The 131,563-nt window shown below is 42.6% G+C and overlaps 8 protein-coding genes across 10 annotated transcripts; 4 read left to right on the top strand and 4 right to left on the bottom strand.

Moving 5' to 3' along the window:
- Positions 1-2,811: 2,811 nt before the first annotated feature.
- On the bottom strand, positions 2,812-4,859 carry LOC108933587 (achaete-scute homolog 5-like). Its single transcript, XM_029259299.1, is given in 3 exon segments — positions 2,812-2,825; positions 4,105-4,385; positions 4,387-4,859. Coding segments are annotated over 3 exon segments (768 nt in total).
- Positions 4,860-18,409: 13,550 nt separating this feature from the next.
- On the top strand, positions 18,410-22,133 carry LOC108933570 (retinoid-binding protein 7-like). The gene is made up of 4 exons (XM_018750741.2): positions 18,410-18,695; positions 20,771-20,949; positions 21,426-21,527; positions 21,664-22,133. The coding sequence occupies exons 1-4, from the start codon at positions 18,623-18,625 to the stop codon at positions 21,715-21,717; spliced, it is 408 nt and encodes a 135-aa protein (XP_018606257.1). The 5' UTR covers positions 18,410-18,622; the 3' UTR covers positions 21,718-22,133.
- A 748-nt stretch (positions 22,134-22,881) lies between these two features.
- On the top strand, positions 22,882-44,379 carry LOC108933760 (ubiquitin conjugation factor E4 B-like). The gene is made up of 27 exons (XM_018751045.2): positions 22,882-23,187; positions 25,924-26,107; positions 26,418-26,553; positions 27,022-27,109; positions 27,334-27,478; positions 27,876-28,101; positions 31,386-31,527; positions 32,167-32,267; positions 32,448-32,562; positions 34,740-34,823; positions 34,950-35,006; positions 35,093-35,209; positions 36,218-36,316; positions 36,549-36,662; positions 37,021-37,219; positions 37,492-37,630; positions 38,221-38,320; positions 38,825-38,952; positions 39,723-39,821; positions 40,117-40,352; positions 40,580-40,706; positions 40,821-40,965; positions 41,322-41,456; positions 41,663-41,854; positions 41,990-42,164; positions 42,464-42,610; positions 43,221-44,379. Exons 1-27 carry the CDS (start codon positions 23,164-23,166, stop codon positions 43,283-43,285), a joined length of 3,519 nt encoding a protein of 1,172 aa, XP_018606561.2. The 5' UTR covers positions 22,882-23,163; the 3' UTR covers positions 43,286-44,379.
- A 7,664-nt stretch (positions 44,380-52,043) lies between these two features.
- LOC108933763 (guanine nucleotide-binding protein G(I)/G(S)/G(T) subunit beta-1-like) lies at positions 52,044-75,055 on the top strand. Of its 2 annotated transcripts, none has more exons than XM_018751052.2 (11): positions 52,044-52,418; positions 68,710-68,818; positions 68,921-68,959; positions 69,430-69,536; positions 69,638-69,701; positions 71,471-71,633; positions 71,952-72,018; positions 72,127-72,328; positions 72,445-72,661; positions 72,837-72,952; positions 73,168-75,055. In XM_018751052.2, exons 2-10 carry the CDS (start codon positions 68,762-68,764, stop codon positions 72,941-72,943), a joined length of 1,023 nt encoding a protein of 340 aa, XP_018606568.1. In that variant the 5' UTR covers positions 52,044-52,418; positions 68,710-68,761; the 3' UTR covers positions 72,944-72,952; positions 73,168-75,055. The 2 variants fall into 2 exon arrangements, with proteins under 2 accessions (XP_018606568.1, XP_018606569.1); XM_018751053.2 differs by lacking the exon at positions 52,044-52,418 and adding an exon at positions 55,334-55,355.
- Positions 75,056-77,893: 2,838 nt separating this feature from the next.
- On the bottom strand, positions 77,894-81,439 carry LOC108933585 (calglandulin-like). Its single transcript, XM_018750763.1, has 4 exons — positions 81,217-81,439; positions 78,741-78,885; positions 78,115-78,215; positions 77,894-77,937 (listed from the first exon to the last, which is right to left on the bottom strand). Exons 1-4 carry the CDS (start codon positions 81,437-81,439, stop codon positions 77,894-77,896), a joined length of 513 nt encoding a protein of 170 aa, XP_018606279.1.
- A 6,470-nt stretch (positions 81,440-87,909) lies between these two features.
- zbtb40 (zinc finger and BTB domain containing 40) lies at positions 87,910-104,659 on the top strand. Its single transcript, XM_018750697.2, has 19 exons — positions 87,910-88,017; positions 89,165-89,738; positions 90,302-90,337; positions 90,637-90,770; positions 91,784-91,997; positions 92,847-92,992; positions 93,858-94,080; positions 94,409-94,542; positions 96,993-97,191; positions 97,424-97,557; positions 98,215-98,380; positions 98,977-99,333; positions 99,893-100,099; positions 100,242-100,406; positions 101,264-101,478; positions 102,531-102,690; positions 103,268-103,351; positions 103,461-103,687; positions 103,982-104,659. Exons 2-19 carry the CDS (start codon positions 89,171-89,173, stop codon positions 104,159-104,161), a joined length of 3,549 nt encoding a protein of 1,182 aa, XP_018606213.2. The 5' UTR covers positions 87,910-88,017; positions 89,165-89,170; the 3' UTR covers positions 104,162-104,659.
- A 2,058-nt stretch (positions 104,660-106,717) lies between these two features.
- Positions 106,718-111,581, bottom strand: cyb561d1 (cytochrome b561 family, member D1). The gene is made up of 3 exons (XM_018750988.2): positions 109,605-111,581; positions 108,441-108,478; positions 106,718-108,139 (listed from the first exon to the last, which is right to left on the bottom strand). The coding sequence occupies exons 1-3, from the start codon at positions 109,771-109,773 to the stop codon at positions 107,633-107,635; spliced, it is 714 nt and encodes a 237-aa protein (XP_018606504.2). The 5' UTR covers positions 109,774-111,581; the 3' UTR covers positions 106,718-107,632.
- A 3,205-nt stretch (positions 111,582-114,786) lies between these two features.
- Positions 114,787-130,872, bottom strand: atxn7l2a (ataxin 7-like 2a). 2 transcript variants are annotated; one of them, XM_029258896.1, is made up of 10 exons: positions 130,707-130,872; positions 129,221-129,289; positions 127,978-128,296; positions 125,142-125,374; positions 124,720-124,802; positions 117,618-117,829; positions 117,296-117,488; positions 116,928-117,049; positions 115,671-116,409; positions 114,787-115,325 (listed from the first exon to the last, which is right to left on the bottom strand). In XM_029258896.1, the coding sequence occupies exons 1-10, from the start codon at positions 130,834-130,836 to the stop codon at positions 115,308-115,310; spliced, it is 2,118 nt and encodes a 705-aa protein (XP_029114729.1). In that variant the 5' UTR covers positions 130,837-130,872; the 3' UTR covers positions 114,787-115,307. The 2 variants fall into 2 exon arrangements, with proteins under 2 accessions (XP_029114729.1, XP_029114730.1); XM_029258897.1 differs by lacking the exon at positions 130,707-130,872 and adding an exon at positions 129,887-130,079.
- Between the last annotated feature and the right edge of the window lie 691 nt (positions 130,873-131,563).

Here is a 131,563-nt window from a genome sequence, read left to right as displayed (position 1 = left end):
TTGGCTTGTGCTCTGGGTAAATTTAGACAGAGCTTTGTAAAAGGGTTGGATTGGCAGCAAAGAGATTGGGACAATAGCAGGAACGCTCTGGGAGGTGTCAACAGCACACAATCAGCAGTTAGATTATATAGGCCTTACGAAATTTGAAAGAAATGTTAGTACACCCTTAAATGTGACTGGAGAGTTCTGTGGACTGTATACAAGGACCATTTCTTTATCATTACTAAAATCCCTGCTTTCATAATGTCAGTGGTATCTTCTTCATACTTGTCTCTCCTAGAAATCAATTATTATGTAGCCTGTGATTTATACTTGGATTACTTGGTAGTTAAATATAAAACAGATCAGTGGATGTTCAATTCTGGTTAAAAAAAAAAAAGTATTTTCCCCTTTTTCATGAGACCCAGAAAGTATTTAGTTGCAGTCATTGCAGCTAAAGGTGCCACAACATGTTATTTTTTGTAAAGGTAGAATTATTTTTTCACACCTATGGCTGTACATTTCATTATTTTCCATACCCAGGAAATGACAGAAAATCCATACTGGTGTCAACATTGTATTATTTCACAATTTAGCACCTAATCAGTAGGAAAGACTGTAAAAGCAACAATGCACATTAGAAAATATGAAGGGCAACCTTCGGGTTACATGTTTTTTTATTTCTCTGCTATAGGTTGCTTGTTACAACTAAAACAGTCAAGCTGTAGAAAATGTTAGCCATCCTTTTAAAGTCCTTTCATCACTTCAGACAAAATTTAAATCTGCAATATATAATAAAGATGCTATTGTTATTATTGCTCATAAAAATAGTTATGCTCAAATATGCTACACTTCAGTTACTGCAGCCTGAAAAAAACCCCAAATAGGCATCTCTGTGAATATTCCCTGCTGTCAAATGGGGATCTGTTATTATTAAATGTGCACTTATCAGATTGCTGTCATATATAGGTTTTGTGTTTGTTTGCCTCCTTCATGTGTGATTGAAGTCTTTCCAGTCTTTTCCTGCTAACACATTAATGTATATTGTATAGTTCTGTAGCCCTCTGCAATTTCCCTCTAGAATTAATACAATTTTCCTCCATTCAGTCAGTCAGCAGATGTGTTTCCCCCAAACCGTACATAACTCAGAATATACTATCAAAACATGAGTCGTTTGTTTGATGTCATCATTTTGTTGCCTATGGTAATGCTACTGAAATAGTAAATGTATAGATAATCATTTCAGACTGTGGTAAACAAGTTTATGTAGCAGGCAGGAGATTGGGAGAGATATGGGGTCAATCACGATCGGTTTTGGGACCATTCAGCTGTGAGGTATTCAGCAGTTTCAGGGGAGCTTGTTCCAATACATCAGCACATTTTCAGAGTTGGATAGACTTGATGATAGACGGTAGAAGATCAGATAGGAGGGAACTGCAGTAGCTTACCTGGGGTATCACAACAGCCTGGCAATCCATTGGAATCTTGAATCTAAACTGTTATCCATCAAGGAGAGCTTTCTGGGAGAGGACTACAGATACCTTGTATAAACTCAATCAAAAGGACTAGAGAGAGAGGGAAGGAGGGAAATAGTCTGTAATTCTGGACTATTGGTCTCTGAGGGTTGTTGGGTACCAACTCTTAAAATATATGTATTTTTGCTGAGGAAACAACACAGTGTTAGGATGCAAACAGCTCCTTATAAACTAGCAGTCAGACCTTTAGATTTCCACATTAGATATCGTGGATGTGTTCGTCTTAAGGTAAAGGAACAAGAGACGAGAACAGGGATGATATCAGAAATTGCTGAAGCAGTCAATGGAAAGATGTAAAGGACATCAGCAAAACAGTGAAGAGGGAAGAAGGGAATTGGGATCCCTACTGTGGTGGCATCTGTCAACCGAGACATCTTTAGTTTTTTCATTCAGTTTAAAAGTGAAAAGGCAGCACATCCAAGCAGAAGCAAAAAAAAAAAAAAAAAAAAAAACAGCTTACAAATACAGTACTTAATCCTGAGTGCTCTGGAGAGCTTCACATCTTGTTGAAAAAAGTTACATTTGGGTTTGGATTATGACAATTTAAAAAAATATTAACGACAATCCAGGAGATGGAAGTAGTAGATTGAAATTGTGTACTTGGGCAAAAACTTAATGTCCTTTCCATCTGGGGTTAGAGTCCACTGCAGGGCTCCCACCTGCTGCCAAGTGAGGTCGTTGAGCACCCACCCCCGAAAAGAGAGAATGAGCTGGGGTGGTGGTGGGCTTGTGGAAAACAGCACATGCGTGATCTGTGAAGTTTGGTGGATGTTTATATACATCGTAGGTGTCTGACAGCTGAAAATGACATGGGGTTTGATCTAAGACTTCTCTATTGAGACTTTGCGTTTTACAAAACGCCAATAAGACTGAACATTCAGAAGATGACTTGCATTTAAAAGAGAAAACTGAGCCTAGTAACTCACCTTTACGAAGCTCACTTGTGTCCTTAACTTTATGTTTAATTTTGCCGAATAGCTGTTATTAAATCAGACTTTTCTTCTTTTTTTCTTCATTTAGTATAGGATGCTTGACCTCAGAACAGAGTCCATAAATGTTACACGGGAAAATCTTGCCGCCAAAAATAAGAATTAACAAAATTACACTGATCTTCTAATCCATGTGTCTCCTAAACAAAAATAAAGCCAGTACAGTAAAGTTTCTCTTTTTAAGCAGTCACTTTATTTCCCTGGAATCCATTGGAGAACTCCAAATTGGGTCTTTTAAAACAACATACATTCATTTTTTCCAAACCATTCAGTTAAGAGTAATTAAAATAAAATATTATTCTAAAGACTTAACAGGCTATGTCTATGTCACAGAAAACCAAAAATGACCTACAGAAAAATATACAATAAGAATCTGACCAAGGTGAAGTACTACTAGGTTGTAAATGGATGTGATCTTCCTACTATAATGGATCAGTCATTGTCTTCATTTTCAACCCTTGTGATAAATCTCTCTCATTTAGTAAGTGCCCTCGAACTCCTGAAATATTTTTTTTTTTCCTCAGTGAGCCTTCGCAATAGGTGATCGGAGTTGTACTCGAACCTTTGTGTTTACCACTGAGAGATATTCCTTTACTCAAAGCTGATTTCCTCTGCAGCTTTCCACATCTTGCACTTTTGTTGCACTGAAGCTAATTATAGATTCTTCAGTAATTTCCATTATTGTTCCTTCAAAGATGATGCATAAAGTTTATACCAGTATCCACTGAGTTTCTTTCTGGTCAGTGAGCTACTCGTGTACGGGTGGTGATTTCAAGCGCCCGGCTTCAACACTACATCTCCTGCCTTCTACAGCTGCAAAAAAATTCGCTTTGCTCAGTGTTCTTTTCACTAGATTTTTTTTTTGGTTTATCAAAAGAGCTACTCAATGCACAGTCTTTTTTTCATCATGTGTTCTAGGCTCAGTCACAGTATCTGCTGTATGTTGGCATTCTGTTTTGCTTTTTTTATAGACATGCTTTTGAGAACAGTTTTGGATGTTTGTACGGTATATTTCAAGGATGAATGTTTTTATTCGATGCCACTTCGATGTGTTCATCAGCTTTTGTTGGTCTGCACATCATCAGCCTCTGCTGCTAAAGTAGCTCAGTAACCCAAATACCAAAGGCATCCTACACCACTTCCAAATTTTCTAATGCATATTTTTCATAGAGGCTATTAGGAAAGAGGATATAATTTTACAGATGAAAATAATACTACTTCAACAGTCACTAAAGACTTGTTTTCACTTGTGTTCAGTCATAGATATTACACCCAACACATCTAAATAAAGGCATACATACATTATATACTTCTTTTACTCAATTTCAAAGACCAAAATTATGACAGTGGCCTATTTTTAACTGTTCTTATCGTGATATACCGCACTGTCTGAGTCTATTGCACCATTGCTACCTCTGTGCTTTGGAGCCATTTATGAAGTTGTTCAAAATCCCATGTTTGGTCACATCTTACTTTCCCAAGGTTGTTTCAATTCTTTCTCGGGACCCATAATGATGGTAAAAACGAGTTGTGACTCCAAACAGTAGTAATCAAACATTCAGGGCCTTCAGGCCATGCAGTGTCTAGCCTACAGTATCTACCTCTGTCCATCCTCTGCCTATGCTCAGTAGAATCATCTGCATCAGAGTCCACTGACTGACTAAAGAGCTTCTGTCTTTTTCCAATACAGGCTTTCATCTCGACCACTTCAGCATGGTCCTCACTCCTCAGTTCTGGAGGATCCACTCTCACTTTAGCTCCCCGTTCCCTCAGACTCCTCACCATAGAGCCCTGGTGAGGAGGAACCCGACTCCCCATCACTGTGGCCTGCTTCGAGTTGGCCCAGGCTTCTACAAGAGGTACTTTTGCAGGTGGGCTCCCTGGGCTGCTGTGTCACAAGCTCTTGCAACTGCTTGATGTAGCGGATGGCGGCACGTAAGGTCTCCACCTTGCTGAGCCTCTTGTCCCCGGTACCACCCGGCAGGTGCTCCCGCAGCTTGGCATACCCTTGGTTCACACATTTGACCCTCTGGCGCTCCCTTTCGTTGCGCTTCTGGATGAAGGCTGGCTCAAAAGGACACTCGTACACCCCAAAATGCCCGTGGAAGGTAGGAAGGTAGGGGATGAAGGGTGGGCCACATGGGTAAGAGTTTTTGTAGAATGCAGAATCTACTTTTGCAGGATAGAGCAGTAGGGGCACAGTATGGGCAAGGGGGTCACCACCAGGGTGCATATGAGGAGGGTGGCGACAGTACTCAGGGTGCCCACTTGGTGGCACCGTCCCGTACTGCAGCCCGCTTCGACTCAAGAAGCTTGGCCGTTGTTCCACAAATGTGTGTGAAAAGCCACCGTTCATAGTGATGTGTCACAGGAGTTCAGCTTACTGTATGAAAGCACAAAGCAGATTAACTTTATATGTCTTCTCTTTTCTAACTTTTTAAAATTTTTGTAAATTTCCTAAAATAGCATTGGTTGCTTGTAGTGTTTGATCGCAAGTAACAGCAACCAGTCCTAATGTACGCATATGGTCTGTTCATCGGAAGTCCAAGAGCGAAACAATAAGGTGGCGTGACAAAAAGTATTTTTGTGTGGTTTTAAATGCCCCGATAATTACAATAAGCACAATGGCATCGTCAAAAACAAGCAGAAAATAACAGAAAAGGACATTGTAGGGAATTTTCAGAATGGTCCATTGTTTCTTATTTTCCAAAGCAAAGGGGGTGTTGGGAATAAAAAATGAGCTCCTCCATTGTTAGGCCCATATCTTTTCAGTGTTCTTCTGGAAAAGCATTTCACAAGCAATGTCTTCCTCTAGCATCATGAAGAAACAGAGAAGGAAGAGACTCATCTCAGTCTGGGTTTTAGGTTCCACTGTGTTTCCAAGGCTCTTCTCTGCTACTTGTAGAACTACAGCCATAATAAAGACAAAACAGTAGATTTAAAACCTTTTACAGGTCATCCTAATTTAAAATATGTTCATGAAGTATGAATTTCAGAATGAAATGTGAAGGACACTTAATTATGAGCTCCATTTAGCACCAGCAAATTAAGTCTTGCTAACACAAATGAACTTCTAAGATGATGTGAGGTATATTAATGCTTTGCAAAGGACTGTTTAAAGTTTAAACTGAAACAAAACTTGTTCACATTATGATGGCCCTGAGGAGCAAGTACAAGCAAACTGGAAAGAATGTGCTGAATTTTTATGTGATAAACCAAAAACTATAATGTGGAGACTTGGAATTTGGCGTAATAATTGATTTACATTTACTGTTTATTAGAAACGTAAGGGTACATTCACTGTAGGAAACAATAAAAACAAATAACAACAGACCAAGTCCTCAGCTTAGAAACACAAGAGGGACTGGAAGGCTGATCGCAGCTCAATTTATTCATAAATCAAATCACTACATCACAATCAAGAAGGTTGGCTATAACGAGTTTTGTTTGGTAAAAACCTCAGAGAAGCCATAGAGAACTAAAAATGTGCTGTAAAGCTAATATTTATTTATTCCATTTTCAACTGTACAATGTCACTGTATCCAGAAACTATCCTGGAAACAGAACATGAGGTGAGAAACACCTTAGATGGGATGCCTGATTCCATCACAGGACTTTGTAAATTTCATCACCATCTGGTCATTTTCAGTTTGCTTTGGTATCTATATTGTCGATAAAAGCAGAACAGTAGGGACGCATTCAATTTATTCACTGTAGGTTAGCTTTTGTAAAAGTCTCTGATGTAGCCATAATTAAAAAAATACACAGTTAAAGTGACATTATTTCATTCAAGCCACATTAAAGTTAAAATTGATTTAATCGAAAGATAAGTGAGGAAAATACAAATGAAAAGAAAAATGAATAATGCATCTTCAAAAATTCATAACTCAAACATTCATAACACAATAACACTACTGCACACTATAGGAAGTGGGATGTGTGTGTCTGACAGCAAACATTAATACACTTCATTGTTAAAATTGTTTTGGTCTTTCTAGAACTACTAATAAGAAATACAGAACCAGGTTTCATGTGATAAAATCGAAAACTGTAATAAAACTTGGAACTCTACATGATAATTGCTTTGCATTAGTGCCCAGAAATATAAGGTTATATTCACAAGGTTGTATTCATGCTCTTTTTAGTTTACATGATCATTCTTTTCTATTGCATGTCGTTAACTCTTCAGAGCCATCATTTTGCACCCTTTGGTGTCTCCGAACAGACATAAGCAGGTCCTCGGTCCCCCCCCCCCCGTAAAATCACAGCGGAAATTCCCCATCTGTGTGGATGGGTATCAGGTGTCCCAGGACCACTGCCAAATCCATTTCAACCACTAAAGTGAGAGCAACTTTATTCCCATGTGCCTATCATTCCAATACATTTGTATTTTGATGGAATGTCTTTGCAGAACTAGTTTTATTACCGTTTCATTGATGTGAGAAGTTTAGAAACCTCATGTGTCACAACTGAGAGCACAGGAGGAGCAGCACTTCTCTGACTGTTTTAGACCTCAAACAATGTAAAAGTGGCATGGGTAAATGTGAAATGCCTGAAAGTAATAAAAGAAAATACTTTTAAAATTAAATGTAATAAGTACTAGTAACCTTTATTTAGCTAATGCCTTGACAAAACTAACGTACAATGATTTACACTTTTATTAAGCAGGATATACTGACTGGAGCAATTTCAATGGATCTGCAAATTAAACTCCTCTTTTTCAATTACTTCAATATCCATCCGAATGAAAGTCTTATTTAAAAAACTATATGCCATTTACTGATGTTATTAATGAACCATGCATAATATTCTATATAGTCTAATAACTTTGCACAGGAGACATGTGACGTCTCCTGAAAGGGTTGTGACACTACCGCAAAATCCTAAATTTTCTTAGAAAAAAGAAAACTGGGTTGTGTTAGGGTATGATTCTAGAGAGAAAAGAGAAAAAAAGACCACATTTACATTAAATTGCTTGTGGTTGCGTGAAGAAGCCAAATGGAAACAAGAAGAACCCAGTAAAATATTTCTCAGTTCAGTTTTTCAAGAAGGTTGAAACATTTAGAAAAGACGCCTGTTATGGGATGACATTATAATAAGGACATAATTGTATGAATGTACCCCTGTGCCATCACTTACCTCCAAAGATGAAGACCAGGCCTACTAGATGTGTTTTGTGTGTTCCAGATCCCAACTGCATGTAACTACTCTATGTCTTCAGGGAGCGTCTGCAACTCAAGGGTCCTGATCATGGTTTGGTATGCTGCTGAGGAGAGGTTGACTAATCCTTTACCTGCTCTGCCTCACCATAGACCACCCCAAAAGTGGGTGGGGTTGCTGCTGAAGTTGAATGAAGGGGAGGGAGTGCAGGTAAGAGGAACTGAAGTTGGCAGAACAGTAAAGATATGTACTGTAACCTTGGGGCTTCAAGATTCCCAGCCCAAGCGAAATGAGGGAATTTCTAGAAAGCCTCGGTTGAATGGATTTTTAGGCTTTCTTAAAGTAAACACAAAGATGACGATCCCAGTGATCATTAGTTCAGCTCTTCCTCAGCCCACTCTAAAATTCAGCACGGTGATAAGCCAGGGATTTGCAGATGCTGGAATGCCAAAAATACTCTGAATCCTTGATTCCCTACAGCTCTTTTTACATGAATTGTAAAATGAATTACCCTAAATCTGTCACTGCATCTTGAAATTGTAGAGCAATCGGTCACAGTTTGACTCACGTACAGTTCTTAGTGGACTGTGTTGTCTAAGAATGAATTTTAAATTTTCTCAAACAGCAGTTACAGGAAAATTGTGCTAGTAGCCAAGAAAAGCCAGTCTACAGTATATGTGTACTAAGTCAGTTTACTAAACCCTCTATTTAAACAAGTAACTGCTCATTTTAAACTAACTTATTATATCTGCTAGCTATAATAAATTTGCTTTCTAGTGTATTGTTGCACAATATTCTAAACGCACACACCGTCTGAAACCGCTTCTCCCAAGCGGGGTCATAGCAAGCCGGAGCCTAACCTGGCAACACAGGGCCCAAGACTGGAGGGGGAGGGGAGACACCCAGGACGGGATGCCAGTCCATCGCAAGACACCCCAAGTGGGACTCGAACCCCAGACCCACCAGAGAGCAGGACCCAGCCAAGCTCGTTGCACCACCACACTCCCCTATATTCTAAACACCATTTTAAAATATTATTAATGTAAATGTCATAAAGTGCTATGAAAAATCTGTTTTAATGGCTTCAAGGCCAAGTTAATTTCTGACTTTCAGAAACAAAGTTGTTTTTTAAACAGTGTCAAAATGCTTCAGATAACACATATGTACTAAAGCATGTCACATGCTACAGCAATGCAAAAATGTAGCTACCCAAAGATACAAATACACACACACATTTTCAGAACCGCTCATCCCATACAGGGTCACGGGAGAACCGGAGCCTACCCGGTAACAGAGGGCGTAAGGCCGGAGAGGCAGGGGACACACCCAGGACGGGACGCCAGTCCGTCGCAAGGCACCCCAAGCGGGACTCGAACCCCAGACCCACCGAAGAGCGGGACTGCAGTCCAACCCACTGCGCCACCGCACCCCAAGATACAAATAACGTGTCTAAATAAGTTTGCTGAAAATAATAGTCCCACACAACATTACTGGTCTGGAAATATTATGGAAAAATAGTATTTTGAAAATGGTATTCTGCATATGTGGTATTTGATTAGGAGTGGTTAGTAGTGTAGTGGTTACAGCAGTTACCTTAGGACCTAAATGTTGCATGTTCAAATCCCATCTCTGCCTGTAGTACCCTTGAGCAAGCTACATGCCATCAATTGTTCACTTAAAATTACCCAGCTGTGTAAAGTGGTTAATAACTCTAAACTGCTTTTTAGAAAAGTAGCTAGTAAATGATTTAAAATTTTGGTTTTTGTTCACAGTGTATGGTGTTTTTACTATTGTACTATTCTATCAAAAAATCTTTTTTTTTTAAATAAAACTGTCTTCTTGCCTCACTTTCATATAGGCTATATTTATGGAAAAATAACCATAATCTGAGATAGAGACATTTTAAAGCTCTTTGAAAGTAATGTTACGTCTCACAGTGACCTCCCTCGCAGTTTCCTTTACACACGGCGACTTTCTTTGTTGGGACAGTATGATCATGTCTTAGTGGTGCCAGATGAATAGAATAGAATAGAATAGAATAGAATAGAATAGAATAGAATATACTTTATTGTCCCATTTCTGGGAAATTTGTCCTGGACAACCATGACATGGCCAGTGCACAACATTGGACTCACATAAAACAATACATACCATAGCATACAATAAATAAGAAATAAAGCAACAATCAAAAAATTTTAAAAACCTACTGTATACCAATCTAAAATTTCAGATGTAGTAAAGATGGTCCCTACAGCTCTCCAAGGGACATTCAAAGACAAATATTCTCTTGTAGCTTTCCATCAGTCAGTACCTGTCAGGACAACACAACAAAACTTTTAGAGTTCACTTGAAAAATTTTCTCCATTTGTTTAAATTCACTTTTTACAAGAAGGCAGCTCTATTCCTCATCCTAGGGCATTTGAATAAGTTGAACTACATTCACTGGACATCAGTGGGATCTATTTTTTTTTTTTAATTTTTACCCAAGCTAAAGCAGAATGACAACAATGAAGACTTTTTTTGAAAGACACTGACGAAGACATTCATGTTGAAAGTGCAGAAGTTTTGAATATCTGTGAAAATAAACTTATCTGGATGTATTCTTAATGCATTTTTAGGTAGAGAGTGAAAAATGTACAACGGTGGTATTATAAACAATTTTAGACTTACATTTAAGATTCAGAATAATTTCATTCTTAAATTTAAGGTTAGAAAATGCTCACTAAAACATGTAAACTTCATCGCTCATCTTTAGCTAAGTTGTTTTGTTGCTTTTAATTTTTCCACACTACGACTACATAAAAAACTGACAAAACAAATATCCTTTGATGCAGAAAGGCTGCACACATCTAACATAACAAGCAGAACGGGAATTTTATTTCTGCACCGACTTTCATTTGGATGAAGGGAAGACGCATAGAAGTCTTCTTGAAATCACGCCGGCTGTTGAAGAAGGAGGAAAAGTTTACGATCAAACCATGGACCTTTTTAAAGGAGATAAAAGTCTGTTGAGGGCCTTTTTAATCCACTCCCTGGATTTAAACATGTTGGTTTGACTTTAACAGGGATCTTAGTGTGCTTGTTTGAAACTGACTGAGGAAGTTTTTTCTTTTCATGTGGAAGAAGAGGGAAAACACCTTTGAAACACCACCCACAAAGTCTGAAACCTGGAGCTATGTTTCAACATCGTTTTTGGAATTTCGGGAGTAGAAATTTCAATGTACACTTCATTGATCATATATACTGTACAACAATATAATTTTCTCGGAGTAAAATCACATGCTCAGAAGTATAATTCAGCCTTTAACTAATATTTATTGCAATAGTTTATTTCAGACTTATGGATCTGCTGTTAAAATAGCCCCCCTCAATTAATATTTGTATTACTTTTGGGTTAATCCCCCATTTCCAACGTTAATTAAACAGTCTGGCTCTTTGCACCCCTTCCCCAGATCTATGACTGGCAATTACCTAGAGTACAGTAAACTGAAATTTGACTTCCAGGACAATGTGGTGCAAGATGTGGCACGTCTGAATGCTTTGAACTTGGCATCGCTCGCAACCCTCACAACACACGAGAGGCGGGAGTGCGCAGACGGCTCTGAGCCGCGCTCAGCTAGGGCCACGGTCGTCTCGAGCGCACATCAAACGGAAACGAGGCTTTGAAAGGCCACGGCATCAATCACCACCCCATGTCAGCGCGTGTGCTCTAAGACTGCTCCTTCCTCCGAGGAACATTAGTGCTTCTTTCCCCTGTGCACCTTTACCTCATGAACTTTTGCGTGCTAAATGAAGATTAATCGGAGCATGTAAGACTACTGCGAGCCTTTCTGAACCATCTCTAATCACGATTAATTCATTCTACCACTGCTTTCGACAGCTCCATAAGATAAATGAACGTTCACAATATGCGAACACACATACTCAGCTGGTAATGTAGTGGTTAGAGCCGCTGCCTTTGAATGCAAGGTTCAAATCTCACCTACTGCTGGAATGACCTTGAGCAAGGTACTTACACTAAATTGCTCAAGTAAAATTACCCAACTGTAATGAATGGGCAAGTTATTGTAAGTAGCTTAACATTTTAAGTCGCTTTGGAGAAAACCGTCACCTAAATGAATAAATGTACATTTTTCACATACTTGACTCAGCAGTGCAGTCAGCATAACTGTTTTTCACCGGCGAATGTCAAATTGTATTTTACAATTTGCATTTTACACACTAATAAGCAGGATGTTACAGCTTTATGAAAACTGATCGGGAAAAATAATATAATGAAATGTATGAATCTTCAACATTACAGTGAAGGGCGTTTTCCTACATATTCCTGTATTTACTGAACGCTCCACTCCACTCTTAAATCCATCATTCAGTCTGTCTGTCATTGATCATCTGTGGACCTGTTTACCCTTTTTATTTGTATCCACTTACAGGTCACTGTCTTCAGTCTGACATGAAGGAATGTGTGGTATTTTGTTCTGAAAATATTCTTAGCACCAGTCAGAACACAGCATAGAGAGCACTGTGATAAAAGAAAAGCTACATGAAGGTGTGAGAGAAGAAACAGGCCCACAATTGGACCTATACCTACTTTCCTTGAAACAGAGAAAGAAGTTGAAATAAGGCAAAAAAAAAAGTCAGAATTCTGCAGAATCCAGGGAGAAAATGGGTAAAAATGAAAGAAAGAATACAGGTGGTCCGCGATTTACGATGGGTTACGTTCCACGAAATCCACCGGAAGTCGAAAATATCGTAAATCGAAAATGCATTTAATTCACATAACACACACCTCTGCATGACAGACTGGGAGATGCGGCTCGCTGCAGCTGTTCAGCATCGCGAAAGAGTATCGCTCCACATATAGCTTGCCTGGGAAAAAAATCAAAATTCTAAATTTGAAGTACGGTTTCTGCTGAATGTCTATCGCCAGCTCACCATCGTAAAGTTGAAAAAAATCGTAAGTCGAACCATCGTAAATCAGGGACCACCTATATATTTCAGTCAGGTTGATGTTGATTTGCCAACTTTACATTTAATATTCCTTTTATAGGGTACAGACACCTTTGAATGAAAACATGTACAGTGGTACAGCAAATAAGGAAAAATCTCAGTGAAGTCACAGTGAGCATGAGATACAGCCCGAAGTATAAAAATAGATCACAAAATCCAAACATATAAGCGAGAACACCTCATTTGTTTTGAATGAACTTGAAGACGACAGTGTGTAATGGAGTTTCACTCATCGGCCGCGAACATGAAAACACAATGCTGTCAAAAAAAGCAAATAGAAAACAAGAATTGCTGTCAGACATCTGCGGTTCACACAGTCTATGCATTTTCCAGCCTCTTAAGTGCTCTTAGTAATGAAAAAGAAAACACATGCACTACTACAGTACTCAAACAAGTAGGATGAAATGAAGGGGGGAGTTAAGTCTGTATGGCCTGGGGGCTCGAGCTGATGATCTTCTGTGTCACACAAATAATCAGACAGGAGCAGCAGAGGCTCACACACATCCATTCCCAACATGAATTAAATCATTTACAAGTCAGTCCTTTATGCAAGTTCATTAAACTCAGTTCGTTGTGATGGATGTATTATATTATAAAGCATCACACTGCTGTAATATAACTGCTTTCTACAGTAATAATTAAAGCACCTATAATACAGATATTATTTTATAAAATACTGAAATTTTAATGCATTTTATAATACACACACACACACATTTACAGAACCGCTTGTCCCATATGGGGTCACGGGGAACCGGAGCCTACCCGGCAACACAGGGCGTAAGGCCGGAGGGGGAGGGGACACACCCAGGACGGGACGCCAGTCCGTCGCAAGGCACCCCAAGCGGGACTTGAACCCCAGACCCACTGGAGAGCAGGACTGTGGTCCAACCCACTGCGCCACCGCACCCCCCTGCATTTTATAATATTACAGTATTTTTTGTTAAAACGTTGTTTTAGGCAGTTGTGGTGTATGCTCTAAAATGGTACAGCCACATAATACAGTATGTACACACACACACACACACAGTCTGAAACCGCTTGTCTCAAGCAGGACAACGGTGAACTGGAGCCTAACCCAGCAAGGCAGGGCGCCAGGCTTGAGGGGGAGGGGACACACCCAGGACGGGACGCCAGTCCGTCGCAAGGCACCCCAAGCGGGACTCGAACCCCAGACCCCCTGGAGAGCAGGACTGTGGTCCAACCCACTGCGCCACCGCACCCCCCATATCCAATTACAATATTTTGTATATGGGAAAGTATAGAAACAGATATATTAAGCGCATTGAAACTGCATTATGGATTAAGCTGGTGTCACGAACTAGGCCACTACAGATAAAACGATGGACATAGAACATGTGGTGTGGTTGAACAAACAAAAACATTAGGGCCACATAATGCATGTTCATATGAGTTGTATACCCATTAATAAGAATGCAAAACGACAAAATTACCAGTCAAAAAGACAAGTCAAAAAAATGGCAACGATAAATGACAAGAAAAACAAATTACTACATTTGAAAGATTTTCTTGGTGCAGGAAAAAAGTTTCTTTCCATTCTCCATGTGCTTAATATGGGGCAATTAAATCGCTGTTAGAAGAACAAGTAAAACAGAGTTTTGGCACTCACTTTTTTGCTGAGGCATTTTGCGATGGGGGGTGTGGCGGCACGGCAGGTTTGGCCGGTGTCCACTATGCAGTGGGGCTGGGGCTCAAGTCCTGCTTGGGGTGTCTTGCAGTGGACTGGCATCCCGCCCAGGCTGTGTCCCCTCCCTCCTCAGCCTTGCGCCCTGTGCTTCTGCGATGGGCTCCGGCTCGCTGCAACTCTGCTCAGGACAAGCGGTTGTTGACGTTGGCTGGTTGGTTTTGCGATGGCAGTGCTTTTGGAAGCAGGTTGCACAGTCTACAACGTCCACAGCAAATTCGATACTGCTAGGAACTTTGTTATGATGGTCTGATGAAGTTCACACCAACATGCTAAAAAGAGACCTGCTAGGGTTGAGAGCTGCAGCGCAAATCATGGCACTGCCAGCAGATGTACATATTCACAGTAAGGGCACTCTGGCTCCATCCTGCACCATTGTGTTGTTCCTGGTGAGATCTCCGGATTCACCACAACACCAGCACTCCATTCCCTGCCTCTATGTCACCAATAGCCTGGAGAAAAACAAAGGGTCAGAGCACAGTGAAACCGATATTCCGGTGGTGGATGTAATATACCTTGCAGTGGCTTCCCTTGCGAGTAAGTCAAGACTATTTGTTCCAAAAGGTCAAGGAAGGTCCCTGGGTCCTAAAAACTTTTTCTGCTGGAGATGGAGTGGCGGGTGTGTGTTCTCCCTGGTGGCAGGCAGCAGCACTGAGTGAAGATCTTCAGCCTGGGCAGCTGGCATTGCTTCCATTGCTTCCTTTCGTTGCTGCTACAGAGCGATGACTTGACGAAGGTAAAGCAGACCTGTAACAGATCTTCCATTGCAGCTGCAGAGTCTGTTCTCCCAGGTTAGGGTACCAAATGTCAAGAACAGATTTCTTTTCCATTTCACAAAGCAGAACAAAATGCAGCAAGTCCTCCACACCTTTAGCATAACTATGTGAAGAGTACTATTCCTTCAGTGATTAGCTCAGTCAGGAAGAAATAATTACAAGCTGTATAATATTAATGCAGATGGCGGTGGCTCCAAACCACTCCGAAGGAACACTCTGTAGGAATACATTATGCAGGAAAAACATGACCTTTGCCTCTACAAAACAATCTAGCTGAGGTATTCATGCAACACTTTGCAGAGACCACCTACCTCAGCTATGTGCACAACATTCTTTGTGTCTAAACTGGTGTCGAGCCGTACTGGTGAATCCTCACTCCGTGCTTCCGATGCTGTCAGACAGCGGAAAGTGTCTGCTGACAGCTTGTCCGCATAAACTGTGGGCCCCTGGGCCAGTCTTGTTCCCTGTGACCAGGTGTGTTTCAGAAGGGGTGATGACATGCTCACTCATACTTACCAAAGGCAGATGGCCAAGGAAAACCTCATTCCAGGCCTCACCCTACAGGCACTCTTGATCCCTGGCCTGGCACAGTGGTAGCTGGGCAGTGCCATTCCGACAAGGTGCAGACAGGTTGCCGCGTCGCAAGAGGCCGCCGTGTCTAATTTGCCCAGATTTCTCTGCACGGTGGAAATTGGCAGCCCCTGCAGGTAGTTAGGGAATAAAGAGTGGGAATAAACACACAACCAATGAAATAAAGTGATCACCTCTCAAGGACAGTACTGAAAAAGGGAGATAGATAAATAAAGGGACATGATAGATGAAGTTGTGCTTTTGTTAATGAGGTTAATTTTCAGTAAAGGACTTTTTTTCAGCGTTTGGTACCTAATCTGTCAGTCATTCTTGCGTACAGGTAGTACTGATTCGAGATTCAAGATTCAAGATTTTATTTATCACATACACAGTTATACACACATATAACCTATATTGAAATGTTAATCTAGTCAACTCTGTAGACTGTGCAACAAGACAATATATTTAAAGGAGATATATATTGAAAAAAAGACAAGAGAATATAATTAAGGTTAAAAAAAACTGAACTTTCGACATATGCAAATAGCAACAACCAAGACTTACAACAGCCATCCTGTTCACCTAATTATATTATTATTTTCAAGTCTCAGCGTTTAGTCGTAACATCTAACGATGACGCTCCACCTGCTGAACAATAACGTCGGCTGGCCGTGTTGCCACAAGGCACGCATATTTATTATTGTTTGGGTCCCCGTCTGTTTGGGAGTCCAGCAGTGCTTGAGTTTTGCTTACAAAACTTTTCGCTTGTGATTCCCTTCAAGTTACGTTTTAGCTGAAATGACTAGCAAGTGGAAACTGGGTGTTGAAAAGAAAATGGAGAAGACGACAAATTTAGAAAAGAAAGTGGAAATAGCGCAGCGTGCAAATATTTATAACTCTAATACTGTTTTGTATTTGATGTATTGTAGTGTATTAATATTATTTTGAGATGAATAACACAAATGTATTAAATTATTAAAATAACACAACAAAGCCCTATTATGCACATAGCATTCATGCATGTTCATTTATTTTCATATATTTAAATATGTTCTCCGGAATTGGGAAGGTCTGAAGCCAGAGGTCTAGTTTTAGACTGCATCTGAGTTTGAACAGAATGACTGTGTGCAGACCAAAACTCACCTTAGGTAACAGAAATCACAGAGACAAGGGTTCCAGCAGTGATGCTGACTTGGCACACAGATTGAGGCTTGGCGTTTGACGCTGCTACATAAAGCTCATCTTGAGAGGCTTTTGGTTCCGGCAGGATGCTAGATGTTAGATGCTGCTGTCTGCAAGTCAACTGCAGCGTGACTTACAGATGTGCTCAGTGCCCCCAAATTCTGTTCCACTGGTGGTGCTATTGTGAAAAAAAAACTCAGAAACAATTATAATGATGTTTTTTGTCTATCCTGTGTCTTATGCGCATGCTTGAACGATGAACCTCGGTGTAGCAAGTGGTAGGGAACAAACTAGGTTTGCTTGAGACTTTCATGTCTGCAGCTATGTCTCCTTCTCAATGTAATGCATAAATTGTACTTTTGCTGAGATGTACGTTGCCTTGGACAAACGCGTCTGCTAAATGAATAAATGTAAATGTAAATATAAGGCCAACTCTTGATGAGATCACACCTCTTAAAACTAAAGCTGTAACATGAACAGCATTGCATGTGGTTTAACATTACAATGTGTTCTCTTAAACTACAATGCCTTAAACTAAAGCATAAATGCACACTTACCGAATTATATGCGTACCATGTGGACAGACAGGATTATTCATTACAGGAAAGCTCTTTTAGCCCCGGTCAACCTATTTCTTTAACACAAACAGTGAAGGCCTACATTTTCCATTCATGATGATTAGGGTGTTGTATAATATTGTAACAGTGCTGAGGTGGGCTTATTATGTACATTAATGTAAATAGTTAGGGTTGGTGTCTGTTTATGTACGTAGTTCCGTATTCCGTTCTGAGCGGTTGTTACGGTGCTTATGTCTAGTTCGCCACGGGGGAATTCTGGGGGGTTCGAAAGGTGACCTCCTAACCATTGTGTGGAGTAGGGGGGCTTAGAGTGACCTGGGGTACTTTCCAGTGTTCAGAAACCGCTTTGTACTGTCTGAAGCATCTTTGTCAAGGCCGTTACCCAAAAGACATGCGGTCAATAAAGAGCAGTTTCCAGAAACCCTGATTCCTAGGCCTGTTTCTAGTAGTTCTATGGGAGAAGCCACAATAGTATCTGTCCATTTTAATAGGTCTACTTCCCCAGTTTGAATATTTCTGTCTTTTTATTTGTAATCTCCCTTCGGTTGGACAATCCAATCTGCATAAAAAAAACATGACTTTTCTTTTTTTTTAAAAAAAAAAAAAAAAACAATGTTTCAGGTTTTAAATACTAAGGCACGCTATTTTTTAGGCGGACGTTTTGAAGCCATCTGTTTTGCGGTCGCCAGCGCGCTCTTTTCGAAGGAGTGTGACGTCAGCGCGCTTCTGCTCTTCTCATAAGACGTGTGTCTCTCGTTATGCCGGGGAAAGAACTCCCTGCGATTGTTCTCCTTCGCTGAAAAGGGGGCTCGTTTCCTCGTTTTCCTTCCGCGACCGTGTCCAGAACAGCGAGGGAGGTTGTGTGTTCGCGCTCAACACGAGTGCTTTCTGTGTGTGTGTGTGTGTGTGTGTGTGTGTGTGTGTGTGTGTGTGTGTGTGTGTGGGGTTGTTGTCCCGGCCACTCCGGGCCGTCCCGTCCCGCTCGCTTTTACCCCAGTGCCTCTTGATCGCTTGCTCACCCACCACAGCCCGCGCATTTCCCAACGCTTCCTATGCACGTGTCAGCCGTCTTAGTTCTGGAGGCGCACGGTGGGAGCCGTCAGTTAGAAGCACTTTTTCCTCCCTATTCACCATCATCATGCCTGTAGACTACAGCGGAACCTGGGACATTGTCAGCAACGACAACTTGGAAGGGTACATGGTAGCCCTGGGTGAGTGGACCACCAGCCCGCCTGCTTTAGTTTCTCGCCTAGTAACTGAGAGGTGTAAAATACAAGGGCGGGGTAAGCAGCGATCGCGGGAGCACAAGTATTAATCATAGTAATAGTACTGTACTCAGTGGAGTTTTAAATTCAAAATTGGGGACACGTTTAATTTCATTGATCGCTGGGGGCAAATACCGATTTTACACCTGTGTGTATAACATATTCTGTTTAAGAAGAAAAAAAACACGTAAGGCTGTACGTTTCAGTGTTAGATCTGCGAATGATTCCTAGACTGTAAGAACTTTAGGCTATAAGTTATAAGACTATAAAAGAGCACGACTCTCTTCTACTTTTGAATGACAGCATGACACGACGTGTCAAAAGCCTCCGCTTAGTTTATTATTTATAGATTCTTAGTGTCGTTCCGCGCTTTGACTGGGAAACACGGAATATACTTCGTTCTTTGTGAGTTCCGATACGTACAGTACTAGCGAAGGGTAGGTTTTGCGTACAGTACTGTGCTGCAGGTAATACTTACTCGTACGACAGGAAGTGGGCGGGAGGGCGAGAGTCGCGCAACCCACGTGACGTGTGTCTCGCGCACGAGGACGCGTCAGCTACAGTAACAGTGTTGCTCAACCCTGTTTGCCGAATGACTCGTGGAAAAACGTCTTTGCAACGAGAGCGCTCGGGGTTTTTTTTTTTTTTTACTTGTCTTACAGGTGAACATGAGAACACGAATAAATTTTATTAGAAAACGGTGCTCCTTGGCGTCAGGTACCTGGGAGAACAGATTTTGGAAAAAGTACTCAAGAAGTGCAGTCGTAACACGGACCTGCCACTTGAATTTGAGGAGGACACGCCCACTTTTATGTTACGTTATTGGGTCAGACGGAGTTTTATGATGCTTGTAGGCTGTTTTATGCATCAGTTACTGAAAGAATGGCAACGCTCCATAACAGATGTTTATCCCATAACAGATCTTTATCCTATTTTTTAATCGTCTGTATTCTTTCCAATGTACAAATTGGCTATAACATCCAGAGAATTGTGCTGATCTCTAAGAGGCCTGCACTTATTTCACAAGTCGTAACCCTGGGTGAAAGTGCAAGGGGTGCAGGGTAAAGATCTGGAAAAGGCAGAATGGTGCAACAAAAAAGCACTAATGGGACCTTGCGTTTCACACAGCAGTCCTTTATATCGAATTACCTCATGCAGATTAACTGTCATTTAAAATACTTGCTGAAACATTAGATGTGATTACACTATTGTTAACTGTACACTCTTACTGTAGTACCCTTAATCAAGGTACTTAACTTGAATCGATACAGTATAAATGACACGGCTGTATCGATGGGTAAGTCAGGTTAAATATTTTAACATTTACATTTATTCACTTAGCAGACACTTTTCTCCAAAGCAACTTACAATGGATACTATGTAGTGTTATCAGCCCACACACCTTATTCACCACGGTGATTTACACTGCTAGATACACCACTTACACTGGGCCACTCATCCATACATCAGCGGAACACGCTCTCTCTGTGTCACTCACACCCTATGGGGTAACCTGAACAGCATGTCTTTGGAGTGTGGGAGGAAACCCACGCAGACAGGGGGAGAACATGCAAACTCTACACAGACTGAGCAGGGATCAAACCCACATCCTCTCACACCACCCAGGTGCTGTGAGACAGCAGCACTACTCGTTGTGCCACCATGCTTATATCATAAGTCACTTTGGAGAAAAGTGCCATCTAAGTAAATAACTTGCTCAAGGGTATGAGCACCAAAGATGTGATCTGAACCCACGTCTTTCAAATATAAAGGTAGTGGCACTAACCACTACATTGCGTGTACATTACATAGTTCCTTAGATTGCCCATTTATCCAGAAAAAAAATGAAAAGTTACACGTCACAAAAGACATAATGGATTATGAGGTAATATGAAATGATGTTCAACTTTGTTTGGATATAAGGGCTAAAGAGGATTAAACCAATTAATAATATATGTAGCAGTTCCCTTATTTCAATATTATGGCATAGTCACCATTCAACAGTCTACGTACTCCCGTAGGCATTGACTTTGCAACACGGAAGATTGCAGGCATGCTGAAACCACAGAAGGTGATTGAGCAAGATGGGGATTCCTTCACCATCAAGACCTTAACAACCTTCAGGAGCTACAGCTTCTCCTTCAAAATAGGAGAAGAGTGCGAGGAGGTGACGAAAGGTCTGGACAACAGAAAGTGCCAGGTGATGACAAGATGTGGTGCAGAAAAAACTGACTTTAAACATTACAGTACAAATCTCTGCCCTGTGATCTTTGACTCTTTGACCAACCATGGTAAAACTTTGCAAACTTTTCAGTGACTGTATTGTAAACAGCCAGTGGTTTTTTGATTTCATTTAGGTGAAGCTGTGCCACCTTGTGGCACAAAAAGTCTCGCCATTGGAACCCATAGCCAGCATAGCTGTTGTGTTTGATATTTTCGTATTTGTTGGAATTCCCACATAAATTGTGTGAAAACATTCCTCTTAAAACATTTGTGAAGTAGAGGCTGATGAGATTCTGTTTTGGTCTGCTTTGTAACAATATGAGCAGCAGAGGGATAGTTTATGTGTGTGTCAAAGTAAGCAAGACTGCAGAGAACAACAGCTGATTGTTTATCGCATGCCCCAAATTTTAAAAATCCGTATATGATTTTCTTGCCACCCTGTGCTCTCCTCAGACTGTAGTGAACTGGGACAATGACAAGTTGGTGTGTGTGCAGAGAGGTGAGAAGAAAAACCGTGGCTGGACCCACTGGATTGAAGGGAACAAGTTACACTTGGTAAGAGGGCATCCACCTGGAGGGAAGGAGGGAGCGCATGTATCAAGCAAACATTTGGTAATGAGAAAATGCAGGGTTGGATGTTCTGCAGCTGCACCATCGATAATTTTTTATTGTCTTTTTCTTCCTTTCATAGGAGATGTACTGTGAAGGTCAAGTCTGCAAACAGGTCTACGGAAAAAGTGCTTGAACATATTGCTGATATAAATGAAGCACACCAACATTTCCAATATAATTAACAAAAATTGTAGTTATAACTACTGAAAAAACTGACAAACGTTTCAAGTTGTGTGTCCTGGTGTGTTGTGTGCATCTGAAGCCGGCTGGTTTTCAGTCTTGGCCGTGATGTGGTGGAATTAACTCCCATTGTCCCTCAGAAGTGCTGAATCCCTCCGAGCACTCAAGAAGGGTCTCAACTCATTTCTCTTGGACCCACTTCCCTCTTGAGCTCCTGAAGCCTTCATAAGATAGACCTTCACCACCTGCTACTTTTTATCCTTTATTTTCCTCTTTGTATGTCTCTTCTGTAGGTAGCTACAAGAAATATGTGTACTGTCACAACAGCTGTACCAAGTTGTGCTTCAATAAACATGTGTTTGTATCTAAGCCCTGTGTCTGTTGGCGATGCACTTTTGTTTACTCTGAGCTGTATGTCACTTTGGAGAAAAACTTCTGCTAAATGTCAATGTGGCCGAGCTGTTGTCTCCTGTCATGAGCTACATGATTTACACACTTGATAACCGACTGCACTGCATCTGCAAGCAACGTTCGACAAATCTGAACAGATTTGAATAAACACGGAAGTCTAAAAAAGCCACAACGTTCCCTGATTGCTTCTAATATCTGGAATTTCAATTTTTTCCCAAACTTTATTGAATAAATGTATTAAAGTTTAACAAAATAACTGTTAAAGGCTGAGGTACCAAAATATACGCAGATAAGAACACACATAGTTATAATTGTTATTATATTAAAATTGTTATTATTATGACGAAAACAACGTGTAGACAATGCACTGACTGACTGTGTCTGTCTACACGTTGTTTTATTCATAATAATGTACTATTACGAGACCAATGCAGGAATAACAATACAAGATGCATAAAATAAAACCGTGTAGCAGGTATTTAAAATATTTCACTTATGGCCATCCTACATAATAAAAAAACACATCTTTGTTTTTCAACGAGCTCCCCGTCAGCGAGGCTTCGGAAAGAGCCGGGAAGCTCACGCTCAACAGCCCTTCCACGGCGCGCGCCTCTGGCGCGAGCTCCGCCCACTGCCCCGTTGCTGCGTTGGCTCGCGTCCGTCCCCGCGGCTCCTCGCCGATTGGCTGCTCCGAATTGCCACCTCGCATTACCCAGGGCCGCGGTCACGTGATCGTGTTTCCAAAATGGCCGCGTTGTTGTTTTGATGAATAATACTTTGTGTTGGCCTCATCCTTCATGGTTTCACGTTAGGAACAGCACAGTTGGCACACGCGCAGCTCGAACGGCGAGAAAAGATTGACGGGATCCGGTCGAAGACTATGAGCTTGGGGCCGCGGTGAGTCCGGCGGAGAGAAGGGTAGCTAGCAGAGTAGAGAGTGCGGCACGACGACGAGAGAGAGTGAAATCGAAAACACGACGGGGAGGAGATGGAGGAGCTGAGTGCCGATGAGGTAATAAAACATTCCTAGCTCCGTCTTCTTTCGCTGTAGCTCATTGTCCTGGACATTCGGTGTCGTGTGTGTGTCTCTCAGGCTGTGTCACTGCGGGAGTGCCACACACACACACACGACACGTGTGACGCTGCCTCGCTCTAGTACGCGGCTCCCTTGAGTCCTTCTCGTCGCTGCTGCGTGCGTGGTGGTGGTGGTGGTGGTGGTGGTGTTGTTGTGTGGAACTGCTCGCTGGTGCTCTTTCGTTTTGAAGCCAACATGGACTCACTACTACTGAGTCTTTTGTTGTCTTTCGTGATACTGCATATGCATGACATGTGGTGTCTCTCTCACACACACACACACATACATGCATGCATGCATACACACGCTCAGGACCGTCACTCATGCGCTGTCCTACATGGCCCGGCGCGCTTGGGTCTGAAAAGAGCCCTGAAATCCTTGAAATTAAATAGCTTTTAAAAAACGAATAGTCCTTTTTGCTGTAATACATGCTGACCTTTTTAAATCTGCCATCTGAAAGTGTTTCCTTGAAGAAAAATGTCTTTCTAGTCTTGCCATTTACTGAGAGGAACAATGAAAACCCACTTAATGAAGGTGAAGGTTTGCAGACACAGGACATCATCATGATGTCAGTTACACGTGCGGTTGGGTGAACAATTGGTGTTCGGAATAGACTGGCCATTCCTGGGGGGAATTTTAATTTGAGGATGGAGCTGAAATAATAAAGTGCTTTAATGATCGTGATGTTTATTCCATTATTAAGAGCGTTTTAAAATTGAAGTAACTGCAAGCTAATATGAGGCGGCAAAATATTTTCTAGATGCTCTTGATGAGCTGCAGGTAGTGCCATGGTTATGGACATTGCCTTGTCATCTGAATGTTTGTGGTTCAAATCTTGCTGCTGCTGTAACCTTCAACAAGGTGCTCATCCTTAGTTCCTCCAGTAAAATACCCCGCTGTACGCATGAATCACTTATGCGAATTGTCTAACGTTGTAAGTCACCTTAATACTCTTTATATTGGTAACATTTCATCGTCCCTCTTAATTCTACTGCTGTTATTGCTTAGCAGTGAAGTGTTATCTTGATCATATATATTCTTTCTTAATGTTATCTTCCAAGATTTGTACCTTGGAAAACATTTCATTTTAAATGTGATCCTGTAGTGTGTTTAGTGTAGCAGATGTTTGCCGCCAAATGAAAGTGAATGTTACTTTGTTTATTGTTTTCACTTTTGTTTCATTTTGTACTATCTTAGCCAGCTTTGCAAACATCGACACTAACGCATGAACTAATTGTTAGCACAACAATAAAATACAGAAAACTTTTAACATCTAAAGTCACGTTTTTTAGATTTAAAATCAGTGCTCCTAAGTTAAAGGAAAAAGTTTACTACAACCAGCAAGATAGTAGCTATACGAGACTGTTTGTTTGTACCTTAACTGATAACCAAGAGTTCTTTACATCATAAAAGATAGAAGTAGTGTAGTATTTTTCTTCATTTCGCTGACACTTTTCTCCAAAGCGACTTAGTTATTACAAGCTTACAATTATTTACCCATTCATACAGCTAGGTGATTTTACTGGAGCAATTTTTGGGTAAGTACCTTGTTTAAGCCGGAGGTGGGGATCAAACCTGTGACCTTTGGGTTCAAAGGCAGCAGCTCTAACCACTACGCTACTAGCTTTTTAGGGCTGTTTCATTCCTATCTAAAGTTGCCGTACCCTTAGTCAAGATACTCACCCTGAATTTATACAGTAAAAATATCCTGTTGTATGAATGACAGTAAAATTGCTTGTAATTGAAAGACAAAGTTGTCAGCAAATTAAAACTTAGTATTAACTGTGTGACTTTAGGGTTCTGCTGGAAAAAGTTTATTGCCCCAATTGTAAAACCTAGCACTGTTTATGAGCTATAATTACCTGACATCTTTGTTTGGCACATGCACACCAGCCAATAAGAAAATAATGCCCATTTGGAATGATATGTCTACGTTGGTAGGTCCAAACTCACCCTTTCTGATTTTGTTTAATTAAAACATTTTAGTTGATGCTTTCTCTTCAAAATTACTTAAAATGGATAAATTAAAGGCAAAGTTGGCAAATCAGTCAGCTACCTGTGTTATAACCAGTTTTCACCAGTGACATGTATAAATGATATTTGTCCCATGTTCCTGACAGATGAGAATGACTCCTACCTGTTCTCAGTTTTGAACTTTGTTCCTCAAAACCATAAGTGTATGCATTTTTAACTGTCTTACTGAAGTAAGTCAGTTTTACAAAATAACAACCAATCATTCTTGCTTTTAGAATTCCTTACTGTTATAATTTTTTGCATGATCTTTTTTATATATATTTTCCCTAACTATAAAACAAACTGTACAGTTAGCATTTTTAAAGACATTTTTAATTTACTTAAACATCAGCCAGGAAAAATAAATGTAGGAAAGAGAAATAAAGTTCAGGAGGTTGACGGCTTTTGAATAGCATTTTGACATTGAAATCCCATTTGCAAGTAGCTCTAGCGTTTCGTAAAATTGGAATGCTGAGTTATTGTTTTCCAGAGCATCCTTAAGTTCTTGCAAGAGGTGGCTTGAGATCAAGTGCACCTCAAAACCTAAGGGAGGTCAGCAAAGATGAGATTTCCTGCACCTCTTCATTTTCACCGAAAGTCAATGTTGGTGGTTGCACTAGAGATGTCGCTCTTGCTGTTAGTGCCGCCTCTATGTTTCAGATCCGGAGGAGGCGCCTAGCCCGACTGGCAGGCGGACAGACATCACAACCCACCACACCCCTCAGCACCCCCTTGACATCACCACAGAGGGAGACTCCCCCTGGTCCCCTGCAGGCCTCGGCACCTGGCCTGGGGCTGAACGTCCACGCCATGACCTCGGCCACATCCCCCATTGGAGCCACAGGTACACAGATCCTGCTCTTCTGAACTTTGCAAGTGTTGGTTCTAAAATATTTTCGATAAAGCAGGGCAGTTTTTGCTTATTTCTTTATTTGAAAAGTTTTGCTTTTTTGTCATTCTAGACGCGTTTTGTATTCTAAGCACAAATAACCATTAAAAGTAAAGGGCAACAATACAGTGAAGGTGTTGTTTTTTGTAATTCAAGCTAACTTCTTACATGTCTTTCGAGGTATGGGCATTTTAGTTAAGTCGTCATGAGAGAGAATACTGTAAAACTGCCAATGGTACTGAATTCCTTGTTTCCTCCACACCAGGAGTGGCCTTCCGTAGCCAGAGCAGCGAGGGTGTCAGCTCCTTGTCCAGCTCGCCATCCAACAGCTTGGACACACAATCGCAGACTCTGTCCCGCTCCCAGAGCATGGACATTGACACAGTAGCCTGTGAGAAGAGGTTAGAATTCCAGCCCACAGAAATGTCTTGGCAGTTTAACTGCTTAAATTTGTGTCTTTAGATCCACTCAACTGCATCTTCTAACAATGAAGAACAGCAGCACTACATTTGCAGTTATTTCTTTAGCTGAAAATATGTTCCACAGCAACATAGTGACTCTCTACCTGCGTTTATTTACCCATTTATACAGTTGGGTGATTTTTGCTGGAGTAATTCAAGGTGCCTACCTTGCTCAAGAGTAAGCACTACAGGAGAACGTAGCACTGACACCTGGGTCCTTTCAGTGGAGCTGTAACCACCATGTCACCTCCTGTATTAATAGATTAATGGCTTTATAAAGAGTTATGATTAGGAGTGTTTCTCTCTTGAGAATTATGTTTGGATTTGCTGGGAGATGGTGGTACCTGGTCCTACAGAGACCCCCCCCCCCCCCACCCCAACTCTGTGTTTGTGGTTGGCGTTCTCCAGCATGTCGCTGGTGGATGTGGACTCAGGCATAGAGAACATGGAAGTGGAGGAGAGCGATCGCAGAGAGAAGAGGAGCCTCTCTGACAAGGTACAAATTTCTGTGTGAAGGAGCAGGTTATCAGCGTTGCGGCAGGGGGTTTAAGATTTCTGCTGAATAAGGTGGCTTCTCATGTGCAGGGTGCCTGAGAGCTTGTGAGATCTGTTAACGACTGAGTGTGTGTCTGGTGCCATAGCATAGGTGAGTACATGTGCACTCTGCTTTATACTGCCAGCTGCATGAGTGTGTGTGTGTGCGTGCTGTCTGTATCCTAGGACTCATCCCCCAGCCCTGATGTGACCGAGGAGCAGGCACTGCAGCTTGTCTGTAAGATTCTGCGCGTGTCCTGGAAGGAGCGCAGCCGTGATGTAATCTTCCTTCCCTCCCTTGCCACAGAGTTCCACCAAAGCCCAAGGCAGGGTATGCCAGTGATGAATGCTTCATTTACATGTTCATCCTCCATCTGTTCTTTGACTCATTCATTCACTCATCTGCACATGCATTCTTTCATGTATGCACTGATATGTTTTATCTGTGTAACAAGTGAAATCTGATGTGAAACTTTGGGCATCTGTAGCTGTCATCTATCATAGGAGTGCAGGAATCAAGGATAACAAAAGTGAATTCACTTGCTTTTACAGTGAAAACAAAGTAAAATGTAGGTACACAGCTTATCACACGGTCCAGCCAAAAGTGTTTAAGAAATGAGATGTCTTGCAGCACATTTACAGGAAAGGTTACAATGCATGGCAGGTGCTTCTGCGTGTAAAAAATTTTTGAATTGGTAAACTAATGTCCAGTTTTTTCTCCTTCACAGTGTTTTCTGATATAAAGGACCTAATTGGGCAGATTCTGATGGAAGTTCTCATGATGTCCTCCCAGTGTCGGGAAAACAACCCCTTTGCCAGTTTGACAGCCACGTCCTTGCCCATCGTCGCAGCCAGGTCCCCAGATCGGCATCTGTCCTTGGTCCCCCCCTCAGGCCAGGCGTGTAATCCCATGCTCGGCCCTGTCGGCTCCTTTGGGTCTAGTTCGCCTTGCAGGTCAGTATCGCTGGTCTCAAATCTCCACGCATGTACAGATATGAAAAAATAAACATACAGCAGTAGTCTGAGATGCAGTCTTTCACATATTTATAAACACGTAGACACACCTGCATACATATTTTTAGGCAATTTTTGGTTTCAGTTTGTATTTTTCAGTCATTTTAAGGTAGTTGCATAAGACAAACATCAGCCATTTGCAAACCCTGTTTTACCATGTTTTTTTCCAGTCTGTATGGGTGCAGTCCGCATCCACAGGCTCTGAACACTTCCTGGATATCCTCCCCATCTCTGTCAGCAGCCCCCGCCGTGTCCTCTGTCACACCCACGACTACGTCTCTCACCATGACCACAATTCCACTGTCACTGTCCCCTGTCTCCACTATCCTGCACTCCTCTTCTGTGCCTCTGCAAATCTCCCAGGGGTACCACCCCTCTTCTCCCACCTCCATGGGCTCTACATCAGTGCCTCACAGCCCCCAGCCTATCCACTTTTCCTCACCCCATGCCCCTGGCTTGCCAGCCGCCATGACCCAGAGCAGCCCCCAAATCTTCCAGGTCCCTCCTAGGTACTGAAACACCCATGAGGTTTGTCAAGTGGTGTCCACTAAACCTTAACAGACTTCAGGACAGTTTCCTTTGCTTTTGGTGTTTGTTCTTTTCTGTCCCGGTGTGAACTAACAAAACTAATATCTGTGTGTATAATTTTTCATTGTGTAAAGGACTCAGATGGATATTACGTGGTGATTGAACTTTCAGTGGATATGCAGCACACCCCTTATGAAGTAATTGTGTGATTCCATTGTGTAAATGCCACAGAGTGATGAAATGCAAGTTCTAGATATTGCAGACGAATGGCTTTTATTGAGTTTGTGCTTTTAGAAGTTTGTCTGCAGTCAAAGCACATATTTACACGTGTTACTTTATGATGATTGTATGATCTTTGCCTTACTAAATAAGGGTCAAGGGACTTATGTAAATTGTTGGTGCTCCCCCGTAGCTTTGAATCCATGTGCTGTGGTTCATTCACTCCGATGCATGTTTGAAACGGATCAGTACGGTGGTAGATTAACTGCGATACTTGTCAAGACTTGGTTTTGTGTTCCTGAATGTCTTCTCTCTGTCTTGTACTCATGTTTCTGTGGTGATAGGGAGTGTGTTGTCATGTTGTGTGTAACCCTAGTACCGCTCCTTACATTGGTTGTTTAATGGAGCATGATCTGTCATGTCAGGCAGTGCCTTGAGAGTGGTACCTAAGCAGTGTAGACTTTGCCCTTCAGCTGTGTGTGGTGAAGGTTTTGTATGAGGCATTCGCTTGGCAAAGAAGCATGTGTAAAGAATAGGTGGCTTTCGCCTAGAGGTCATTTTTGTGTTTTGTTTATATGTGTGTTCTCATTTTAATCTATGTTTTATCTGGAAAATCTTCAGCAAATGGTGTGATGTGCAGAGTCAGTTGGTGGGGGGTCTTGTTGTTTCAGAAAGTTCCAACATGATTTCATGTTTCTCCATCCATTCTATAGAAAGTCCTCAACTTACAAACATTTTAGGGACCTATAGGTGGATCTGTTCATAAGTCAAAATACACTGTCATTTTCAAACAATATATAAAATATGGTAGTACTGTAGTAATTAACAAACATTTTATGTTGAAAGCACATGTAGCATAATTTTCCTGTTTTTTCTTCTTTTTAATTTTGCTTCATGAGTGTGCCAGTTATTTATTGTCACTACCAATACTTTTAAGACACAATTTATTTGAGTTACTAAGCACAAAAGAAACCACAGTGATATTAGCACTGGGCAGGAATGTGAGGATTGTTGAGAATTTTAGGTTGTTGGTGAATGCTAGAGAATGCCATCTGTATTGACAGGGTTGAACAACACTGCCAGTCAGTACAAGTGGTGGGCGTACAGCCATGCGTCCACTTGGTTTGTTTGTATCTCTGAAAGGTTGTAAGTCAAGGACTTGCTGTATTTGTACTCATTTTCATTCCACCTTTCCCTTTCACCCTTTATCCTGTCCCTGCCTCCTTTCCATGACCCAGTTTCTACGACAACCCCCTTTCCCTTTTGTTCTTCACCCTTTCTGACCAGTCTGAGGACAGCAGCGAGGACGAGCCAGAGGAGGAGGACACTTTTGCTAGGGTCACCTTTGGGTCCAGGTACCAATGCTGGAGAGCATGCTCCTGACCTCTGACCCCACGCATTGTGGCCTGACCTCTAACCTCTGTGTTAGCCCTGTTTATGTTGCTTTTCCTGTAACCATCTTTTCAACCTGCTAATGTAACCAGTCCCATGGGGATGCTGCAAGAGCACATGGGAGGCAGTCATATTTAAGCATAAGGTTTGTGGTTGGTTTGTAGGGTGTTTGGTGTGTGGAGGACAGATGCATGACAGCAGATCCAGTAAATCAAATAATTTATTTTTTAATTCTGCGTAACTAATATAATTCATTATTACTGAATTTGATCTGTGTTTGGAAGAAAAATTGAGCCTGTACTCAGATATGGTATATGTTGAATGACTGTCCATCCATTGTGTTTGGAGAACATAGTATAATGTTTTTGGCCGTTCACCGTTTAATGACTATTGAATATGCTGTGCCTTGCTTCTCACGTGTGATCAATAGGATGGTGAATACAGCTTGAGTATCTGTATTACTAATGTCAAGGTTGGGTTTGGTGTTTTTGCATGGAGTGTGAATGTAACTAAGGGAAACACGGTTACAGCTGAGGGTATGCCTTCAGGTCCAGTTTGACCAGTGTTTAGGGCATGTAACTTGGGAATATACAAAATTTATTAAACCACTTATGTCATAGCTAGCTGTGGATCAGCACTGTTGACTACACACAGCAAGGTACAGCTGTGCTGGACAGTTCTCTGGCTGTGACTTGGGTAATACAAGCTGTGTTCCTATGTGAATGTTACTTGGCCCTGCAGCTCATTTTAGAATCGGTGCAGCCAGGGGTAGGCTGTTTGCCAAGCTGTGGTGGCATGCTCATGAAGTCCTTTAACTTAGACGTTATGTGAGAGGTAACTTTGAAATCGTGCATTGCTGGCTTTTATAGCAAATTACTATAAAATGTATAATTTCACATACACACACTTATTTTGTGCATTTTGTTCTCCAAAGGGATGCTAAGTTTTCTTTCCGCTTGGGCATAATCAGTCATGGCACAGAGTTCCCATTGCGGGTGACCATGCTGTGATGGGGGACACCCTAGGCCCCTGCCAGGGTTATCCTAGGGTTACTGCTGTAGATGACATTATATTCCCTTCTGCAGTCTGGGCAACTCAGGAGGTGGTGTGGCCTCTGACTCAACCAGTGACCGCTTCACCATCGAAGCCTGTAAGGAGACAGAGATGCTGAACTACCTCATTGAACGCTTTGACAGTGTGGGCATGGAGGAGAGGAAAGCTCCTAAGGTGAGTTATACCGCCGAACCTTGCTGCCACATAAAGCTGTGAAAGTAAAAACTGTCGTTAACAAACCTACAGTATTTGATCAGTAGTAATGTTGGTGTCTTTAATTTTTGCTCCCATAAAGTCTGATGTTATGTAAAAAAAGGCTTTCTAAGTCTATACAGTATTTACAGTGAAAAATGTTCTAACACATCTAGTAATTATTGCATTGAGCAGAATAGTTAAACCAGAGGTGCATAATTGATCCTGGGGGTTATAGTGAAGATTAATTTTTGCTTAAGCTCTGCTCTTCATTGCTGTACTGATGTTCAGTAGGTATGGAAACTCATTATTTCAGGTGTCAACCAAACACTAGTTGTAAAAACAGGTTCTCTAAAACCTGTACCCCTGTGTTACGGTTTTGTTTTATAATCTCCTACTAAGCAGTGATTGATGAAAGATCTGACGGTCGATGTAACATATTTGTGTTTTCTATTAAGTATTTATCAACATAAACCTCAGCAGGTTGTATTTAACAAAATTGTTTAGAGCTGTTACATTATTGTTTGGAGTATTGCATTAACTGTTACTCTTATGTTTTGTCATAAGAGTTTGTAAGTGTCAAATGGGCCCTCTGACTGCTGAGGGTTGTTGCTCCCACAGGTGTGCAGCCAGCCACTTGTCAGCCAGCTGCTTAGCAACATTCGTTCTCAGTGCATCTCCCACGCTGTGCTGGTACTGCAGGGTGCCCTCACTCAGCCGAGGTGAGTGACAGAGTTGAGCTGGTTTATTCATTTTACTGAGATATAATATACCCACAGCCTGCCATTTTTTGAAAGCTGAATTCCCATTCTTTTCAGTCAAGTCTTTTCAGTCTTCATAATCTAAACAATTTACCTGTTCTTCTTGTTTTCTCCTTTCATCTGTTGTCTTCCTTGGCTAAGGTCTCTGCTGCAGCATTCTCTTCTGGTTCCCTACATGCTGTGCCGAAATCTTCCATATGGTTTTATCCAAGAGCTGGTCCGTATGACTCATCAGGAGGATGAGGTGTTCAAGCAGGTGAGGATTGCTAATCTTTTAGTAGTGATGGACAAGTCCAAGCCTCACAACTTGGATGTACTGGTTTTTGTCTCTGCTGAGCCCTTTATTGTCCAGTCTTGAATGTATTGTGTCTACATCCATTGAACATTTTCAGTCAGGTTTAAACTAATGTGTGTTACTTCAGGGCTTCTGGTTTTTCGAGCATTGAACTGAGTTACTGTCAGTCAAGGAATAACTGTTTTAATGATGAAGCTTGTGTATGTAAATTTCCCATTAGGGTTGTGCTGTCCTACCCTAAAAGATATTTGTGAATGTTTGTAATGCAAATTTGTTGTTTTATTTTTTTTAAGTTATTTTAACATTCTTAGCCCTTGAATAATTTTAATAATAAAGGATTAAAGAACATAAAATATTTACTTTTAAGGGTAAGGTCATGCAAAGAAGGCATAGGAAATGAAACAAGAAAACTGACAAACTTGGACATGAATAAAATCACATTTGCTAAGGCAGCTACAGTTTTTTTTTTTTTTTAAAGATTTAAAACACTGATTCTAAACTTAACGCAGCTGAGACCAAAAGTCTAACTCGTTTTATTTTTAAATCCATTATGATCAGTAAAAGCTTAATGCGGATGTCCAGTGATTTATTCACATGCTAGATTCTCTATTAACCTCAGATAGAGGAACATGAAAATTTATGGAAGATCTTTGTTTATTCAATTTTTCATTAATTGCTCGTCCAATACAGGGTCGCTATGTTCTAAAGCCTATCCTGGAAGTATAGGATGTCAGGCAGGGTACACCGTGGACAGAACTAGGTCAGTCACAGGACTTTTATTATATTTGATATTTATTACATCTTGTTTTATCTCCATAACCTCCTATTCAGTGCCAGTTGTTAACCAAATCATCACAGCCATCACATAAGCACGTGCAACATTGGCCAGCTTGTGGCCACTTCATTTACTATATCTGTACAATCAGTAAAATTGTAATAATGAGACATACCTTGATTTATCTTCTTGGTAGATTCAGTAAGTCATAGATATAGCTGTAATAAAATAAACAGTACAACTTAACATTTTAATTGATTTTTACCCCCATTAACCCTTTCAGGGCCAAATTAATACTAGTAGTATGGTGACAGTGTTTAAATTAAAACTAATATAAAAGGACTGAAGAAAAAAAAAAAAAAAAAACACATCTCCCCACTAACTCCTGTTCAGTGCTAATAATTGACTGATTTATCCCTTAAACGTGCTATTCTCTGCATCTGTCTGATCATCGACAGTGAGGAACACTAGACTACGACTAAAAATTGCAAGTCAGTTGAATTACTCAGGTCCTACGTTCTTACTCTGTTTCAGTGCATTTTACTGCCAACTAACAGCTGCCTGAGTGAGTGCAGGTTGCGTTTGTGCCACAACCATTACCTTTTGGAAAATCGAAAAGCAAAGATTAAAAAATAATGTGAAAAATGTCAGTATCTTTGAAAATGAGTAACTCAAATGCTTGTAACACAAGGACCCAGTTTCTGAATTAACAGTAAGTGTCAGTTCAACTGTGGTGTTAGCAAATGAGATAGAAACTGGAACAGTCCATAGTCACTGCCTATGCCAAACTAGGAGAAACTGCACTGGGGAAGAGCAACAGTAAGTACAAGTCAGTGTTCTGAAATTTATGACCAGGGATGTATGTAAATGTAATGTGTGATTAACTAGATACTTGCTAAAATGTTCAGGATTTCAGTAACAGCATAGCATGAAGAGCAAAATTTAATATGAAGGCAACAGATAATTCTGCTCCATGTTTGTTACATGATAAATTACTTATGATTTTTTTTCTTTTTTTTTTTTCTTTTTTTACAAGCATGCCTGTATTCGTGTACTAAAGCTTCGATTTAACAGTTGAAAATTTCAGCTAATACATTCCGTGTAATGTGACTTAAACTGTGTAGTGAATTCAGTAAAAATCCCCTTCAAAGCTGAGAAATTAAGAGTCCAGCTGGAACATAAAGCTGCCACATCTTCCAGCCCGTAAGGCCTTGATTTTTCTGTTCCTGGGTTGCGTAAAAGCACTTATGCTGACAACTTTTTAGGAGTACTACACTGATTATTAGCCTTGCTGCTTTTAGAGGCATGCTGTTGGCAGTGTGAGCCTTTGCCTTCCTGTCCTTACTATGTTTCTTTTCCACAGATTTTCATTCCTATCCTCCAGGGACTGGCCCAGGCTGTGAAGGAGTGCTCCTTCAATAGTGACAGTTTTAAATATCCCTTGATGGTAAATTACTTAACATGTGATTGTATGTGGCCCATGTGAACAGTGTGACTGAAGTTGAAGGAAATGGAGCTGATCGGATTATTTCTGAGATTGTTAGTGTAGTCTTATGGTCCTATGTCCCTCCAGGCTTTAACGGAGCTGTGTGAAATCAAGTATGGGAAAACCCATCCAGTTTGCAATCTGGTAAGTTATGCAGAGGCAAATGAACTTCAGTGCCAATGTAACTCTGCCTACGTGTGCTGATATGTTCACATGCTGATGATCCCCAGATGATGTCCATGCCCCTGTGGTGCCCGGAGCCCCTTAGTACTGCCACTGGCAGAGAGGTGCAGAGACTGTCCTACCTGGGGTCCTTTTTCAGCCTGTCTGTCTTCGCTGAGGATGATGTGAGTTGTGGTTGTGTTCTAGGTGGCATTGCAGTTAAGGGCCTTGATTTGTAACGTGAAGATTGCCAGTTGGAATACCCTGTAGCAAGGTTCTTGGACTGACTTGCCCCAACATATTATTCTGCTCTATGAATTTGTCAAATATGGAAAGTCAGTTTTGAAAAAAGCATCAGCTAAGTGATGAATTAATAATATTTAACCAAAATACTTTTTTTCTATATGACTATGTGGTATGGCAATACAATGCTCTGTGTTTGTTCATTAGACAAACACGGCTGGCAATAACCATTATTGATTTTCTGTCCTAAAACTGTAATCCATTTGACTGGTGTTACTGGAGTGCAAGAGATGAATAACTGTATGTATATATAATTTTTAGACATGGAATTTCACATTAATGTATGTTGGGCTTTAAAGTACAGAGAATAGAGAGCAGAGAGAGAATAGAGAGAACAAAGAATACATTTTTTTAAGTAAACCTCTTATTTTTCTGTATTTTATCTTTAGTTTCTGTAAAATTTGATTATTTCACTGAAAAAAGTTATCTGCAGGAATGCTGTATCACTTAGCAGCAGTAGTATAGTTAGGACAGCTAGTTCCTTTCAGGTTAGGCAACCAACTGAATAAAGTGACCAATTTAAATTGTTGCGTTACTTATATTAAAGGACTTTTGGCTGGTTTTTCCTCACTGCTATGTTTAATGTGGATTTTCCACCATTTCTTGAGGTCATTTGCACTTAGTTCTTCCAAAAATTTATAGCTTCTTTGAAGTTTTTGCTGATATTGGCCACCTCAATACTACCTGCTTGGTTCTTCATTTTTGCATCAGACAATTTTTTTCCACAAACACCTATTTTGAAATGAAATGCCAACTAATGACCTTGTTAAGACTAACACTGTAGAGAGGATATCAAGTAACGACACGTCACTTTTTTTTTCTCCAAAAATGTCAATAAATTTTTTTCTTGCACACCCTTATTTTATATTGCATTCTTCTTGTTCACTCAGACCAAAGTGGGAGACAAGTACTTCTCAGGACCTACGATCACCTTGGAGAACACACGAGTGGTTAGCCAGTCTCTACAGCACTACCTGGAGTCAGCACGGGTAAGTCTCACTTCGGTGGCTCCCATTGTCTTCCTGCTAAAACCAGACATTCCTCGATACATTTACCTTGCTAAATGCACCCTCATTTCTTACAGCTGTACTGGTGACTTCCTAACAGTCAGTTGGTTCTTTGTAAAAATCTGAACTTACATTTCAAGGCTGGACGTCTCACACCCTAGTGCCTTCTGATATAATATGTCGTAAAAAACCTCTGTATGCCATTCTTTGTCAGGGGGATCTCTTTAAGATCCTTCACAGTGTTTTACTTAATGGAGAGACTCGAGAAGCAGCCCTCAACTACATGGCGGCAGTGGTCAATCGTAATGTCAGAAAAGCTCAGATGCAGGTAAGTCATATTCTCAGCACACATGATGTAAATCTATATTTAAATTTCACTTTTGCTTTCCTTGTTTATTTGCCACTAGCGAAGTTGATATCTTCTATTTAATAGCGCTTGCTGTTAGATGCATAACATTACAAAGACGTAACATTCAGTGAAATTAATGTACATATATAGGAACTGTATATGCCCTGCACCATGATAAAAGAAACTAGAAACTGCAGGAACTGCTTATTTTCTAATAGACATTACGTGTGACACAAGTCCCATAAAGTTAAATTTGGGAAATAATGTTTTTGTTTTATTATATCGATGTTGCAACCATTTTGTTTAAGATCCTCCTCCTTTATTTTTTCTTTCCCAGACAGATGACAAGCTTGTGTCCACAGATGGCTTCATGTTGAACTTCTTGTGGGTGCTACAGCAACTGAGCATGAAGATTAAGCTGGAAACAGTCGACCCAAATTACATCTTCCACCCGCGGTGTCGACTGAGCATACCTGTAGAGGAGACACGATTGAAGGCCTCCATGGAAGAGCTGAAGACCTGGCTTGCTGACTTTCGTAAGTGTTCCTCTAAGTTTATGTTCCTTCTGAGGAGAAGGTCCACTAAATATATTTTAAATATGGATGGCAGGGATACTGTATATTGGTCTGTCAGCATACTGTCTTCTGGTCCATGAAATAATGAGCAGGGCAAGGAGTCTGTGGTGCTTCCACTTCAAGAAATCTTGCTGTCCAGTCCCTTAAATAGTCTCTGGCCAAAACTGCTCTGCACCTTTGTGAATCCCTGCTGTACATATCTTTTAAAACTCTTTGTGTGGCATTTCAACCAGATGACGACCCATCAAAGTTCTCCGAGCCAAAATTCCCTACTGAGTGCTTCTTCCTGACACTGCACGCGCATCACTTGTCCATCCTGCCTTGCTGTCGGCGCTACATTCGCCGACTGCGAGCAATCCGAGAGTTGAACAGGTAGGCAGCAACTACCCTTTCTAGTGAGCAACTGAGTAACAGCAGTGGTCCTAGCTGGTGAGAAAACACAGTAACACTGATGACCTCCACCTATAGTGGAAGGAGAAACTGACCTACCAAAAGCATGCTTCATTGTGTCCAAATTTTGGGGTAGACAACAGAGAAGGGAGATGTGGAACTTGTCACTCTACTGAGACCTGGGGAAGTGTGATCCTTATGTAGAGGAAGGGAATGACCAAGAGGGATACCTGGCAAGTAGTCACAAGGAAGCAAAACGAAGCTAAAGAAGTCTGTGTGGCTATGTGTGAGAGAATGTCAAATCAAGATAGGTGGGATTATGGGATGTGACACAGAGTGTGTATGCTTATTTGTGCATATTATACTAACCTTTGAGTGACATTTTCCTTTTAGTAATTTTGGAAAAGTAGACCTTGCCTTTGTAATTTATTGTTGGTCATTGTTTTGTTTCTGTTTTTCCCCAAGGTTTTAGAGTTTTCTTTTGTTTACATTAGAAATGAAATTGAATCAAGTTCACACTGTGATAGGCAAATAAATATGTATGTCAGAGACCCATAGTATGCATGTTGCAGAACTGTGGAGGAACTGAAGAACAGTGAGAATCAGTGGAAGGATTCTCCACTTGCCCCCAGACACAGGGAAATGCTGAAGAGGTGCAAGGCCCAGCTCAAGGTACTCCTCAGCTCTTTGGCTGAGTTGGTTGGTCCTGTGCAAATATGCTCTTATAACTGTTACTCCATCAATTTTTGAGGAATCTGAATTATTTTTAAAGGACATGTGTAGTAGCGATGAAATCATTGGAAGTGTTTCATTTGCTCTTGCAATGAGTATGACACTACAGTGGTCTTTGTTAAAACAGTTACTGCAACAAATATTTCCTTAATCATTTCAGTGTTTTTTCCAGATGAGGGTTATGACTGTTTTAAAAATAATTTTAAAAAAGCTTTTTTTGGGCAAAGATTAGTTCCGTTTCCCAGTGTTGAAAACTTTTAGTTCAAAATAGTTTATGCAAATTACTCCAGATGAATTTTGGCAAACGAAAAGCTCATCTGGAGCATAAAAACACAAAGTCAGGCCCAGGACCATTTATGTAAACCAGTTTGTACAGGTTGTTAAAAAAACTGGTGCCTGGGAGTGCACGTATTATTGCTAAGTCACTGTTTTTTGGGCACCCAGAAATTGGTGCGATGCAAGGCCTGTGCAGATGTGGGTTTACTGGATGAGAACCTCCTCCGTCGATGCCTGCAGTTCTACAGTATGGTCATCCAGCTGGTCCTCCGCATTGTTGACCCTGCCTACCCAGAGTGAGTCGCGTGACCAAGCTGTCCAAAATGTGATTTCACTTATTCGGTTGGTTTCATTTCATTATCAATGTTTCAAGCTTTCTTGTCCATGTTAATGCTATTGTACTGTGCAGAGTGTCTCTATATTATAATTATATTGCAGTGCAGCTACTAAGTCATGTTACAGCGTTTACCCCAGTGCAGCTCATTTCAGAATCAGAATGAGTTTTATTGGCCAGTTTGCTGACGCATACAAGCAATTTGCTATGGTTCTAGGTGCCTCCAGTATTCAGAGACAAACAGCTGACACAGAGGATTGCAGAATAAATAACATATTTACAGAGTATACAAATACGGGAGTATAAATACAAAAGTAAATAAGAATTAAATTACACTAAGTGGTTGGATAATGTTGCACTAACAGGAGACTTATAGGGGAGTGTTAACTGTTCGTGAGAATGATGGCCTGAGGGAAAACCTGTTCTTGTATCTGGTCATTCTGGTGGACAGTGCTCTGTAACATCCGCCAGAGGGGAAAAGTGTAAAGAGTTTGTGCCCGGGGTGTGTTGGATCAGTGACGAGTTTGCCCACCCACTTTCTCATTCTGGACTTGTACAAGACCTAAAGGGTAGGCAGGGGTGCACCGATGATCCTCTCAGCCATCTTGACTGTCCTTTGTAGCCTATTTCTGTCCGATTTGGTAGCCGAGCCAAACCAGACAGTTATAGCAGCGCACAGGACAGACTGTCATGTTTACATGACAGTGCAGCTAACTGCTATTTCTTTTACAGCATCAACCTGCCACTGAACCCAGAAGTCCCCCGTGGCTTCGCAGCACTGCCAGAGTTCTACGTTGAGGATGTGGCTGAGTTCATACTCTTTATTGTGCAGTGAGTTGGACCATGAAATGGACATAGGAATTGCTACGCATCTATTGTTGTACCCAATTAATAAATGTCATTCATATTCCTAATTGTCTAGTGTTTTAACAGCATTCATACATAAATTGGTAATAACTTCATTCAGCAAGCACCACATAAGTGCAGTTACATGCTGTAGGAGGGAAAACAGTTGTGCTGTATCCATTTCTGTTAAACACATTTGTATATGGTTTGTATGAGTATAGTGTATTAGTTTGTGAATGTGTATCTGAGGTACTGACAGCTTTCCCTCCATCTGTGGCAGGTACTTCCCGCAAGTTCTCTACGAACCTTGCACCCAAGACGTGGTGACTTTTCTGGTGGTATTCATCTGCAGCGAAAATTATATCCGCAATCCCTACCTGATTGCCAAGTTGGTGGAGGTGCTGTTTGTCACCAACCCTGCTGTGCAGCCCCGCACCCATCGCTTCTCCGAGATGATGGAGAACCACCCCCTGGCTGTGAAGCAGCTTGTTCCTGCCCTCATGAAGTTCTACACTGGTGAGGAACATTTGGCTCAAGCAAAGCTGGTGCTTTGTTGACCGCAGTCAGAAAGAAAAACATAAATCATGTGCAGTAATAATGAAAGTATAAAAATTGTATTATTAGCTTTTCTACTTGTAGCTTGTTCTTTTTAGTTTATATATGACCAAATGTTTGTAATTACTTTGCTAGCAAGAATATTTGATATTTATGAATATTTTTCATATGAATGTTTCCCCTCCCAGATGTGGAGCACACAGGTGCCACCAGCGAGTTCTATGACAAATTCACCATTCGCTACCACATCAGCACAATCTTCAAGAGTCTGTGGCAGAATATAGGACACCATGGAACCTTCCTGAAAGAGTTCAAGTGAGGATGCTTCCCTGTGTCCTTCTGACCATCAAGGGGGTTTTATCTTTTTGCACTGTTCTCTGTTTTCGGCTACCATAAGTTTGATATCAACACCCTCTGGTCTCTGTTCAGCTCAGGGAAGCAGTTTGTGCGCTACATCAACATGCTGATCAATGACACCACTTTCCTACTGGATGAAAGCCTGGAGTCTCTCAAGCGCATCCATGAGGTGCAGGAAGAAATGAAGAGCAAGGATCAGTGGGATCAGATGTCCAGGGTTAGTGTATCCAGATATGGTCCTAGGGTCTGTAAAGGGAACAGGTTGGAATCCAGTCTCTGTGGGGATAGATGGGGGCTCATGTTCTGTATAGAGAGCTACTGAGATTCTAGGGCCTGTTGATAGAAATGGAGGAACCCTCAGTTCTATATAGGGCAGCAGTAGAAGCCCTTGCTCAGTATGGACAATTTTAAAATTGCAATGTTGTAGTTAGATGAAAATTTAACATTGTATTAGCTTAGAACAAAAACAGTTCAGATTAATAATAGTAATAAATTTATGCTATAGCTATACTTCCCCCATTCCGTACATCAAAGGATTTGGCCCAAACTGACTCTAACATCCCTTACCCTCAGGAGCAGCAGCAGAGCAGGCAGTCGCAGCTTGCACAGGACGAGCGGGTATCTCGCTCCTACTTGGCACTGGCCACTGAGACCGTGGACATGTTTCACCTGTTGACCAAGCAGGTCCAGAAGCCGTTCCTACGGCCTGTAAGTCCGTGCTCGGCTCCATTGCTCCAGCTCAGTCTGGGGCCACTGAGGACTCTTCATTCTCTGTTAAATACTTCGGTGTCAGATTGCCCCACAGCTTCCACAGTGACATTCTGGAGTGCAGTTACACTGTGATCAGGCTTACTACACATGCCGGTACAACAGATGGAGGGAACTAACATGCAGCTCTGTGGTTTCCTCCACAGGAGCTGGGTCCCCGATTGGCTGCTATGCTGAACTTTAATCTCCAGCAGCTGTGTGGTCCTAAGTGCAGGGATCTGAAAGTGGAGAACCCAGAGAAGTATGGCTTTGAGCCCAAGAAGCTGCTGGATCAGCTGACTGATATTTACTTACAGCTGGACTGTGCCCGATTTGCCAAGGCTATTGCTGATGACCAGGTAGGTATCTGACCTATGTGCAAGCCACACCTGGAGATACCATGAAAGAGCAAAGACCTAAATAATAAAGGGTTACATTATTTATTGAACTGTGTTGCGAGGAAAAGTTAACACTGGCATGTCATGTGTACTCAGCGGTCATACAGCCGGGAACTCTTTGAAGAGGTCATCTCGAAGATGAGGAAAGCTGGCATCAAATCAACGATCGCAATAGAGAAGTTCAAGTTGCTTTCAGAGAAGGTGGAAGAAATTGTAGCCCGAAATTCCCAGTCAGAAATTGACTACAGTGATGCACCTGATGAGTTTAAAGGTATGTAGCCATGCATGAATTTTATCTGGGAATACATGATCTTTGGACTAGGCTGAGGAGTAAAATAAGCCCTGTAGACACAGTGGACTAGCTCAGCCATATGCCTTTTTAAAGCATGAATTCAATAAGCCTTCATCAACTTCTGTTTGGTCTAAACTTATATGATGTACTGCATTGCTTGTTACCTCATGAGATATGGTTTCAGAAATGACACATGTAAATCATTAGTAACAATAAATCTTAACTGATGATGCTATATTACTGTCATTTTAATATCAATATTTATGCATTTGTGTTAGATCCGCTGATGGACACTCTCATGAGTGACCCTGTGAAGCTGCCCTCAGGGAACATCATGGACCGAGCCGTGATCCTGAGACACTTACTTAACTCCCCAACAGACCCCTTCAATAGGCAACCGCTGACTGAGAGCATGCTGGAGTCAGGTGGGCCTACACACACACACCTACACCTACCTCTGCAGGTTCCCATGTCGTTTCTCTTTTGAAAAACTGGCACAGACATCCAGTTGAGTGACCTGGTCTCATTTCTCTGTTGGTGAACCGTAAGAAACTACTTCAGGAGCCACAAAGGAAACATGAGCAAGTGCCATACTCTTATCTCTGCTCTTAGCTAACATAAGTGTGGTGTGCCCACATATCTGTACATTTCATTGTCTTCTAAACAAAGGAAATTATATAAAAACAATGCTGGTGTCATTTTTTTTTTTCTCTCAGATGCCACTCATATACTTCTAGAAATGACAAACTGATTAAATTTAATGTCAAAAAACATCAAAAACAAAACTGAAAAAAAACTGAAAAATACTTTGTCACTGCACTGTGGGTAGATGAGTTTTTTTTTGTAGAAAATTCACTTAGATTTTAAAGAACACAATCACCATCATCACTCCATCATTGCATTAGCAGCATTAAACATGACCCCATTTAGTACTGCCCACTAGCTTTCCTGCACAGGTTATTGCTCACTGTTAGAAGTGATGCATTGTGGGACCATGCTGTATCTGTGTCATTTGCACTTTGCCTCTCATTGCAGTGCCAGCACTGAAGGATCGTATCCAGGCGTGGATGAAAGAGAAGCAAGGAGGACGCAACTCCTAGTCATCCCTACGTTGGCCCCCAGGGTCCAGGGGCCCCAGCAACAACCATGGGGGACCAAAGACCCAGGGAATAGTTCTTTTCAGTTCACATTTCATTGGCTGGTTGTAAAGGGCAGAAGGCAGTCTGCTCCAAGCATATTGAAGAGAATAAAGAATAGACTTTTAAAGGAGTTTGGTCATGACTGTTATATACTATATGAACAAACAGCTGGGCATTTGACGTAGGCAGTTTCCAGAAAGTGACAGGAATAACGTATTTATCAAGTGAGCAGTTGACTGCAGTGGAGCTGGACACCTTCAGAGGTTGTGTCTGCAGGGAGCTCTTGTACAGTCGCTGTAGCCTTCATAATGTTTTCTTGTAATGCGTACATCAGTCATCTTCCATTTTTCCTTTTCACTCTCTGGAGTTCGGCAACAAGTCACGAGGGAAGCTGTTTTTTTTTTTGTTTTGTTTTTAGTTCTCATGAAGCCAAAGTGAACAGAAACGTCCTCCTGTTGTAAGTAGGTAAATTTTAAAAGTATTTTTGTTTAAATAGCGCTGTCTTTTTGAGATAGCACCAGAAACGGGCTGTAAGTCTAGGTGGGACCACATGTTCACTGAAGTGGCTCCTCTGTAAGGAAAACACGAAAGCACTTGCATCATAAAATCACTTTGCTGTCAGTGCTTTTTTACGTCAGACTTTAAAATTCTGCATTATTTTTCTTCCTGCATTATTTTTGTTTCTTTTGATGTCAGAATAAAGGTTATTTTGCTCAAACAAAAAAAAAGAGCTTTATCGGCACCTAAGAACTGGCACTGTTCACAACGCTGACACGGTAACTGTCAACTTTTGAGTAAAACTTGGGCTGCCACTGATGTCACCATAACTGGGATTATGGTTAAAAGTTAATGAATGTGATAGAAATATTAAGGACTGCCTCCCATCTTAAAGTGGTGAAACTGGAGTGTCTGCAAGACATTTGTCCCAATCTGCTTAAAAAAAAAAAAGCAGTGCTGTGTGCTATGATGACATCATTTGAGTTTGATGGACATAACGTGTACGTTATGTTGTAACACAGTGGGGAAATCTGTGGCCTTTATAAATGTCTGTCAAATGTGAGCTCAAATGTAGTCAGTCTGATTTTTAATTGTATTCCTTCCAGATGTACTTTCAGCTACTTATCAGGTTCTTTTTATTATATTTTCTCAGGTTGCTACTACCACCACAGGCTGAACCACCTGTTTTAATGCATGATTTCTTATGCATTTAGGCACTTAGTTACACAGTTCTCAGGTCGTGATGAGCTTAGAGATGTTACTCGGAAATTAATGATTGATATTGAAAAGGTGCTTGTTGGTATGTGGCTTTGCAGTAGCTTCTCATTAACCATGTTGCTGTGAGAACATAGCAATGATCCTGTCTGGGGAGAGAACTTTCATCTTAATGTAACAAACAGCATAACATTCAAAGGTGTTAGTAGTACAGTTAAAAAAAATTCACCCGTAACACCATCACAAATTGAACTCTCACGGTGGAATATACTGACTTGCTTCAGTGGTGATTTGAACCCTGATTTGCGGTGCAGACTCAGCTTATGCTGAACTAGGGCTGGGACTTGATTCAAAAAGCCAGTGGAGCAAAATCTCTTCTTGTTTGAGAAAGCATCCTTGCATGTGCTCTATGATGCGACGTATTATCCATGTGGCAGCATCTGCTGGAAAGAGCACGAAGGAGTAAAAGGATGCACCTGGTCAGCAACACTGTCTAGGTGTGTTGTGGTCTTCAGATGCATATAGAGAAAAGAGGAGAAAATGAGGACTAAGGGGCTTTGCCAGCATGGAGTGATGACCAATTTTTAGATTCCACAATGTAGCAGCAGACAGCATACTGGTGAAAGTGGATGCTTTCAGACTCGGAGGGCTCAGCTTTGAATACCACCTCCTGCTGTAGCACCCCTGAGCCAAGGTACTTATCCTGAATTTACAGTGCAAAAATTACCCAGCTCTATAAACGGGTAAAGCACAGTAACATTTGGAGAAAAGCATCAGCTAAATGTAAAAATGTGGTAATTTTGATAACAGCAGAAAACCAGGGGTTTTATAAAAATAGGTTGGAATGCTGTTCTGGCTTGTCTAAACCCTTGTTGAAGTGATTAGGTTCTCCCTGAGATCTGGTGTGATCCGTTTACACTTAAGCGATTGACGCGGCCTTTGAAGATGTGCGAAGGTCACAGCATCTGCAGTGATGAAGATGCGTTCAAAGGTAAGTAATGAGGATTGCAAATGAGTGGGCCTGCGCGGTAATGCTTTTTCAACACAGGTCTGGCAGCACATGCGAACTCCACACACACTGAGCTACACCCTACTGCGCAGCCCAGTGTTGTGATGCACCTGTACTACCTGCTGCACCACTGTACCATCTGACACAAAAGTTAATTTTAGGTAGGAATTTTTACATACATACATTGGGGTCGCAGTGGGTTTAACCGGGTCCTGCTCTCTGGTGGCCTGGGGTTCGAGTCCTGTTTGCAGTGCCTTGTGATGGACTGGCATCCCGTCCTGGGTGTCCCGTCCCCAGCCCTATGCCCTGTGTTGCCGGGTTAGGCTCCGGCTCCCTGCGACCCCGTATGGGACAAGCAGTTTCAGACTGTGTGCGTGTGCATATATATATTTTTTTTTTTATATATATATATATATATATATATATATAATATATATACACACACACACACAGTATAAATAGATATACATAGATATACACACATTTTAATTAACAACTGAACAGAACTGGGTCACTACAACCTAGAAACGAATTCAAATCTATGAATGAGGTTAAGCTTTTGTTCTGGAAGTATAAGGTAAATCCTGAAAGGGACACCACTGTCACAAGCTAATCTCTCTCTCTCTCATGCACAGCATGCAGAGAGGACCCTGTGCTTTTGCCATAACAAAACAAGCTACATAAATTACCTTCTTTTACTACTGACCATCTCAACCAATCACAACTCTTGATTATGGTAAATATAATATTACTACAGCAATATATTCTGTACTATATCACATATGGCTTAGTGTTAAACTATTAATTATGATTTACTCATTTATACAGTAATTTCTGAGAAATTCAAGGTACTTCATAAAATATACTATAGCAGGAGTTACAGGGGAGCAAACATTTATACATAACAGTATAATAGCCTCTAACAGCACAGAGTTCGTGTGGTTTGCAAAGTGGAAGATGTAGGCAGTGATTTTGTGAACTTTATTTCTTTAGGACTTAAACCTCCGTGAGCTAAACTATGCAGGTGTCTCCACGAAGGGTGTAGCTACTCTGCCTTCCGGCCTCTTCTACGATAGACGCCAGATCTCTGTGACCCTGTGCTGGACGAGCGCTCGCTGATAATGAGTGAAAATATAACATTAAAAGGAAAAATAACTAATAATTGTGTTAATATTATTAAATGTGTTTGTATCATAACGAAGCATAAAAATATTTGGTATTTTAATACATTTTAGGTGACATGTTTTTTGTCCTGGGACCAATTATTTTTCCATAAAGAAGAGTTTGAATTATTTGAAAAGGTCTGATTTCGCAGGACAGATTTCGTGGAACGAGTCGATCCCAGTTCGTAAGCTTTTGCTGTGTTTACACCTGTGTACGAATGTGGTTGTGTGGTCATGCCAAGTTTCGCAATAATTGGCCACAAGGTGACGCTTCACCGTGTGACAAAACGTCGCACTGACTGCTATCTGCTCGCTAGGAGGTATAATATCTGCCGTTTAAGATCTTTTTTTTTTAATTCCTTTATACACGGGGGGGGGAAACCAAAATATTAAGCACAACCGTTTTCTGGAAAGGTACACAATTTTGCGCCAAAATACTGTTTCAAAAATCACGGCAACTGAAAGAATGCTGTAAAACATTGGTAAAAACCTCACCTGCTTGCGGATAGTAAAGTTCTACCGAAAGGCCCTGTCTACACTGTAAAGCAGAAACCCCTGAACCTAAAGATGGGTGAAGGACGCCCAATCCAATTCTAACACAAGCAGAAATATGTTAAAAATTTACGTTCACTTCTTTGGCAGAAAAAAAAAAAGTGATTTAGTCTCAAGGAAAAACTAGAATCGCAATTGTTTTGCAAGAAGCTCAAAGCAAGGGTAGAACCTTCTGAAATATTCACATTTTTCAGAAGTCATTTAAAAAAGCTACCCATACAGCTCTGAAAGAACATCCATAATTCTCTCAAGAAAGGTCTTCCAATACATTTGTATGTGAACACATTTATTTACATTGCTGTTGCATGAACATATTTTAAATGATCTTAGTTTACTGGTTTATATTCATCACATGGACTTGCCCTGCTCACAAAGGGTCCACAATCTGAAGCACGTTGGTTCTTGGTTTTCACCCCCTGTGGCGGAAAAAAAAACTCCCTCGGAACTGCTGAACCTCTTTCAGCATTCAAGGGCCACAAAACCAATCTCTTTGGGAACCATTTCTCTCCCACTCGTCCCACAGCCGCATTAATTTTTATCAGTCTTTGTTGTGATTATCTATAAATGTGGAATTTGAATGCCACTTCAGTCTGTTTACCAGCGAAATGGGAGTATCAGATGAGCTATACTTTGACAGTTGTGTATGTATTTGAAGCTCTTTGTCTTTTCTTAAAATTGACTTATTTACTTTGAGCTGTACCGGAAAGCACCTACTAAACAAATAAATGCAAATGTAAATTCCTAGTCCCTCACCTTTGACCAGCTTGCCAAGGGTGATCCTAACAGACGCACGAGACTCCACACGTCATACATGTCAGTTTTCCTACGTGGGCCTGCAGAAGAACAAGACTTATTACCATGTACACAGCTGTATTCCCTAGTATGGGTTGCAAGAATATGGGGCGCTGAGGTTACTTCTTCATCTACTTCTATTTGAGATATTCATGGAATATTAAAGCTAAGTTTGAGCTCAGAGATCATCCCATTTGAGGGCTATCAGAGTTGCTCTTCTGCTGTTTGCAGATAATGTAGTCTTGTTGGATTCTCCACATCGTGACCTTTAGTAAGCTCCAGCACCGCTTGCAGTTCAGTGTGATGAAGATGGGATGAAGGTCAGCATCTCCAAATCTTAACTGATAGTTCTCTCCAGGTGAAAAGAAGCAGCTGGCCCACATGGAAGAGTTCAAGTAAATAAGGATCCTTCTCAGCGCACTGGGTCACGAAATAGACCAACAGTTCTGTGCAGCAGATGCAATATAGCAAATACAGCACAGTGACATGATGGTACAGTAGGAGCTGAGCTCTGGGACGAGGTTCTTGATTTCCAGTTTGTCCCCACTATCACTCCTGTGATCCCTCCTGTAACATCATTGCCCTTCTGCCATAATTCCAACGGCCAACCTACTGACAATACTGAATACGGCTTCACTTGGCAATAATCCACTCACTTATACAGTGAACCACAGGAGGGACATCTGACAACATGGCTTTGACAATACTGGGGGTCTCCCTCGCTCTCACAGACACACACAGTACGGAAAATAACATTCACATTTTCCAATACTAACACAAACTAAAATTAACAATAGCGTTAAAAGAGTATATAAAACTAAGACAACCAAGCAGCTGATAGGAATGCTGTAAATTATGCAAAGTAATTGTTATGACATTATCTGCCCTTAAAGAGGTTTTAGTGATTTTGGTGGGAAACAGGAGCTGTTGATCAAGGTCAGCTCTCATGGACCAGTTGTTTCCAGGAGCAAAGATTATTCTGCTTTCCCTCCACCTGATGCCCTGTGCTACGCCTTGTTGTTTCACAAAGTGGATCAGCCATTTTTCATTGGAGAGGGTGGCCTTTGTTTGCTTCCACTCTGCTTGTCTCCAGGACCTTCAGCGGCTTCCACAGGACTCGATCATGACACCACCTGTACCAACCTTGTGACACTAGTCTAGCAGCTGGATAAGATGTGCTGGAGGCTTGGGTTCGGGGCATTGCAGGTTAAGGCACTTCTTTTCATAACTATTTCACTGATACAGGTTGCTAGAATTTGGGAGGATGTCATAAGTTAACCTGCTGAAGAATCTGAGTCTGACCTGTGGTATCTTGAGGGGTTACAGATCTGTTGATCTCATTCGCCCAGGTTGTCCGGGAGTTTTGCTAATGCTGAGTGACTGCTTTGACTTTATACTGCTCCTCTTACATCCTGACAGCTTCTGAAACCACTATCTTTCCTGTCCTTTCAGGATACTGAGGACCACAGCTTGGGTGTCACACCACTTTGGCCTTTTCTTGCTTGCAGCCCAAAACTGATGGGTCTTAAGCACATCTGTAGAGTATTGCTTCCAAACAGGCCTATACTGAGGGAGCATTGAGGTAGGCCCAACCATGTAGAGATGTAGTCATTTGTCTTTGAATCCATCTTCATTGCTGCAGATAAGACGATGTCACTTTTTCAAAAGCCACATCAATCGTTTGTGAAGTGCAAACTGGTAAGACCAGAACGTGAACTTGCTTGGGAGATAGCCTTGATCTGGTTTTCAGACCTTCATGCAACTGTTTCATGACTGCAAATGTCATCTGTTTGTCAGAGAGTCCTGACATGTACTTTTCCCCTAGGCTTTGAAAGGGTTATTCTACCAGCTAGGGGATTCCTTTCAGAATGGAGGGAAACTGGCAGAGACCTGCAGCCATTTTCATCCTGGCCCATGCAAGTAACTCCTAAACTTTTCAAGAGTTGGGCTCTGCATGCTGCTGTCTGGAAGATGCTGATGACATCATCCATATAGCGGGTGGCACGGCGGCACAGCGAGTAGCGCTGCTGTCTCATAGTGCTGGGTGGTGTGACAGAATGTGGGTTTGATCCCTGCTCAGTCCGTGTGGAGTTTGCATGTTCTCCGGGTGCTCTGGTTTCCTCCCACGGTCCCCAGACATGCTGTTCAGGTTCCCCTGCAGTGTGTGAATGACACAGAGAGAGTGTGTTCCACTGATGTATGGATGAATGACCCAGTGTAAGTAGTGTATCTAGTAGTGTAAGTCACCACGGTGAATAAGGTGTGTGGGCTAGTGACACTACACAGAGTTCATTGGAAGTTGCTTTGGAGGAAAGTAGCTGTTAAGTGGGGGGCGCGGTGGCGCAGTGGGTTGGACTGGGTCCTGCTCTCTGGTGGGTCTGGGGTTCGAGTCCCGCTTGGGGTGCCTTGCGGTGGACTGGCGTCCCGTCCTGGGTGTGTCCCCTCCCCCTCCGGCCTTACGCCCTGTGTTGCCGGGTAGGCTCTGGTTCTCTGCGACCCCCTATTGGACAAGTGGTTCCAAAAATGTGTGTGTGTCTGCTAAGTGAATAAAAGTAAATATTGTAACAACCCCATTTTACTGTTTTAGGTGGTAAGATGTTAAATGTAAATAGTTGCATTATGCGGAATAATGTAAAATGTGGGTCTGCAACCCCCAACAATGATGGGGTGACCGTGTTTCCCAGTGTGTTGGAAGAGAGCCTGGGGGCGCTAAGCAGGCTGGGAAGGCTGGCTGTAGGCGCAGGTCCCGGAAGAAACGGGGTCCTCGGACCAAGAGCATCTGATGCCGGTGTTCTAATAAACGGTTTGTGATGAACGCTGCCTCCGCGTCCTCCTTCGCCCCATCCAAACCCATGTCATGGTGCTGCGCGCCACAATATATATTAAACAGCTACTGTACGTGGTAAAATGCGTATGTAGAAACTTATTAGTGTTTGTACAGGAAACGTACAAATACAATAGCGCGTATGAGGGAAGCAAGATCATGGTACCAATCTTAACTAGTTACTAGTTAGCACCCTCAGTCCATTAACCCAACTCAGGCATTTACAGATCAATCCATTACCACCATCTGTGCCACCCTGCCGTCCAAATGTCCGGGACGTTGACAGGGTAAATAAATGAAACGCACGCACGCACACACACTCACTCACTCACACACACTTCTCCTCGTGTGCTCAGTGCTCATTGCGCAAAGGGCGGACTAAGCGCAGACAGGCGGTTCCGGGCGGCACGAGCTGTTTGTAAATACAGTCCGTTTCCGTATTTCTTCTTCCCTCTGCGCCTCCGGGGCGGAGCCGTGGGGCTCGCGGCTGCTCTTCACCAGGGGGGTCTTTGCTCAGTGTTGGTCTTTACAGTACACGGTCTTTGCGGGCTGGTCTTTACACTAAGGGGCTTTCGCTGAGCGCTCTTCTCGGTCCTTTCCATCCATCTCAAGGGGCAATAAACCGCCCAGCTCCATCAGTGCACCGCCGCAACACACTACGTACGTGATGGTATCTCGAACCAATCCCTCCAAAGCGCTCTTCACACAGGTCAACGGAAGAGGAACGACATTCTATTCTCTATTACTAGCATCATTACAACACAACGTCACTGTAAACAGGTTCCAGCAATAGCGACTAAGTACTGTAAGGACCCCGAAGGCGTTTTAAGCCGCCAGTGGTTCTCCTTTTGTTAAATAAACCAAATGTCGTCCTGCGTGCGAAAATGGCTCTCTTTTTGGCTACTCAAAAGCCATCGAGGGAAGTGAAACTCTACATTCGGTGAAAACACATCCCTGGCTTGCGCCGCTTTATAACATGGCATCTGCATAAAACCTTGCCGTCTCGAACCCCACTAAATTCACCGCTACGTCTGCTTTGCGCTTGTCCCGATGCTACCGAAATGTCGTTCGCGGCGCGCAGCAAAGCCGCGCCTGGGTCCGAGGGGGTGTGCGCGCGCCACCCGCCTCGCTCCCCCGCCGAACGTAGTGACGCTGCCGTGGCGCTGCTGCGGCGTGGGGTTTCCCGGAGCCGAGCGCAGGGTTACCGCGCCCATCGCTCTTCCTTCATGGCCGCTGGAAGACGCTGAGGTGTGGGAGACGCGCGAGAGAGTGTGGCGAGGGTGCGAGAGAAAGACAGCAAGCTTAGGGAAGCGGCGACGGGCTGGAGACAGCGCAGAGCGAAGGAAAACGCCGGCAGAGGCGCTACATTGGAGAGATCGGCGGGCTGTCTCTCTGCAGCAGTGCGCGGTCCCGCTCCGGGGAGTGCCGCCCCTCTCGAATTGAAGAGCGCTGATCGCCGGTGGATGAGCAGCACAGCGGAGGGTCTGTCTTCGGTACCACCGGTCAATGCATTGACACAACGGACACCCTCAACTGAAACGGGTAAGAATGAAAAACGCGGGCGGTTCTCTGCGGTTTATTCCGGGGCGCGGGAAAGGGTTAAAAACGGGTCGACGAAGTCGATGGTTCGTTCTGTTAAATAACGGGGGTGGGGTGGACTCGTTCGCTGGCCTCCTAGACAGAATTAAAAAGGTAGTAGTTACAAATATGTCATGATAATCGTACGTTTTCACGACATACTTAGTACTGTCGCCGATGTTAAAATTCGCAGTTATTTTTCGTTAATGTAATTATGAACGTTTCGTTTGTGGAAGATATACGGTTTCTCTCCTTCCTGTTGTTATATAAAATATTGCGATTTAGCAGCCAGAAGCAGGGTGGTCCGCTGGATTAGCGATAACGAATCAGAATGTAAATGAAATGAACAGTTAGAAAACGGGGCTGAAGGAAGGGAAGGAGCCGCTTCGTGTCGGTTTGCGTCCGACTTCCCGTTTGCTTGCGCCGAGCCTTCGCGTAGCTCTGGCGGGGAAGTGCGCTTCGGGAAGCACGGAATTAAAGTACGTGAAGAGAAAGATGAAGCCCAAATGGAGAAGTGGCAAGTTGAAGTGGCTTTAACTTAAGGTGTGTGTGTGTGAAAACCGCTCGGCGGTGATGGAGGAGTGCCGCTCCGGGGGCGAGGAAGGCGAGGGCCGGCGGCTCCGCGGTGCGGTGGCCGCCAAGCCCCACCACCCTCTGGCGTCTCCTCCGCGGGGCTGCAGCAGCTCGCGCTTCCGCCGGCCTCGTGCACACACTCGTTCGCTGTGCTCGAGTCACACAAAGACGGAAATTCAATGTAGGGATGTTTCGCTCGAAACGGTCGGTGTGTGTAGAAGCGGCTCCTTCGGTCCGGGTGGAAAAAAAAAATGGGGACTCGTTTCCCCAGCGGAAAGATGTCGCGCACGCACGGCGCTGTCTTCCACCTCTCACCCCCTCTTTTTAGCCGCCTGTATCACCCGCCACATGTGTACCTCAGTGTCGCCTGCTCATATGATAGTTTTTCTTTAGTCGTTGCAATGTAAGTGTCTCGGCGACACCCGAAAGCGGGTTTTCATGACTGGGAGGTCAGTGGGTGTTTATGTATACATATTCATATAACGATATATATATATTCACGTAAGTATTTCATTTAACACAGCCCTTGATTTGTCGAGTGAGGGCAGAATTAGTGCGAGGAAGTGTTTTAAGCTGGTATTACTCGTGCTGCTGTGTTGTTGGTTTTAGAGAACCGCTGACAATTGGATTGTCCCAATCTCTTTATTTGGAGCCTTGGCTTCGTTCGTCTCGGTCGAGAGGCTTTTCTCCTCTACCCTACGTTAATGATTTAATGGAGTAGAAACAACTTTTACGCATGGGTGAAAGAGCAGTAATCTTTTTTTTTTTTTGCTCTGTCTTAATGTCGGAAGGAAGAGGCGCGAGACGCCCGGTTTGCCAAGCGCACCAAGACAGGACGTTGGTTGGACAGACGGCTGCTTTTTCTGCAGCCGAGCGTTCGACACCCACGGGGCTGTAAAAGCGGGACTTGGTGCTGAAATACCTGCGGTACTGGCACATTGAACTGTTTTCTGTGTTGCTCTGAATAGAAGCGCACGTCTTAAGGGGTCGTATCGGTGTCCCTCGCCTCGACAATGAGGGATTCACCCTCTGAATGAATGGCTTCCTGTGTTCCGGGCCCTAGCAGCTGCAGCCGACAAGATGGCGCGCGCGGGGAGGCTCGGGCACGGCGCGTTCCCGCAGCTCGAGACGTCTTCGCGGCGTCGTTTGACAGCGCGGCCAGACTGGCGCGCCGCCGCTCTCGGGTTTACTGCTCCGTGCACATCGCGGCCATTAAAGGCAAGATTGACCATCGTTTAAGTTCATTCTGTTGAAATGAGGGTCGGGGTTGGAATCTGTGCATTTGTGGCGTGGCATGTCATTTGACTGTAATAGAATTACAGAATATCCGTGGGAGTTGGACCTGATCTAATCTTCTCTTGTCTCTTTCAGCAAAGATTAATATGCCTGAAAATGCTTATTTGGAACCATCTCAGCCTGCATAAGTAAAGCTGATTGTTTTTTTTATTATTTTTAATTTAAATAAAGCAACTTTGGATGATTTCATTCCTCCCATGTGGAGGGTTTCATATTTATTGCTAATGAGGGCTTTTCTGTGTACTGCATGGGCCAGTTTAAATTCTGTGACTGATCAGGATGACACAAATTTAAAATTTGTACTCCGTATGCTTTCCATTCTCAAAAGCGTTTAGGTGACGGTGTCAAACAGGTGTGATTTGTGACACAGGGATGTCTTCACAGCAGCACCCTGGTCACATCTTTTTCCTAGGTCCTTATAAGTGTTCTATACACAGCATTTGACATCTTGCTTGAAATACATTTCCACATGAGCCAGTGCAGAAGAATCAGTTTGGTCTGTTCAGTATTCTGGGTCTTAATGTAGTCCCTTCCAGCCTTGCCTGCCCTTTAAAGGGTGCATCTCAGTGCTGTGTTGCACTGAGAAATGGTGGTCAGTGAAGGTTCAATATGGCATTTCAAAGCCTAATATTTCACTGTGATGGCAGAAGACGAGGAAGGTCACATCAGTTAAGTCCTGTCTTTTTTTTTTTTTTTTTTTTTCTATTCTTTCAGAAGAAATGCTTGGCCTGCAAATTGGACCATGTAGTTTTTTGTCAAGCTTGGTTTTTTTTTTTTTTTTTTTAAGGGATACAGGTCAGGCAAGGGGCATAAGAGCTGGGCTGCTCCAAAAGTGTTGTGGTACTTCATCTGTGGAGTTGCTGAAAGGTTAGTTAGACATGAATGTGACATACAGTGTAGCAACAATGCATTTTATGTATTTTTTTTCCTTAAACCAGGGACAGCTGGTAGTGTAGTGATCAGAGCTGCTGCATTTGGATCCAAAGGTTGCGGATTCGAATCCCACGTCCAGCTCTAGTACCCCTGAGCAAGGTATTTACTCTAAATTGCTGTTGTAAAATTACCCAGCTGTATAAATGGGTCAGTAGTTGTAAGTAACATAACATTGTAAATTGCTTTTGGAGAAAGGTGTCTGCTAAATGAATAAATGTAAGTTTTCCACATACTTGACTCAGCAGTGCTGTCAACATAACTGTTTTTCCTCAGCAGAGATCAAATTGCATTTTTATTTTTAAGTTCACATCTTACCTCAGTAACAGTGCTGTATGCAGATTTTGAACAATTGAAAGTTTTGGTTCGATAGCCTGTTGTTTTGTGTTAAGCCAAAAATGTCAGTGTTATGTCTGTAAGGTTGCATTAGTAGCTGGCTTTTGTTGTGGCCAGCAGTGAAGTAGTATGTGTTGTTCCTGTTTTATGTTCATACTTTATAATTTATCACATCTCTTGGTTGTTTATGTTTTCAACTAACTTGAGAAAACAACTCATTGTTCACTGCTTTGTCCTTAGGAGCTGAGTTTAAACTTTAATCGGATGCTTTATTGCATTTATCACTACATTTGCTAAATCTTGTGACTTAGCATGTTATTTTTACATTGGGCAGATTGTTATAAATATTTCATCTTTTCAGTAAAACCTGCTTGTCTGTGCCTAAATGCTTCTGAGTGAGTCAGTATTTTTTGATAGACAGCAGCCTTGTGCAACAGTTGTTAAGAAATCCTGTCATTTTCTATGTCTTGGGTGTTGTGATTTTTCTTTCCCACATTTTGAACCTCATGGGATGTCTGCTGTGCCCAGTGATACGACATTCAAGACCCCTTTTCACTCTTATCTTGAGATACGCCCATTTGAGTTTTGAGAATTTGGCTCTATGAAGAGTCCCTAAGAGATTTCCCTACTTCAAGTTATATGACACGTTTTACCCATTTCAAGGACCAAACTGTGTTTCTACACCTCCCAACAGCAGAGCAGTGACCAGCAGCACCATGTGGTCTTCACAGTTAGATTGGTTTGTGCTGCATTTGGTTCTCAACCTTCATCAACCATTGTTTGCTAGAGTCACCTGTTGTAATATCAGTAATTATGGGCTCCATCTGGACTATACAAAAATGTCAGCTTGTTCAGAGTCTGAACTGATTTGCATTTTTCATTGATTTCTTTGCAGTTCTGCTTTGTTGCTTGCTCTAAACCATGCAACTTAGTTACACAGACACTGAGCATCACATGTACCTATGTTGTGTTTGCGTCCATTAAGAGTACGGTGCCTAAGGGCTTTGAGAGAGCTGAACGAGCAAAGGTAGACAGCCATACAGTATTAGAGTAATTAATGAAGAGAAACTCTTATGATAACGAATATCAACTACTGAAGTAGTGGTATCTTTTTTTTTTTTAAATGGGTTTTAGTGATATTTTAATATATATAACGATGTGCATCCATCCTGTAATTTGACATTTGCAGATGTTGGAATATATACAATTGCAGTACTGTAGTGTGTGTGTTCTGTGTAATTTGACCATTAATAAAACTGAATACTATACTAATAGTGTCATTCAGGCTGCAGATAGCTTGGCAGTTCATAATAAAAACTTTTGACTTAAAGGTTGTTCTTTCAAACCCAATTACCTGTGCTGCTATAATATTCCGAATAGCTTCAGTTAGATTCCCAGCTAAAACGGTAAAATACTGGTAAGTTGCCTTATGTGTCTCCAGGGCTTTAAGGGGTCCTGCTGGAGGGTCTTTGACTTTCTGTTCAATGTACATGTTGACAGGCTCATTATAGTATAGCATTAACCTATGCTATGTATATTCAGCTTATTTGGTAATTTTCTGAGTCAGTGAGTATGAGTGTTTTAAAAATGTATAGAAAATTTTTGGCATTTTGGTATATATACACTGAGGCTCTAAGGCTGGCTACAAGTGTACATATACTGTATGTGTATATATGTATATTATTTATTTTTATATATATATATATATATATATATATATATATATATATATATATATATATATATATATATATAAAAATAAAATCACAGGCAGCACTGAGTTTTAAGCATCATATATACCAAGACAGGCAGGATCTGTGTTTAAAAGTAGGCCATTTGCAGTCTCTTCTTTGCTGGAAGCAAAATCTTTAATGAAGCCTTTTTGTAACACAGTTTTAAATGTGGGGGAATGAAGTGCTTCTAATATCCTGTTAGGTGAAGTTTGAATTGCTTCTTATGTTGGCTGAAATTGTAATCTTTTATACATCTGCAGACCATACTGTGTGATACATTAGCCATTGTTGAAAGAATTTGTCAGAAACCAGGCTTCTGGGTTCAGAATGGTCCAGGTAACTGTCAACATGTTACTTAAGTGTTGCACATATTACCAGCACACCGCCTTTTTCTTTATTGCGACGTTCATTCTCATACGGGACATTTCAGTACTCAAGCAGTTTTTTCTTTGCCCAAGACAGATTTTCTCTGGTGTTTATTTTATTTCTTTAAAGGAACTTTTGCTGCAGTCAAATGCACAATACAGGTTTTAATTTTAGATAAAAGCTTTTAAGAATGGAAAAACTAGGTACGTCAAAGAAAATGCAAGATAATTACAAATCTTGTATTGTTCCTATTAATGGAATAGTCTTGACAAAATTCTGCAGTTAAAAAGCTAAACGTCCGTATTGTAATATTGCATTTGCCTTTCCGCGCAAGCCGCTTCTTGAACATCGGACTGTGCTCTCTAGTCTCTTGCACTTTCCGTAACCATGGCAACGGCCTGTGCGGCTGTGCCAGTTGCAGGTTGCCTTGTGTCCCGTGGCTGAGCCGAGAGCGGCTGTAGCGACGCCTCTCGCTCTTTAGGCTTAGTGCTCGTCTGGAACACAGACAGACTGCTATAGTGCCGAATTACCCAGCTTTTGTCAGCTGTATGGCATATTTATTTTTATACAGATTTTGCCCTTTAAATCCGCCTTTGGCCAGCTGTTTCTCCCTGAGCAATGGGAATAGGATTAAATTCTTACTGTCTCTGGATTTCAGCTTTTGAATTTACTGCTGTGCTCAGTCGTCGTACTCGTTTTTATCTTTTTTATGATCCAGACTCAGCCGTATGGATTTTGCTATAATGCTATCGTGCTAACAAGTGTCATTATTAGCATAATTGAATCAGTGGAAATATACTTTTCAGGAATCCCTTTGGGAATTTGTTGAATTTTCAGTGACAATGCCATACTGTAAGGCTGTCTCATTTAACTGAGTTTTAAAAAAAAAAACAAGTACATCTCCATATATTACTCTGGAGATTTGGTAAACAATACGTAATACATTTACATGTATTCATTTAGCAGACTTTCTTTCGAAATGACATACAATGATTGTTGATGAATTTTGCTGCCATCTGTATCCAAGGCGACTTACTGTTAGCTACAATAAACTCCCTACAGTCGTTCACCCATCTGTACACCAGAGCAGTATAGAGCACTCATACATGAATACATGCACATGCTAAAGGCACTCAGTGTCACTGTTTCACTCAAAACACATCTTTGGACTGTGGGAGGAAACCAGAGCACCTAGAGGGAAACCACACATGGGGAAAATGTGCAACCTCCACACAGACTGAGCTGGGAACGAACCAGTGCTACCCACTGCACCATCATGCCACACAAAACGGTAAAGCATTTAAGTTTCTGCTTTATTTATATCTTGTAGAATGTCTGGGGTTTTGGACCAGATTACTACAGAATCATACATTTTTGTGTTTTATTTCCCCTTCCATTTAGTTCCAGTTTAGTTATAGCCAGGCACCTGATTTTTACATCTTCCTCTCAAAGGGCAGCACCCACACCAAACGGTATCCACTTCTCCCGCTTTTTCATTCCACAGGCTGTAAAACAAAAGATACAGATAAACGTGAACTGTATTTGTTGATGATTACTAATTCAGTTGGTTTGGAGGTTCTGTTTCACTTAATTTTACCATATTAGCAAAATGGAGGAAAGTGAATGTGTAGTTCTTTGAATGTTGTGGTCTGGTCCCCAAAGGCAGCTGCTCGTGGCATTCCGATGATTAATCTCAGTAAAAATGTCAGGCATTCGCCTACAGCAAGCTGGTGGCTGCTATTTGCCATGTCCGTATAACACTTCACGACTTAATTGCAACCTCAAAAGGGTCAAGCTGACTAATTTGATGCCTGTTGCAGGCATCCAGCTGTACAGTGGGTAATTTGTCCAGTGTGCATTGTTGTGGTTATTTCAAAGGGCTCAATTGGAAATGATGCATATTGCACCCTCTCTGCACCTGTGAATATGGGGTTGCTATGGAAACCACTGTTTTGTAGTAGAGCGCCCCAATGTGCAGCGGGAAAGTGGAGATCGCGATGGACGTTTCTGTTAGGCCTTTTCTGCATTGTCTTTGTTTTTAAATATTACAGGTGGGGTTTACGTATAGTATGCGTGTACACTGTACATATTAAGTTTTTCTCTCCTGTGTACTTTTATGCCACTGTATAGAAATTAAGTGTAGAATTAATAGGAACTCACCACTGTTGGAGTTGCTGTTTCTTTGCATACAGCCTCACATTAAGGAAATAGTGTGGTTTTTATTAAATTTATATTGAAGGTTATGCTTTTGTTTTGAGTTGGTACTTTTTTGTTGATGCACAAAAAAGTAAATGTATTTTTAGTTGCAGTACTAGCGTATAACAGTCACTTTTCAAATGCAGCAACATTCAGATTTTAAAATGAAATTTTGTTGCCTTGGAATAGCAAACAAAGTGCTTGAACTTTGGTAACAAGGACTTGATGTGATAGTGTAAGAATGAGCTTGGCAGAGTTCGAGATGTCTTAGTTGTGGGGTTGTGCACCTTGCTCGTCCTCCCATCAATCCTTGTACTATTCAGTGCTACACTGGGCAGTGATGGAAGGGTTCTGCTGAAATACTACTACAAAGTGGTCTGCCTCAGTTTTCATGTAAGTCATATTTATTATGTGAAAAGCTAAAGAGTCTCGGGCATGTGAGTGATGCGCAAGAATGCTGCCGGACTTGTAACGTGACTGAATATGTGGCTACCTGGAGTGCGAGCAGTCACCCAGCACCTGCTGCCTGGAAAAGTTGGAAGTTTTTTGGCAGTAAAATACTGGTTCAAATTTTTCAGCTTCTGAAATGTCCTGTGCGGCTCTCATTTATTTTTTTTGGACGCAAAAACGTATTGCCTTAAAGTTAGAGCAAAATATGAGGCAAATTTGCTTTGATAGCTACTGTTCAAAGTCTGCTGTGAACGAGTATGAAACATTTACACAGTTTTCTCCAGTTGCTGCATGATTTTGTTTTGTTAATGAAATTATTTAATGTTACTTCAACACATGACTGTCATCACAGACCCCTAAGGGATCCATAGATTCCAGGTTCAGAACTCCTGCGCTAAAGACCTTCATCATAAGTGAGTCCAGGTAGCTTGATGGTTCTTGTTTTTGCCTTGAATCTTTGGAGACCTTGACTTTGTTTTGCAAATTGAAGTTGCGGTAATGTGTGTCAAAACAGTATACGAATGTGTGACCAAAGTGTTTCAGGTCCCTTCCACTTTTATATTTTATCTTATTTTATTTAGCAGTCGCTTTTCTTCAAAGCGACTTCCAATGAACTCTGTATAGTGTAATCAGCCCACACACCCCATTCACCAAGGTGACTTATACACTGCTACATATGCTACTTACACTGGGTCACTCATCCATACATCAGTGGAACACACACACTCTCTCTCTCTCTGTCACTCATACACTATGGAGGAACCTGTCCAGCATGTCTTTGGACTGTGGGAGGAAACCGGAGCACCCAGAGGAAACCCACGCAGACATGGGGAGAACATTCAAACTCCACACAGACTGAGCAGGGATCGAACCAACATACTCTTGCACCACCCAGGCACTGTGAGACAGCAGCACTACTCGCTGTGCCACCGTGTCGCCCCACTGTTACAATGTTTACAATGTCCACAATGTTTACCACTCGTGTCTGGGATTTGTGCGTGTCAGTGATCAATAACAAGATGACAATCGCTACAGATATTTATGGGATAGATTGATATTAAATAGGAATTTGTGGAGATGGCATTTTTCAACCGATTGTATAGGTAATACAGTCGAAAGTGGCCGGAAACTGATAAATATTGCACGTGCTTATGGGATAAATTGTTGGATTGATTAGGAGGGTGTGAAGATGATGGATTTTCACAAATTTTGATGTTTGATGTTAAATAATGAACATTTTTACATAGAATCCTTTTTTTTTTTTTTTAAATTTAAATTTATACTTAAGTTATACGGCCATGCGCTTAATGTGAGGTGGGGGCTGTGTGACAGTTTAAATTCTTCTACGTGTATGACTGTGACCAAAGATCATAGCTGAGAGGCTGTGCCTTGTCTCCTATGTCTGCTGGAGTGCATGGAATCATATCAGCTATCCTACAATAAATAAAATAAAGCGCAGTGAACTTTTGAAGCGCCATTTGAAGCCTATCCAGGTTCTTCGGTATGTTTAGATTTACTAATGATATATTCCCTCTCGCACCAAAAAGCAGATTAACCAAGGAATTCCAACACCAAAAAACTAGAGACTATGTAGTTGCAATTTTAAACTGCCCTTCTTTCCCAAGAGGTGTAACCATGGAATTTTTTAGTCTGCAGTCAGTTAACATCAGGGTGGAAAGTAGTCCAGTTGTAGTTTCTCTTTCGCAGCCTGTCCTTTAACATAGCGTGTCCTGTATGTGGAGAGTACCTGCTTGCAGTCATGTGCAAAACCAGTACGCTTGCCGAATTTGCATAACTGAGTTGTTTGCCTCTCAAATGCTGGAGAGGTGAGGCTACAGGCTGTGGTTCGCCACATCCCAGTGGTATTCGTGTTGTACCGTTTGGTGCTCTCGCTTCGCATCTTGTTGGTAACCTAATCTCTCAGCCCGCTCCTTGGCTGGGTCATTGGCTAAGTGAAGCAGTCAAGTGGGATCGTAAAGGCTGGCACTTGGTGGCATGTTGTGCAATTTTTATGTGTCATGTGTTCTAAGACATCTGGTGCTGTCCTTGTAGAGACTGACAGCATGGCGTTTGTGGTTTGTTTTTGCATTTGTTAGATCTGCCGAGTGTCCTTGTGAGTCTTAAGATTAGTTTACAACCCCAATTCCAAAAAATCCGGGACAGTGTGGAAAATGCTAATAAAAAGAAAAAGGGGTGATCTGTAAATTTACTTCAAATTGCATTCAAACAAAAACAGTAACGTGTTGCTCCAAAATTGTATCTATATCTTTCTGCATTGATGGTGCCCTCCCTCACAGATGTGCACGTTACCCATGTCATGGGCACTGACACACCTCTGTACAATTAAAGGCGCTGACTTTTGGACCTGATGGCGATAACAGCTCGGATGGTCCTTTTTCCACTTTGGCCAGGAAAACACAATGGCTTTTTTTCCAAAAGCTTTTTGAAATGTTGACTCGTTGGACCACAAAACATGATTCCGATGTGCTACTGTCCATCTCGGATGAAACCGAGCTCAGAGAAGTCGGCGGAGCTTCTGGACAGTGTTGATGTATGGCTTCTGCTTTGCATAGTAAAACCTTAATTTGCATCTGTGGATGCAGCAGTGAATGGTGTTGACTGGCTGTTTACTGCAGTATTCCTGAACCCGTGTCATGATATCCATTACGGACGCGTGATGGTTTTTAAGGCGGTGATGTCTGAGGGATCGGAGATCACTCATTTGGAAGTGGTTTTTGGCCTTCCCTTTATGCACTAAGATTTGACAGATTCCTTGAATGTTTATTATATTGTGCACTCTAGTAGGTGAAATGGCCACAACCCTACCTATTTCTTTGGGGAAAGTTGTTTTCAAGCTGCTGGATTATTCACTGCCGCATCTGTTGGCAAATTGGCAAGCCTTGACCCATCCTCGCTCTTCGAGAACTAGGCCTTTTTTTGGAGGCTTCTTATATACTGTGACACAATTGCCTCACCTGTTTCACATCACCTTATTTCAACTTGTCACTTAGTTATTAGTCTTAAACTATCCCTGTCCCAACCTTTTTGCAATGTGTTGCAGACATCAATTTCAGAATTAACGTACATCTTCAAAAAGCAATGCGGTTAATTAGGTAAAACGCGGAATACCTTGTCTTTATACAGTTTTTGTTTGAATACAAGTCAAAGTAAATTTACTAATCACTCCTTTTATTAACTTCTTTGGAATTGGAGTTGTAACCAAGAGACGTAGCTAATTTTGTTGCATAAGAACAGGAGTTTGAGAATGGGTTTTTATTTAAATATTTCTTAAACTGCTCCTTGTGTCTGCAAGAACTGCTTTCTCTAAAACCGATTTAGTATTAGTGAGTTTCTGTTGAAATGGAAAAATCCACATTTGTTAGAAAAATCTGTGGAATTATGGAAAAAAAACCTGATTGCATCTGATAACGACGATGGGAGGAAGCAAGAAATGTGAAAAATGAAGCTGTAAGCAGGAAGAGTGGCCGGGGTTTGCGTGCGAAACGGAAGACGGGAATGTTGCTGCTTTCCCCACGCCTGGGTAGCATGCGCTCTCTGTGGAATAGGGTTAGAAGCTGTGTCTCTGAGTACAGCAAAGAATGCATTCTGGCCTTTATGGCGATCTGGTGTGAACATTTCATTCTGGTGGGGAGGGCCTGGAATAGCCCTGTACTAAGGAAATCACAAGGTGGTTGACTCTTTACCGGGATTGTATTCAGGATCGATAGGACTTAAATTATTCTAATAAATCAGAGAATTCAACATTTTCTATGTCATGTAAAGCAAGTGTTCTAGTGCTACTAGCATCTCTTGTATAGTCCTCTGTTCTACGGGCTGTATTCTGTAATGAATCCCACTTTTAAGTGCTTTCAGTGAATATAGTTTGAAAAGCTCTTAATTGTACGAGTGTGATCCCTGTCCTTATAATAAACCCTGGATTTATGGTTCTCCTTTTTTGGTAAGCTTCTTGGCTTATTTGACAACATGGTCTGAAATTTTTGACAACTAAAAGTACAGCCCCTGGGTAAATAAGTCACTGAAAAATGTTTCACAGACCAAATACACTGCACACCAATATGGATATAAGTTTGACAAAACGGAAATTGGGTAAACAGAGGGGCGACATGGATGAAGACTGGAGTGGTTGGACTGCAGGACACAAACATGTCCTAAGAAAGGATTGGGTGGTAAAATCAGTGCATTTTAATGTCCGTCTGTAATTTGTATCTAGTCACATCTGTTAAAACCAGCTAGAAACTTTAGATGTTCATGTAGCTGAGACTGATTTCTTGACAGATGGGCACACAGAGTTAATGTTGCCATACTTTGTCTTCTGAAAGCAGTATTCTGCCCTTCAGTTTGTACGTTCTTTCTAATAGTTCCCACAGAAGAGTCCAGTTGAATGTTTTGCTGATGATTGTTATTATCAGTCACCTCCGTGGCAAAGTTACTGCTCACGTATCAGCAGTTCAGCATTTTGTTGAATGTTACATTTAGTTGAAGGAAAGCGTAATTGTATCAGTAACCAGTATGTGGTCTTTTATGCCATAAGGAGACCTCATAGTTGAACACATTGAAATTGTGATTAGTTGCAAATATTGATGTGACTGTCCCGAGTGGCTCCAGACCCCCACTGTTATGCTTTAAGATAACTGCTTATCAATTGTGAGTGAGTGTTCATAAGTAAACTTCTGGCTTAGAGCATTTGTTTTTCCTATGGTCATTGTAGTATACTGACCTTCTGATTTTTTTAAATAAATTACTTCTTTTAAATAAACCAGTCCCTACTAGTTTTTGCTGTCTTCGGTAATTCTCCTGTTGGAATATGAATCTTGCAGGTCTTGGTAGAAATAAAATGCATAATTGAATAATTTAATGTAACCTTGTAACAGCAGAAGAATAGTCATTGCTGGTGGAGTTCACTGTTTATAAGTGTGTGTACTGAAATAATTAAAATAGCAGAGGTAGTCAGCCAGGTAATAGTTGTACAACAGTAACGGGGATATACAGCAGCAGCTGGTCTAGTGGTTACAGATGTCATCTTGTAGTTGAAGAACCTAAGACTAAAATACTTGGGTGTGGAGGTGAACAGGCAACTGCAGACCAAACCTGCCACAGGTGCTGGTTTGCAGTGATGGGTTTTGGGTACTCTTGTTAATTTTGTGCAACGCTAACGATTTTAACTTTACACGATGCTTAAACTTAAATGAGGTGTGCTTAAAAATACATCGAATGTGTGTGTTCAAGAAAATGATTGGGTACAGTACAGATTTGTTAATCACCTTCAGAATAGTTCACTTGACTAACCACACTTACTGAAACGGTCCCACCGTTTTCATAAGTGGCTCTCAGAACAGGTTCTATTCATCGTCATTTTAATTTTGGGGAATACCCAGATGTGCCGGAGTGCCAAGTCACCCACGTGCAGTGGGTATGGGCACACACTAATGTTTTTATTGGCCAAAACTGGCAGATGAGACATGCAACGGAAAGGCTGCAGAAGTAGACAAATGGATTTGTTCCACATCTCAACACAAGCAGAACGTGGACTTGCAAAAACCTTGACCTAGCGAACAGTTAACCCTGCGAACGGATCAAATTTAAACTTGTTAGGCAGCTGTGGAAAGACAGTAGGCATAAGGTGTGTGTGTGTTGGATTTATCCTTCATACATTGGTTCATGTGGGGTTTACACATTCACTGTATTTTTGGTCACCTGTCATGTTGCAAGCTTGAACTGTATGACGCTGTAATGTTCACCTCAAAAGTCGCGTTTTCATACTGCCTCTACCTTTATTCATTATAAAACACAGCTTTTCTTATATAGGTGTTCTTTTGAAGATGATTCATGCCGTTTTCATGTTGCTGTTCCCATTTCAGGTCATGGAAGAGTAGCCTGATGGACACCTAGTATTAATGGTTCCAAGCTATCCAGGTCCTTCGATGCTAAAGTAGGCTGAAGCAATTGCTCCACTGCCAGCATGCTTAAAGGTTTTGTTGTAGTTACTTTAAAGCCCTCTTTGGACGATGTGTAGATGTAACGAACGTACGTAGAACCTCTGGGTTTGCTGAGTGTGGCTGCTTCTTGGTGTCGGTACTGGTGAGGTGACTGACAACAGTCCCAAACTGAGGCCCTGCACATAGAGAAATGTGTAAGTGATAAACTTTCGTAAGCTCATGGTTATTTATCATTTTCATCATCTGATTTCGTTTGACAAAATGTTATTTTCCTCTCTTTTTGTGACCCTTTCGAATAATGAAGCACTTGGAGTAGTCCTTACGGCCGTTATTAGAATGACTGTCTGTCAGAGCTGATACATGCAGCAGTGTGATTAAGGTCATGTTGGTTTGCGGGGCGGGGGCACTTAAATACACAGCTCTGACATTTCTTTATCCAGAAGATTATGGGGTTTAGGCACATTGACTTGATACAGACCCAGTTAGCGGTGCTGGCCAATCAGCGGAGGGCATATAGCATAGAGGTTCTTGAGGTGTTCTGCAGGAGGAGCTCATTTGGGCACTCTCCTCCTGTACAGGTACAGGCACCACCAGCAGGGCAGCAGCAGGTAAGGTCCCGTGGCGCTCAGTCAACCCGTCCGTGGCTATACTGCACACAAGTCATACATAGCTTGGCAGGATTTCGGTACAGCGATGGAGCAGGTAGTGTGGTGCTGAAGGAACTGGCTTGTTAATAAAAATTAAAGAATGAATAAAGTTGCTTGTAATCTGATTTGCTTTGGATGAAAATGAGCAAAATGTCAAATTTATGACCTGCAAGTTGCTTCTTAATCAATTGCCGCCTTGGCAGCTGACACATAATGGTTTTTTGCACTCAGATTTTATTTTGGCTTTATTGTGACTTTCATGAGGGGAGCACAGTGGCGCAGCGGGCTTGGCCGGGTCCCGCTCACTGGTGGGTCTGGGGTTCGAGTCCTGCTTGGGGTGCCTTGCAATGGACTGGCATCCTGTCCTGGGTGTGTCCCCTCCCCTCTTCAGCCCTGCGCCCTGTCATTGCCAAGTTAGGCTCTGGTTCGCCGCGACCCCACTTGGGACGAGTGATTTCAGCCACTTTGTGTGTATAACTTTCATCTTGGTTTAAAAAAAAAAAAAGAGCATCTCTGATTCTGACATAAGAAGTTGTCTACAGAACAAGAGATGAACTCTTGTTGCTGGTTTGCTTTAGGCATATCAAATCTGAGCTCAACTCGAGGTGTGATGTTATCAGGGTTGCTTTTCAGAGGGTGATGGTGCTCGTTGGCGGCTTCACAGCCCTGAGGTCCATGTTCCAGCCCTGACCACATTCTGTGGTGCAAGTCCCCCCGCAGTCATGTTACTAAATGTACTGTGTTTACTACATTCTGGAACTGTGGTTTTGGGGCTCTTGTAAGTTCTGTGGTAACCCAGGTGCACTGGCTTGCTCCTTTCAAGGAGCACCAAGAATCCAGGTGGTTCTCCTGAGCAACACCTCAACTAATGTGTTCAGGGGCCTGTGGGATTGGGGTCAGCTAGATCGGTGGCTCTTAAAGCAGCATCAACAGGTGTCATCAGGTGTCATCTTAACAGGATTTGCCTGGAGGAGCTGAATCAACGGTGTCCTGGGATTACAGGGTGACATTGGGAGGAGAGTGGGGCCAGAGGCCCTTGGGGAAGAGGAGTTGCTATGCCGACTGTCGCTAGGGAAGGGTCACATGATGGCTGCAGTGACTTGCTGTGCCTCGAGCCTGTTCTGCTGGAGAAGAATGAGTTGTCTCTGTAAGGCTGTTTATCTTCGAGCATCATCCCACCACAGTTGTGTGAGCCAGATTGTGTCAATGTGGGTTTTAGTTACTTTGCATAACAGATGACCTTGACACGGTGGCAGCAGAACACCCCGTCATGAATCCAGATCCAGCCAGCAAGGGCATAATCTCCTTGTATGAAAAGGGTTTTTCACAGCAGCAAAGTTTAAGTGAAATGTCTTCCTTTGACAGTACTTGTTTACTGGTATTGATTAATCACTTAGAATTAATTGATAAGAGAACTGGGTAACATGTTGAAGGTGCGAGGGTGTGTGGGGCGTGCCCGGAGAAGAGCACGTCCGTGGTATCACAGGAATTGAAACTCCTAAAGACCTGTGTTGGGCACCTTCTAAAGGTCCCCCCTCCCCATCTGACCTTACCCTGATGTGCTGCCATGGGGTAAATGGGTTTCGGTCGGACAGGATGAGATGTAGTTGATGTCCTCCTTTTAGGCTCATGGGAGCTTCTGAAGTCAGTTCTCTCTGCTGCTTCTTCCCTACCGGACAGTCGCGTGTCACTGTTGGCACGGAGCCTGTAAATTGGCCTACGACATACGGGGGCGCCCTTCGCTAATGCTTTGCTCTCTTTTTGGTCCCAGATCAGCCAGTGTTGTGCCGGCCAGAGTGAAGCCTACCATTTAGCAAAGGAAGATGAGTGAACTCGATCAGCTGCGCCAGGAGGCCGAGCAGCTCAAGAACCAGATCAGAGTAAGTGGGAGTGTGACTTGCCCCACCCTCCAGTGCCATTCTCCTCAAATAACCTAATCCTGAAGGAGACTTACATCTGCCTCTCTCTGTCCTTGTTGGTAGGATGCCAGGAAGGCCTGTGCAGATGCTACTTTATCTCAGGTAAGTTTGGTTACTCTGAACCGCTGCGAACAGTGGTGGTCTTATTTCTTCTTTTACTCAGAATTTACTCCCAAAGCATGCTGATCTCACTAGTATTTTCACCTTCTTGTTGCTGAAGTGTTTTTCTAACTTAAACACACAGATCCTGCAGCCTACCTTCATGAATTTGCCCCTCATGACCTCTGGCTTCTAGAACACCTTGCAGAGACACAAATTAATGCAGTTCACATAATCACCCACTAATACAGAACAGCAGTGTAACAAAATGCATGTGAGGAATATATATGCATTTGATACAGAAAGATATTGCAGATTAACGTTCCATTACTAGTGGAATAAAAAGGTAGAGTTAGAGAAATTTGCTACATCTTAACTATTTTGCCAATAAACAACTTTTCCTATACTCAGTAGTACAGTACTGTGCTGCTTCAGCTCTGTTCTAAAATAACTGTGCTTTGCTTATGTTCCAGATCACGGCAAACATAGATCCTGTTGGCCGAATCCAGATGCGCACTCGACGAACACTGAGAGGCCATCTGGCTAAGATCTATGCCATGCACTGGGGTACCGACTCTAGGTGAGCGAGTGGCAGGGTCATGTTCAGATGGGTTTCCCATAACTCGCTCACTGTAGTTCCTGATGTCAAATGTTTGGTTTCAATGTAACACTTCTCCTCAGGCTCCTTGTCAGTGCCTCCCAGGATGGAAAGCTAATCATCTGGGACAGTTACACCACTAACAAGGTAAGAGCTGCTATTGGTACATCATGTTTTAAAAAAAAGGGAACCAACTAGGACAGTCCTCTGCAAGGACCCACTAGCACACATCTGGCATTTCTTTTTATTTTTAAACACCTTCTATCCTGTGCAAGATGATTGCGTCATTGGTGGCAGGTTGATAGCTGTAGATAATTTTTACTACGAATGTATTTTTTTGAACACCCGCAGAGATAGTGACTGGAACATACAGGGACATGTACATCTTCTGTTGTAGGGTATGCAGTAGATTGTACACATTTCCATCAAACTTGTAAAATGATTGTTCTTGTTTTTAAATGCAGCTTTTCTAAAATACGAAACAGCAATGGGTTGCACCTAATGCATGGCATAATTGGAATATGAAGTAAGAATTTGTGTGTAAAAGCTGATCTCACTTTGGAGGACGATTCCTGAAGGGGACCACAGACTTTCTCTCTGGCTCTTTGCTCTGAATGTGGTTTGAGCTGTGGTTATTGGTGAACTGAAAGCCCAGCACCTAGGAAGAAGAGTAGTTGCTGTTCTTCTCTCCATACATGTTGATATAACCATTGAGACACCCAACACAATGGTTTTCTGGAAAATCTGTGCACTTGATCAGAATATGTTTCCGCTTCCAACATCAGCCCCATCCTAAAAGTTTGTTTATATGGTAGCACAACATGTAGCACAACATGTAGCACTGGTGCCTCAAAGCTCCCGGGCTCTGTATTTGGACATGGGCTCAAATCCTGATCAGTCTGTGTATTTAAAAAGGGGAAAAAAAAAAAAAAAACATCCTGTGTGTGTTATGTTGCTCTGCTGTACTGAAGTGTGAATGATTGTAGGGAGTTTAGGGAAGGGTAAATTGGAAAGCAGAATGAACTATGGGCATAGTTGTACTGGAGTGATGGCTTGACTACGATGTAGTTTGTTTGAAAATGAACTGGGAAACAGGTTCTACAGCGCTTTGTGTGGTAGATGACTTATAATAATTTTGGCTCCCAGTGTCCCAGAGCAGTTTTCTTTCTCACTTTTCAGTTTGTTCCAATCCTTTTAGAAGCTTTCATTTTTTTTTTTTTTTTTTTTTTTTTTAAATAACTTGGGCAGTGATGATACCAAAGTAAATACAAATAAGGCACCGAAAACAAGGATGTGCACATGATGCCACAGTGCAGTGTTTTATGTAAACAAGAACTGAGAGAGCGCCTGTTTTCCCAGCACGCTCAGCTCATGCACACAGCTGTTTTGTGTGCTCGTCCCTTTGAGGCTGGTTAGATTTGAGCGGCTGGCTCAAACAGTTTGCGTGGTTTGAAGCTTTTCACCACAGATTTGATACACTTCCTCACAGAAGGTTTTGGTGAATGTGAGGACAGGCTCCTTATACCACAGTAAGGGGTCAATTCTTGATGACTGGGTGAGCGAGTGTCTACATACCAAGTGTCTGCATACCCAGTTACGGGTTTATTCTGGTTTTACCTTTTATAGGCACTGCCATTTAGAACGTATCACCAGGTCCTGTGGCCGTCATGTTCAGATAAACCTTGTGTCCTCATTTGTGGGAAGTGTTTGGCTAAAGACCACTTCGGTCCTCTCGGGACTGGATGCCTCAGCGTTGAAGCTTCCTTCAGCGTTTCTTTAAAAGGGTTGAAATGGGTTCACGGCCCAAAGGCGCACAACATTGTTCACCTGTACTGTACGTTCACGCTGACAGCCAGCTGTGTTGGATTTTCTGTAAAATAAAGCCCACTTATAGACGTAACGGCTTACTGACACAGGTGCACGCCATCCCCCTGCGCTCTTCCTGGGTTATGACCTGTGCCTACGCACCCTCTGGGAACTACGTTGCCTGCGGAGGTCTGGACAACATCTGCTCCATCTACAATCTGAAGACCCGCGAGGGCAACGTACGAGTGAGCCGCGAGCTGGCCGGGCACACAGGTACGCACTGCTAGCCTCACATTTTGCCCCGTGGTGCCCTTGTTGTTGGATTGCTAGGGGCAGCTTTGCGCACTGCCTAAAAACTCAATTAGCTAAGGTTAGAGTTCAGTGGTACCGCAAGTAGTGCGTCAGTTTCTGAGTCGTCGGAGCCCTACAGAAGTGATCTGCGCTTTGAGTTTTGCCGTTTTGCTGTATTTCTTATCAAAACGGGCACCGTTTCTGAAATGTCTCCGATTGTCGTCCTGTCATCAGTCCGCTAGTAATTTCTTGTTTGCTGCGTGCCCATATAGAACAGCCTGTGCTCATGCTGTGTTTCAGGTTACCTGTCTTGTTGTCGTTTCCTGGACGACAACCAGATTGTGACGAGCTCTGGCGACACCACCTGGTGAGTGTGAGAACTGTAGACGCGTGTGGCATAAATCAGTGCGCGAGTGACTGACTGAAGGGCTAACTCCCACCCCGTGTGTGTCTGCTGTGTCTAATCAATCCACAGTGCTCTCTGGGACATTGAAACCGGCCAGCAGACAACCACGTTCGCGGGCCATACCGGTGATGTCATGAGCCTGTCCCTGGCACCCGATACTAGGCTATTTGTCTCAGGTGCCTGCGACGCCTCTGCCAAACTGTGGGATATCAGAGAAGGCATGTGTCGACAGACCTTCACTGGCCACGAGTCTGACATCAATGCCATCTGCGTAAGTCCCGCTTTCTTCCCCCCGCGTATGTGAAATGATGAGCCTCGGCGCACACTGGTTCTGTGATCTGAGCTCCCCTTGTTGCTCACGTTGTGTCCCCCATATCGCATTTGCAGTTCTTCCCCAATGGCAATGCTTTTGCCACGGGCTCAGATGACGCTACCTGCAGGCTGTTTGACCTGCGGGCTGACCAGGAGCTGATGGTATACTCCCATGACAACATCATTTGCGGAATCACCTCTGTGGCGTTCTCCAAAAGTGGCCGCCTGCTTTTGGCTGGATACGATGATTTCAACTGCAACGTTTGGGACACCCTCAAGGCAGACCGTGCAGGTGGGCGAGCCCACAACAGCAGAGCGCTAGCCAGAACATCTGCAATCCACGTGATACCAATGAAACACGAAGTTCCACACACACACAAAGCGCACTGTTGTTGTGACCCAGGGCAATGAATACTTTTGCTGTCTCGACCCTGAGCTTCCTTGCCTGTGTATGCCTGCTTTTCCAGGTGTTCTGGCTGGCCACGACAACCGTGTGAGCTGCCTGGGCGTAACGGACGATGGCATGGCTGTCGCCACAGGCTCCTGGGACAGCTTCCTTAAGATATGGAACTGAAGTCTGGAGGTGTGTCCGCCCTTCCTTCTCTTGCAGTTTTGTGTGGTTATGATGTGTCTGTGTGTGCGTGAAGAGGGGCAGGAGTGTGGAACCAGAGCCCGTAGCATCCCCAGGTGGTATATTTGTTTGATCATGCTTCCCCTGTGCTGCTGAGAGGAGGAAGAAATTTCCAGCTGTGCTTGACTAACTTTGTTTCCTTTTACTGTTTTCTGTTGTACCTGTAGATGATATTTGGATTCAAGTTGACTGGAAGATCATTCCAACATTAAAATGTTAAAATTCATTGCATATCCAATCTTCTCAAACGCCACAAAAGGACTAACTCCTACACCCCAACCTGCGAAGGGAAAGGCCTTTCTCTTCCTCCAAAAGAAGAGCACAATCGTCTGTCGTCCAGCTAACAGCAGCGGAGACTTCCTGTGGTATAAAATGAAAAATCAAGCGAAATTGTGCATTTATTTTCTGGGACCATTTTATGTTTTTACCTTGAAATAGAAAACAAAAACACTATCATCCCACACAAGTGTCATGTATCTTGAAAAAAATGTTGGAGTGTAATTGTACAAAAATTGTTAGGTTTTTTTTTGTCTTTTTCTTTTCTCTTAATCCAAGGATTATATCAGTGAACTCTGGTTTATGTTATAAGGAGAATGAAAATCTTTGTTTTATCTCAGTCTTTTAAGTATTTTAGAATTGAGTTTGTAGATAAGTTTAAAATTATCCAGCTTTATCACATGAGAAAAACAATTTACTGCAATCTAAAAGCGAGAGCTTTATTAGAAAGTCCACAGTCAGCTTTCAGAGGATACCAGTTCTGTAGGTTTAGTGTCAGGTGGTTTTAAATTCTTTCCTTATTTCTGTCTTGCCACACAAAGAAACTGTGTATACTGAATAATGTTGAAGTGTCAGTTAACCAAGCACACGCTGATCAAGGTAATGAATGCTTGTTTTTTAAAAAGTTAACAGTTCCTCATATTGTTATTGGGTAGTGTAGAATAATTAAGATTAACCCCCACCAGTCTGCATTTTCTTGTATTTGTTGGACCTGGGCTCAGTGTGAGGGAGCACTTAGAGGGATGTGGGACTTGTACCTAGCGTCACCACTCTGGAACATCCTGTTCTAGTGGAGGGAGTTCTTCCATTCTTCGAAACACAGCTTGAACACTTAATGTTGAAATCAATGACTGAATATCCTGCTGTGTTAAAAATGAACTTGTATTGTATGGGTGAACCCAAAATAATTGCATTCTGTGGAGTTGCTTCGTAAGGCACATATTGAGAGGAGCATTTCTGTGGACTGTGACGGCTGCATTGCAGCCCTGCCATCGTATTCTCTGCTGCGTACGCACCCTCCAGGGGCGCAGGCCAGCCAGGGCACCCCACGGACTGCCAGTTAGACATCTGCTCCAATCTCGGTGGTGGAAGCGCTCGCCTGTTATGTCCACACCCGTCACGAGTTATGGTGACACGATACTAAGGCCGTTTCTTTTTCTTTTTTTTTTTGTTTTTTTTGTTAATACTCTCCCTTGCACCAGCCCATGTATTCTGACCTTGCACCAGTCCATACGCTCACACTCAGTCTCGTGTGCATACAGCCACACTCGCACGCACACCCGAACACCGTCTCACACGCATGCGCACAAATAAAGCGCGAAAAAATGTTCTGTAGCAAACTGTTTCCAGTACTGAAAAGTATACTGCTAGAACAATTTTGTAACACAGGTTTTTCTGGCGTTGTTTACTACAGAATGCATAAATACAAACCTGACTCCCATTTGAAGGGCGGAACTTTCTGTTCTTGTCTCGCCATAAACGCACTCTTTAGCAGTAGCTGCATCTCATCTATTCTGTTTCCTCTGCAACACTGTACAAAAAAGATGTGACGTAATTGTGCGTTAGGCCTGGCGTGTTTAAGAAAAAAAAAAAAATTGAATGAGACAAATTTTTTCTTTCCATGAGGTTACTTTAGAGCTGCACCACACTGTACCCTCTTCACCATTTTGTATTTAATTTTAAAGTCTTTCAGTGTACTGCAGAAAGCTGGATGCAAGATAGAAACTATATTAAAATGTACTGTTATTTAAGATGTAATAAAACGCAGTTTGAGATGTTTCTCTTTGTGTTGCTCCTTATTCCGTAAGATTAATCTTTTTGCCTATTCATGTCTCACTGCAAGACCCCTAACCCAGTTATACACACAGCACTGAAGCTGGAGGATTTCAGAAAGGAATGGCTTACAATGTATGAGCTGGTAACATTTGTGTACCGACTGGAAGAGGGCACTGAACGAGCTGTTGCTTTTCATTCTACTTTGCTTCTATGAACGACGATTTCATGTAGCGCTTTAGCAGTGATTAGTGGCTAATACAATTACCTGGTGCTTTTCTCCAAAGCAACTTATGATTATTTACCCATTTGTACTGGTGGGTATTTTACTGGAGCAACTTACGCTGCTCAAGGGTTCCACAGCTAGAGATGGAACTCAAGCCTACAACTTGTGGGTCCAGAGAAGAAGCTCCAACCACTACGCTACCAGCTGCCTGTCATAAATGTGCCTGTAATAAAACCTAAAATCAAAGGCTGTCCTTTCAGGATAGGAATTATTTAATGTGCTCACAAATGTCTTCTTACAGAAATGATTTAGCAGAATAACATAGTAGCAAATTGAGCTATTTACTTTTTAAATCCTTTTCTCCTTGGTTTTGCCAGTGTACTTAAAAGTTTTACAAACATATTTTTGCTTATGCTTGTCCCTTACGTTACAACAGTGAAGGAATACATTTTTGAAAATGAATTGGAAAATGTTTGTATATACAAGGGTTTGTCGCCCAAACATTGAACCAGTGTATGGTAGTACTTTTCTCATAGGAAATGCTGACAAACTGTAAAATGGAAGTAAGAGTTCCCCAAAAGGATTTTGCAGCTTCTCTGCGGGTGATGGTCTATCTCAACATTTTCTGCTAAGGAACACCTGAAAATCACATTATGTAAGGGTTGGGATAAGTTTAAATGAACCCATGATCTGTAAATTGCAGTTTGCAAAGTGAAATAATTGGTTGTTTATTTTTCCATATAAATGTGGGGTCTGTGAAAAATAATTCTAGTGCCACAGGTAACATGGAGAGTTTTATATGCTGTGTGTGGAAAATTCACTCCGATTGTGGTCGTTCTGAGTAATGCCACACATAAAGGGGCTCATCTCTCAAGAATAACTAAATAGTTGCTATTACACTTATACCCATTAACTAGTCCTAATTCATTCCTGAAAACTGACTGAATATCAAAAAGCAGACACTGACGTTACCTAATCCATTATTAAAATAGTATTATTCCATTAAAATATATAATGGATTTTTTTCTGAAAAATTTCATTCATTCCAAGCCCATACCACATTGATCACACAAACACCATAAATGATGTCTGAAAAAAGTAAATAGAATGAATAGCAATATTTCCTTAATCTATTGCATCAAATATGAGGCTCTTTTGAATGAAACACATGTCTGTAAATATTTTCAATCAAGTTTTTTGAAGTTGCTGTTTTTTTATTTACCAGTTTTATAGGGTAATTTCAAGCTAGCTGCAGAACTTTTATGCAGGGTCATGTATATGAAATAATGTTTTAAAAATAATGATTCCATAAGGTTAACTTTAGTGAACTGTGATATTGTGTGTAGGCTGGCATGAGGAATACACACACACACCATCTGAAACTGCTGGTCCCAAGCGGGGTCGCAGGAAGCCAGAGCCTAACCCGGTAGCACAGGGCGTAAGGTTGGAGGGGGAGGGGACACACCCCGGACGGGATGCCAGTCCATCGCAAGGCACCCCAAGCGGAGCTTGAACCCCAGACCGACGAGAGAGCAGGACCCGGTCAAACCCACTGTGCCCCCCCCCCCCCCGTGAGGAATACAAATTCTGAAATAAATACTGAATAGATTATTTAGAAAATTAAAGCACATTGTTGCAAAACAGAGAACTCAAGCACCAACATGTGAGTACACAGCCGAGACCATAGAGCACCAGAACACAACCGAGAGCGTGGGTACATGGTTCCCACAATGCAGTGCATCTCACAGTCTCTCTCACACTGCTGTTTGGTACAGTTTTCAAATGAAGTTGGAACAGAAAAATGACTAACAATTGCAAACCCAGACATCGGCAGACTGAATATCAGCGGGTGAGTGAAGTTATTGAAGACACAGTTTAAGAAATTTTAAAATCTAGGTAAAAAGTAAGGGTGTTAAGAACAGAACTGTCAATGGTATTGAAGGTCATTTGCACAATGTATTAATTTTATGTCCAGGAAATTTCAATAATTTTTAGCATTACTGAAAAGTAGGTACAAATAGAGATTTTACACAACTGATTATTTCATGGTTATACATTGAGTTACAGAATACTTTAAAACTGTTTTCATAATTGCTGCAATGATATATAGTAAGTAAAAATAAATATATAGAGTTGGTTGTGCCAGTGCATTTTTTTCTGCGTTACAGTCAGAATGATGAACTTTTTCATAATTACATATGAAGTATTTACTTTTCAACAATATGAGCCAAGAAATAACAGTATTAGAACCAGTACTTCTTAATAATTAGAGCACAGTATGTCTTTTAAAAACCATTTATTAGACATTTATTATGAATCCTTAAGAAAACACTAGTTTTCATCTATTAAGAAACCAAGACGTGAAGTCGGTTTAGGAGATGTAGAAGTTGATGTGAAAGAGATGTGAGAAATGAAATGTAATCCATAACTATCCTTCCTGTGGAATTTTTCACTAATCGACGTTTGCGAAAGGTTTGTTTGAAAGCGCCAGTCGGAGTAGGATGAAGCAGGAAAGCTTGTCCATCGAATGTTGAGTGGACGCTCTGAACTGTTAAAGCCCACAATGTCCGTGAAAGCGCCTCTTGCAGACATCGTCAAACTGTGGCTCTCTCTTCATTTCAGTTCATCTTGAAGGAGTCTCCTGTCATCATAGCCACAAATTCTGGGGATAGTTGTTTGCATTAGTTAAGACTATTTCCACACACGAGCAGATGTTTCATGAAACGTACTTTGTGGTGCTGCACATGAGTATGAAATTCCACTGCTACATGCAATACATAGCGAAAAAATAAATAGTTGAGTTTAGGAGACACGTTTGTGGTTTGCATCTTCGCCTTACCTTCATAATCTATAGTTCCATCTCCATCTTTATCTGCTTCCTTCATCATCTGTTCTGCTTCCTCTGCGTTCAGAGGCTCCCCGGCATTCATGAGGACGTACCTTCACCAGATGAACAGATTTTCTGAGCATAATGGCAAGGCTACTTAATGGCACTTATTTCATTGCAGGAAGGCAAAGGGAATATTTCTCTAGACAGCATATTAACCTACTTGTCTACCTTGACCACAAGTCGATAAAAATTTGAAATTTTACGAACGGGAGTAATCCTTACATTTGTTTCCTGCTGGATAATGCTGCCTTTTTTTTCAAAATGTTCATGAAAGTTAGTGGGTTCTACCGGTTGCAGAAATACCACCTACATTTTCTGCCTGAGTCACAAATACGTAGAGCATAAAGATTTCTGCTTGTCAATTCTAGCTCCTACTTCGATTCTCTTAGTCACATCGAAATAGTACTGATGCGAATGTGATAGAGTTTAATAGGAAGTACTGCAAGGACGTCATTTTCTAATAAACCTTTCCAGGCTGATCTATCATTCTACATGCACAGTGTGTCCAGCACAAAGTCACAGGATGCTGACAGTTAATCGTCAACCAGCGGTAAAGCAAAATACGAGTGACGTACTTGAGCGTGTCCCAATCGATGTAGCCCTTGGAGTCTTTGTCAAAGACTTTGAAAGCTGCTCGGAGCTCCGCGTCCTGGTTCTTTGCTCTCTCGTGGTACAGAGCCATGAGACCCAGGAAACTGTCACAGTTAAAGGTGCCTTTACCTGTGAAAATAAACACCCTATCTGTGCAATTCCGTCACAGATAACGTCATTTCATGCTTTTCTGAAGTAGACTGGTACCTTGAGTTGCAAACATCTGAGTGGCAAATTTTTGAAGGTTTGAACACCTGGTTTATCGTGACTATTCTGTCCTGTAAAATTTCTCAGCTGTAGAGCAAATATGAGCTATATTTCCACTAGCTGCCTTTACCTTGCACTAAAATCCACTGAGAATAGAAATACTTGCCCAGCGAAGAAAAGCAGAGGGCTGTTACGTTTTTTGATTGCAAACTGAAAGTGACCAGATGCTGACAAACATTATGTGATTATCTGTTGTATGTAAATCGTGGCCAGATTTGCTGTCCTCAGTGTTAGATGAGAAATTACAGCATTTAATTTAGTCAGTATTTGATGTCAAACACTTTTTCACATCTTGAAGTACAATTTGAGTCAAGCAGCTTTCTGGTCTGAAACATTTTCTTAAGTTGAGATCCAAGTTGAGTTTAATTTTTTTTTAAGTTTAAAAAAAAAAAATCAGTGTAACATCTATAACTTTAAATTTGCAGAGAAAAATGCTTTAAAAAGATTTCTTTACTGGATGAGTTCACCTTAAAACAAGTTTTCACAATGTCAGTCAAGTATCCAGTGCAGTGACAGGAGACATTAAACATGTGGAACTGGCTTCAAAACCAGACTTACCAGCAGGTCACGTTATACACTTAAAAGCAAGTGAGAGGAAAAAGACATAAAACAAGACATAAAAGTATTCAGGCAAGTATTCTTCATGTCTGTAAGTTTTTCATTTAGTTTGTCATATAATAATAATAATCTGTAAGTCTGTAAGTCATTCATTTAGTTTCTTGTATAATAATAATAATAATAATAATAATAATAATAATAATAATACTATCATGTCTCTATACTATGTATTATGGATCTGTAACACCCATCTATATTTATACAGTAGGTGTGGACTGCATTTACTGTGTTGTGTGGCACTGGGCCGACAAGTAATAAACCTGAAAGTGGGCAAACCAGGCTATTTTCTTTCCGCTGCGAACTTGTTTATAGTGGCAGTACAGTGGTTACAGTAGCTGCCTTTGGGCACATATGGTTAGGGGTTTGAATCCTGTGCCCTGCTTGGTCAACGTGCTTACCTTCATTTTGTCCATTAAAGTAACATACCCAACTGTATAGAGGGATACTTATATATCTGCAGGCAGCTTAACATTCTAAATCACCTTGAATAAAAGCATCATCTTAGCGAACAAATGTAAATCATCGTGACAAGGAAGTTAAAAAACTTCACACGTTAGTAATCACACCACATAAATAATACATATGTTCTCATAAGAAATATGAACAAGGATGTGCATGAAATGATCTTCAACAACTTTTCAAATTTAGAAAAGTGATGCTATATTGCTGTTCAATAGAGCAGCATTGTTGAATCTAGTAATGATAGAAATATAGAATCATTTTCACTAGCCAGTAATCCCAGGTGGCACAGGGCAGGAGAGAGTGTGCACATCCGACACGCCCCTCAAACCGACCGTTATTCGCTACTATTCATGAATCTGCGTGAACAAGGAGCCAATACAAAAAGTGGAAGAAAACCCACAAACTCCACAAGTGTCAAGACTAAATTCAATCCTAAAAAATTAGGATCTGTCAAGCAACAGTGGGTAAACAACAATGAATGAATGAATGAATGAATGAATGAATGAATGCTTTGTTAATCCCATATAAAATTGCATGTGTTTATAGCAGCACACAACACACAACATACAACAACTTGATGACAGGACAAAAGAGAAGGTCCTGACAAAGAGTGGGCAAGATCGGAAATAACATAGTGCTTCTTGAAAGTATGTGAACCCTGTAAAGATGGTCATTCTTCTATAAAATATTAAAATAGACTAAAATAAATAAATAAATACGATTTACACCTCTGATTCTACTTACCTCCTTGGTTTAACCAGTGCACCTGCACTGCTTGTGTTTTTCTACTGCACACAATTTCCTCTAAAGCAACAAATGGAATTGTTCATTACACACCTATTATGTCAGACGAGAGAGACTCCTTCTCATTAAATTATGACTTTGGGGTAACACAAAGACACAAGAGGTTCACATACTTTCGAAGAGCACTGTAAATAAATTCAACAAACAAGAAAAAAGCAAGTAAATGAATATATAAAGCAGAACATGTATTTTCATATATAAACTGTGTTTGTTTAGATGAAAAATGTGGGTGAAATAATAAGGATTATGATGATGATGATGATGATGATGATGATGATGAAGTGTGCAAGAGGTGCAGTGTGTTCGTACCATCCTTGTCCACATCTTTGGCCATCTGGCTGAGCTCTCTCTTGGTGGGGTTGATGCCCATGAGGCTCATGAGCCGCTCCAGCTCCTGTGTCTTCACATCGCCGTTGCCCTCCTCGTCGAACATCTCAAACACCCCTTTATACTCCGTGATCTGCTCTGGCGTCAAAGTGTTCGCCTGCCCAAAGTCATTTTCCACAAGCGCCCAAAGCTTCAACATCGTCATGTAGACATCAGTTCACATGCCACTGCATTTCACTGAGATCGTGTCGAAATCTTTAGTCCCAGTACGCAACCGTATCAACCGCAAATACAGGCCTGTATGGCCTCACTGCAGTCAGTGAGCATGTAAACCCATTCCCAGGTAAATCATACTTGGATCAAACACATATTACAATCAACAACTTTTTTACAAAGGAAAGGGAAAAAAGATTAAGGTAAAATGAATCAAGCAAATTATCACTGCACCACCGCACCCCCATCCTTTTCTTATTTGTTTTTAATCATGTATTGTTCCCCTTCCACTTGTTCTCTTTCAGTTGCCTTATTTGTATGAAATAAAATGTCTTAAGTTCATCCACGAATGGTTTCAAGACAAACTTTAATTACTAAGCACATTAATTCATTTAACAGATGCTTTTCTCCAAAGCAATGTACAGTGATTAATCACTAGTATTTAGCTGACACCTTTATCCAAGGAGAATGACAGTGTTAGAAACAGTGCACTGAACTCCCTAGTCATTCGTTCAGCTAAACAATGTAAGTGAAAAACAAACATCTTTGGCAGGAACTGGGGTGGATTCACACCCATGTCCAAATTCAGAGGTCATATGCCACAAGGCACCAGCACTATCCGCTGTGCCACTGTGCCAACTATATAAACATTCCCTTAAATTCACATATTCTCTGTCTAAATGTATGTTTATTGCACAATGATATTCATGCTACTTTCTGCTGCTGTTTGGTTCATTCCTAGTTCATTGATTCACTGATTCAGTGTTTACCTGCACAAAATGTATTATGTATATCAGAATCGGACTTTAAAAAGATGGCATCGGGTTATATGGTATACCTATTATTAACACTCTCTCTCTGTCCCTCAGAGCTGCTGAATCCCTTTCAACATTCAAGAAAAGTGTCAAAACACATCTCATTTGGACCAGTTTCTCTGATGACCTTCTAAGGGCTCCATGAATGTGCATCTCACCATGTCATCTTTGCATTTCCTGCTTATTCTATATGAGGCAACTCATGTAATGTGCGCGGGCAAAAATGGCAGTATTCGACAGTCATGTCTCTGTATGCAAAGCTCTTCATCTGGTGTCAGCACACTTTGTTTACTCCGAGTTATATGTCACTTTGGAAAAAAACTGCAAAATGAATAAATGCAGAAGTAAATGTGTGAGCAACAGGTGGGGACATGGCAGTTTTGTGTTGCGAAAGAGGAGCCAAGTGAGTAAAGACAAAGTTCACAAACCTCATCCATCACACAAATCAGTCATAGTTTTACTCTTACGTAAGATTTGAATAAAACATTCAAATGGAAATACCAATCCCGGAATTAAATACCCATATTGAAAGTGTTGGGACACAAACAAGATTTTTCCATTATCTATGCCAACAATTTAAATAAATAATAAAAAACATTTTACATGGTACAAAATATGTAACCCTATATTAGGGATTTTGTTTTAGATATTGCACAGCTCTTTTATTAGGAGCACATGGTTTAAGAAGGTGGGTAGGATGAAGTACTCACCATCGTGTGTACTGCGGTAAAGAGCGGCGGTGGGCTGCAACACTCCTCTGCTCCGTTACTAAGTCACTCTTTACACTCTTGTACGCTTCCAAGGAGCTATGCTACGCTTCCCTCTGGGATTTAGTGTTCTTACACACCTTTTATGGTAGGCTCTTCAGGAGATGTTTACGGCCCTATTTCTGGTGGAATCCGACTCTGGTCCACGTGGAAGGGTCTTCCAGGGGATATCGCTGTCAAGTGTCTTCTTAACGGAGTGCACCTCTAGGTAGGCGAGCTGATGATCTCCCTCTGTCCACTGCCGTGTTAAATATTCCCTGAAGAAGAATGCTCTAGCCTGGGGATTTTTGTGCACATCTCAAGATACATCACTCCCCATTTCTTTGGTGCTTGGGAGAAGACAAAGCAGTTTATGATCTCAAGAAAGACACCTTAATGGTCATGTTCCTTCGGTTTATTACCACTGAAAACTTCAGGAGCTGAAATGCTACTTTAGGTGCAGATATGGTGTAGCTCCTGTTAAAACAAAGGCAGCAAGAACCAGTACCTTGGCTAAACAGCACAACAGCCTTTAATTCATTGTCAGTACTAAGCTCGGTGACGAGCAATTAAAAGCTTCAGATTTATTCAATTAATATTAGAAGCAAAGATTTCCTCGATTTTTTTCAACAATAAAGTTCACAGTAGCAGTGCTCAGATTCATCCTCTAGAGGAGCTTTGGATCATTGCACTTTTGTTCATCTCAAATCTGGTTTCTTCACAACTGCTTGATATTCTTACCTGTAATTTGTTCAGACTTTTACATTTCTTTAGCAGACACTTTCCTCCAAAGCAACTTCCAGTGAACTCTCTGTAGTGTTACCAGCCCACACACCTTCTTCACCGCGGTGACTTACACTGCTAGATACCCTACTTACACTGGGTCACTCATCCATACATCAGTGGAACACACTCTCTCTGTCACTCACACACTATGGGGGAACCTGACCAGCATGCATTTGGACTGTGGGAGGAAACCAGAGCACCCAGAAGAAAGACACAGACACAGGGAGAACATGCAAACTCCACACAGACTGAGTGGGGATCAAACCCACATTCTCTCGCACCACCCAGGCGTTGTGAGGCAGCTGTGCCACTTTGACCTCTCTTTGTCATAAATTTATCATTCACATTATATATTATGTTCACCATTGTGTCTAATCTTAAGTAACCTTGTGTTATATTTCGTTATTATTTTTACCCTGTAACTATAAGGACTTTTACTGTACAAACCTAACATTGTAAGTCAACTTTGAGAAAGGTGTTCCATCTATCCACCAATGTATAGATGGAACAATAATCAGGGTCCTGGTGGTCCAGAGCCTCTCCTTGATTCACTAAGCACGCTTTTGTTTCTGAGTGCAAATATGCATACCCAGTACCCATGGCAATCTCACACACACACACACACATTTTCAGAACCGCTTGTCCCTTACGGGGTCACGGGGAACCGGAGCCTACCCGGCAACACAGGGCGTAAGGCCGGAGGGGGAAGGGACACACCCAGGACGGGACGCCAGTCCGTCGCAAGGTACCCCAAGCGGGACTCGAACCCCAGACCCACCGGACAGCAGGACTGCAGTCCAACCCACTGCGCCACCGCACCCCCTTACTCCCATGGCAATCATATGTATGTATGTATATATGTATGTTTGTTCTTCCTCCCTCCAACAGCCATGGGTATTGCTAGGCCAGGGCTGAACTTTGCCACGTTGAGATCTGTGAGCCCTCAAGCTACGTGCTGTTTTAGGCACTCTGAGGCCACATATTTAGAAGGTTACAGTACATAAAAATTTGAGCTGAAGAGAATTAAAGCCACACATGTCAAGTTCAATTTCTGGAAAATGTGCAACACAGTTTCAAGTTCACACACACTGTCTGAAACCGCTTGTCCCAAGCAGGGTTGCGGCAAACCAGAGCCTAACCTGGCAACACAGGGCGCAAGGCTGGAGGGGGAGGAGACACACCCAGGACAGGACCCCAGTCTGTCTCCAGGCACCCCCAGCAGGACTCGAACCCCAGACCCACAGGAGAGCAGCCACAGGCCAAATCCGCCACGCTCCCACTGATTTATGAAGAAATTGAAGCAAACACAAATCATTATTCCTGACTAGTTGATGTTTGGAATAATAAGTAAATTTGGGCATTAAATTTGGATACTCTAGGATTTGGACAACATTGCTGAAACCAAGCAATAGATCAGTTATTGATTATTATTCAAACTGTATATGTAGCTTACAAAGTCAACTAAGTTGAGGATAAATTAATTACCCAGATGAACATTTTGGACTTAGACCATTTACTTGCCGTAAGAGCTTTGCAGACTGCAGTAACAAACTCTGACTCGCTCTCAGGCAAGCCAAGTTCTCTCAGCTGCTCTTTCAAACAGGTGCAGGCTGGTCCCCGTGGACACCCACCGTGGACCACACCTAATAAGGGGATGGAACACAGGCGGCCGCGTGTGTACTGGCATATGGCTGTATGAGTAGGTCTAATGACCTTTTTTGCGCTTACACATTTAACTTATATGGTCTCAGATTCATGCAGTAACTCCAAACTTCTTTCTTTACCTTCTTTCAATAAATATATAAATAAATAAGTGGCACTGTCTCTGTACATATGGGCACCGGTTTTGTAAATGAGAACAAGGAAGATGGTATCTGCTTGTGCACTGGGTGGTGGTTTATGGCTGTGTTTGTGCATAACCATGAAGAAATGATAGTGGATTGTAGGACACAGAGATCAAATTCAGCCCAGTTAGTGAAATGTCCTATCGTACACAAAAAAAAATAAACACATTATTGAAATCTTTAGTTGCTGCTTATTACAAGCATATTACCAACAGTTAAGTCACATATGGCATCAGCTAAGCATACTCAAAAATGGAAATATATCAAATAAACTGAAAAATAAGAAAAAAATCAGTTCAGACAAGGCTACAGAGGGGGTACTTATTGTATTCAGTGTTTTTTATTTTCATATTCAGAGCATAAAACTAAAATTATAAAAATGTCCACTCTTCCTTTGGTTCCCACATTAAAACAGTAGATAGATTTGGCAAAAAAACTGTTTCGGTCAAGATGATATCACCAGGGGAAAACTTTTTTAGAGATCAGTGTAGCTGCAGTAGAATATTTGTCCAAGGTCTGAACCAGATGGTCAGTCTCAAATTTAATTAAATCTGAAGTAGCAACCCAGGGGGGGTGTGGTGGCTCAGGGGGTTTAGCTGGCGCCTACTGTGTGGTGGGTCTGCGGTTTGAGCCCTGCTTGGGGTGCCTTGTGACGGACTGTCCTTCGGCCTTTTGCCCCAAGTTGCCGGGTAAGGATCCGGCTCGCCGCAATCCCGCTCAGGACAAGCGTAGCAACATTTAAAAACTGAAAAAGGGAAGAAATCTATTCAAATTCTATTCTGAATTGCAAAAGTCAAGTGTTCATGATGTAGTGACAATTTTTAATTAAGATTCAACTAAACTAAGCCTACAAACTTAAGCTATCCTAACCTTAAATCTTAGGATTTAGTTGAACAGTCTACAGCATAAAGCTGATTTGATGAAGAAACTAAGAAAAGTGAATAAAGCCAACCTTCTGTTTTCACAGTTTCATGGAGTTTTACATAAAATACAATATGCCAATTTATAAATTTACAGATCAAGTCTGACAGCTCACCCGGAGTGTTGTTACCAAAATAGCAAATGCGATCATCAGCATGAAGTTTCCGTAAATGTGTGCTAGTTTCATTGGTGATTGTTTTAAAAGTGATGGGCTGAAATGAGCTAGCATCAACATCAGCAGATGTGAAGGCAAAGTGACTGTGCCCAGAAAACACTGATAACAGCATAAGACTTAACTTCACAAACTCATCCTTCACGGGATTTGTTTCTTTTGTGAAGCGCTATTATCCAGCAGCATTCTATCCGTATCAGTAATGCTGAAAATACAGTGTAGAAACCCCAGTATACTTTAGCACGGAAGGGGAGTACTGATGGTTACCCACAATGGGGTAGGACTACAACACATTCAGGAATTCTACATATGCATATGCACTGTTGCCTTTGGAGAGCCCAATGACTTTATAACCCCGTCTCATAAAGGTCCCAGGGATGTCTGGGACCCACTGATGGGGGTTCTGCTGCTGGGAAGGTTGTCCTGCCCCCATTGAGAGAACCGAATGTAATATGTGACTGTGGTTGCCAGCCTATGACTGACCCACTAGTAGTGTATCCAGGAAAGCAAGGTTTTACAAAGATTCTTGAAGCAGGGAACAAAATAAAACGAGCCCAACAATGCGGGCGCAGAGATGATGCGACTCGGCAGTCTCTTCCACAGCACCCGAGTCCTCACGTTCATTACTCCTTGGAAAATGGTGACCTACCTAGGAAATAGCTACCTCTTTCAGTGAAAAAACAGGTTATAAAAAACGTGTAGGGTCATCATTCAGACTGGCGATACTGCGTTTAAAAAGTGAATTTAGCATGACAAAAATCTATTCCTCAAGGTTATGTCAAGCAGTAAATCAGTACTACATTGCTCTCCAGTAACTTTGAAGAGAACTAAATTGTATACGAATTTTTAAAATTTTGTGTACCCTGTCAGTGTGTCAGTGTTTACCGTTTTGTTTGCTGCGATTTTTGTTCAATTTCAGTACTGTAATAGTAAAGAATTTCTTTTATTTAAATAAAAACACCGGCAGCTAATTGAGTTTTTCAGCTATAACGACCAAATGTGTAAATTAACACACACACACTTTTGCACAGTTTTTTTTTATTGCCGTGACATCGAACTGATAAAACCCCGCATTAAGCCAAATTTGCCAGTTTTGACATATAGCCTTCCTGTTCCACATGACGCGGTCTCTGATCACGTGACTACATCCGAGCGTGCGCAGCTGCTCCGTTCTTGCGAAGAAAGAGTCGGCCATGTTCAAAATGCAGAATCTTTATTGTCCGTCATCATTTTTGTCCACCGCTGGGGTTTAAATAAAGACCTGGATTATTTGAATAAGAATCAAGGTAAAGCGAGTTGGGATTACTGCAGTATAGTGGAAGAAGTGTGCGAGTGGCTGGATGTATTTTTGTTCAGGGTGGTATTTAGGGAATTATCTGGGCATGATTGGTTGCGGCCTTTGCTTTGGGACATGAAGTTTTCCTCAGTCAAACCAGTATTAGACGACTCCGACGGTTTAACAATAACATAACAATAATAATGTTATTATTTAACTGCAGCTGAGCTTTCTCGTGATGTTGGAATGGATTAATTTAAGCAGCATTTCCTCCCTTTCAAAGCAAAGGGTGATCAGATGCGGCTTTTGTAGCTACTCTTACACTCCGAAGTTGATGAATTATTATTCCGACTGACTTGTATATAACTACTGACTCCAGGTTTACCAGCCGGTTTAGGCTATAGCTAAGTGATGGCAGCCATGGCATGATGATGTATCCACACCTGTTTGTTTGTCCTAATGAATAAAAAAAAATACTTCTCAAAAGCGAATGTCCAGGACCACTTTCTTTGAATGTCATTGTGATTATATTGGCTTTATCGTTGTAGAGCGTCATGAAACGAAGGGAAATATATATACAATACATACATGATGATGTAAGTTGTTAGCTCGCGGTTAGCAGGAAGGTTACCATGCGGAAACATGTTCTTAGTTATTGAATTACCTTATTATTTATCCTAGGAAAGTTCACCAGTGGATATGTTAATCTTGGATTTCTTTCAAAGTACTGACTTCACTTGCTGCTACAGGCCTTGCTGTGAAACATTCGAGACTCATCCAGAGAATTATTCCTAACATAGTCTGAAGGGATGTGTTTTAAGTGGGTTGGTGACTCTGAATAGTCCAGTGTGTGTGTGTGTGTGTGTGTGTGTGTGTGTGTGTGTGTTACATTGCTCTGCTAAATAAATGCACGAGACTAGTACAGGGCATTTACTGCAGCGTGTCTCATTTTAAGTAGTCTTGGATAGGTGACACCTAAATACGAGCTCATCGTTCTGAGTGTTTTTGGGGGAAAGCATCTGAGAATGATGGAATGTGAGCGTAAGGTGACTTGGTGCCGCAACGGGGTCCCCCCTCTGCCCCCCTCTGCCCCCCGTTTCCCGACGACCCCGGGCCGCTCCTCGGTGCGTCAGCGTTGTCTCTTCTGTGCCGTGCAGGTGCCCATGGAGCTGCCCAACTACGGCCGACAGTTCATGCAGCAGCTGCACACGTTGCGCAAGGAGGGACGCTTCTGCGATTGCACCATCCTGGTGGGCGACACGCCTTACCGTGCCCACAAGCTGGTGCTGGCAGCTTCCAGCCTGCTCTTCAAGTCTTTGTTAGAAGGCTCTGATAGCATCTCTATTGACACCTCCGTGGTCAGCGCTCAGGAGTTCGCCAGCCTGCTGGAGATGGTCTACACAGGCAGGCTTCCGCCGGGCAAACACAACTTCACCCGGGTCATTGCAGTTGCGGACAGCCTGCAGATGTTCGATGTGGCCGTCAGCTGCAAGAACATCCTCACTAGTCTCATGAGACCACCGGTGGTTGCATCAACAAAATCCCCAGTCTCTGGGAACCCAAGACTGGAAAATGAGCCTGTTCTTGCTGGCGTCAGGGTGGCGGAGTCCAGGCAGGTGGTAGAAACAAGAGGACCCCAAAAAGAGGAGCAGACACCCAGCAGCAGCTTGGACGCCTGCCCTCAGGAGCCTCCTGATGCAAAGACTCGCACTGAATGTTTGGAGAAAGCAGGTGAGTCAGGCCTCATAATTTAATTTGTACTTTTTGCCATTGAAAATAGTGATGTCATTAAATTTTTCAATGGTGTACATAAAGGGGAAATTTTACTTTTTTTTTTTTTTTTTTTAGTCCTCATATTATTTTGCCTGTTGAAAAAAGACTTTGAATACACTAACACTACAGCATTCGGCGTCCACATAAATGTTTTTATTCTCTCTCTTTCTTATTATGACCTGGTTTTGTTCTGTTAATAAAGAAAAATCAGGCTGGGAATGTGTATAGAAAGACAGAACTGCTGATATAAATGTGCAGACTGCAGACTCTGAATTGCCCTTAGCGCATGTGATTACCCTGCAGTGGACGGGCATCCCATCTAGGGTGAATACAGTCTCATGCTCTAAGCTCTGGGCCCCTGCAATGACCCTCCATTGTTACAAATAGCATCAGTAATGAATGATAAATGTAGTGACTATTCAGAAAAACAGTAGCAAAAACTGAAATACATTATTTTGAGATAAAAACAAGTAATGTTTCTTTTTTTAGCTTATGGAAATGTAAATTTCTTCCCAAAACAGATAGAGCAACGGACCAAGTTATGGACACAGGCCTTGGTAAGTGCTATAAAAAGCCCAGGTGGGAGAATTATTTGGACTTGAAGGGTGCAGGTTCAAATCCCACCTTCTGCTGTAAGTACCTTTGAGCAAGGTACTTGGAATTGCTCCAGTAAAAATTACCCAACCGTTTAAGTAGGTAGAACTTTGTACGTTGCTTAGGAGAAAAGCATCAGACAAGAAAAGAAATGAACAATGAACTCCCCCTTTGATTGTTCTGTGTACTAGATAACTACTGGTTAGAGTGTGACAAAGGTGTTGGGTCTTTATGCTTGTTACTGTGTTGATTCTCCTCTCAGACTTTTCAACTGAGAGCAAGGACTTGGAGTTCTTGTCCCAAAGCAGAGAGAAGATTGTTGAGATCGTTGGGGATGTCCATCTTTGGGTGAAAGCTGTACAGATGTGGGAGGGCATTTCTGCTGTCGAAAGACAGGTGACGATGTTTAATTATATAAAAGTACTTGATCATTGTTCAACATCATTTAAGTTAATCCCATTCCCTTTGTGATGATTTAGCTCACAAATGTTTATGATGTAAAGAAATGAAGTTCACGAGATCACGGCCTATATGTTCACACTGTAACGGCACGCACACTTATTTACACTACTATAAAGGTATAAATGTCACACAAGCTAGTTGTATGATTTAAATAATTTAGCCAATATCTGCATGCTTATAGTTTTCTAAAACTTGGTATTATGCGGCAGCATGTGCCATAAGGGTCCACTACAGTACCCTTGAGCAAGGTATCTATCCTGAATTGATACAGTAAAAATTACCTTTCTGTATAAATGGGTGAATAATTGTAAATATTGAAGGGGTTAGAAATATAATATGGAAATATATGTCCTGTAATCTTATGTCTTACCATCTCATAGTATGTTCTACACCCTTTTTCGCTGCAGACTCCGTAAAGGGGAATGGACCTGTTATCGGGCATCTGTATTGAGCCAAAAAGTCCAAAAATGCCAAAACTGTTATAAAAACATAAAAGCGAGAGCCAGAGTAGCTGTCAGAATCTTGAGACCCGTCCTGTGATGCGTTGTTGTTAGGATAACAACGTGATGAATGGCTAGAAATGCTGCTACAAATTTCATTTAAGCATTCAGCATACGCTTTCCTCAGCGTCAACACAAAGTGCATTTCAGCACTGATAGAGGGCTTAGATACAGAAGATATTAAGGCTTCAGCGACTCTTAAGGGACAGAGGGAGTTCATTCCACCACTGAGGGACCAAGACTGAGAAGCAAAGTACTGGTGCCAGAAGAAGATGGATTGAATCTGTTCTGTACTGTGCATCACACAGCTGTATGGGGCTCTTGTCCCTTTTCTTTTCTGTCCCTATCTCTTGACTGTGATATACCAGAATGGCATTCGCTCCTCCACTGTCTGTGTCACCTAAGTATTGGTTCAACTCCCACTGCTCTGTCTTTTTCCCCTCCAAGGTTATTTTAGACTGCTGTAGAGAAGAGTCAGATGGGCCGAGTGTAATCCGCAAGCTCCTGAACATGGTGATGGACAGAAAGTGCCTTTCGGCCTACACAGTCTTTTCCATACTAGACCTGCTGAAAGAGCGCTACCCGGAGCTTATTCCGGTGCTGCAAAGGCACAGTGTGCAGGTTTCAGAGCACCAGGATGAGAGCCCTGTGGGGCAAGAAGGTACGTAGGAACAGACTTTACCACAACTCTGAAGTTCAGTTCTTTTTTCATTCATTCTCATTGTTTTTTTTTTTTTCCATTTATATTTATTTATTTAGTAGATGCTTTTGTCCAATGTGTCTTCGAGTGAACTCTATGCAGTGTTATCAGCCCACATACCTTAATTCACCGCAGTGACTTACACTGCTAGATACACTACTTACACTGGGTCACTCATCCGTACATCAGTGGAACACACTCTCTCTGTCACTCACACACTATGAGTGAACCTGGACAGCATGTATTTGGATGGTGGGAGGAAACCAGAGCACCCGCAGGAAGCCCACACAAAGGGAGAACATGCAAACTCCACACAGACTGAGCAGGGATCGAACCCACGTCCTGTCACACCACCCAGGCACTGTGAGACAGCAGCGCTACTTGCTGTGCCACCATGCCGCCCATTTTATTGTTATTTTTCAAGTTTTGCACGAGAGCCAATAATTTTCTGGAACAGTTTTGCTGTTGAGTGGTGGAATAGCATACATGAGAAATCTGACATTGTTCCCCTGTTGAAAAAAGTGACTCCAAAATCATACATTTGACATTTTCAATTAAGTGTAATATTTAAAGGAACTATAGAGTCCACTTCCAAAGACTGAGAACCCGGATTAAATAGTGTTCTGTGTCTGGCTAGCAATGTTATTAGCAGAGGGCACAAATATCTTACTCCACAGTTACTTGTGGACCCTTGGTCCCTAAAAGCTATTCAAGGGATTTTCTCTGAGAACATCACCTCATGATTTTGGGTTCCTCTTGGCAGTTTTCCTCACCGTCTAAGCTTTTTCTTTTTTTTTTTTGGGTTGACAGGCCTGACTGGTGAGGCCAGGTCTCCGTTTGCCCACCTGCTACTTGGGAATGCAGAGAAACTAGTCAGTGCCCTCTCTGAAGTGGACACTCTGGCCGATAGGCTGGCCACAGCTGCAAGAAGCTCCATGGAGGAGTACACCAGGGAGGTAGGAGCAGCCCTTATGCTCAGTCGGGACTGAGGGGGGTTGGACACCATCTGCACAATTGTAATTTTGCATAACAGCAGAATTTGTTCCTTGAGTACAGCTCGTAAGGTAAAAATTTGTAATGAAGACAAAATGCCAATAACAGTACATGTTATTTAAGTGGAGAAAAACTGCAGGTGGTTCCGGTGCCCAGGAAGTAAAAATTCTGCTAAAATATCTAATCCCTCAAAGTAGATTTTGCTCCAGTAATCAGGGTTTGTTGTAAAAAACATATGAATACAGGTAAATAACAGTGAAGTTTGCTTCCTTAGCCTTTGTTTCTACTTTGTGCATCCTCTGTAGTTATGAGTGATTGTGTTGCAGTTGAAAGATACTACTTAAAGTATGTATTCCTCTGTCTGGTAAGGTTCCAAGTGTTTATATAACACATTCTTCGTAAAATGTCTTAAGATTTGGAATACTTTCTTTGTACAAGTAAACATTTGGTGCATAAACTGACTATACGAGCTGCATATGGTTGAAATGACAATAAAGTCACTTTGACTTTGACTTAACTAAAAGTCTTCATGCTAGGTTGTGATGTCTGGGATATGTGCAACATCATAGAAACATCTACAAGAAGACTAAACGTGTTCAGCTCCAAAATATTTTAGAAAATGTGTCACATGCAAACATCAAGGAATCAATTACCCACAATCATTAAGTGTGTTTTGGCTATTCAAGTACAAATGAAGGCTTTGTTGCCAAAACATGTTTGTGGTTGCTGTGCTCCATTAACACATCAACGGGTGTGGCCTGACGAATAACAATGGAAGTCCAAGGATCATTTGTGATCGTAGGTTGACCTGTTGACCTCCGCCTACAGATGGTGTCCGAGTGCTGCAGAAGCGGGACCCCCAGGGAGGTGGCCAAGCGTCTTATAGCTCGGGTCAAGGAGGCAGAGGGGGGCAGCAACAAAGGTGTTGCAAAAGACACAGCCCTAAATGGCTTGTTGACACTTCTACGCATGATCCAGGACAGCTCTCCTGCCCTACAGAAACTTCTGGTGCACACAGACCCCCAGGAACCCCTTGAAGCAAAGCCAACAGGTATAAATACCCTCAGGAAACTTCTGTGAATCATCAGTGTACAACTTTTAGTGCATAAAATGTGATGAATTACAACTGTGAAAGTGACTCAAAACTGTGGCTGTAGTCAGAATGCTTTCTTCATGTGTTTTTGACACTTTCTGCAAAAAGTGTAGAAAGAGCTAGAGAGATTTTATTTGTTTTGTTATTGTTTTCATAAAGCCTGTCCACTGCTTCTGTTTTTTTTTTTTTTTTTTTTTTTAAAATATACTTTTTTGCACCATGAATGCAGTTACATACAAATTTGTCATCATCGTGAAAGGGTTGAAACTGACATATTTATTGCTAGGTCTTTGCCAGGAAGCAGACGAATCTGAGCTATTAAAAAGGTACCATAGCAGGATTTTGGAGGCAGTCTCTGACCCCCAGCCTCTCCTGCAGTGCCTGAAAACCATGGCAGGTTTCCCCTCTAAGGAGAAAGAGGTAGTAGACATTTTCATTCATACACAAAGCAGTGTTTTCCCCCCTGCTGTCAGTAACAAATGACAGCTAGAAAACCAGTCTGTGTGAACTTTGCTGTCCCTGCAATACCTTACACTCTGTGTGTAACTGTGCTTTTGACACCGCACCTATGTTGTTACTACATTTTGTGAGTTTTTGTTGTGTTGTGCTTTTTCTGTGTTACATTTACATTTATTCATTTAGCAGATGCTTTTCTCCAAAGCGACGTACATCTCAGAGAAATACAATTTGTGCATTACATTAGGAGAAAGAGAGACATAGCTGCAGACGTGATTCCTAAATAAACTTACTTTGTTTCTATCCACTTCATGCATCAATGTTCATCGCACGAGTAGGTACATAAAACTCCGAGAAGACTATTCCTGATCACCTTCCTACAATTTTTTAAAAAAATATGTTCAGGAGTAGCAGCTGTGTAAAGGTTTATCTGAGAATGATCATAGTTACAGTGCATGAACATTTACAACATACGTGAGCTTGAGAGATCATGGGTGAAGTAAGTCTGGAAGAAGTGAGTTGTCAGACCCTTCTTAAATGTGGACAGAGTTTCAGCAGTTCTGAGTGAGAGGGAGAGGTCGTTCCACCACAGTGGAGCCAGAGCCGAGGACCTCCATGCTTTACTTTTTGTACATGGCACCACCAAGCGGGCAGAGGTAGATGAGCGAAGGGGTCTGGTTGGGGTGTAGCGGATGATGAAGTCTTGTAAATAGCTAGGAGCAGTTCTGTTGATGCGTTTGTAGCCAATAACCAGGGTCTTAAATTTGATCCGGGCAGCTATAGGAAGCCAGTGCAGAGAAGCGAGTAGAGGAGATACATGGGAACCCTTTGACAAGTCAAACACAACTCGTGCAGCAGCATTCTGTATCAGCTGCAGAGGTTTGATGACAGTAGGAAGGCCACACAAGAGAGAGTTGCAGTAGTCTAGGTGTGATGTCATCATGGCCTGGACAAGTAGTTGTGGAGAGTCAGTTGTGAGATAAGGACGGATCCCCCGGATATTATGCAGGATATATCTGCAGGTCTGGGTTGTTGCTTTGATGTGCTGAAAGAAAGATAGGCTTGAGTCAATCTTTACTTCCAGACTCAAAGCCGAGGAGGTAGACAAAATGAGTGAGTTGTCCAGTTTGATCGATAGATCATGATCAGGACAGGCCAGCTGGGAGGTGAAGAATCTCTGTTTTGGGGAGGTTGAGCTGGAGGTGGTGATCAGACATCCATGCAGAGATGTCTGACAGGAAGGCAGCAATGTGTGCAGAAATGTCTGGTGCTCCAGGTGGAAAGGAGAGAAAGAGCTGGGTATCATCAGCGTATCAGTGGTATTTGAATCCATGGAAGGCTATGACCGGGCCAAGGGAGGAGGTGTAGATCGAGAAGAAAAGAGGACCCAGTACCGAGTCCTGCCGGACACCGGTTGAGAGAGGCAGAGGAGAAGAACGGGAGCTCTGCCAGATCACTTGATAAGATCTGTCAGATAGGTAGGACTCAAACCATATTAGTGCCGCTTCTTTGATCCCAAGCTGACTAAGAGAGGAGAGTGTGGTTGACAGTGCCAAATGCTGCAGACAGATCGAGGAGGATGAGGACCAAGGAGAGGGAGGCGGCTCTAGCTGACTGCTGAGCATCAGACACTGCCAGGAGTGCCGTCTCCGTGGAGTGACCAACTTTAAAACCAGACTGATATCCATCGAGGCGGTGGTTCCGGGTGAGGAATTCAGATGGTTGATCATAGGCTACCCACTCTAGAGTTTTAGGCAGGAAGGAGAGGAGGGAGGCTGGTCTGTAGTTTTGGACTGAATTGGGATCCAGGGAGGGTTTCTTTAACAGAGGTGATATGAGAGCAGTTTTGAGGGCAAATGGGAAGCAGCCAGAGGAGAGCGAGGAGTTGATGATCTTAGAGATGAAGGTGGAGAGTTGCGAGGAGATGTTCTGTAGGAGTGACGATGGGATCAGATCAGGCAAGCAGGTGGTGGCTCTCTGTGATATCAGGAGGTTGGAGATTTCAGATTCGGAGAGTGGGTTGAATTTGGAGAGCATGACTTGGAGGATGACTTGGAGAGCATATATCTCTGAGAACAATAAAAAAAGAGGTGTATTACATAAACAGAAGGAAAGATTTGGATGCAGACATGATTCTTGAGCACAGTTAATTTGTCACATTCCACCATATGAAACAGTATAAATTATACGAGTAGCTGCATATAGGCTTTCCATTATTAAACAAAATGTTATTAAACATAACGGAAATGTACACATTCATCAAGCACAAGATCAGGGGAGAAGTAAGTCCTAAAGAGGTATTACCCATTTGCTCCCAGTGTGTCCGTGTTTTTGTGTTCTCGGTGTGTTTTCTCGGAATTGCCCGTAGGCTCAGTGAGTTACCTGTCTTCTCTCTCGGCCTTTTCGTCCACCAGTGTGCCGAAGCCTTGCTGCAGCAGGCTGCTGGTGCCCAGGTTGTGGATAAACTACTGTCAGCTGCTCTGCAGGGCAGTGCCATTTCAGTTCTCTCCGTGTGGAGAATGCTGTTTATGGCAGGGGCCCGGGACCCCTCGCTGGAGTCCCTCATCCAGGAAGTCCGGGAACAGCCAGGAGTGCAGAAGCTCGTCTATGCAGGTGCGTCTCGAAACCATACAGCATTGGCTCTTTATAGAGGCTGCTATAGATTCAGGTGATGCTTATAAAGTACAGCTTTGAACCCAGGAGTTGATAAACATGCACAAATGTCATCTTAGTACTGTAGCTACTCTTAGGTAAAGTTGGACCAGTGTGAGCAGTGCTGTCAGAGTGTTTTTGATTTCCTCCAAGCTGTATGATGTCAGTGACATACCTCAGGCCTGCCTTTCAGCAATGGACCCAGAGGGTCTCCATGTGGACCTGCTGCTTAAGCACAAGGCCCTAGTCCTGCAAGTCACAGAGACCATTGCAGACCTGGAAGCTGGCATTCAGACTGCAGAAGGACAAACTGAGGGAGTTACTGAGGTATGCCAATGAGGAGGCGGTATATATGCTATAAAAGCTGTTTATATGATTTATATAATTTAGTTCACATATTTCCTTGTTATTTACTTTAATATTAATAGTTAATGTAATAGTTACTTTAATAGTTGGTATTTATTTCTGAAAGCTGAATCTTCAGTTTTGATTTTGACTTAGATTTATCATAATCAGTGTTGTGGTTGGTTGAGATGGTCAGCGTGACAGGAAGTAGGAAACGGAAATTATGTTCCGTTCTGTTATGGAAGAAACATGTTGCCTGTGGGCCTTGCAGAACAAAAAAAAAAAAAGAGTTGTGTATGTAAAATGACCACACAACAGGCAAAAATGTTATTTTACTGAACAAAAATCCAATTCTGTGAAAAAAGGATACGTATTTTCCTGCACCATTGTAGTGGTTTTTCATTGTATGAGACCCTGTTATATGAGGGAAGGGTGTATATGATACGCTGGAATGACTGGTCAATCGAATGAGTGGATCCCTTTCTTCCTATTAGTTGAGGATGAGGATAAACTGTACTGTGGTATAATACCGGGGACGCAAGTAATTGTGGGAAGGGCTCAGAATAATACAGACTGGAAGTGCAACGAGGTTGTTTACAGTTTGGGTTTCAACCGGCAACATAATTTGTAATTTCCCAGTTCCTCAGCACCTGCAAGAGCCAGGGCGAGAACTTGACAATGGCGGACATCCTGAGCCGGGTGCTGGAGCAGTCACTCCCAGCGCAGCCGTTTTGCAGGCTCCTCGCCCTCAACCAGCAAGTCCTCCCACTGCTTCATCCATTATTTCATGACATGAAGCAAGCTGGTGAGCCATTCCCCGAATCCCTGTTCCTTTCATGCCTGTGCAAAATGCTAATGGAGCTGTATCCTTATACGAAGTGGGATCGAAAAATATGCTGAATGGACATATTGTTAAAAATTTCTTACAATGATGTAATGCAACGTCGAGGCAGTCACCTTCAAAATAGTCCCCTAGCTAGATAGTCTCACTGTAGCGGCCTTGCCATTTTCGGAAGCGGCTCTGAATGATCTGCCGTTAACCTTTCGCTTGCTGTGCAGGATATCTGGAACTTTTTTTCGAAGTGAGTTCCTTTGTTGTCATTTTAAATTCGGGGACAACCACAAGTGGTGGGGTGTCAAATCAGGTGTTTGCGGAGGTTGCGGGTTCGATCCCCACCTCTGGCTGTAGTACCCTTGAGTAAGGTACTTACCCTAAAATTGCTCCAGTAAAATTACCCAGCTGTATTAATAGGTAAGTAACTGTAGGCAGATTAACCTTGTAAGTCGCTTTGGAGAAAAGCGGCAGCTAAATGGATAAACGTAAATGTATTATTGGTTGCGATTGTTAGAGCTTGGTTAAAACAGCCTCGGCCTTCCGTTAACGCCTGCTGGTGTTCTCAGGGAAGGAGACCACACTCCTGAAAAGCAGTGCTGAGGGCTTTCCTGTGGAGGAGTTTGAGGCAAGTGACGAACAGCAGATGAAAAAGAGCGGGAAGCAGGCAGCAGTGAAGCAGTGCTTCTGCCAGTGGTGCGGAAAGGCTTTTGCTTTCCGCTGCCGCATGGAGGTGCACCGTAAGCGGTGTCGACTCTCGCAGGAGGCAAGCCAGCATTGCCCCCACTGCTCCCTGGAACTGGCCACCCCCCTTGCTCTGCAGCAGCACCTGGCCGAGGCACACGAGGGCCCACCCCGCAAGAAGAAGAGAAAGCAGGAGCTGGTGGCATGCGATCTTTGCGGCAAGACCTTTGCTCATCCATCCGGTCAGTGAGATTTTCCCCATGAACTTTGCGCCTTTGCACTCTGCAGACATACTGTACATTTATTAATTTAGCCGAAGCTTTTCTCAGAAGCAACGTGCCAAGATCATCTGATATTTAGCTGCCATCTTTACCCAGAGTGACTTGCAGTTAGATACAGTGCACTAGACTCCCTGCAGTCACACGCTTCTGTATAGTAGAGCAGCGTAACACACACGTACACACACTACAGGCAGTCCCTGAGTTACGAACGTCTGACATACGTACAACCCGTACTTACAAACCACCCCCTTACTGATCGGAAGTTGATTTTTTTTTTTTTTTTTTTCTCTCACTCTTAAGTAACAATCAAATTAAAAATTCATAATTAAGCCTATTATATAAAAAATTTGAGTGACTGTATATACAATGGTTTGTAATAATAAACAGTCCTACTTTGCGAAGCGCATGAAAACATTTAGAGCGCGCAGTCCACCTGAAACGTGTCTTTAGACTGCAGTCCATATGTTCCAGGTGCCGTTCAGTCACCTTTCCGTTTATTGTTTTGGCCGGTATGTCACAGGCATGTTGTACCACAAGCGCACCGACCACTTTGATGAGAAACCGTACTCGTGCGAAGAGTGTGGCGCCAAGTTCGCAGCCAACTCTTCGCTGAAGAATCATCAGCGGCTGCACACTGGCGAGCGCCCCTTCCGCTGCAAACACTGTGACATGAGTTTCAGCCAAGCCGCCGCACTCTCCTATCACAGCAAGAAGAAGCATTCTGAAGGTACTGCCCTCTGCAGCGTGCAGGAGGAGCTAGAACACCTCAGAGGAGCTGAGCAGCTACTTCATTCTCTTTATGATGATGAGGTCACCTGGGCAGCCATGTGTGGTATGAAGGTAATGATGGTGTGTCAATGCACTTGCAGGTAAGATGTATGCGTGCCAGTACTGCGAGGCCGTGTTTGCCCAGTCTATTGAGCTGACTCGTCACGTCCGCACGCACACCGGTGACAAGCCCTACGTCTGCAGGGAGTGTGGAAAGGGCTTCAGCCAGGCCAATGGGCTGTCAGTTCACCTGCACACATTCCACAGTGAGTACTCCATCAAGTCACGCGTATCGCAGCCATTCCTTTGACCACCCGACATACTCTTTCCACCTCCTTACATTACACAATGAAAATGAGTCGTGATCCTGTTTCTTCTGGGCCGTTGAGGTTTCCTCTGCCTGTAGCGACTACTGGTGCTTAAAAACTGGCTCCTTTACATGCTAGGTCCTCGACTAGCAAGCACAGTTGGAACAAGAAGTCTCAGAGTAGCTCATTTGTTTGTAAGTCCAAGCACTGTGTCCCAGTCAGTAAAGGCCTTGTTAATACAGACATCCTTTGATTCATTCACAGGCTACATTTTGGAAATTCTCAGATAAAACTGCAATGAATTAAAACATTTTTTGAAACACTTTATTACACACACACACATTTTCAGAACCGCTCGTCCCATACAGGGTCACGGAGCCTACCCAGTAACACAGGGCGTAAGGCCGGAGGGGGGAAGGGGACACACCCAGGATGGGACGCCAGTCCGCCGCAAGGCACCCCAAGCGGGACTCGAACCCCAGACCCACCAGAGAGCAGGACTGTGGCCCAACCCACTGCGCCACTGTGCCACCGCACCCCCCACACTTTATTACATTTTCATCAATTACTCATTCTATGCAGGGTCACTGTATTCCAGAGCCTAAGCTGAAAACACAGGACATGAGGCAGGATGCAACATGGACAGAGCAACAGCCTGTTGCATGATTTTTGTTTGTTTTATTATATGTTATCTGTAGATATATTATTTGTTATTAACTTGAAAGAACACATGCAACATTCATCAGCAGACTGATGGGAAGACATCATTACAATGTTCCTGTTGTCTGATCCACCGTACATCTCCATTTGTACAGATATTTCTGACCCCCATGACTGTCAGAAGTGCCGGATGAGCTTCTCTTCTCTTGAGGAACACAGAAAGCACATCCAGGAGTGTCATCCCAAAGAGTACCACCAGTGCAACATGTGCAGCAAGATCTTCAACAGTAGTGCCCTGCTGGAGAAACACGTGATCACGCATGTTGGTGGGAAGCCCTACAACTGCAAGATATGTCACAAGGCCTACCAGGTGAAGGTCACTCCCTCAGAGGAAGCACCACGGTGGAATGGAGTCTCAAAAGGAACATGCTGAAGTGTTATTTTGGACGTTTTCAGTGAATCTGGCCTCAGTTCGGTAGACAAAGTGCATCTTTGCAAGTGTGCAAATGTCACTTGGCAGTTTTATTGAATTATCCCAAGTGTCACACCGACAGAATTTTGTTAATGCAGTGCTGAATTAGATTTATCAATTTAGCCGACACGTTTCCCCAAAGCAACTTGCAGCGTAAAGCTCGTTGCAGCGGAGGAGCAAAAGGAGCTCACGTACTGTACAAAAGCCAATACATTTCTTGAATTCTAAAGTTAGTATTATGAGTTCAAGCTACAGGTAGTCCTTGATGTATAACTTATGCGACTTACGAGCACTCGTACTCTATCAGCTGCTGCACGACACCATATTAGTTATTGACTCAGTGTGTCTGTCGGTGACTATTTTATTTAGAAAAATATTCTATATACAGAACGCTCTATTTGTGATTCCATTCAAGTTACTTTTTTTTTTTTTTTTTTAGACTGGCTAGCAAGTGAAAGTGCTTCTATTCTGATGGTGCAGAAAAGAAAATGTGAAAGAAAGCAGACTTAGAAATGAAAGTGGCGATAATAGTGGCGCGTTAAAATATAGTATTTTAGTTTTTATTATTCTTCTTTATTAGTTTTAATGTGAATAATGCTTGAAATTTCTGAAAAATATAACAGGCTGTATTGTACAATGTAGCATTCATGCATGTTAATTGTTTATGTATCTTTATGGTTTATATAGTATGGGGGGGTATGAACTTGACAACGAGGTCATCAGAACAGACCCTATCCTAAATTGACTAGACTACCTGTGATAAAAAGTGTAGTGCTTATTACAACTATATTAATAGACAAAACCTGTAGAGTAAGACGGATTAAAAACGTCAACTAAGTAGTCATTTCGGTTTGATTAAGAAAAACACGTCAATTAGAGAGACGTGTCGTCCAGCTAGTTTTCCCTGTTCGTGCGCTCAACGCTGTGTCATTTGTTGTCGTGCCGCACAGCAACTCTCAGGTCTGTGGTACCACAACCGCATCACCCACCCTGAAGTGTTTGCCGGCCAGGGCAGCCGCACGCTCAGGTCATTTGTCCAGTGTCCAGCCTGCAGCAGGGCCTTTCCTAGCAACAGCAGCCTGCTCAAGCACCAGAAGCACGAGCACCCAGGTGGGTCCTGTCGCCTCAGCACCAGCATCGTTGTTACCGAAATGCTTCGCAAAGCTTGTCCTCTCCGGCTAATCTGTGACTATATGAGACTAAGATGTGTATCTTTTAATAAGAAAAAGTACACAAGCTTCCTTTGAGTAGCAATTATGATTTATTACTGAAAGTCTGTTTATAAGATTGATTTTTTTAAAAAAATTAACTCGGTTTCCATTGATCTAAAGGGGAAGATAGTTCCTGAGACATTAAAGGTTTATCCATCTTTGTGCCACAAACATGCAAATTCCCGCTTTAATTTTTTTAGATAGGGAGAAATTCAGATACAACAGAACTATATCAGAAATAGTCTGGACACCAATAAATCCAGGCATTACCCATGTTCAGTATCACTTATCTGTGACACTCTTGTGTGCCCTTTCTTTTCCCTTTTCTTCTCATTTAAATAACCGGTGTTTTCTCAATATATATTGCTCTCAGGTGACATGGTAGCACAGTGGGTAACACTGGTGCCTCACACATGAAATTCTTATGCTCCATTGCCCACTGCTTGTTGTGTGTGTGTGTGTGCTGTCTCCTGCAGAGGGAATCTTCGAATGTGAGGAATGCAAGGACACCTTTCCTGAGCTCCAGGAACTTGAGGATCATAAGAAAGAAAAGCACTCAGGTAAGTGGAATGAAAGGCTTTGGTAGCATAATATAGAGATCATTGCGATGTCCCAGTAGCCTCAAACACCTGATCCTGTGTGTGTGTGTGTGTGTGTGTGCGCACATAGGGGAAGAGCTGCATCTCTCCCAGTGTCCATACTGCCCCAGCTCATACGCCACAAGAGCAGAAATGCAGCTACACGTCTGCACGCAGCACTTAAACCAGGAGGGGGACATGTTTAGCTGCGCGCACTGCGAACTCCTGTTCTCCTCACAGCTGGAGCTGCAGGATCACTTCCTGTCACACCACCAGGAGGGCCTGTCCGACAACCCCCAGAGCGCTCCTTCACAAATGGTAACCAGCCTTGGCATCATTCTTCTGTGGAAGTGTGTCAGGGTTCTTTGGGGCTGCTTTGCAGATATTGTCCATCATACAGGGAAGGACAATGTCAGACCACTGTCACTCAGTACCAACTTCTGAACTGTTACAGGTAGTCCTCAACAATGTGAAGCGGTGTAAATTGCTTCGTATGAGAGCTCCTATTAAGAGTCATTATACATTTTACATGTAACTGAAGGTCTTCCTTGCTCCTACTCAAATGCAGTCTGGACACAATGTGCATGAAGTGTATGTCTCTCATCTGTTTAGGTCATCCAGACTGAGGAGAGCCCTGATGGGCCAGAGCAGGTGATTACCTTGGATCAGTCGCAGGTGTACGTTGCACTAGCGGACTCTGAGAGTGCAGGCACCGGGTCCGAGATTGTAGCAGTCAATATGGAAGACCTGCTGGATGGTACCATCACCTTCATCTGTGGGGAGAATCAGTGATGCTTGCTGGTTTCCACCCCAGTGCTGCACGCTGCTGGGGACACCTCCCGCTGTCTCTGCTTTCTCTCTGGAGATCAGTTGCAGTCCTGCCACTTTAGCCCATGTAGCCATTGTCCACTGATGAATTGACCTCCCACTATAGCTTGTCCTGTTGACCTGATCAGTATCTATAGTAAATAGCACTTATGACCAGTACAAGGCTATGGGCAAAAAGCCTCAGATTTCATTCTTTTTTCCACAATACTACATTATGCAAGTTAACATTTGAGGCTGCTGATTCTTTTCAGTAAGATCTGGCAGCTTTATCTCACTTCCGTATAGGAAGAACCATGTGTGTCAGCTGCCATATTACTTGTCTTTGGTGTCAAACCTTCATACCAGAAATCATTTGTTCATATTTCTCTATTAGAGTCAGTATAATTGTTACTTCCCTTTCATGAGACCATGAAATAAAACCAGCAATTAAATTTTTTCTTCATGATGGTTATAAATGTGTTCATGTTTTCATATAATGTGACAATGAGGTCATCAGAACAAACCCTGTGATTCAGACTTTTGGGTCACACGTATCACTGTGAATGGTCAGAAGCTCTTCTGGAAGTGGTCTGGAGTTTGCTGAAGCTGCTTACCAGCTTCTGAACACTATCATTAATGCCTATGCGGCTTGGCTGGAGAGAAGTATGCTGTATTATTTTTACTACATTTTCTGCAGTAAAGCACACCTCTAAGCTTGTCAGGTCTGTCCATCAGGTTCTGGGTTTGTTCAGAAGCTCACCAAACCTCTCCATCTTCTTGGAGTGGTCAGAAGTCCAGCAACCTTCTCTACCAACTGCCAGGATCACAATGTATGTATCTCATGGTTGAGACATAATGTAGGCATCAGCCAGGGCAGTAACTAAAAATATACACTGTACACCAGCTGTGTGACTAAGTCTTGGTATTAGCAGATCTTTTGGTAACGCCTAATTGTGTGCTGCTAAATCTTTGCAGGAAGCAGCAGTCCACCGAGACTTGTTGGAAAGGTTAGCATGTTCTCACAGTGTGTTTCATGGTTATACCACAAGGTGCCACTACACCCGTGACAGAAAGTGGTAGAACATGTAGTTGTAAAGATTTTGCAAAGTCATTTTATACTGAAGCCACATCTATAGTCTAACATACACATACATTTTTACCCCCGTCGAGGATGCAGTTTTTGCCTTTATACATTTAGCAGCTGTTTTTTCCCCCCAGGTGACAGAATGCTTTGGCATTAGGAGGCAGGCACACGCAATTCATACCACAGCATTTTTCCTCAACTGTAGAGGCTTGATGGCAGGAGACCAGGCAAGATGTGACCCTCACCTGGACCAAAAGCTGCGTAGAATGTGGTTTGAGGTAGTGGTGGATACTCAAATGTTGTAGTGGATGTGTGTTCAGGATAGGGCTGTGACAGCAATGTGCTTGGAGAAGCACTGGGAGACTTGTCATTTGTTATTGTCAGGTTTGTGACTGAACACATGAAGAGGTAGTGTTGTACAGTTTGGTACAGAGCTCTAAAGGGATGGAAGGACCAGCAGGGGGGTAAAACAATTTAAGGAGTGTGGGTAACAGCTGTAAACAGCACACTCAAGGCTTTTGAAAAGGTGTTTGTGTGTGGGGGGGTCTTCGATTCTGAGCGAAGTATGGGCCCAGAGAAGTTTTCTTTGAGGTGTTCAGTGTTGCAGTCATATTGTCACTTTAAGAGGATATAATGTACCTGCCCACACAATATGGCCAACCAGAAAGCACAACTGTACTTTCACAGGGTTTTAGTCATTCAGCAGCCAAAGAAATATGTTCACAGCAGCTCATTCAGGCCTCTCTTGAAACACTTTAGACATTGCTCCTATATTAAAGAATCTGGATCTAGGCTTTTCCCTTCTCTACATTTATTCATTTAGCTGATACTTTTCTACAAAGCAACTTACAATTTTAAGCTACCTACAATTATTTATCCATTTATACAACTGGGTATTTTTTACTGGAGCAATTTAGGGCAAGTACCTTGCTCAAGGGTATTACAGCTGGAGGTGAAAATCAAACCTATGACGTTGGGGTTTAAAGGCAGCAGTTCTAACCACTACACTAGCAGCTGACTGTACTCAAAAGTATCCCACCTGTTTGCCTTGGAGTTTACAGGAAAATCTAGTCACTAAACACTTGCAAAATTTAAAAAAAATTGAAAAAGGTGTCATCACACAGCACTGTATAACAAGGTCACATTAATAATATAGTGTGAGTGAGCAAGCAACTACATCTGGAGATGCAGATCTAAACCTGGACTACACTGTGGCATGGAGCCCATGATGATGTCACAGGTCTTCCTAAGTACAGTTCTTTGAACATGTACATACTGACCACATACTAAAACCATTAAACTTATGAGGACACCTTTTTCTGACCACTGATAAAAGGAGAAAGTTCCAGAATTACGAGTTATTGCACAGAATTGATTCATTCACATACAATCCTGCTCACACACACACACTCAGAGAAGCAAGTTATACAGCTGACCCCATGATGACCATGTGCAGCTCCAAGTACAGAATAATTTATTTGCATTTCTATTTTTATAATAATGAAATTTCTTTTGTCCAACCATATTAATTTTATTTACCATTATGTGTCTGCAGCACTGAGGCTGTTAGGTTGCACACGTAAAAAAAAGTGGTGTGCGCGGGAGTTCTCCAACAAAGCATTTAAAAATAGCATTCTTGCAGAACAACTCTCTCTAGGGAAGCACTTCCTCAAGCTAACAGGACACTGCAGACCCAAACACAGGAAAAAAGGACACCACATTCAAACGTCAGGAAGAAGTAAATATGAAAACATTCCCTTTGTAGCATTCTCCAAAAACCTCAACAGGTAATTTTCCTATCTCGCATGCAGCTCCCAGGGTTTACCTGTTATTTTACACAGTGATTTGAACAGTTTTCCACCTTTAGAAACATGCCATTCAAGCACACAGTACAGAAAAATATCACTGCAGCAGACTGAGCGACTATTTGAAACAATCGATAATTGTGCAGATTTGCCGCAGTGCAAGGGTATAAAAAGATGAGCCCTTACCTGTGGACAGGTTCACCCATGGCACTAAAATTAGTATCTAAAGGAGAGACACCAGCTGCTGTCTGAGAACTAATCTTGATCACTGATAGTTAAATTAATTGCTTGTCCTAAATCTGTCTCAAGCAACGCCAGGAGACACACACATTAGCGAATGGATCCATTTGGAATCCCAAGCATCCCAACATCTAATCAGTCTACCACCAAAGTTCCTTTGAAACGTCCATCACTTGCTCCATTGCTTGTTCTCTATACCGATGTAATTTAGGGTTCATCATGAACCTGTTATTCAAGTGGTTCTTCAGGAAACAAGTTTTTTAAAAATCAAAGCCCACCACGGAAAGAAGCCAGGTGTACAGAACACCAGTGCCAGTGAAAAGCGGCTCAGGAAGTGATCTTCTTCTTGGGCAGAAATGCTCCAGTGATCTGCTTCATCACGACCAGGGCTGGGAAGAGCGGGAGCAGCAGGAAAGCATACCACAGCAGGCCGCGCACGCTGGCCTGGAACCAGTCACTGCAAACAGCCAGCATCACCGTGGCTGTGGCCAGCAGGTAGGCCACGAGGCCACAGGTGGCGTGGTACAGGCGGAGACGTGACAGAGTGGGGCCACGGCGCAGCCGCACGGGCAGGAGCAGCGCCAGCCCACAGGCTGCCTGCAGCGCCACGGCACCCAGCGTCGCTACACCCAGCACGCTGTGCCAGGTGGCCAGGTGGCTGTGCTCAGACACATTCTTGCTGGCTACCATGAAGCCGAGGCCCGTGGCCCCTCCCAACAGCATGACGGCCTGCAGGAACCAGTGCAGGCGCACCTTTGCCTTACGAGACTTGAAGCAGAAGGGCGAGGCCTCTGTGGAGAAGACCAGGATCCCCTCCGTCATGCAAAGACAGAACTGCGAAAGGGAATGAGACAAGGAAAACGATTTAATCGATGTAAAAAATAAGCACAAATGGCATTTACAGGGTGTTTCACGTTTAACCTGTGCTTCACCTCATTGCGTCACCTGCTCTGTCCCACTCTGTTACCCTCGTGTCACTCCGGGCACATGTATAATTCACACGGCCTCTCAGCCCAACACCAGACACCGGCTCTCTCGGGTGTCCACAACACACATCACCACGAATGCCCCGCTCCCATTATGTGCCTGCTTTGGAGGCATGACAACAGGGCAGTGAAAACGTATGAACACTTACCGCAACAGACATGCACACGGGATGCCAGGAAAAGAGGCCTGGAACACAAACAAGGGCAACATATCAGCCGTTGAACAAACCCCTGCACACACCACACACACACACACACACACACCATTCATCTCTGGGCTGAAAGTCAACTCAACCACCTGCTGTTTACTATACCGTTTACCTGGCTGTTTCTATTGCTTTTGAAAGTATTTTAAACATATCCACGAGGACTGGTAAGGTCTTGGTGTAATAAAACTTCAGTGTATTTCTATTCTTGTGAGATGGCTACAGAACATGGTTCAGAATATTGAATTTTTTTCCTTATTCTGATGCACATATGCTTTTTATTTGTGTGTCCGATAACCACAAAAGTAAAAACGGGGAACAGGCTGAAATCATGTACAACAATACCTGTGCAAGTTCTACACCTCAGTGCTTTCTTGACAATATAAATACGTATTAGACTGAACATTAAGACAACGATAAGGGATGGCATCCATGATCTACTCAAAGCCTTAGTAGATCTGATTCTAAACCAGGGATGTCCAGCGGACTCGACCGTGGTCCCCGGTGCTCCTCTAGCCAGTGGCAATGTCTGCAAGATCTGTGCTGCAATACTAGAAATTTATGGGGGGCGCACAGCTGGTTGTGTAGTGGTTACAGGTGCTGCCTTTGGAACCAAAGGTTGCAAGTTTGATTCCCACCTCTGGCTGTAGTACCCTTGAGCAAGGTTCTTACCCTAAAATTGCTCCAGTAGAATTAACCAGCTGTATAAAAGAGGAAAATGATTGAAAGTCGCACTGGAAAAAAAAGCATCAACTAAATGAATAAATCATTAATGTAATCATGACTGCTGCCCTAGACTAGACCAAGAAAGGCTGGACACCCCCACTCTAAGTGACAGGGAACCCAGGTGGAGATGTTATCTATAATATAATCTAGGAGCCTGAAGGTTGTCAGATCGAGTCGGCTTTTCTCTGCTTTCATGCTACTCACCCTGGACACAGTAAAGCCTTGTTTGTTATAAAACCGTTGTAAATTACTGCAAAGCACTTAAAAGAAGTGAGCAATGACAGAAGGAGCACCATGGCATGATCATGATGAACATGACATGATCATCATGATGTTCAGTTGAGGTGGTCCGAGGCGGCTGACGGAGCACCGAACACTCACTCGTTCCCGGGCGGGACAGTAGGGTCACGAGGACGGTGAAGCCAAGCGCCACAACGTGCGCCGCTACTACGGCCACCCTGCGCATCCACACGTAGAGCCAGAAGTCGGAGAGCGCGGACGCCGGTGCGGGCGCGTCGCCCAGCGGACTGTACTCCACGTCGAGGCGCATCCTGCCTGCGCGCCACCGCTCCACCTCACACGGATGCCATCGCAGAGCGTTCTGGGTACGCGCTCCCGGCCGCAGTCCCGCCGAGTCCCGCTTCTCGCCGCGAAAACACAGCTCACGCGCGTGTCTCAATGACGCGCGGACTCGTCACGTGCTGGACACCTGTGTGTGTGCGTTACTATTGGTTGCATTCCCGTCCTCGTGCGGGCACAGCGCAGCACCCAGCGCGCGCCAGTAATCCGTCGAGGTCCAAGGAAGACTTCTCTCAGGTAACTTTCTTTCTAAAAAACAGTTCCGGCGCCTGTTAAATAAATTTGTGTATTCTTCTTGGACAGCTCCTCGTGGCTCCGCTGTCAACACAGTACTACTTCTTCTTTCCTCGCGCCTGCCCTGTGTAAAATAGCCCTCGACAAGTCCATTCTAAACCGAACCGGACAGCACTGCAGAAAATGTTCGCCGAAATGAGGTTCGCGGCGTTTGGTACCGCACCGCCAGTTTCACCGCGACAAGTGTGACACTTCAGGCGGTTTTACGGACACTTTTCCTGGACACGAGCATGGGAGCGCGCGCACGCACTACGCGACCTCCGTTACGTCAGTGCTTCCGCGTTGGCCGCGTTCTCGGTTTGTCCGGTTCGACAGTATCTGCGCTGAGACGAAATAGGCGCGTCGCTCACGCTGTTGTGTGTTCCTCACGTAACTGACACGTAGCTGTAAATAAGCCGGAATGTAGTCTGGGTCGTTCCGATTGTCACTTTCCCACATACCAAGCCGGACGTGTCACTGAAATATGTGAAAGCCCAGCCTCTCTCTATATTCGGAGAAAAGAGATTTGCTTGTCCAATCAAAACCATGATGGGCCACTCTTATAATCTTGTCAGTCCAGCTAAACCAGACATATACAAACAGAACAAATGGCCGAAGAGGAAAAACAAAAGACTACTCAAAAAGCTTGAAATCCGCAATTCAAGGGATAGAGGCTTTTTTAGGACTTTAGTTACCGAAGGGAAAGAAAAGTAATGATATGTTGCGTATTGCCATGAAACCCAGTAAGGGCGGTTTTCGCCATTAAATTCACTTTTATTAATTTTGCTATTTTACTAAGCAATAAAATAGGTTTGATCTAATAGAACCAGTCACTAAACTGACAAATGTGTACTGCTGCCTCAATCTTAACGTTAACCGTCCCTTAAGTCTCAGCTGTACGGAAAACCGAGAGGCCCAAAAACTGACGTCGCCGCACGTATTTAAATGACGTGTGCGCGCGCTGTTAAGTTTGTGCTTGAGCATCTGATTGCTATATTCTTTTAGGTGTCGACCCCTATTACTCTGAAGTATTTTCATCACATTAAACTGCCAGGCCGTTAAATTCTGCTACTATAAAAGGTGAAACTAAGTTCTCTTCGCGGTCATATATTTTTCAAGGGGAAGAATGAATGAAGAAACCAGGTTATTCACCATAACACAGTATTTATTTAACACATGAGAACATTAACCAGAAAACACGTACAGGGAAGGTAAATGGGTATACCATTCTTCCACCACGCAGAATTCTTAAAAGACAAACAACTCACAATTTTAATAAAGCGAATAAAAATTATTGTTCCTTCAGTGGAAACTTAAAACCAAACCAGACTCACTTTGTAGCGCATGCCTTGCGTTTTACTGTTACTAACAAATAACCCCGCGCAACTAAACCCGAACGAATCCTCCCGGCTTCACAGTGTCACGGTGCAGACACGGTACAACCGCATAGACAACAGCGCTTAGAGATTAAAGGAGACAGAAATAGCGCCTCCCCATATGCAAATTAACGGCCCAACTATTTACAGTTCAGTTCTTGGCGGGACTGCTAGGGGGCGCTCCAGAGCAGTGGACGTTGCTCCATGTTATTGGAAGAATTTAATTTGAGACACGGAATGAGCTGCTGTACAGCCATGTGCCTCATCCGTTGCAAATATGGATCTTTAATACATTTTTGTGAAATATAAATGCCTGCTATACATTGCTTGACATTTAAAAACAATCTCTAGTGAATTGCCTGGTGGCAGCCAAAAAATGAAGTTTAACGCTTTCAGAGTGTCTAAATGACATACAAATGTGGTGTGGTATTTATTACATATTGCATCTACTGGAAGACATGAATTATTGAGGCAGACTCTGCAGTTTGGTATTTAACTAATCCAGCAGAAGACCTCCACAATCCACGACTTTTCTATTGTGTTGCTTACCTGGTGATTGTATTTCGACTAAACTCTGCCCATTGATATAGCTCGCTTTTTTTAAATTTCGTGTTGCATTATTTAGTATTCCTAGGTTGTACATATCTCAGTGCTCTCTATGGTGGAAACATACTGAAAAATACATTTTATGTGGGAAAATTCAGATGACAGGCTAATCCTATTCCCAATAAAACCTCTGTAGGTGGAAAAGCAATTGGCTACAGGGCCCCAGAGTTTGGAATAATCTTCAGGACAATATAAGATACTTCGCAGTCAGCTGAGGACCCATTACTCTACCACGTTCAGGCTTTGGGCCACCTGATAACGAAGTGCATAAAGCTGCTGCTTCCGGATCTTAAGGTTGCAGGTTTAAATCCCACCTCCAGGTGTAGTACCGCTGAGCAAGGCATTTACCCAAAATTGCTCAAGTAAAATTACCCAGCTGTATAAACGGGTAAATGACTGTAGGTAACTTGCTGTAAGCTGCTCTGGAGAAAACCATGAGCTAAATGAAAAAACGTAAATGGTACGGGTTCTGCAGTGCCTAGGACATTCTGCCTCTGCTCAGCCAGCTACCATAGGTGTCCACTGTCTGTTGATACATCAACAATTTCACTTACAGCATCAGAGCCGTCATCGCTCATGGCCGAAGGTTACCCTCATTTTATACCCTTCGATTCTCACATTTTCATGTGGAGGTAACAACAATCAGCAGCAGGTTGTCAGGAAGCACTGGTTCAGCATCACCATTTTACCATATCCTACCTTACAGTAAAATGTACGGTATTTATATCCCCCGTCTTCCCCTCACCTGCATATATATCTGCATTGACTGTAAGGGAGGTAATTACTGCACCTTGGAAGCCCTTATTTCCTTCTTTGGGCACCACTGCCACAAGAGGGTTAGTTTTTCTACTTCATGTTGCTCAGTAGGGGGGTGCGGTGGCGCAGTGGGTTGGACCGCAGTCCTACTCTCCGGTGGGTCTGGGGTTCGAGTCCCGCTTGGGGTGCCTTGTGACGGACTGGCGTCCCGTCCTGGGTGTGTCCCCTTCCCCCTCCGGCCTTACGCCCTGTGTTGCCGGGTAGGCTCCGGTTCCCCGTGACCCCGTAAGGGACGAGCGGTTCTGAAAATGTGTGTGTGTTGCTCAGTAGTTTGCCATTATAAAACAGATATATGCAGATAATTTATGTGCATTTGACATTAAGTACATTTGTCCTTACTGTATGTCCTTGTTTTTCTGGCCTTGTGAAGTGTGCTAGTACCCTTGTACCCATGTTACACCACCTTTTGACACTTTGGGCTTTCTTGCTGCTTACTGTACAATGTGAATATGTATCTTACCAAAACTGACCTGTCATCTACAGCATATTGGTCTATATAGAATATATATATACACAGCCTGACACCGTGGTGCAGCAGGTAACATCGGTGCCTCACAGTTCTTGACCTGCACATTCAGAAATAGTTCTGATTCGGGCGTAGGATGTGCAGAGCTTGCATGTTCTCCCAGCGTTGGCAATGCAAAGCTGTGCATAGAAGGCAGCCATGGTAAATCAGTTCTTTACCATGAAAGGTGACTGATTAACCACTGTAGTCAAATTGGACTGGATGGTACTTACAGTATTACCCTACGTGTAACGTACCAAGAAGGATCTGTCATCTACTACAGGGTTTCAAACATCATGTTTCTGTACAGTATGTAACATTTTGTTGAGGTTGAAGAATTTCTTATAAACAACTATTTTAAAAAAGTTAAAGTATGCAGCCTGAAAAGATAAACCTCATCAGCAATTACTAAATTACTTTCTAAATGTTATTTTGTAGCCCATTTTTACATGCCCAGCTGACAGGTGTCACCAAAGCCCATTCAGGAGCATTGGACAACCATGGGACAATTTGATTCCACACAGTTTACGGTTCATGTTCAGTGTTCATGTGGGTGATGAGGCAGAAGGTTCCGGTGGCAGCATATTTTTATTTCCAGTAAGTTATAGTGACTTTGTATTTAAGAACAGATTGAATTACACAAGTCTTAACTCTGTAAAATGAAGAGCTGTTGTATAAGTGTCTTTTAGGTGCTACAAGTGGCTCAGTGGTTGCGGATGTATTGCAGACTTTCAAATGTGTTCTCTACTGATGCGACTGTGGTGCAGTCACTTACTGTTTGTGTGCTGCTTACGTGGCCTAACAGAGAACCGTAATAATATAGCAGAGGGGTCCCGTGTTCTGATATTTACTTGCAGTTGTACTGAAAGGGCCCAGCTGCACGTTGTACAAAGTACTGATTTAGACTTGCATCATACTCTGTCCATTTCCACACTGACATTGTGAGCAACATTCCCCACTTTCTACTCAAAATGACATGGGTATCTTTGACACCTGGTTGCTTCATAACATTGAGATTAATGAATTTTTTAAAAATTCTTCACTGCATAATTGATGCATCTACCCATACTCAGTAATTCACCCATTTAAACAGCTGGGTATTTTTACTGGAATAAATCAGAGTGCCCTGATGGACAACAGCAGTGTTGGGACAAAAGTCTGAAATGAAAACCTTCAAGTTACAAGGCAATTTTCTTAAGTAAACCTTGAGGTGTTTGTGACTCGATCAGCATTTCACACAAAAAGTACTACAAAAAGTCCTTGGAAAAAGTATTTTCTCTACTTTTACAGCACTATGTACGTATTTATCATCTAGCTAGCCAGAAAACCTTCCCTTGGTATTGCAAAAATAGCAGCTGAGTAATAATCTTACTTAACCAGTTGGTTGCACCCAATAAGAAAAGCACCATTATTAAATAGAGAAATATTTTATTTAAAAAGACATTTCAGAAATGTTAACATACAATTCCTTCCCCTGGGTTTGGTCACTCTAGTACCTGCCTAATTTGGGCAGGGCAGTGATCATCTTGATCATCCTGCTCAGATGCACATAACCTTTTATGAAAATTAGCAGACACTGTCCAGTCTGGTTGAATTAATACAAAAAAATAACCCCAAGCATAGTTCATATAATACAAATGAGAAAAGCCTGGGACTTCAAGTGTTTAGGATGTTTAATCCATGTTCACGAATCAGCTTGTGTTTAGCAGCATAATAGGTAGGTTGTGAGGTAATTCTATCATTTATACACGGGTCACTGAAAATCTGTTTCCCCTCATTCACACACAGACAATCTCCACACATTGTCTCACAGTCTCACTAGTGTCCAACATTCATGCTCATCCATGCATCTCCGCAGTCCTGTTCTGGCAGCCAGTGGCACCATACTCCCGTGGGCTTCGTTCCTTGTGGCTTTATCGCCAGGCACTCTCAGTGGTGCAGTTTTGGCTGTTCAAATATAAAGGAGGAGGGAAACAAGTTTAGTTGGACCATACAGCATGTTGCTCAAAATCATCCCTGGAATCATGATCTTGATAACACTGACATTTAGACACAATTTATTCGGAAAATTTTAGCAAAGGAAACCTGGACCACAATTTTGTTTTCACTTTTCATATGCAAGACTTCTTTACGGTTAGTTAATAACTAGCATGTTAAAATGAAATTAACTAAAAGAATGAAAGTTTTGCTATATTCGGACACAAGATGAATTATATAATCCTGTGGGAGTGTTAGGAATGACAGGTGTTAAATGCAAATATGTAATGGTCCCTACTGCCACAGCGCACACACCTTTTGCGAGCTGAGCTTAGGCTCCAGACTCTTGCCCTCCTTCTTCCAGGAAAAGAAGCCAGAGTTTGGGGCTGCAGATGTCCGATGGGATTTATGGGGAGGGGACAGGCTGCTCTTGCGCTTCCGGCCAGGGCTCCTGCACTCATACCCCACTGCCCTGCCTTGCAGACTGAACCTGCGGGGTGCAGACTCTGGGGGAGGATGAGCAGAGGCACGCTTCAGCATCCCCAGGGAGGCCAAATGGGGCTCTACAGGGGTCTTGGGGATGTGCGGCTTATTACCAGCAAACAGTGCACCATTGGTATGTCCATGGGGGGAGGGGACAGTCCTTCTTGGTTCAGGGAGCACACAGTTCCTGTCATGGACAGAGCCATGGCCTTCCTTGGAGGCTGCCTTCCGCTTACGTGAGGAGCTTATCAGGTCAGCCTCCTTCAGCTGTCCCCGTTGCTTGATAGGTCGGCCCACAGAGGTACGGGATCGTCCATGTGGTGGTGTGGTTGGAGAAGTGTGGATGGGGAGGTGTGAAGCCACCAGCTGGCCGGCCAGCGGTTTCTCCGACAGCTCGGAAGCCATGCCAGGGCTGGGGCAGCAGTTGGGAGGCTCTGTAGCCCTCCCTGGACTGCACACAGGAGACGTCCTTAGGGACAGTGCACCATTGCCTTCCTGAACTGCACCACCTGTGCTGAAGCCAGGGGCCAGAATCGGTGAGGACTGGAGCTCCATTTCATGAGGTATTTTCCTGTGGAAGTGAGACACTTCAGGTCAGTCATCCACTTCATTGGTCAAAAGCAACAACCAACTCAAACCTCAGTATGCTTCAGAAGCACACCAAAGCCATAACCCGCTCCTGCAAGTACCTGCTGAATAAAATTCACATTTATTCATGTAGTACACTTTTCTCCAAAGCAACATACAACTCAGCAAACAAAAGTACATTTCACCGACAAAGAATTAGACACAAATATGCTATTCCGCAAACACTTAGCTTGTCTGATACCACCATGTTTGCTGTCGCACATCAGATCCGTTTTAAACCTACTTCTCCCTAAATATCATATCTGCGCCATAATCTTGCATCACACTGCCATAATAACCTTTGTATTCCGTATCAAAAACTTCCAATTTCTTTGTGTAATTTTCTAACAGCAATGGCTAGAAACACCTAAAACAAACATAGATTGCTATATTAGGGTGAAACTTGATTCCAACAGCAGGACCTGACAGACAGGAGAGAACAGAGCACAGGAGGGAACTCGCCTCCAGGGTCGAGCACAGAAGTGCTTCTCCACCATGGCACTGAGAGCTGACCGTAAACAGTGCAGCCGCCGGTCAAAGGTGAAGACGCCAAGGCCGAGCACATGACTCCCAAACGTGCAGAACTGCAAAAGAAAGAGCACTGTGCACTGATCTTATTGTCACTACACAACAAATGTGCTGTGGAAGCTTCCATGAAAGCTCATACCTGGCACACAGCACGCGTTAGTTAAAGATTCCCCTCTCATGTATGAAGCAAAAGGATTAAATGGTCTGCAAGATCATATATTTGCTGTGTGTTTCCTGAGGCCTACCAAAGAACTAAATGATAGCAGCTGGTGCGGCGGACAATTTTGTGTTCACTATCATACCCCAAGTGGTCTGGGGTGCCAAGGAGTAGAATGAAAGTCAGCAGGCTCGTCCTGGTCTACCCCAAGGATGCCACCCTCACTCTCTTCGCTAGAAAGTGGACCATGGGCCACAGGGGATATGGACTGTGTCTCCAGCTCCTCCGTGCATGGCCTTCCTTCTTCCCGGTTATGCTCCCAGGGTATTCTAGACCTGCTATAAAAGAAAACTTAAGTATTCAGTCTTTCCGGATTTTCTCTACATTGGCATTTTTCCTGGCATTAAAAAATTTGCCAGCGAGTCTTGCCTAACAGCCATCATACCTATATGCACCTCAGAAGATACCTTATAGGTGAACTGTTGACTGGGGTTCTCCTGCATTGTGCGGTTCCTGTGTGATCCCCAGAGGGTTTGGGGCTTGCCACACTTTCCTCCACATCTTCCTTAGACTGGTTCACCCGCTCGCGGGTCTTGGATCCCATCTTCAATTCAGCCACCAGCTGGTCAAAGTTCTTGCTCCGACCAACAACCTTTCGTCGATGATGGATGGAGTGAATCTTGAAGGATTGCGAGGTAGGGAGATGGGAACGAGAGGTAGCAGACAAGGTACAAAAACAAAACATGTAAATATACAACTTATTGGCTATTGATTTAAGTATTACACATTGAGCAGATCTTTAAAAATATTTAATCCTATCCCTAATTTGAAATTACTACTTTAATGCCAACTGCTGACCTGTCAATGTCATAAACGTGCAACGTTCATCTTATTGATCACACTCAGAAACACCAGAAATGAGCTGTAAACACAGTGAAAGCCAGTTGAATTAATCTGGTCCCACATTCCCATTCTGTTTTTCTACATTTTACTGTCAACTAATGTCTGGATAGGGACACGCAGGTAACACTTGATCCACAATAAGTTTTTGGAAAACAGACAAGAAAAGAACTAAGCTGAAAATCTTTGCACCTTCTACAGTTCATTATTTGAATATGGCATGAAGGTGAAGGGTATTGCCCTACTGTGACTTTTTGGTCAGTATAATGAAGCTAATGTTGGTTAATTTCAATGGAGGTTAACAATGAATGTAACAACAGAAATGTACTTCAGCAATGATTCAGATAAAGAGGAGAGGTTACCTTACAGTACAAGTGTTCACTATTTAAAGGAAACACTTTTTACATCTGGGCTTTTAATCACATCAGGACTTGATACCCCAGAATTTTTCAATTAGTCACTTCCATGTAAAATGTATATTTTACATTTATTCATTCAGCAGACAGTTTTCTCCAAAGCCACATACAATGTAAAGTGCATTTCATCAGACAAAGAGCTTTAGACATTAATTTTCTACACTATTATGCATGTCTGATACCACCATTTATTGCTGGCACACATTACATGAGTACCTGCATAGAGAATTGAATCAGACAAGAAATACAGAAGGTGATCATGACAAAGAATGTAATGCAAATCTGTGCAGCTGTCAGTAGAGGAGTAGGTCTGAAACATGTTTCTGGGGGACAGAAGTCCACCACACTGGAGTCAAAACTGAGTACCTTCAGACTTTTGATTTTACATATCTTCCGAGAGGGACCACCAAATGGCCAGAGGTAAAGGACTACAGTATTCTAGAGGGTGTGGAGTGAGTCATCAGGTCCTGCAGGTACAGGGGACCAGATCCTTTGACCATCTCACAGACTGTAACCAGAATGCTGAAGTTCACAGGGGCAGTTACAGGAAGACAATGGAGAGACAAAGGGAGGAGATACATGGGAATGGTTTGGAAAGTCAAAGAACTTGTGCGGTGGTATTCTGGATCAGCTAGAAAAGCTGCATGGCAGAGGCTGGAAGGCCAGAGGAGAGGGAGTTGCAGTAGTCCAGACAGGACATCATCATAGCCTGGACTAGGAGCTGGGAGGAGGTGTGAGAAATGGGTTGATCATAAGGATGTCATATGAGAGATATCTGTAGGACTGGGTTGCAGCTCCAATGTGTAGGGAGAATCAGAGACCCAAGTCGATCATTACTCTCAAGCTCTTGACCAACAATGTTGATAAAATGAGCAAATTGTCCAGTTTGCTAGAGAGTTGCTAAAAGGTGGACGGACCTGCTGGGAGGTGAAGGATCTTGGACTGGCAAAGACTGAGCTGTAGATGGCATTCAGTCATCCAAGCGAGATGTTGTTGAGGCAAGCTGTGATACAAGAGGATACATCTGTGGTGGTTGAGAAAAAAAAAGAGAAGACCTGGGTATCATCAGACTGTAGTGACAGGAGAACCTGTGAGAGGCAAAGACAGCCAAGGAAAGTGATGTAGATGGAGAAAAGTAGGGGGCCCAGCATGGAGCCCTGCAGAACACCGGTTGAAAGAGAATGAAGGGAAAACAGGGAGCCATGCCAAACCACCTGTAAGATCTTGCTAACAGATAAGACTCAAACCATTTCATTAGATCCACTGATTCCAAGCTTTTGTAAAGATGAAAGTAAGATGGGGTGGTTGTCAAATGCTACAGACAAGTCTAAGAGAATGAGGACTGAGGAAAGGAAGACTGAATGAAAAAATTTACACTGCAAGGAAGGCAGTCTCAATGAAATGACCACACGTGAATCCAGAGTGACAACCATCAAGAAGACCATTCTGGGCAAGTAATGCAGATAACTGATTGTAGGCTGCACTTTCAAGAGTTTAGGAAAGAAAAGGTAGAAGAGAGACTAGTCTGTAATTTTGGACTGCATTTGCATTCAGAAGATTTCTTGTATAGTGGTTAAGATGTGGGCAGTTTAAAGCCAGATGGGAAGCAACCACAGGGTGAGGAATTAAAGACAAGAAATAAAAGGGATAAATTATAGGATAATGGATTATAAGAGAGGAGAAGGGATGGGATCAAGGCAGCAGGAGGTCACTTTCAAAAAGGTTAAAATGCAGGGACAAGGCTTTTCTGAGAGTCCTGGCACAGATGAAGGAATTATGCAATTATTTTCCATTTTTCATCGAGAAACTCATTACTAAAACGACCTAAAATGCAATAAACTACAGAGATTTACTGTACAACTGGAAAAGCCCAAATTAAATTTTCAAACTTTTTTTTTTTTTAAAAAAAAAAAAAAAACATCAACATACAGCAATGCATGTTAGAAATTTCCCAGATATATTGAAAGTTTGTGATTTTTACTCTTTTCAGGTTTGTAAGGTTGGACTTTCTGGATGACATGATAGAAAGAAGGACAAACTCCTACCCATCATGGACAAGCTATCTAAACTGAGAAGTACTTTAAACTCCTCTGACTGCTCCAGACTGTTGCCCTATCAAGAAACCGCTTATCATCTGAGGGGTCAGTATTACTTTTTAATTATTCCCACATTTATCCTCACCTACATGTGATATTTCATTATTTCAGTGTTATTCCAGTGTCTTCTGCCACTTTTATGTTGCTTCAGCCTCATGCAATTTCTTTCAGGATCAGTGAAGTTTTTATCCATCTACAGTGACACAGAAAAAGCATTTGCCCCTTTGCTTTTTTTTTTTGCTTTAAATTTGATCTGATTTTTTGGGTCAGCTCCAGTAGTATATGAACGAAGCCTGAAAAAGAATGAGTGACACCAGAATTGTCAGAATATCATTTCCTTGTAGGACTGCAACAATAATTTTATTATCTTTCACACACACACACAATCTTTCACATATGAAAAAATAACTGCCCCCTAAATTTAATCAACCTAAATAAGGGGGTAATTGAGTCAACTGTTTGAATACAATTTGGTCTGATTTGGATAAGCCCTGTCCACTATAATTTTCATTTACTTAAACCCTTACCAGCAAAAATTAAGTTTTTTAAAAAAAGATATTCAAATCATGCCAAAGGAAACATATGCACAATGTGTATTATAATTCATACACAAAGGAAATTTCTGAAGACCCCTGCAAGAGTTGCTAAGGCTCATCAGTATGAACAGGACTAAACAGCCATTTCTAAGGGTGTAAAGCTGAATCCAACCACAATCAGAGCCTTGCTCAACAAATAGAGAAAGTTTAGAACAATGGTAAATCTAGCTAGGACTGGATGTCCTGCCAAAAATCTCCCCACAAGTAAGTCATAAAATGGTTCATGAACTCACAAAGAACCCCAGAACAACATCCAGGGAGTTGTTGGCCTCTCTTGCCTCAGCTTGTCAGTGTTCATAACTCAACAGTAAGAAAGACACTGTGCAAGAATTGGATATTTTAAAGATTTGCAAAAATCACTGCTCAATAGAAAGATCATGAACGCTTGTCTACAGTTTGCCAAAAGCACCTGGACGTTTCTACTTCTGGAAGAAATGATCTATGGACTCAAGTAGAATGTTTTGGAGGACATGGACCCTGTTACAGCTAGCAAAAAAAAAATCAAACAGCATTTCAGAGTAAGAACATTCTACCAACAGTCAAAGAGTGTGGTAATGTTTTGCTGGACAGGACTTGGGTGCCTTACTATCACTGAAGGAACCATGAATTCCTCCTTGTACCAGAAAATTTAAAAAAAAAAAAAAAAAAGAAGTTGAAGTATAAAGGGTCATGCAGCAAGACAATGATCCCAGACATTCAAGCAAGTTAACATCAGAATGGATGGGGGAAAATTAATGTTAAAGTATGGGCTAGTCAAAATTCTGACCAGAATCTCATTGATGTGTCGTGGCAAGCCTTGAAAAGAACTGCTCATGTTTAAAAACCTCCAACTACTGGGCGGGTATGGAGTCTGCTTCATGCCACCTAAGACTTAAGATCTTTGCCTTTCATTCAGAAATTTAATATCTGGTCTTATGAAAAATTGTCATATTCAACACTCTACTGAAAGATGAGACAAACCTGGGGATTCTGAACAGTTTGCCATTAGGCCTCATTTCTTTCAGCTCAAATCTACCCTAAACTATTTGCCAAATTGGGCTCCAGAAATTGTCTCAAGGGGTTTTGGATATTTCATTTTCATATGGAGATCAATAGCTCTTCAGCATCAACCTTTTAAGATATAATTTTGATCTACAGAATACAGACTTCTGTAAATATCTACAACCCACACACACATACATTTTCTGAACCGCTTGTCCCATACGGGGTCGCAGGGAACCGGAGCCTACCCGGTAACACAACCCTGTCACTTTATTGCTGCCCTAGAAAAGGAGAACAGATTACATAGAGAATTAACAAAAGCTGAGAAACAGCCCATTACACCAAACTCTAAAAGCACAATCTTCATATTATATACCATTTTATCAAACGCTGGTACTGGCTCTTTTGGCGCACTGAGGGAGACTTGGGAACAGGACCTCGACGTGTCGTTTAGCAAAAATGAGTAGTTCTCTACATGTGCTGAAGTCTTCCATGCCTGTACATCCTTCAGCATCCAGGAACCAAACTTCAAGTTCATTCACAGAATCTACCTCACTCCAGTGCACCTTCACAGGATGTTACCGGAGACATCTCAGCTGTGCTTTAAATGCAAAGTCTCTTTAAGCACTTTGACACATCTATTCTGGGAATGTGGTAAGATACAAGTTTACTAGACTAGGGTTCATGCAACAATCCCAGAATCCTTTAACAAAACATTTGATTTCTCCCTAATTATTCTCTTGTTAAATAACAATCCAAACTCTTTTGCTGGTGATGTTATGGTACATAGACTATCCACTCTTACATATTCGGCAATGAAATGTATTTTAATGTCATAGTCTTCACTTTAAGTTCCCTCCCTAAACATGTGGATGGAAGAAGTATTTAAATCTCTCCCACTCTAAAAAATTGACATTTGATATGCATGGCAACTACAATGAATTCTGAAAAATTTAGACATCCTTCTGGAAGTTATTAGAAAGTGCTGCATGAGAAACGACATTTCGTTCCATTGTATACGAGCTGTACAGAGGAATGACAATAAAAACAGCTTGAACTTGATAAATTGTAACTTTTTGACTCTGAGCCATCACATTATGTATGTGGACATATTTGGTTTTTCTTGAGGTACTGTGTACGCTTTTTTGACTCTGTGCTATACATAAAAGCTATATATATATAGCTTTTTATATATATATATATATATATATATATATATATATATATATAAACAAACTTCAACTACTGCTGAGCTAAAGTACTTCTGCATGGAGGAGCAGGCAATAATTCCTCCATAGTGATATGAGACCATGGTCAACAGCTACAGGAAGCTTTTAATTGCAATCATTGCACCTAAAGGTGGTGCAAACATTTATTGACTGTGAAAGAGCAATTCATTTTTTGTGCATATGACTGCACATTTCAGTATCTTCCACATGAAAGAAATTACATAAAAACGCCTGTTTTCCTATTTCCATCCCAGATTCCAGTACTGCTAGAACAAACAAAAAGATCTCATCAAAATTAATGTCTGAAATTTGCAACAAGAGAAAATTTTTCATAGCACTGTATCTTGTGATGGCCGTTTGAGCCGTGAAATACTTCTTGCATTTCAAAACTAAATAAAGTAACATTATACAACTGAAACAATTCATCAGGAAAATTCATATAAGGTTCAGTACAATGACTACAACAGCCATGGGAAGTAAAAGGGTTGTTTATAAGCCATGTGGGTCGGATTTTGACGTTGAATGGATTTTTGTGGGGTGTAAGGGGTTTCTTAAGTTTATTACAGTATATAATTTTGTTCAAGCATCAGAGATGATGTTCTGAGGTGTCTGCACTTGCCCAAGTAAGTATCCAGATGTTAAAATGGGTAAAATTCCTCATTAGTACCACTTGAACATATCAGCACGTGAAAGTGTATCAGACAAAATCAATTTTGGAAATCTTAACTAAATGTAATAAAAGAGACCACCAAGGAGGCAGGTAAAAAGAGCTCACTGAAAAATGCTATGGCTCACAGAATAGTCAAGAGGGACCTTTCCCCCTTTGGTGCCTTTCAAAGTACGTTTCCTGTAAGTGAGCTCAGACTTCCCGCTCACACTCGATCCCGCTTCCTTATGGAAAAGGGCCCAGCAGCAGTTTACTAAGACGCTTCTACACAGACTTAGACCTCATTCAGACCTCCTGCCAGTGTCAACAAGAGCAAAACATAAAATGTCCTTGTTTGAAATCTCAGGGCCTTAGCTGAAAAGACAGGTTGTAGGACAATGTCTGTGAGTACCTTTTGAGTTACAGTTTCACAAAATTAGTTGCTTAAACTTAAATTTAAACTTGAATCTTAAATACCTGTCATATATCCTCATCAAATACGGAACCTGCAATCTTCTCTCATAATTGCAGAGCACTCAGGTCACACTTTGACTTGTACACTACCGCTGTAAAAAGACAGCTATTACATGTATTCAGGCTCATGTAATCCTGCTTCAGTGGAACAGCAGATTTTGGGGAGAGCAGGAGGGACCACCAGGATGTACACTGCACTGTGAGAAAGAGGAAGACAAAGGGCAAGGTTACATTGCAGGTGAGTAGCCGGGTGCACAGCTTCTTCCTCTCCAGGTCCAGAACACCGCAGTGCTTGTCCAGGTCACATTCTTTTTCTAAAAGACAGAGCAGATACACGGGCAAGGGCTTAGAGGGTCAGGTACCAGACAGCAATCAAAGCACTGCATTCTAATGTCCTCATTTCCCTGCTAGCTTCACTGGCCCAACGTCCCCATAGTTCATTTCTCAACTTCTTCTTCTTCATGTCTGTTGATTCCAGCAACTTTTATACTTGGAGACACTGCAAGGCTTCTGTCAACTAAGGGGACTATACGCCAGCTGTTTACTCTGCTGCGGCATTGTAAAAACCACAGGCTCCATATATGTCCCAAGTTTCAACGGCCAGCAAGCATTTTGGTGTCTGCATAGTGATGGAAGCAGAGGCAGATACTTACTACAGATCTTCTTGTAGGTTTTGGGGACACAGAAGTGCCGACCTGATTCTCCTCTTCGTGGCAGGGGTTTCTCCAAGAGAGAGGGTCCACTTGGCAGAGTTGACCCTTTCTGCCAAGGGGGGTCTTTAAGACTGGGGGCTGGGGAACCTGGGGAGGAGGCCGAAAGGGAGGGCAGTCTTGAAGAAGAGTCTCCAGGTGGAGCTGCTTGGGAACCCTTTTCTGGGGCTGAAAGGCTGTGGAGGCAGAAGGTGTGGGTGGGGGTGGACAGAGTAAGAGTCCGTTGGCCTCAGCTACTCTGCTAAAATCTCCTATGCTGACAATAAAATAGTAAATCCCGGTTGAGAAAGGTAACTGGAAATTGTCACGTAAATGAAAAATTGCACTAAAAAAATTATTTTACCCTACATTAACCTTAAGATAAAAACAAAAATAAATGAAACAATCTTTAATTATATGCAACCTTTTCCTTTAATTCGCTAAAACCTGTACAAGATGTAAGAAACCTGGTGTTTTACTGAGCATACTGACATCTCAGGAATATACTGTATATAAACAGCTGGCATAGCTTGTTATTTTTCTGAAATTCTTGAAAGAGAAAACTGTTAATAAATTCAAATTAGCGGGGATAAAAAGAAATATATAATACGGGGCAGTGGGCCGTGTATTAGCCAGAGTTATCACCTTGTAATGTTGATATAAAGACCCAATATTGAATCCAACCTCCTACTGTACAACCTTCAAACAAGGCACTTAAACCTAAATTGCCCCAATGAAAATAACCCAGCTGTAAAACAGGTAAATAACTGTAAGCAAACTAAAGTTCAAAACTCTGATAATAAGTCACTTTGGAGAAATGTGTCAGCTGAATTAAACAACAATAACATCAGTATCCGATTATCCTGAAAGTTGAGACAGATCTTGGCCATTACCCACAATTAAGTTTAAAAATACTGCTTATATTACTGATAGAAAAAAAAGCAGCTTATTAAGCTTGTGTGTTTCAGTAGCATATCCTTCTACTGAAAGATACTGAGTGTCCCCAATGGATGTCCACAGCTGTCCATGAGCTCATTACAATAGCCCAGTGCACCGCTGGCACTGTACTCCCAGCCATCCAGGGCATCTGTGTCTAGCACAGCATCCAGAGGATATGAAACACTATTTCAAACGCTAGCCACAACAGTCACGGTACCTCTTCCATTATACCATCTGTTAGAATGTACCACAGCATCATGGCACACCATCGGGTTTAGCTGACCTTGTATCGCCTTGCTGCATGCAAACACACTTTTTCTCCAAATTTACGCACACCTACCTCTGTACAACGAAAATTCGCTGAAACATCTTATGAAAATATGTACTATTTTCTCATACAACACGCTAATAATCCAGTACATTGGCAATTTTGTCCGTTACGCAGTTATTTTATTTTTACATGGCCTTCGCCTGATCTTGACACAGAAGCAACAGACGGTACAACCACACACATGCACTCAACCCTGCGTAGGCGACTCCCGACAACACCGCTCCCGTCCCTAGTTACTGGTTTGGAACAGTTGCCATTCCTATTACGAGCTCCTTGCATCCTTTCGCTCTGTGGTTTCCGCAGCAAACCTCTCCCGGAATAAACGAGCCTGCAGTCAACAATCCACACACTTCACTTGTTTTTCTGCAGCCTACAACCACTTATGTGCACTCCTTCCTCAGAATTACCTCCCCGACACCTATCAATCTGAATTCAAAGTGAGCCATTCCACAAAGACTGTCCTCCTTGCAGCATCAGATGCTCTCCAGTCAGCTAGAGCGGCTCCTTTCCTCGCTCCTCCTCCTCCTCCTCCTCCTCCTCGACTTGTCTGCAGCGTTTGACACCGTCAACCACCGGATTCTGTGTTCCAGTCTTAGACAGTTTGGCCTCAAAGGAGCGGCACTGAAATGGTTTGAGTCCTGCCTATAAAGCAACTCTGATTACGGCCTACAAGTCCATCAACGGATATGCTCCCCGATATCTACAAGACCTGATCACTTGCAACATCCCAACTAGATTGCCACACTCATCCACCTCTGACCACTCGGTAGTCCCACGGGCAAGAGGTCCAAGATCAAAAGGCCTGAGGTTTTTGGGTCTGGCTCCCATGTGGTGGAATGACCTCCTTCTCCCACTATCCTTCCTTTCTCCTGCCTTTGTGCTACCAGAACTGTACATATGTGCCCACAATCATATAAATAGCTTTAATAACATAAATACCCTTGCACTAGTGTAAATAAAGCTTTACTCTAGCAAATCAATTGAAGATCATCTGGCATCAAACATTTGTTCGTAATGTAACACAGTGCCTCATTGTTATGAATAAAAATAACTTTATTCTGGTCTTTAAATTCATTTTAATAAACATTTTTTGCTCTAGAACCAATAATTTGTTTTTTGCAATGGAAGCATGTACCAATAAACTTTACTGAAATTGTACTACGGGAAGAAAAATCAAAGGCAAAATACTTTTCTGGTTATTGTTTATCTGACAAATGAATTTAAATCGCAAGACTACATTTTTGCGAGGTACAAAGAAATGAGTTTGACTGAGGAACACACACATACACACATCATCTGAAACTGCTTGTCCCATGCGGGGTCGCGGGGAACCGGAGCCTAACCTGGCAGCACAGGGTGTAAGGCTGGAGGGGGAGGGGACACACCCAGGATGGGACGCCAGTCCATCGCAAGGCACCCCAAGCGGGACTTGAACCCCAGACCCACCGGAGAGCAGGACCTGGTCAAACCCACTGCGCCACCGCGACCCCGACTGAGGAACAGGACAGAGCAAATGAATGCGTTCCTTACCCTGGTGCTTCCCTCTGGGGCTTGCCATGTCGGATCTGGGAGGAAGCGAGGGGGCACTGGAGTGGGGGGCCCACCCCTTGGTGCTTTCCATCACTCGTGGCGTGTGACATCCCATGCGGGGCGTGGGGGGGTCCATGCCGCAGCCGCTGCACAGAAGCCAGGGGGGAGGCGCGGAGGCGCCCATACAGCTTCCTTAGAGAGCCGTGTCGCCTCTCGCAATGCCGCTCGAATGCCTGCGGCTTCACCACCTGACCACAGTGACTGCAGACAACCAGGTAGAAGTCATCGTGTGCAGGGCAGTGTCCAAACATGCACATATCTGTAGGTGCAGGGAGGAAAGGAGAAACGGTGGTCAGCTGGGATCCACAAATATTTTGCTCTACGAAGTTTTTGAGACTTCAACTAGAACAGAGTTTGTCAATATTGATCCAGACATACTGCTGCTTTGGGTCCGATCAAGCATTTGATGGAGTAATCACAGCATTCAAAGAATTCCTTATGAAAGCGTTGGTTGAAAGCTAGCTACATGTTGGATAAGTGGGTAATAACAGGCAAAAGAATATGTTCTTTAAAAAAAAAAAAAATGTAGGTGCATACATGCTGCTATGAGATATACAGTAAAACCATTCATGTAAATATATACAAAATTAATACCTCAAAAATTCATAGTCTTTGGACTGTTTAATTTCCTTTAATCAATATACAGCTTATTGTAAGTTTAACAAATAATCAGACAGGGGGAAGCTCTTTAGCAAAAATGTGTGAGCAACAGTTTTACATCTTTAATTTTGCTTAATACAAATCTGATTCAGAATAGAAACAGTACAGGACATTGTTGGGTACTCTTCTCTCAACTGAAACCCAAGTATTCAAATTATTATAGCCATCGCTATATAACATATCACCTGGACAACTCATTTACTTACTGTTCCTTAACGGGGAACCCACACAACCTGTCTGTTAAACTGATGAAAATCAGATTTTTTATTATTTCTTCATTTAGCTCAAGCTTCTCTTGACTTACAATGTAGTTTAAATTCTAAGCCATTTACAATTACTACTCATTTATACAGCTGGGTAATTTTGACTAGAGTAATTCTAGCTAAGTACCTTGATCAAGGGTACTACAATCAGGAGAAGGGATGGAAACCTAGGTCCTTCAGTTCTAAGGCAGCTACTCGTACCACGATGTTACCTGTTGCCTGAGATGAACATATTTGTTTTAACTACATCTTATACATACCTTCTTTTCTCAGTGTCATTGCTTCTGCCTTTTTCCTGCCATTTTTGTTGCATTCCTCTCCATCACATCCTGCGGAAAAAACCACAGTGAGGAGTTTGACAGTAGAGTCTTTGCAAACAAGGAAGGACACCGTCCTGGTAAAAGAGACATCACAGTAACATTCAATTAATTCCATCCCCGTTTGTTGGTTCAGAGCAGCTGTTCAACACAACACCAAACCAAACATGGAATAAAGGCTCGGGGGAAAATTCAATAAAAGGACACAAATTCATTTAAAATATGTACAGAAATTTATGCTAAACACAAGGGAACATGGGAGAACCACTTCCAATCACAACTATTGATTAATATCACAATTGAAACAGCACATTCAGTACCATTAGTCATCAAAAGCTTTTCTTCAAAGTGACTTGGAACGTGAAGCAACTTGCACTGATTTACTGGGTAACTTTTATTTCAATTCAGGGCAAGTACCTTTCTCAGGGGTACTACAGCTGGAGCTGGGATTTGAACCTGGCTCCTTCAGGTAAAAGGAACCGTCTCGAACCATTACACTACTACTTTATTTTATTAATTCATTCATTAACTGATGCTTGGCCCAAAGCCATTAACAACGATTTATACAGCTGCTGGGTAGTTTTCACGGCATCAATGTAGGGTAAGTACCTGGCTCAAGCCAAGGGCACCACAGCAAAGGAACTGGAATATCTGGGCCCTTCAGGTGGAAGGCAGCACCTCTAACCAATACGCCACCTGCTGTCACTGGGTCATTTCGTCCAATTTTATTTCCGCACCCTGGTTGTCCTCCGACACGCTATTCTTTCTGGGTGCAGGAGGGAACAACTTCTCAGTGTGTGTGTGTCCCTTCGGCTCCAGCAGCTACCGACACAGCGCGTCGCCGGCTTTTGTCCGACGCTCTGCACGCGCTCGGGTTTTAGTGCTCCTCGGACGCGGCTCGAGCGCGGCGCACTTCTCGGGTGGACGGCAGACAACACAATCAGTGCGAGGCAGGACTGGACGGAAAGGCGCACGTGAGCGGGGGCTGTCAGGAACGCGCTCCGCTCCCGGTCCGTCGGGGCAGAGCTCAGCGCGCGGGGACGCGGGAGTCAGTTCCGTAACCCGTGGCGTGGCCGCACGCCGCGTTCCTCCTCCCAACTTCAGCAGCCACGCATCTCTCCCGCTCATACTTTTTACAGATGAGCGAGTGCGCTCACAACAACGACTCGTGGGCGAACGCGCAGCGCGCGGCTGTAAACCCTGCCCGCTGGGTGAAACTACTCGGAAAACGGGTGTTTATTGATGCTCCGGGACCCGGGAGAGTTGCGGGAGCGCTCGCCCACACACACAGCCAGCGCTAGGACCCAGCGGGTCCTTTGTTTGGGGTACACCGACGGGTTTCGGCGCTCTTCAACACAAAAATAAAGCCGAACGGCGCGGCCGCGCGATCCCAACCACCCGCGGTACCGCGGCCAGAACCGTCACGCACCTTCCGACGCGAGCGCGTTCGCCTTCTCCACCCAGGAGCTCCAGCTGTGGCCCACGAAGTCCTCGAGACTCGGGACCCGACGGTCCAAAGCAGCCATTACTGCCGCTGCGCGTTCACGCACCGCCATCATCGCCGCGCGAGCATGAGCCTTGCGTCATCCCCCGCGTTCACGCCGGCGCTTGCTCACCTGCGTGCGTGGGCACGAGAGGCAGAACGGCGGCAGCCGGCCGAGGAGGGCGGATGTGTGGCGGGAGACGCTAACGGCGTTGCGGGAGCGCGTGCGTGGATGGTTGTGTAATAAAGATGATTGCTTTTAAAGTAAACGTTAAAATCACTGAACTGACGCAGTTATAGTCACAGAACCTCCTGTGTGTTTTTACATTCCTTTTTACAAACTGACTGTGCCATCAAGCTGTTGTTGAACCTGGACACAGGACAGGCCTAGAAGGGCTGAGGAACGACGACGGATGGAAACCGACAGTGATGAACAATATTATATGCATATAGGAACTAATAGGAAGGGTGACTGTTGGCCTCGAGAACACACTCTGTTTAGGTAAACTGCCCCACCAGTCATAAAAAGTAGGTACAATACTGCTACAAGCGGTATCGGTGGTTATTGACTTGGTAAACCCACCTCCTGCCACAGCTGTAGGCCCCTGGAAACCAGCAAGGTACATTACCCTGAATTACTCCATTAGGAAACCATAGGAGTACTAGTGAAATGACTAATGAAGTATGTAATACAATACCGACCCAGTCTCATACAAGGAAAGCACCCAGTTCTTTGACCTGTGAATGGAAATTTACTCTGCTTCACAGAGTTTTCGATAATGATTTCCAGAAGATTAGACCAG

The sequence above is a fragment of the Scleropages formosus genome, chromosome 16 (genome assembly GCF_900964775.1).
Source record: "Scleropages formosus chromosome 16, fSclFor1.1, whole genome shotgun sequence".
Lineage (NCBI taxonomy): Eukaryota > Metazoa > Chordata > Actinopteri > Osteoglossiformes > Osteoglossidae > Scleropages > Scleropages formosus.
This window is presented reverse-complemented; position numbering and strand designations above follow the sequence as displayed.

What these genes read in the sequence shown, in the direction of transcription:
- LOC108933570 (XM_018750741.2), top strand. Translation starts at nt 18,623, where the DNA reads ATGCCTGTAGACTACAGCGGAACCTGGGACATTGTCAGCAACGACAAC. An exon ending in TGGACAACAGAAAGTGCCAG is followed by an intron (nt 20,950 to 21,425) that starts GTGATGACAAGA and finishes TGCTCTCCTCAG; the next exon opens with ACTGTAGTGAACTGGGACAA. An exon ending in AAGGGAACAAGTTACACTTG is followed by an intron (nt 21,528 to 21,663) that starts GTAAGAGGGCAT and finishes TTCCTTTCATAG; the next exon opens with GAGATGTACTGTGAAGGTCA.
- LOC108933760 (XM_018751045.2), top strand. Translation starts at nt 23,164, where the DNA reads ATGGAGGAGCTGAGTGCCGATGAG. An exon ending in CCTCATGAAGTTCTACACTG is followed by an intron (nt 40,353 to 40,579) that starts GTGAGGAACATT and finishes TTCCCCTCCCAG; the next exon opens with ATGTGGAGCACACAGGTGCC. An exon ending in ACCTTCCTGAAAGAGTTCAA is followed by an intron (nt 40,707 to 40,820) that starts GTGAGGATGCTT and finishes GTCTCTGTTCAG; the next exon opens with CTCAGGGAAGCAGTTTGTGC.
- LOC108933763 (XM_018751052.2), top strand. Translation starts at nt 68,762, where the DNA reads ATGAGTGAACTCGATCAGCTGCGCCAGGAGGCCGAGCAGCTCAAGAAC. An exon ending in CACTGGGGTACCGACTCTAG is followed by an intron (nt 69,537 to 69,637) that starts GTGAGCGAGTGG and finishes ACTTCTCCTCAG; the next exon opens with GCTCCTTGTCAGTGCCTCCC. An exon ending in ACAGTTACACCACTAACAAG is followed by an intron (nt 69,702 to 71,470) that starts GTAAGAGCTGCT and finishes TTACTGACACAG; the next exon opens with GTGCACGCCATCCCCCTGCG.
- LOC108933585 (XM_018750763.1), bottom strand. Translation starts at nt 81,439, where the DNA reads ATGACGATGTTGAAGCTTTGGGCGCTTGTGGAAAATGACTTTGGGCAG. An exon ending in CAAAGATGTGGACAAGGATG is followed by an intron (nt 78,886 to 81,216) that starts GTACGAACACAC and finishes TTATTTTCACAG; the next exon opens with GTAAAGGCACCTTTAACTGT. An exon ending in ATCGATTGGGACACGCTCAA is followed by an intron (nt 78,216 to 78,740) that starts GTACGTCACTCG and finishes CATCTGGTGAAG; the next exon opens with GTACGTCCTCATGAATGCCG.
- zbtb40 (XM_018750697.2), top strand. Translation starts at nt 89,171, where the DNA reads ATGGAGCTGCCCAACTACGGCCGACAGTTCATGCAGCAGCTGCACACG. An exon ending in TGAATGTTTGGAGAAAGCAG is followed by an intron (nt 89,739 to 90,301) that starts GTGAGTCAGGCC and finishes TTCCCAAAACAG; the next exon opens with ATAGAGCAACGGACCAAGTT. An exon ending in TGGAGGAGTACACCAGGGAG is followed by an intron (nt 92,993 to 93,857) that starts GTAGGAGCAGCC and finishes CTCCGCCTACAG; the next exon opens with ATGGTGTCCGAGTGCTGCAG.
- cyb561d1 (XM_018750988.2), bottom strand. Translation starts at nt 109,773, where the DNA reads ATGCGCCTCGACGTGGAGTACAGTCCGCTGGGCGACGCGCCCGCACCG. An exon ending in ACTGTCCCGCCCGGGAACGA is followed by an intron (nt 108,479 to 109,604) that starts GTGAGTGTTCGG and finishes TTTGTGTTCCAG; the next exon opens with GCCTCTTTTCCTGGCATCCC. An exon ending in CCGTGTGCATGTCTGTTGCG is followed by an intron (nt 108,140 to 108,440) that starts GTAAGTGTTCAT and finishes TCCCTTTCGCAG; the next exon opens with TTCTGTCTTTGCATGACGGA.
- atxn7l2a (XM_029258896.1), bottom strand. Translation starts at nt 130,836, where the DNA reads ATGATGGCGGTGCGTGAACGCGCAGCGGCAGTAATGGCTGCTTTGGAC. An exon ending in GAACGCGCTCGCGTCGGAAG is followed by an intron (nt 129,290 to 130,706) that starts GTGCGTGACGGT and finishes TTTTTTCCGCAG; the next exon opens with GATGTGATGGAGAGGAATGC. An exon ending in AACCTACAAGAAGATCTGTA is followed by an intron (nt 124,803 to 125,141) that starts GTAAGTATCTGC and finishes TCTGTCTTTTAG; the next exon opens with AAAAAGAATGTGACCTGGAC.